Source organism: Tursiops truncatus, chromosome 1, assembly GCF_011762595.2.
Source record: "Tursiops truncatus isolate mTurTru1 chromosome 1, mTurTru1.mat.Y, whole genome shotgun sequence".
NCBI classification, from domain to species: Eukaryota; Metazoa; Chordata; class Mammalia; order Artiodactyla; family Delphinidae; genus Tursiops; species Tursiops truncatus.
In genome coordinates this window covers 90,923,750-91,067,928 of record NC_047034.1, presented here as the reverse complement: position 1 = coordinate 91,067,928, position 144,179 = coordinate 90,923,750, and positions in this window count along the sequence as shown.

The window sequence follows — 144,179 nt, the reverse complement described above, 5'->3', positions numbered from 1 at the left end:
TGACATACTTCACTCTGTATGACACACTCTAGGTCGATCCATCTCACTACAAATAACTCAGTTTCATTTGTTTTTATGGCTGAGTCATATTCCATTTTGTATATGTGCCAAACCTTCTTTATCCATTTATCTGTTGATGGACACTTAGGTTGCTTCCATGTCCTGGCTATTGTAAATAGAGGTGCAATGAACATTGTGGTACATGACTCTTTTTGAATTATAGTTTTCTCAGGGTATATGCCCAGTAGTGAGATTGCCGGGTTGTATGGTAGTTCTATTTTTAGTTTTTTAAGTAACATCCATACTGTTCTCCATAGTGGCTGTATCAATTTACATTCCCACCAACAGTACAAGAGGGTTCCCTTTTCTCCACACCCCCTCCAGCATTTATTGTTTGTAGATTTTTTGATGATGGCCATTCTGACTGGTATGAGGTGTTACCTCATTGTAGTTTTGATTCACATTTCTCTAATAATTAGTGATTTTGAGCATCCTTTCACGTGTTTGTTGGCAATCTGTATATCTTTTTTGGAGAAATGTCTATTTAGATCTTGTGCCCATCTTTGAATTGGGTTGTTTGTTTTTTTGATATGGAGCTGAATGAGCTGCTTGTAAAATTTAGAGATTAATCCTTTGTCAGTTGCTTCATTTGCAAATATTTTCTCCCATTCAGGGGGTTGTCTGTTGGTCTTGTTCATGGCTTCCTTTGCTGTGCAAAAGCTTTAAAGTTTCATTAGATACCATTTTTTTGTTTTGTTTTTATTTCCATTTCTCTAGGAGGTGGGTAAAAAAGGATCTTGCTGTGATTTATGTCATAGAGTGTTCTGCCTATGTTTCCTCTAAGAGTTTTATACTGCCTGGCCTTACATTTAACTCTTTAATCCATTTTGAGTTTATTTTCTTGTATGGTGTTGGGGAGTGTTCTAAGTTCATTCTTTTACATGTAGCTGTCCAATTTTCCAGCACCACTTATTGAAGAGGCTGTCTTTTCTCCACTGTATATTCTTGCCTCCTTTGTCAAAGATAAGGTGATCATATGTGCATGGGTTTATCTCTGGCTTTCTATCCTGTTCCATTGATCTATATTTCTGTTTTTGTACCAGTACCATACTGTCTTGATTACTGTAGCTTTGTAGTATAGTCTGAAGTCCAGGAGCCTGATTCCTCCAGCTCCGTTTTTCTTTCTCAAGATTGCTTTGGCTAATCGAGGTCTTTTGTGTTTCCATACAAATTGTGAAATTTTTTGTTCTTGTTCTGTGAAAACTGCCATTGGTAGTTTGACAGGGATTACACTGAATCTGTAGATTGCTTTGGGTAATAAGGTCATTTTCACAATCTTGATTCTTCCAATCCAAGAACGTGGTATATCTTTCCATCTGTTTGTATCATCTTTAATTTCTTTCATCAGTATCTTATAGTTTTCTGCGTACAGGTCTTTTGTCTCCTTAAGTAAGTTTATTCCTAGGTTTTTATTTTTGTTGCAGTGGGTAATGGGAGTATTTCCTTAATTTCTCTTTCAGATTTTTCATCATTAGTGTATAGAAATGCAAGAGATTTCTGTGCATTAATTTTGAATCCTGCTACTTTGCCAAATTCATTGATTAGCTCTAGTAGTTTTCTGGTAGCATCTTTAGGATTCTCTATGTAGAGTATCATGTTATCTGCAAACACTGACAGCTTTACTTCTTCTTTTCTGATTTGGATTCCTTTTATATCTTTTCTCTGATTGCTGTGGCAAAAACTTCCAAAACTATGTTGAATAATAGTGGTGAGAGTGGACCACCTTGTCTTGTTCCTGATTTTAGAGGAAATGGTTTCAGTTATTCACCATTGGGAATGATGTTGGCTGTGTGTTTGTCATATATGGCCTTTATTATGTTGAGGTAAGTTCCTTCTCTGCCTATTTTCTGAGGGTTTTTAACATAAATGGGTGTTGAATTTTGTTGAAAGCTTTTTCTGCATCTATTGAGATGATCATATGGTTTTTCTCCTTCAATTTGTTAATATGGTGTATCACATTGATTTATTTGCATATATTGAAGAATCCTTTCAATCCTGGGATTATCCCCATTTGATCATGGTGTATGATCCTTTTAATGTGCTGTTGGATTCTGTTTGCTAGTATTTTGTTGAGGAATTTTGCAAATATGTTCATCAGTGATATTGGCCTGTAGTTTTTTTTTTTGTTTGTGACATCTTCGTCTGGTTTTGTTATCAGGATGATGGTGCCCTTGTAGAATGAGTATGGGAGTGTTCCTCCCTCTGCTATACTTTGGAAGAGTTTGAGAAGGATAGGTGTCAGCTCTTCTCTAAATGTTTGATAGAATTTGCCTGTGAAGCCATTTGGTCCTGGGCTTTTGTTTGTTGGAAGATTTTAAATCACAGTCTGAATTTAAGTTCTTGTGATTGATCTGTTTATATTTTCTATTTCTTCCTGGTTCAGTCTCGGAAGGTTATGCTTTTCTAAGAATTTGTCCATTTCTTCCAGGTTGTCCATTTCATTGACATATAGTTGCTTGTAGCAATCTCTCATGATCCTTTGTATTTCTGCAGTGTCAGTTATTACTTCTCCTTTTTCATTTCTAATTGTATTGATTTGAGTCTTCTCCCTTTTTTTCTTGATGAGTCTCGCTAATGGTTTATCAATTTTGTTTATCTTCTCAAAGAACCAGGTTTTAGTTTTATTGATATTTACTATTGTTTCCTTCATTTCTTTTTCATTTATTTCTGCTCTGATCTTTATGATTTCTTTCCTTCTTCTAACTTTGGGGGTCTTTTGTTACTCTCTCTCTAATTGCTTTAGGTGTAAGGTTAGGTTGTTTATTTGAGATGTTTCTTGTTTCTTGAGGTAGGATTGTATTGCTATAAAATTCCCTCTTAGAACTGCTTTTGCTGCATCTCATAGGTTTTGGGTCGTCATGTTTTCACTGTCATTTGTTTCTAGGTATATTTTGATTTCGTCTTTGATTTCTTCAGTAATCTCCTGATTATTTAGTAGTGTATTTTTTAGCCTCTATGTGTTTGTATTGTTTCCAGATTTTTTCCTGTATTTGATATCTAGTCTCATAGCGTTGTGCTTGGAAAAGATACCTGATACGATATCAGTTTTCTTAAATTTACCAAAGTTTGATGTGTGCCCCAAGATATGATCTATCCTGGAGAATGCTCCATGAGCACTTGAGAAGAAAGTGTAATCTTCTGTTTTGGATTGGAATGTCCTATAAATATCAATTAAGTCCTTCTTGTTTAATGTATCATCTGAAGCTTGCTTTTCGTATTTATTTTCATTTTGGGTGATCTGTCCATTGGTGACGTGGGGTCTTAAAGTCCCCTACTATGATTGTGTTACTGTCGATTTCCCCCTTTATGGCTGTTAGCATTTGCCTTATGTATTGAGGTGCTCCTATTTTGGGTGCATAAATATTTACAATTGTTATATCTTCTTGTTTGTTTGAACCCTTGATCATTATGTAGTGTCCTTCTTTGTCTCTTGTAATAGTCTGTATTTTAAAGTCAATTTTGTCTGATATGAGAATTGCTACTCCAGCTTTCTTTTGATTTCCATTTGCATGGAATATCTTTTTCCATCCCCTCACTTTCATTCTGTATGTTTCCCTAGGTCTGAAGTGGGTCTCTTGTAGACAGCATATATATGGGTCTTGTTTTTGTATCCATTCAGCCAGTCTATGTCTTTTGGTTTGAGCACTTAATCCATTTACATTTAAGGTAGTTATCAATATGTATGTTCCTCATACCATTTTCTTAATTGTTTGGGGTTTGCTTTCGTAGGTCTTTTCCTTCTCTTGTGTTTCCTGCCTAGAGAAGTTCCTTTAGCATTTGTTGTAATGCTGGTTTGGTGGTGCTGAATTCTCTTAGCTTTTGCTTGTCTGTAAAGGTTTTAATTTCTCTGTCAAATCTGAATGAGATTCTTGCTAGGTAGAGTAATCTTGGTTGTAGGTTTTTCCATTTCATCACTTTAAATATGTCCTGCCCCTCCCTTCTGGCTTGCAGGGTTTCTGCTTAAATATCAGCTGTTAACCTTATAGGGATTCCCTTGCATGTTAATTGTTGCTTTTCCTTTGCTGCTTTTAATATTTTTTCTTTGTAGTTAATTTTTGATACTGTGATTATTATGTGTCTTGTCATGTTTCTCCTTGGATTTATCCTGTATGAAAGTCTTTGAGCTTCCTGGACTTGATTGACTATTTCCTTTCCCATATTAGGGAAGTTTTCAACTATAATCTCTTCAAATATATTCTCAGTCCCTTCCTTTTTCTCTTCTTTTTCTGGGACCCCTATAATTCGCATGTTGGTGCGTTTAATGTTTTCGTAGATGTCTCTGAGACTGTCCTCAATTCTTTTCATTCTTTTTCCTTTATTCTGCTCTGCGGTAGTTATTTACACTATTTTATCTTCCAGGTCACTAATCTGTTCTTCTGCCTCAGTTATTCTGCTATTGATTCCTTCTAGAGAATTTTTAGTTTCATTTATTGGTTGTTCATCATTGTTTGTTTCCTCTTTAGTCCTTCTAGGTCCTCGTTAAACATTTCTTGTATTTTCTCCATTCTATTTCCAAGGTTTTGGATCATCTTTGTTATCATTACTCTGAATTCTTTTTCAGGTAGACTGCCTATTTCCTCTTCATTTGTTTGGTCTGATGGTTTTTTATGTTGCTCCTTCATCTGCTGTGTGTTTCTCTGTCTTTTCATTTTGTTTAACTTACTGTGTTTGGGGTCTCCTTTTCACAGGCTGCAGGTTCGTAGTTCCTGTTGTTTTTGGTGTCTGTCCCCAGTGGCTAAGGTTGGTTCTGTGGGTTGTGTAGGTTTCCTAGTGTAGGGGACTGGTGTCTGTGTTCTGGTGGGTGAGGCTGGATCTTATATTTCTGGTGGGCAGGACCACTTCTGGTGGTGTGTTTTTGGGTGCCTGTGACCTTATTATGATTTTAAGCAGCCTCTCTGCTAATGGGTGGCGTTGTGTTCCTGTCTTGCTAGTTGTTTGTCATAGGGTGTCTAGCACTGTAGATTCCTAGTTGTTGAGTGGAGGTGGGTCTTACTTTTGAGATGGAGATCTCTGGGAGACCTTTCACCATTTGATATTATGTGGAGCCAGGAGGCCTCTGATGGACCAGTGTCCTGAACTCGGCTCTCCCACATCAGAGGCACAGGCCTGACACCCGGCCAGAGCACCAAGACCCTGTCAGCCACACAGTTCAGAAGAAAAGGGAGAAAAGAAAGAAAGAAAAAATAAAATAAAATAATAAAATAAAATAGTTATAAAAGTAAAATATAAAAAAATTATTAGAAATTTAAAAAATTATAAAGTAATAAATAGAATAAAAAGAATGGACAGACAGAACCCTAGGATAAATGGTAAAAGCAAAGCTATACAGGCAAAATCACACAAAGAATCATATACATATCCACTCACAAAAAGAGAAAAAGGAAAAAAATATATTTTTTTAAATATAATATATAATAATATATGTTATAATATATAATAATATATATTATGTATTATTATCATATCATATCAATTATATCATAGCATAAAGTAAAAATCCATGAATCCATATGTATGTAAAAACTAAATGAATAAGTGTTTGATGATGATAACATTTTATAGTATCAAAGTATCTCCCAACAAAATACTCACTTATTACAAAAGAAAAAAAAAAGTGCAGAAGCCTGACAGACACAACCTTAACTGAGTATCAAAGTGAATATTACCAGGAATAAAGCAAGTTGAATTTGTGTGCTAGCTGATAGGAATGATGGAGAAAAACACATTATTCCTATAATATTCCTGCCACAGATGCATAATCTGAATATAATCAAAAGGACATCTCAGACAAACCTAAGTCTAAGGGCATTCCGTAAAATAATGGGCTGTAATCCTCAAAAATATTGAGATCATGAAAAACAAGACTGAAGAACAGTTTCATAGTGAAGAGGTTAATAAGTGAATATAACACTATTTCTGAACTGAATCCTTTATTAGAAAGGATTATTTCAGGAGAATATTTGGCAAAACTTGAGGGGGGTTTGAGGATTAGATGATTGTAATGTATTATTCTAGTTATCTGTTTTTGCATATGAAATCATTCTTAACTTAGTGGCATGAAACGATAATGTTTTTATCACGCTCGTGGATTCTGAGGGTTAGGAATTTGGGAAGAGTTCTTTGGAGATGATATCTTTTTGCTTTGTGATATCAGGGGTTTCAGGTAAAAATACTTGCTGACTACTGTGAAGTAAGTCAGAAAGAGAAAAACAAATACCGTATGCTAACACATATGTATGGAATCCAAAAAAAAAAAAAAAAGGGTTCTGATGAACCTAGGGGCAGGACAGGAATAAAGACGCAGACGTAGAGAATGGACTTGAGAACACGGTGGGGGGGTGGGGAAGGGTAAGCTGGGACGAAGTGAGAGAGTAGCACTGACATATATACACTACCAAATATAAAATAGATAGCTAGTGGGAAGCAGCTGCATCACACGGGGAGATCAACTTGGTGCTTTGTGACCACCTATAGGGATGGGATAGGGAGCGTGGGAGGGAGACGCAAGAGGGAGGGGATATGTGGGTATATGTATACATATAGCTGATTGACTTTGTTATACAGCAGAAACTAATGCAACATTGTAAAGCAATTATACTTCAATAAAGATGTTAAAAAAATAAAAGTACTTGCTGGTTGGTAGCAGGAATCATCTGAAGGCTTATTTATTCACATATCCAGTGGTTGATTCTGACTGTTGGCTCAGAACCTGGAACTCACTGAGGACTCTTCATGCCCATGCTTACACTTCCTGACAGCACGGAGGCTCGGTCCCAATAGCGGTTGTGCTAGGAGAATCAGACAGATTTATCACCACTTATGAATTAGCCTCAGAAGTCACAGAGCCTACCCAAATTCAAGGAGAGGAAATAAAGACTTTCCCACTTCTTCCTCCCCAGGCCAAAACCATACATTCCCTGAGGAATGTGAATCTCACTTTGTAAGATGAGCATGTGAGATGGAAGAGATACTGGTTGTAGTCATCTTTAGAAAATAACCTGTCTTACGTGTAATGATAATTAACAGATTTTGATAGTTGTGCTGTGGTTTTATAAGACAGTCACCTTAAATGTGGCAAATTGCCCACAAATGGTTCAGGAAAATATTTAATAGAAATGTTCTGTTCTTACAAAGCTTCTGTAAGTTTTTAATAATTTCAAAACCAAAAGTAAGGCAAACAAACATCTAAAAATACAAGTGGAGATTTCCAGGAGAATCTAATTGAGACTACTTTTAAAATGGAAATGGAGAAAGCTACCTGAGGTTATAACTGTGGGAGGGAGGTAGGTTGGGAGAGAGGTGTAGAGTGCTATTCATAGGGGAATGTTAAGCTATAACGGCAAGGATGTGAATACAAGCGTTTAGTTAAATGTGAATATTTGAATCAGATGTTCAATGGTAATCAACCATAGACACACTCTGCCCTCTACCTCACCTTCTACCAGGGTATGTGAAAATGCATGGGAGAGTTTTTAGTCATTACAATGAATGGAGAGGCACTGTTAGAATTTAGTGAGGAGGGACTGTAACAGCAAGCATCCTTCTCTGGGAAATGAATCGTGTATCCGAAATGCTATAGTGCTGCCTTCAAAATATACTGGCTGGGTTAATAAGTGAATTAAGTAGAAGAGTTACATAAATATATTCTAAACAATTAGAATGATTTTTCATAGAGCAATAGAAATATAATGAACATTGTTTTTTATGATGTGCAACCAGGCATTCATAACAGAAACATAAGTACAATTGATAATTTGATTATTCCGTCTCAAAAGTTAGAGTGGTATCTCGGATAGCACTTTCATTGCTACAGTAATATTGGATAGTAAATCATAGTTGTTAAAGGCACAGGCTTTATGGCAGATCTTGCCTCTATTACTTACTAGTTTTGTGACCTTGAGCAAATTATTTGTTTTTATTTTCCTGTGAAATAGACTTAATACCTTAAAATATTATTGTAAGATAACAAACAGATCTCAGGTACTTAGCACAGTAAGTTCTTATGTATCTAATACATGACAAATGTTATTGTGAATAATTGTAGTACCAGTGGTGGTGGTAACAATGATGGCAGGAAGAGTAAATAGAAGACTTCCTAAGTTTCATCTGGTAAAGAGAAGAACTTAACTGTTGTTTCACAGAAATGTCATAGTACTCCTGAATGGGGGAATTGAGTTTTCAGCCCCTACTTCAAGTAGAAAATAGCTTATCCTGTCAGTAAAGGTCAAAATTGTTTAAAAAATTTTTTCCTTACCAATTTTTCAGGAAAAACAAAACTGGACTTTAAATATAATGTAAATGTAAGAGAGATTGAAGGAAAGATTTTTCAGGTTAGAAAGACAGAATTGGAGGAATCATACATCTTTGTTGTATCATTCAACTATCTTCCTTAGCTATAATGCTTAAGTGTTGTTTTAAATCCCTAAGTGAATGAGAAATTATAATTGCTATCAGAATCCACATTTTATTCTCTAGAACAGCACTGTTCAATGGAAATATAATGATAACCACATATGTAATATAAATTTAATAGTAGCCATATCATAGAAAAAGTAAAAGTTAATTTTAACAATATATTTTAACTCAAAATAATAAAAATATTATTTTAACGTGTAATAAATGGTAGAAATTATTGGAATTTTTTTACATTTTTTTTTTTTTTTTAGAGTGAGTCTTCAAATTCTGAAGTGTATTTTATACTTAGAGCACATCTCAATTGGATGAGCCACATTTCAAAAGTACTCAATAGCCTCATTGGACTAGTGGCTGCCATATTGGACAGTACAGCTCTGTAGACTATATGTATACATAGTACCCAAGATATTGTTTTATTACTGAATATGGACTCAGTATTTGCCAGTAAAACCTTCTGCTATGTTAAAGTCCCAGGTTGAATAATGCTATTCAGATACTATTATGTATCTATATCTGAAATGATTGAAGCCTAGATACTTAATCCAGTAAATAGTCAGATGCCCAGGGAGTCTCAGCAATATTTCTTACACAGGTACTTTCTCTGAAACTTATTCACTGTGGGCAAGGCAAAAATTTATTCCAAAAATTAATTAAAAAATTTTTTTACACTCCAGTGCAGATGCTTTGAAACAATCACTTCTCATAAAGGAAAGACCAAAATTGAAGAGATTTTGTTGAAGTGTCAGAAATTGCCTGACTGAAAGACGTTGAGTGTCCTCTGGAGAGAGGATATTGAAGATTTCTGAGATAATAGTAGAGGGAACTTCAATACCAGTAAGGGGTGATGACTTCTTGAAAAGCTTGATTCTGCAGACTTGCTGCTTATTGGATGACTGTGCCTCTGATAATTATTAATTCCTGAATGTTACTAGGATGCAGTATGACATCAATCTATAATTTACTAAAATACTTAACCAAGAAATCATCTCATTTAGTAGCAAATGGAAGGCAGGAGGATCAACCATATATCTAAATACTGAGGTTTGGGTCCAAACAGAGGCGAGGGTAGGAGTGTATTTAATGTGAACAGAGTTAGTTCTTTATATGCATTTGCTTATTTAACCTTTACAATAACTCTTAATGGACAGTATAACCATTAACCACCAGTATTTCCAATGGGAAGTAGGGGAGTTAAGGTAATTGCCCAGGTCATGTAGGTAGTAGGAGGTATATAGCTAGGATTCAAACTCAAATTAGTCTGACCCTAGAGTCAGTGACCTTAACATCTAGACTGTCTGTCTACCTGTCAAAAAAAAATGAAATTGTTTCTCTCATGAGGCCACTGTTTATTCAGTTATTTCTGATGTATACATTCTTTGGGCTGTATCATATTAAAGAATTTTTTCCAGTTTAATTTGACTACATATGAATAAAAGTTAAATTTATTTTCAAGCTTAGAAGTTTTGAAATTATGTACCTCTACTAAGTTGAACAAAATATCCACTTAAGGGTGCCTAGTGACCGTCATCTTTATCGGCCTCAGTAATCTCCCAAGTCTTTTTTGGTGTAACCACTCTGAATTCTATATGCTCTTCCTCTCAGTGTGACTAACACTTTAATTTTTTTCCCAACTTTGAAACCAAATAAAATTTAGTACTTCAATTTCCCTCTGTGACTTCTAACTGATTTCCTCTGTTCTGAACCAGTGGAGAATAACCACAGGCAGTAGAATTTCTCTGTGTCCCAAACTATCCTCACTTATTCTGCTGGCTGCATCAAAGATTGCCTAGCTGGCATTTCACTATGCTGCTAGAAATTTAACAGTAAACAGAGCAATATCCAGTGTAATCCACCCATCAGTTTATGCACACGTACCTAAGTCACTCATCCAGGACTCAGGGGGGTAATGAAGTATTTCTCTGCCTTCTCAGCAGTAGACCCCCATTTATTTCAGAATAATAAAACTGACAATGCTGCCAAAAGATCATTCTGTTTTGAAGACTTTCCTGACTGGTGTCAATCTTGTTACTGTTTTTTTTTTTCCTTTTCCTTTTAAATTATGACCATTCCCAAGTTTTAAAATCTGTGGTCTCTCTAAATGCTATATTTGAAAAAAAAGCAAGTGTTTACTGACTGTATGACTCAAGGCAATAGGAACCCACAGTTTTACTTAACAGCAGGTGCCCTATAACATTCCTAATCAGGCTCTTTCTGGTTAGGTTTAACTGGGACCAAATAGCAGCTTTATTTCTTAATTGGTAAAGATGCAAGATCTACTTTTCTTAAGGCATTTAGACTAGGCTGACACAAAAATTAGCTTGAAAAAAATTTTATTTTGGCATAAAAATAAGTGCTGAGAGTTTGATCTCTGTAGCTGATGAAACGAGTTCAATTAATCAGTAGTCTATCTGAATGTTCTATTTTTATGAAAAATAAATCAATTTTCCACTGGATGAATAATCTCAAATAAGGAATTCTATTCTCCTCTTTAGAAGGGTCCCTACCTCTGTTGTCCACTTAACTGTAGGAATAAAAACAGTAAAACATGATTTTCCAAATTACTTCAGTTTCCATCTTCCATTGTTTCCATTTTTAAGGTAGGCTCTAGTAGTCTTGGCATGAAGTGGTGACATGGTTACCTAGAATTACCACCTGTAGACATCTACCTTGTATTCAAGCACCTAGAAAGAGAAAGGAGAAAGACTGCATGACAAGTAGTTGCTGCCATGAAACATTTTAGTGAAAATAAGCAGTAAGTTTGTTGGTTGCTTATAAATACAGTGGAGAACTTGTAGAAATAAAATCATGAGTTTAGGGCTATAAATACACAACTCAAGTTCAAGGGATTAGAAAACCTCTGTGACTGCCCCATAAGAAACCCTTATTTCTTGTAGCTGTATGGTTGTGATTTCTGAAAACTAAACTAAAGTCTATTCCTGCATATAGCTGGCTTGCAATGCAAATTGAATTATCCTGCTCATACGATCCCTTATATTAGATGTAGGGCGTTGATTGGGAAGGACTTAGTTTCTGAAAATTGGAATGGGAATGTACAGGCAGATTTTCATGAAGCTGGGGACCTTAATCTCTTAAATTCTACAGAGCCTCATTTCATAGTAAGAATAGCCCTTCCTTCTATCTCAGAAGTTAGTCTTCTTTTGCCTGAAGATCTTGTAATGTATGTTTTTAAGGGATTGTTGATCCTCCTCAGGAAGATCATAGCTTCTAGATATATAACTAGACTTAAGTCCCAGTTGGTCCCAGAGAATTAATTACAAAGTATGAAAAATTGGTACTATAATCCACACCAATATAATTGCATTATTTTCCCAATTTATGACAGACATTTATGACAAAAAAAAATTTATGGGGAAAAATATGTGGAAATGTGTCCTAAGGGTGTTGGGTTCAGTTGGGAAGAATATAATGTTTGGTCAGGCTGAATATTTTATAGATGTGAGATTCTCAACTGAACCAATTAGCTCAAGTAGAAAGGAGTGGCTCTGACAGTTTCATGTTGACTGATAATGTGGACCCAAATGTGGCCTACACCAGAGAAAATTGAAATGCCAGAACTTTTTGGGTATGTTGTAGAGGAAGTTATCCAAAGGCTTTAAGGAGATTGGTATTGGTTACATTGTACTACTTCTATCTTGGAAGGAGTGACACTGTTTTTTCATGGGAGCAAATACTTACTCAGGATCTGAATTTGCCTTCTTTGCCTGTAATGCTTTTGCCAAAATCCATGGACTTACAGGATACCTAACTCATTATCAAATAGCATTTTACAGCAAGTGAAGGGCAGTAATATGATCATGTTCATGGAACCTACTTCTCCTACCATTTTACCCATCATCTTGAAACAGTTTTCCTGACATACAGTGAACTGGCCTAGTGAAGTCTAAGTTATGATGCTACACTGTGGTTATGTTGCCCAGGATAGAACATATGGCTTAAATCAGTGATAAATTTATGGTGATATTTTTGAACCACAGCCAAGATTCACAAGTCCAGGAAATAAGTGTCCTTTCTTACTCTTACCTCCTGTGAAACTGTTTGCTTCCCATACCTAGTTTTGAACTCTGCTGGTCTAGATGTTCTAGTACCCAAGGGAAAATAGTTCCACCAGGGGATAAACCAATAGTTTCATTAAACTTAGAGCTGAAACTTTAAGTAGCTGCTTTGTGTCTTAATGTTAGTGAATCATCAGGCAAAGGTTAGGGCTGGGTAATTTGTCCTAACTGTCAAAGGGTATTCAGTTGTTACTATACAGGAAGAGTGAGAAAGGACATGTCTATAATTCAGGAAATCTCCTGGGATACCTCTTAGAATTCCCATGTTTTCTGATTAAAATAAATAGAAAACTACCATAATCTAATGTTACAGAACTTCTAATGGCTCAAATTCTTCAGGAATGAAGGTGTTGGACAACCCACCATGCAAGAAACCGTGACTAGCCAAGGGACTATGGAATGGCTTGTGGAAGAACTTTGGCCATGACCAGTCGCAGAATCAGGCACTGCAATAATTATGAGTATTTCTTCCTTATTGTGATATTGTATCTGTGCATAAATGAATCAGTTATTTCTCCCCCTCTGTCATTCCCCTACCATCTAACATAAACTGAATTAATAGTAGTTTATCTTATAATCTCAGTGTTTAAGTTATAAGATACCTAAGGGTATCGTTCATCTAGAAGAACTTTCTTTTGGAAATAAACTGCCTCTTTTGGGGCTGTGCTTAGCATATTTTCTGTTGCACAAGGAGTACTTTCAGCATGTTAGGCAAAATCATGGTTTGTTCTCTTTATTTAGAAGTTTGAGGATGCATATTTGCCAGGAAGTGGACTTTAGTGCTTTTATCGATTTAGCTAAGCTAGTACTGCATTTCCCCAGATTTCCTCACTGTGTGGCTGTGTTCGCATTGTCATAAGAAGCATTCAGATGCTTTGGGGAAAGCAAAGAGAAATAGCAGCTGTGTTCTTTTACACTCTGAAGGCCTTTGTAGGGTGCCACAATAACTCTGGCACGTTGACACTGATTCGATAGCTTATCTTGTTGGTGTAAGGCAGCACCTAGACCTTCAGCTCCTGCCAAATCTCTTCTTTCAGCTTCTCTTGAGTCCTAGGCCAAGTACATGTAGCTTTCTGGTGGAGGGGAGCAGCATTTATTTATTTATTTTCCTTCCAGTTTTATTGAGATATAATTGACATGCAGTACTGTATAAGTTTAAGGTGCACAGCATGACAAATTTTTGTGATGAGAACTCTCAGGATTTACTCTCTTAACAGATTTCATATATAACATACAGCAGTGGTAATTATATTCATCATGTTGTACATTATATCCTTAGTACTTATTTATCTTATAACTGGAAGTTTGTAACTTCTAACTGCCTTCATCCAATTCCGCCTCTCCCTCTTGGAACCACAAGTTTAGTCTCTTCTTCTGTATGTTTGTTTGTTTTTGAAGTATAATTGACCTACAACACTATGCTAGTTCCTGTTATACAACATAGTGATTTGGTATACCTTTACATTTCAAAATGATTGCCGTGATAAGTCTAGTTACAGTATGTCACCATACAAAGATAGTACATAGTTATTGACTTATATTCACCACACTGTACATTTCATACCTGTGACTCATTTATTTTGCATTTGAAAGTTTGTGCCTCTTAGTCACCTTCACCTCTTTCTTTCCCGTCCCAATCCTCCTCCCCTCTAGCAACCACCTTTTTGTTCTCTGTATTTGTAACTGTTTCTGTTTTTGTTGTTTGTTCATTTGTTTTGTTTTTTAGATTCCACATATAAGTGAAATCATGTATTATATGTCTTTCTCTGTCTGCCTTATTTCACTTAGCATAATACCCTCTAGGTTTATCCATGCTTTTGCAAGTAGCAAAATATCATTCTTTTTTATGACTAAGTAATATTCCATTTTATATATATATACCACATTTTCTTTATCTATTCATCTGTGGATGGACACTTAGGTTGCTTCCATATCTTGGCTATTGTAAATAATGCTACAATGAACACACGGATGCCTATATCTTTTGAATTAGTGTTTTTGTTTTCTTTGGATAAATACCCAGGAGTGGAATTGCTGGATCATCTGGTAGTTCTACTTTCAATTTTTCAAAGAATATCCATACTGTTTTTCATAGTGACTGCACCAATTTACATTCCCAGCAACAGTACATGAGGGTTTCCTTTTCTCAACATCTTCACCAGCACTTATTTGTTGTTTTTTTGATAATAATCATTCTGGCAAGTGTGAGGTGATATCTCATTGTGGTTTTGATTTGCATTTGCCTGATGATCTCAGTGTATCAAAGTTGGAGGTAGTGCAAGACAGGTGTGAGTTGTATTTCATCCTTTTGGGTTCCATTTTGCCCTTATTCTTTTCCATATCTAGCTTGTCTTTTTTATTATTTTCTGGCTAAGTTATAGTGGCTCATGTTCAACACTATATGTAGAGACCTTAACCCACAGAAACTGATCCACCAAGTCCCATAGTTGCTTAAACTCTAACCCTTGTAATAAATCACTTACTCTATATTACTCATCTTGATTTTGCTTTTCTTTGTACCCTGACTGATACACATATTAGTGTAAATGCAGTGTATCTTGTAGCCCTGCACCTTAGGAATTTGAGTTGTGTGAAGTGCTCATTCAACATGCTGAAAGCTGAAAGTAATCAGGATAACCACAGAGCTAACTTAAAAAGCGTTGCTGCCGCTGATGAAATAATAAGAGGAAAAACAAAATCAGAATTGGTTTTTCATAATCTATTTAGAAACTATTAATGAAACAAAGAAGAAAAGTTAGAGATAAAAATCTAAGGCTAGACAGCAGAGCTCACTAAATTTTGACTGTATCCTCTGAATGATAGTAAAGTTTCATCCTCATTCTTTTTTCCCTTCAGCCAGCTACTATGCATTACTGTTGTTTTTGAGAGCAGAGGATAAAAAGCATGTTGGCACTTCCAAGTGCCTCTTTTATTCTTCAAAGAAACACTCATGTAACAGAGACTGTGAATAGCTGGCAGGCCTTGTTTAAACCAACTTACTTTTTTTAAACTCTCACAATGCATACAAAGTGTTGCAACTACACTATTGATATAGATCTCCTGGTTTTGTTCAAGGGATACTTCTGTATATTTAGAGACACTGAAATTACCTTCACCTTTTCTAGCTGATATTGATGTGTCAGCTCTCGTTTCAGAAGTAAACGTGACACTACGTGGCTTCATCCGTGGATTTTTTTGTTTAATCCTTTCTTTATCTCTCTACTTTTCTTCTTCCTTTGTTGGGTCTTTTACTGTAAGCCTCTAACAATGCTAAGTAGGATCTCATTCTTTTCTTTCCATTTAATTTTAAATTACTTGAAATTTTGTACCCTGATGCACAAAGTTTGTATCATCATTTGAACTCAAATTCTTTCTCAGCATGAGCTGAGAAAATTTAAACAAATAGAAGACAAAATAATTTGAGAAAATTGTTATTTTATAAATAATCTTTACACAATTTGTTTCTGCCAGGAATATTAGATTTAAAGATCAGGGATCAGACTATATCAGTGCAACCTCAGACCCATTAAGTTTAAAAGTAAGATGGTTTTTGTTTGTGTTATTTTTACAGACAGTCAGTTTTACCTTCTTTTAAAATTAGACATTTTCTTCTCTTTGCAAACATTTTTTTCTTAAAATGTAACCTTTGTAATATGTTCTAAATGTTTTGTCATTAAGTTTTAACAACATTTTATCTTTATTTTTAACTGAAAGCACAGTAATACTCCTGTTTTTGCTGACATCTGGTCAACATCTACAGTGGAAAACAACAATCCTACTGTCCAACCCCCTCCCCCCAATGACATTGGCACCAGCAAATCAGGAAATGCTCCTACTGCTTGATCATACCAAACAACAATTAGAGAGGTGTGACTTATTTAAATTCTGGACTTTGAAGCCCTACTCTACATTCTTGAGAATAACAGATGTGTTACGATATTTTATGTTCCAAGAAGCATCACTGCAAAGACTCATCTATAGGTGAGTAATTAATTATCAGTGAAAGGCTGACACATAGCACAAGGTATAATAACTATTATGGTTAAGAATCTGATATGCTGTCAGCAGAGTTTCTTCAATTCACACTTCCATTTCCTTATTACCTTGATGCTTGGATATAGCACAGGTAAAATCAGGGTGAGACCACAAATGAAAGGCTTTTAGAAGAGAAGCAGGAAATCTTATTGATGAGCTCTTTCAATCACATCTTTTGAATTCACACTGAAATTCTTTCCATTCCTCAAAGGCGCTGTACTAAAACTAGCCTCATAGCCTATGCACATGCTGTTTCCTTTGCCAGGAAAATACTTTCCCTTAGATTGTCTTCCTTTTAATTCCTTTCTCTGACTTAGACTTCAAATTATAGTAACTGCATTTTCTCATAGAAACCTTACTTGGCACATATCTCCCTGTACATTTTTCTTAAAAAATTTATTGTTGTTTGTCATTACTTTGTGTGCTTTTAAAATACTTTACTCAACATTTTCTAAGCCCCTTAAGGCCAGAAATAATGTATTTTATTCAACATTACCTTCCTAGCATCTAGCACAGTGCCTGGCAAATAGGTGGTTGTTGCAGATACCAAAGGTGGCACCCATTTCCCACATTTCCTTACTAGCAGAGTCCAGTTTGGTTCAGGTGTGCACTGCACCCACACATTACTGAAGTAATTGCATTCCTCACTTCAGCTCCTAGGATAATTCTTAGTTGATCTAAGTCAATCATTATGATCCAACTCCCCTTTCAGGTGACTGGCTAGGGTTTGACATGTGACACATTCTCCCCACTGAGACTTGAAAATCTATTTGAGGACTTAAAGGAAAAAAAACTCTTGCTCTTAAAATTTGATACATGAAAAGAAACAGTACCTCTTCTGCTTCCTTCTTGAGTTCATGAGGCGGGTAAAGCAGAGATGGCAGGACAGAAAGATGGAATGAATCCTGTACTGGTTAGCATTGTTAAATTAACCAAGTTAGTCCATTTTAAAGCTATATTACTTTAAAAAATCTTATTTGATATAAACAATCTTGAAATCCATGAAGAGAAATTTTTTGTTCTTTGCAGCTAAAAGTTTCCTATTTATATGTACTCAACACCTATTTCTTGAATGAATGAAAAGTATATATACTTAGTGCCTAATAAACAATACACATAGTACATGGACCTGTTTCCAAGACTGGGAAACAGGCTTCCTCAGCTTGAATACCTTTCTTATCCTCACTTCACCAACTCCCAGTCTTTCAAGACTCAGAACAGGTCTCCAGGATGTCCTTTCTTTTACATAACTAGGTCAACAGCCCCTGTTTATGCTATCACACCAACCTGGACTGCTACCGTAGCCTACTGTATTATATTCTTATTATATCTTCCCTTGTGCCTTTTCCCTCACTCAGCCAAAAATTTCCATGAAAGAAGGGGCCACAATGACTAAGACTGAGCCTGGCATTGAATATATAAGAGCTTTTCAGAGGGAAAGAATTGCATACACTGAATAACTAGGGAAAGCTTTGTTGAATAAGTGGGAATTCACTTGAGATATGGCAGACAGCTAGATCTTTATAATGTTTGGAGGGTGAATGAAATGAGAATTGCTGTAGGAGATCATAAAATGGCAGAAAACTCATTTTTTTCTTCAGGAAGTTGGTGATTGGAGCATTAGAGTATATATTGGTAGGGATACTATGAGGAAAGATTGGGACAACAAATTACATTGGAGCAGCTTCTGAATGTCACTCAAGAGTTTGGATTTCACTTTGCAGATGTAGGAATGACATGTTGAGAATATTCATATAACAGTACATAAGAAGAGTTGGCAGTGATGGTGAAAGATGGGTAAAGTGACAATTGCAAGAGTCAATGATACAAGAAAAATAAGGCTTTGAAAATAGGTGGTGGTATTGGATATGAAAGAATATACCTTGGAAATAAATAATAAAAAGAATCTGTTGCCAGGTCAGTTAGTTTTTTGAAACTGAGTTTATCCACAGTTTAAATTATAGTAAGGTGAAAAGAGCACAATTCTCTCTTTTAAACGTCTGTTTTCATATATTTCACTGAAGCAGTAAAAGGCATTGACAAGTTCACTGGTGACCGTTTTGAGCATCCATAGGCTGCAAATCATTTATTTTGTCATCAAATATATTTACTGAATTTCCAAAACTGTATAACTTAACTGTGACATGTGTGGTGGCAGCAATTAGGGCGTTTTCACTTAACAGTTATACTGATATAATATATAAAGCAGTGGAAAATTGTTGCTCTATATTTTATGTGTATTTATGTTTCAATTAGAAATGATGTGAACAAGATGAGATGGATTATTCTAAATCTAAACTTGAAATTCAGGGTTGTAAAGTCTGGAGGAAGAGACTACTTACTTAAATGTGCAGATACCAACACAGGGGTACAAGGATCACCAAAAATCAAGTAAACGTGAAACCACCAAAGAAACTAATAACGCTCCAATAACTGACCCTAAAGAAATGGACATTTATGTACTGTCTGACAAAGATTTCAGAATAATACTTTTAAAGTTCAGTGAACTATAAGAACACACATAGAGACAACTAAACAAAATTGGGAAGATAACACAAGAAGAAAATAAGTTCAACAAAAAAGTAGAACTCATCCAAAAATCCAAACAGAATTCCTAGAGCTGAAGAATACAATGACTAAATTGAAGAATTTAATAAAGAACTTTAACAATAGGCTCAGCCAAGCAGAAGAATAAATTAATTCAAAGGCAGATTATTTGAAATAGAAAACAATGAGCAAAATGGCAATAGTAAGTCCTTGTCTATCATTATCACTTTAAAAGTAGAGATTAAATTATCTAATAAACAACATTGAAAACCTGAACGGATTTTAAAAAATCAAGATTCAGTGGTATGCTGCCTACAAGAGACTCACTTTAGCTTTAAGGATGTATATAGGCTGAGAGTAAAAGGATGGAAAAAGATACTTCAAACAAATGGTAACCAAAAGTAAGCAGAGAAGACTATACTTACGTTATAGAAATAGATTTTTTAAAATGGTCACAAGAGACAGAGAATATTATTATGTAATGATAAAAGGAGTCAATTCATCAAGAAGATATAACAATTGTAAATATGAACCCAACATCAAAACACCTAAATATATAAAACAAATATAATAGAACTAAAAGGAGACATACATAACAATACAATAATAGTTGAGGCTTCCACTTTCAACAATGGATAGTTCATACAGACAGAAAATCACTAAAGAGTCAGTAGATTTGAACAACAGTATAGACCAAATGAACTTAATAGACATATATAAGACATTCCATCCAACAGCAGTAGAATACACATGTTTCTTAAGCACATATGGAACATTTTCTAGGATGATTTGTAAGGCCACAAAATAAATTTCAACAAATTCAGTAGAATGGAAATGATATTAAGTATCTTTTCTGACCACAATGATATGGAGCTAGAGCTATAACAGAAGAAAAGCTGGTCAATTCACACACAGAAGAAGTGGAAATTAAGCAGCATGCTCTTTAAAAACCACTGGAACAAAGAGGAAATCAAAGGTAAATTAAAAAAAAAACCTTGAGATAAAAATAGAAATGCAGCATACTAAAACTTATGGTATGCAGGGAAAAGACGTGACAAGAAAAGAAAACTAAAGGCCAGTATCCCTGATGAATAAGGATGAATTCAAAATTCTTAGTGAAATGTTAGCAAACGGAATTCAAGGGCACATTATATACTATGATCCAGTGGGATTCATCTCTGGGATGCAAGCATGCTTTAACATATACAAATCAATGTGATACATCCCATTATAGAATGAAAGATACAAAACATGATCATCTCAATGCACAAAAAGAATTTTTTTTTGCCACACAGTGCAGCATGTGGGATCTTAGTTCCCTGACCAGGGATCAAGCCCGCACCCCCTGGAGTGGAAGCATGAAGTCTTAACCTCTGGACCGCCAGGAAAGTCCCCAGGAAAAGAATTTGATAAAATTCAATATCCTCTCATGATGAAAGCTCTCAACAAATTGGGTATAGAAAGAACACACCTCAGCATAATAAAGTCGTATGTGACAATTCAACATCACAATCAATGATGTGTAACATCACATGGCTAACATCATACTCTGTAGTGAAAGACTGAAAGCTTTTCCTCTAAGATCAGTAACAAAACAAGGGTACTCACTCTCATCAATCCTATTCAACATAGTACTGAAATCTTATCCAGAACAATAAGGCAAGAAAAAGGAATAAAAGTCATCCAGATTAGAAAATAAGGAGTAAAATTGTCTCTGTTTGCTAATAACATGATCTTATATGTAGAAAACCCTGAATACCAAAAAAACTCCTAGAACTAATAAATTCAATAAAGTTTCAGGATGCAAAGTCAACAAAATCACAACAAAAATCAGTTGTGTGTCTATACGCTAACAACAAACTGTAAGAAAAAGAAATAAAGGAAACAATGTCATTTAAATCTCATTTAAAATAGTATCAAAACAGTAAAATACTTAGGAATAAATTTAAGCTATTTGAGGTGATGAAAGATCTATATCCTGAAAACTGCAAAATATTGATGAAAGAAATTGAAGACCCATATAAGTGGAACACTATCTAATGTTCTTGATCAGAAGAATTAATCTTGTTAAAATGTCAATATTGCTCAAAAGCATCTATGGATTCAATGCAATCTCTATCAAAATTTCAGTGGCATTTTTTATAGAAATGGAAAAAACATCCTACAGTTTTTATGGAACCACAAAAGACTCAAGAGCCAAAGCAATCTTGAGAAAGAACAGAGCTGGTGTATCACACTTCCTGATTTTAAACTATACTACAAATCTTTTGTAATCAAAACACTATGTAACTGGCATTTAAAAAGACACATAGACTAATGGAACAGAATTGAGATCCCAGCAGTAAACTCATGCATATACAGTCAACATATATTTGACATGGGAGCCAAGAACACTCAGTAGAGACAAGACAGTCTCTTCAAAATATCATGTTGAGACAACTGGATATTCACATGCAAGGGAATGAAATTGGACCCCTATCCTATACCACTCACGAAAATTAACTTGAAATTGTTTAAAGACTTAAATGTAAGACCTGAAACCATAAAACTCCTAAAAGAAAACGTAGAGGGTAAATTCCTTGATATTGGTCATGGAAATTATTTTTTATAGATGGCACCAAAAGCATAAGCAGCAAAAGCAAAAATAAACAAATGGGATTGCATCAAACCAAAAAGTTTCTGCACAGCAAAAGAATGTTCAACAAAATGAAAAGACAATCTATGTAATTGGAGAAGATATCTGCAAACCACACATCTGAGAAGAGTTTAATATACAAATGGTATAAGGAACTCACGTAAAAATGGTATAAGGAACTTATATAACTCAATAGCAAAAAAAAAAAAAAAGAAACAATTAAAAATGGATAAATGACCTTAACAGACATTTTTCCAAAGGAACCCTTGTGCACTGTTGTTGGGAATGTAAATTGGTACAGCTACTATGGATAAGAGAATGGAAGTTCCTCAAAAATTAAAGATAGAACTACCATATAACCCAGGATTCCCACTTCTGGGTATACATCCATAAGAAATAAAAATAGGATATCAAAGAGATACCTGCATTTCAATGTGTATTGCAGCATTATTTATAATAGCCAAAATATGGAAACAACCTAATTGTTCATGGCTGAATGAATGGCTGAAGAAATACACACACACACACACACACACACACACACACACACACACACAATGAAGTATTATTCAGTCATAAAAAAAAGTAATCTTGCCATTTTTCATGACATGAATGAAACTTGAGGCATCATACTAAGTGAAGTAAGTCAGACAAAGAATGACAAAAGGTGTAAGATCTCATATGTGGAATCTAAAACAAATTCATAGAATCATAGTGTAGAATTGTGGTTGCCAAGCACAAATGAGAGAAGGTGGTCAAAGCATATAAACTTTCAGTTATAAGATACATAAATTCTGGGGATTTAATGTATTGCATGGTGACTGTAGTTAACTGTGTTACATTTTATACTTGAAAGTTACTAAGAGAGTAGATCTTAAGTGTTCTCACCACACACAGAAAGAAGGCAACTATGTGAATTGATAAATGTGTTATTTAACATATTGTGGTAATCACTTAACAATATATATGTGCATCAAATCATCACATTGTACACCTTAAACTTATACAATATTACATATCAATCATATCTCAGTAAAGTTGGAAAAAATAAAAAAGAAATTCGATATCAACTCTTGTCAATTTAACGCAGTGTTCTTATCTTGATAGCTTGCTTGCAACACCCACCTAATCAGTGAAACAGATAAGAAATTTTGTGTGTGTGTGTGTTTTTTTCAGGGGAATATATAATACAAATTTTATTTAAAGCACAGTACAGATTACAATATAAAACTAAAAATTTGTATTATTATAAATAGTAATTTAAAAGACAGTTCATATTAATGATAATATTATTCCAATCATACCCCTATACTCCTTGGATGCATGCCCTCCAACCTTTTTACCATTAGGAAACATTTGAAAGTCCTAGGATAAGGACAAAGTCCTTCGTTCTGTAGTAACACTGTTATGAACTCATCATAGAATCAGTTTTGTGTGTGTCTCTTAATTTCTCTGACCAAACTCTCATAATTTGTCAATATAGAAGAGTTAATTAGATTATTACTAAAATGTTTCAAATTATATCTGCAAAATAGAGAATCCTTAAAAGCTGATAATGCAATGAGAACAATAATAGTGAAAAATCAATAAAGCATTACAGGCTTTTTCTGGAATTGTGTTTTTGGAGAACATTTATAATTGATAAGTAAATAACTTAAAATTTCACATTCAACCTAAATGAATGTTTTTACCACCCTTTTCCATTAAAATTGGGTTCTAGCTAAATGATGTTAAGCTACCTGTGTACTTGTTTGCATTTAGAAGGATTGACATCCTTTTCATGCCTAAGGTTTTGTTGTGCCTTATACTGATAGCAGGGTCAAGTTTGATACTTTACTTTTATCATACAGTGATAGGTCTACAGGCATTTTAATGATCTCTTACTCCTTATATACCAACTTTAACTTTGAATCAGTTGTTTGACTTCTTAAAATTCCCACCGTTCATTTTAACTATTGGGAAGGTGATCCCCTTTGTCAGTTATTCCCTACTATGTCCAATGTAAAACCAGGAAGATCTGAGAAATTCAGTCATTCTCATTGCTTACATCTGGACAAAGTGGATCAAAAAGTATCTCAGGATCTTTCACAATATCATTTCAGTAATAAGGTTTGGCCTAAATATTTTTCAGTTATTCCATTATTGTTTCTATCTCTCATGCACAGCCATGTGTGATAAGCAATTACAGAGGATCATGTATGAAATTGTATTATGTTGTGCTATGTTCTGTGTTATATGTAACCCAAGGCATTTATCTTTACAACATTGAATTAATTAAAAGCATGTGGAATAGTTGGAAGATAATAAGAGCAAGTGACTCAACAATTTGACATTTAACTGTTAGGATTGATTCTCAAGGTTATATCAAATACAAAGTGTTTTCTGTCCTTTTTGTCTTTGTATTTAGAAATGTGAAAGAACAAACAGTAGCGAATGCAGCATATATTTCATTTTAGCTGTGAGCAACTTCCATTGTGAATCAAGAATTGATTCAAAGCACATCTGACTTATGGTTTTGCTTTTAACAGTAAAAATGGCAACATCTAACCTCATCGCAGGTGAAGACAAAGTGATTTTATTTTTTAGAGAGCTACATATTTTTAGATTTCAGATAATTCCAACAGGTTGCAAAATGTAGGGAAAAGATGAGCCTTGTAGTTCCTTCAAATAAAGAAAACTTCCACCTAAATCTGAATACTAGGTGTGCTACATACACAGGAAATGAAGCTCAGCTCTGTGATTATTATTTTTTCAATTGTTAATAAACAAATACAGGTGAAAAAAAATTTGTGCTCATTTTTTTCCTTTGGTAGGGAATAGCAGGGCAAAAATGAAGTATATCCTGATGTAGAATTCATAGTGTAGCATATAAAATATGAAATACCTTATTATTTACTTTGCTAATTGTGTCTAAATTTCACATAGAAAATATGGTAAGACTCCATCCATTTTATAACTATACCATGTGAATTTGGAAAGGGATTAGTTTTCCTAAATTTCATCTATTTCCAGAATCCATGAAGCATAGTGCCATTAAGGATAGTTGATTTGTCAATGTTGTCAGATAAGACAAAGATGAAAGTGAATCTTCAAAGGAAGAAAGCTTCCTGAGATCCACTGATTCCATGGCAGGTAGGGTACATTTCAAAACAGAACACTAAAGAACCTATAGCTCAAACTATCTTCAAAACCATACATTCCGGGACTTCCCTGGTGGCGCAGTGGTTAAGAATCCGCCTACCAATGCAGGGGACACAGGTTCGAGCCCTGGGCCAGGAAGATCCCACACACCATGGAGCAACTAAACCCCTGCCCACAACTACTGAGCCTGTGCTGTAGAGCTCACGAGCCACAACTATTGAGCCTGTGCTCTAGAGCCCACGAGTGACAACTACTGAGCCCACGTGCCACAACTACTGAAGCCCACACACCTAGAGCCCATGCTCCTCAACAAGACAAGCCGCCACAATGAGAAGCCCGCAAAGAAGAGTAGCCCCAGCTCGCCACAACTAGACCTGTGCTCAGCAACAAAGACCCAAGGCAGCCAAAAATAAATTAATTAATTTTAAAAGCCCATTCATTTCCCAAGAATCCTTAATATTGGCATTTAGAGTTTTAGAACTAAACCTCAACTATATATATGTGTGTGTGTATATATATATTATATATGTATATACATATGTATATATATTTTATTACATATTGACATATATGTAATGAAACTACTAAGCAGTTGCTGGATTTCTAATTGATGTGTAAATAATCAGGATGTCAGGATGTCAGGAATCTTACAGCAACATTACATTCCTTGAAGTGTATTGAAGAAGTTCTTTTTTTTGCTACTGGATGAAAATTCAGGCCGTTCCATACCTTTTCAAATAATACCTAGTATCAGCAGCAGCAGCAGCCCATGATCACTATGAGCTGCCAAACATAGCAGCAGGTTATTTTGTTCACTCTTATATAATACTCAAAATTCTAACCATTTGATTTTTTTAAAGCTAATTTTTTTCCCCTCCATCAGACAGGCTTGCAGTTGGTGGAGGGGGATGTCTCCTTCTCTCTCTACCTCTCACTCAGTTCACCTTTAGTGTTTCTGACCTCTCTGCAATTGAAAGTGAAGAGAGTCAAGAGAGATAAGGAGGCACAGCAAAATTCTTGCCTGACTGCTACTGCCATTAGATATAACACTAAGCTTTTTAGACCTGGCTAATATTTAAAGCTTCCTTTACTTCAGAGGGGACTTTTTTGGTATATCAGTTAACTTTTTCTGTGAGCAAATTATCCCAACACTTGGTGACTTAAAACACAGCTCTTTATTATTTTTCATTAGTCCACGGGTCAGCTGTGTACTTCTGCTGACTGGGCCAGGCCTTTCTTCTCTTGCTTGCGTTGGCTCATATGTCAAATCATGGCTAAACTGGGACTGGATGGTTTCAGAAGGCCTTACTTATATGTTTGGAGGTAGGTTTACTGTCGCCTGGGACAGCAGACTTAGCTGTGTTTAATGTCGCCTCTTTAAAGAGGATAATATGCCCTCTTCACACGACAAGGTGCAAAGAACAGGAAAAAGGAAGACTATCCCTGATGCACAAGCACTTTTCAAATTTCCGCCATTTTTGCTTTTATTCTATTGGCAAAATAAAAAATCATGTGACCAAGCACAGAGTCGGCATGAGAAGGGACAACCCAAGGGTGTGGTTACAGGGACTTGTGACAAATTGTCAGCCATTATTGCAGCAACTTATCACATATGATCTTTTCAGAGACCAAGTCCCTGGTCATCTGTCACATTTCTTTCCCTCGATGCAGATTTGCACTCTCCTCTGTCTTGCTGCTTACTTATTTAGCAGCCCCAAAGAATCTACTGATATCCGTGGTTTCTCTTTGTTGAGGTTTCCAGTCCATGATCCAAGAAAACCTAAAACCACCTCTCTTACTCATGTGGCCTATACCTGGTTTCTGGGAAATATGTCTTTTGTCCAAACCAGGAAATATAAGCTGATCCCAATTCAATTATCTCTTATTTGCTCCCACATTTGGAAGAGCTAACCATCCGACGTCTCCCCTTTTAACTGCAGGAGTCAAAGTGTCCACTTTATCACCCCAACTTCAGGAAACACATATCAAGCTCTCCACACAATTCTGTTGAAGCCGATCTCACTAATCTTGAGATAAGGGTCAGGCATCCATTATCCTTTACACTTGGGAATTACTTGACTCACAGTTCACCAATAGCTATCTCCAAAATATATCTTTCAAATCTCTCTTAATCACCAATGACATGATTCTTTAAGAGCCTGGATCTAGGTAATGGATTAAGAATTATGTAACCAGATTTTTTTTCTTCAAAATATTAATCTTAGTCTGACACTCCAGTTTAGAGTTTCATAAATATTATACCTGTGGTCTCTTGGTGCTTCAGTTAAAACTGCTAAATTAACATCTTTTTGTGTGTGGAAAGTGATAAAATTCATGAAATACGCATTTACCCTCCAAGTAAGAAGAATGATGAAACAAATTATAATAAAAATGTATTTGATTTTGTACCTATTGATTTAAACTCATCGTTATGAGCTAGGTAGATCATCTTAGAGACCAATCTTTGATTACTGCGTTACCTCTTCCACCAAGATCTATACCAATTAAAAATCTGATGGTTGTGCTAATTTTGCTTTTATTTAAGTAAATGGTAGACCTGTTGAAGAATAGAGAGCCAATAACAAAGTCTGAGTCTTGCCATGAGTGAATTTCCTACTGGTTGAAATAGAGTCATTCACAATTTATTTATTAAACATTCTAGGTTATTTTTCAGCAAAGGTTGAAAAGCCAAATGTCACATGAAAACTCCAAAGGAATGAATTAGTTGAGGTCATTTATGTAGAACATAGTATCTGACACACAGTAAAAATGCAACAAATGTTAGCTATTCCTGCTATTATGATAACAGCATGTTTGCACGGATCCGTAGGTTAGCAATTACTAGAGTTAAGGTTAAATTTCTCATGTGTTCTTTGTTTAACCACCTACCCTCTGAACTCTCCATTCCACTGAACATCCAAACAGCATCTACTACATTGTCTCTAACAATTCTTTATTTTGAAATAATTATAAAATGAACCTCTCTTTGAACACATCCTGAATATAGGAGGAGGGTCCAGGATAATAGTAGGCCTAGCTTTTCAGATTGCACAAAGTTGCTGCTAGTCTCTGAGAGATCTTCTAAAATCCTATCAACATGTGCTACTGTCTGAAAATCTGTTTCTCTACTATCTCTTCTACTATTCTTAAATGATGAGAATTTAGGCCTTTAACTTGCCTTGCAGTAAAGCAACTGTTCTTCCATAAACAGGGATTGAACAGATTGATTGCCTTACCTAGACCATTACATTGATCCTAGGGCAGACTTCCCAGGTTTCTTCCTTCCCTTTACCCTTTGGGGAAGCTCTTCCTAGGGAGCTCAGGACTGCAAGGCAGGCCACTCATGTGGCTTAATCACAGGCCTCTTATGGGTCCCTTTGTGTTTGTCTCTGACTTAACACTCAACCAAAAATTGATTTAGTTCTGTCTCCCAATTTCATTTTCTCACAGCAGGCAATGGTACCTAGACCTCTTCAATCATTACAGTTGTCTTTTCTTTCATACCTCTTTCAAGAAGTGCTCTGATATTTTTCTCTTCTTTCTACCCTTTCCTTGTAGAAGGTAGTTAACTACTTTTACTTATATTTCTGTTCTAAGAAGTCTATAAACTTTTAATATTTCTTCCAGTTGACTCACTCTTTTATTTGCTTTTAATAAGGACTTAAGTTGAGGATTTAGCACTCATGCATAGTTTATTTTAATAACATTCACACTAGTTTCTCCCACTAGAATGTGGATAGGACTTTGTTTTGCTTACCACTTGTATTAGTTTGCTCAGGCTGCTGTAATAAAATACCAGAGACTGTGTGGCTTAAACAACAGTAGTTTATTTTCTCAAAGTTCTGGAGGCTGGAAAATCCAAGCTCAGGGTGCCAGTTGATTCAGTTCCTGGTGAGAGCTCTCTTCCTGGCTTGCAGATAGCTGCCTTCTCCCTGTGTCCCCACAAGGTAAAGAGACAGAGTCTCTGGTGTCTCCTCTTATAAGGATGTTAATCTTATTGGATTAGGGTCCTACCCTTATGATTCCATTTAACCTTAATTATTTCCTTACTCCAAATATAGTCATGTTGGGGGTTAAGTTTTCAACATATAAGTTGTGAGAGGACACAATGCAATCCTTAGTATCACTTTAGCCCAGGACCTAAAAGTGGCGGATATATAGTAGTCTCTTTATGAATATTTATTGAATGAAAATATATATGAATGAATGGAATATTTCTCTGCTTATGTGTCTGTATATCACAGAATTACAAATGAGTTTTCTATCAAAATGATTAACCTATTAATCATCCTAAGGAGCCATACTGTATATAATACTTCTATTATGAAAAGATGAATTTTATTCCTTACTTCATACCAGAGTCCAGATAGCTCATGTTCAACCAAATTGTAACATTTATTGAGTTCCTGTGCTATAAAAGTATGTGGAGTCCAGATCAGGTGGGAGAGTCTGTGAAAGCACAGAATAGTATATAAATCATGGTAGAAAGGAAACAATGACAAAAGGGAAATATAAAAATAAATTCTGATAGTGTCTAGGAGGGACATTATGTAACTTTTAGCATGGGAAGAATTCAGGGAAAGTGTCATAAGGAGATTTGATTGTTTTGGTAGAAGTTGCTCTAAAAGAGAAGGCGGGGCTTCCCTGGTGGCGCAGTGGTTGAGAGTCCGCCTGCCGATGCAGGGGACACGGGTTCGTGCCCCGGTCCGGGGAGATCCCACATGCCGCGGAGCAGCTGGGCCCGTGAGCCATGGCCGCTGAGCCTGCGCATCCGGAGCCTGTGCTCTGCAACGGGAGAGGCCAGAACAGTGAGAGGCCCACGTACCGCAAAAAAAAAAAAAAAAAAAAAAAAAAAAAAAGAGAAGGGAATTTGGATAGAGCTAAAAATCAGAGCCAGAGCATGGATACAGGAGTGTCAAATGGTCCAGTTTCAGAGTGGGAAAAATCTAGGCATGCTCCAAATCCTATTCAATATTTTCCTTAAACATACTGTACACATTCTTGTATCTGCATTATAGATGATACCCTTCACTGAGTTGCTATAATCTTAATCCTCCCTAAATTTTATTTCCTAACCCTTATGCCTCACACAAAAGAGACACTCAATAAATTCTTTTTGGTAATTACATATTATAAAGTTAAAAATGTAGTAAAGTTTTCTGAATTCTGAACTCAAATATTAAAGGTAAATCAGTGATGACTAGGAGTTTTTTGGGGACTGAGGAGTACATGGGAGGAATTAAGTGATCATAGATAGTAGGCTGGGGTTAACCACTAGGCCACGGTTCTCTCACTGAGCATCTTGGAGACAGCCATGTGAATATCCCTTTGGCAATCAGCTCCTAGCATTCACAGGCGTGATATCCCACAGACTAGAAATGAGAAGAGTAAAGAGATGTTTGAGATAAAACTGGTTCAGTACCACTGAGATGATACTGCTGTTAAGGAGCTGGACCTGGATTAAAAGAAGGAAATTGCTAGTTGAGATTTATGTTATACTAAATTACTCCAATGTGGTTGAGAAAGATGGACTGAAGGAGCAAGAAACAAGGTAGCAGGACCACTTAGAAGGCCACAGCAAGGGCATAGCTCAGAAGTGAGGAAGATCTTAATTGAAACAAGGAGAGAGGGGTGGGGGTACGGAGCTGAGATGTGAATCCTTTTAATGCTGCAAAATATTTATAATGCTGGAAGTTTGCATTCCCATACTGACCCGGAGTCTCAGAATCACTTGCATGTTTTCAGGGAGGTAAAATCAATTCAGTTTCTGGATGGCTAAAATGTAACAACATAATTTCATCTGAAAATTTCAATGGTACCTGAAGAAAAGGGGAGGAATAAATTGGGACTTAGTACTAAAAAGAAAAAAGCAACTCAATAAGAAAGAGGGGGGAAGTTTCAACAAAACAAATATAAAAACGACCATTAGCACATTAAAAAAAGAAGTATTCAATATCTTTTGTCATCTGGAGAAAGCAAATTAAAACCATGATGAAATATCACTATACACTGGACAAAATAGCTAAAATTTAAAAGGTTGGAAACAAATATCACTGAATGCTAGCTTGGCAGTGAGAATTCTCATAGTGATTTTGGAGGTACAAAGTATTAGTATGGCCTCTCCTGGCTTTAGTTGTAATTATAATCACCTGTGTTTATGCAAAGTTTATTATTTTCAAATTACTCACCAGGGACCTGATTAAAAATGGTGTGCATGCTCGTCATTCCTTAGTTCACTAAACTCCTCTGATAGCGCATGTTTCCCTTTTCAGTCATGTTACAGGGAGGTAAGAAATCTAAGGAAAAGATAGAAGGAAGAAAAATAAAATTAAAAGAAATTAACACTGCCCAAAGGTACATATGTATCACTATGGTAGAAATTAGGCACATACATCAGAGAGAAGAGAAAAATTCCCATGTTAGGAAACTGACTATTGCCTACTACAAGTTTGTTCCCAGCCTTCAATATCTTTAATATGTGCTCCATTTGCTGGATCTCTAAGGATCCTTTAATTCTTCATGACATTGTCAACAGCTCACCAGAACCTCCAATATTACTGCTGGTTTTGTATGCAAGTCGGATAAAAAATAACTACAAAAAGAAAATTTACTAAAAAATAATACAAGAAAAACAAAATTCATTGCCTATTGCAAATCTTCAGGCCAGCCTGAGGGTAAAAGATTATGTTTTTCTTATATATGCCAATTGTTACTACCACATTACTTCTGAGGGTGAAGTAAAAATGTAGCCAAACCATTAAGGCCATTTCAGTCTCAAAAGTTATAGGCATAGGTATAGATATGGAAATAGTAAAAGTAATAGAAATAGGAACAGATATAGGGATAGATATATAGATGATATATATGTATAGATATAGGAGAGTATGCAGATGAGAAAATAGAAGTGAGTGTAGGTATGGGTTTAGGTGTCAAGACAGGTATAGGTATTATTATTCTTTTTTAACATCTTTATTGGAGTATAATTGATTTACATTGTTGTGTTAGTTGCTGCTGTATAACAAAGTAAATCAGCTATACGTATATATATCCCCATATCCCCTCCCCCTTGCATCTCCCTCCCACCCTCTCTATCCCACCCTCTAGGTGGTCATAAAACACCTAGCTGATCTCCCTGTGCTACGCGGCTGCTTCCCACTAGCTGTAGATTTTACATTTGGTAGTGTATATATGTCCATGCCACTGTCTCACTTCATCCCAGCTTACCCTTCCCTCTCCCCATGTCCTCAGGTCCATTCTCTACATCTGCGTCTTTATTCCTGTCCTGCCCCTAGGTTCTTAGAAACATTATTATTATTATTAGATTCCATATATATGTGTTAACATACGGTATTTATTTTTCTCTTTCTGACTTACTTCACTCTGTATGACAGACTCTAGGTCCATCCACCTCACTACAAATAACTCAATTTCGTTTCTATTTATGGCTGAGTCATATTCCATTGTGTATATGTGCCACATCTTCTTTATCCATTCATCTGTCGATGGACACTTAGGTGGCTTCCATGTCCTGGTTATTGTAAATAGTGCTGCAGTGAACATTGTGGTACATGACTCTTTTTGAATTCTGGTTTTTTCAGGGTATTTTCCCAGGAGTGGGATTGCTGGATCATATGGTAGTTCTATTTTTAGATTTTTAAGGAACATGCATACTGTTCTCCATAGTGGCTGTATCAATTTACATTCCCACCAACAGTACAAGAGGGTTCCCTTTTCTCCACACCCTCTCCAGCATTTATTGTTTGTAGATTTTTTGAGATGGCCATTATGACCAGTGTGAGATGATACCTCATTGTAGTTTTGATTTGCATTTCTCTAATGATTAGTGATATTGAGCATCCTTTCATGTGTTTGTTGGCAATCTGTATATCTTCTTTGGAGAAATGTCTATTTAGATCTTCTGCCCATTTTTGGATTGGGTTGTTTGGGTTTTTTTAATATTGAGCTGCATGAGCTGCTTGTATATTTTGGAGATTAATCCTTTGTTGGTTGCTTCATTTGCAAATATTTTCTCCCATTCTGAGGGCTGTCTTTTTGTCTTGTTTATGGTTTCCGTTGCTGTGCAAAAGCTTTTAAGTTTCATTAGGTCCCGTTTGTTCATTTTTGTTTTTATTTCCATTTCTCTAGGAGGTGGGTCAAAAAAGATCTTGCTGTGATTTGTGTCATAGAGTGTTCTGCCTATGTTTTCCTCTGAGTTTTATAGTATCTGGCCTTACATTTAGATCTTTAATCCCTTTTGAGTTTATTTTTGTGTATGGTGTTAGGGAGTGTTCTAATTTCAATCTTTTATATGTAGCTGTCCAGTTTTTTCAGCACCATTAATTAAAGAGGCTGTCTTTTCTCCATTGTATATTTTTGCCTCCTTTATCAAAGATAAGGTGACCATATGTCCATGGGTTTATATCTGAGCTTTCTATCCTGTTCCACTGATCTATATTTCTGTTTTTGTGCCAGTGCCTACTGTATTGATTACTGTAGCTTTCTAGCATAGTCTGAAGTCAGGAAGCCTGATTCCTCCAGCTCCATTTCTCTTTCTCAAGATTGATTTGGCGATTCGGAGTCTTTTGTTTCCATATAAATTGTGAAATTCTTTGTTCTAGTTCTGTGAAAAATGCCATTGGTAGTTTGATAGTGACTGCATTGAATCTGTAGATTGCTTTAGGTAGGATAGTCATTTTCACAATGTTGATTCTTCCAATCCAAGAATGTGGTACATCTCTCCATCTGTTTGTATCATCTTTAATTTTCTTTCATCAGCGTATTATAGTTTTCTGCATACAGGTCTTTTGTCACCTTTGGTAGGTTTATTCCTAGGTATTTTATTCTTTTTGTTGCAATGGTAAATGGGAGTGTTTTCTTAATTTCACTTTCAGATTTTTCATCAATAGTGTATAGGAATGCAAGAGATTTCTGTGCATTAATTTTGTATCCTGCTACTTTACCGAATTCATTGATTATCTCTAGTAGTTTTCTGGTAGCATCTTTAGGATTCTCTATGTAGAGTATCATGTCATCTGCAAACAGTGACAGCTTTACTTCTTTTGATTTAGGTTTCTTTTACATCTTTTCTGTTTCTGAGAGCTGTGGCTAAAACTTCCAAAGCTATGTTGAGTAATAGCGGTGAGAGTAGACAACCTTGTCTGTTCCTGATATTAGAGGAAATGGTTTCAATTTTTCACCATTGAGAATGATATTGGCTGTGTGCTTGTCATATATGGCCTTTATTATGTTGAGGTAAGTTACCTCTGTGCCTACTTTCTGGAGAGTTTTTATCATAAATGGGTGTTGAATTTTGTTGAAAGCTTTTTCTGCATCTATTTGGATAATTATATGGTTTTTCTCTTTCAATTTTTTAATATGGTGTATCACATTGATTGATTTGTATATATTGAAGAATCCTTGCATTCCTGGTATAACCCCACTTGAACATGGTGTATGATCCTTTTAATGTGCTGTTGGATTCTGTTTGTTAGTATATTGTTGAGGATTTTTGCATCAATGTCCATCAGTGATATTGGCCTGTAGTTTTCTTTCTTTGTGACATCTTTGTCTAGTTTTGGTATCAGGGTGATGGTAGCCTTGTAGAATGAGTATGGGAGTGTTCTTTCCTCTACTGTATTTTGGAAGAATTTGAGAAGGATAGGTGTTAACTCTTCTCTAAATGTTTGATAGAATTCTCCTGGGCAGCCATCTGGTCCTAGGCTTTTGTTTGTTGGAAGATTTTTAATCAGAGTTTCAATTTCAGTGCTTGTGATTGGTCTGTTTACATACTCCATTTCTTCCTGGTTCAGTCTCGGATGTTTGTGCTTTTTCAAGAATTTGTCCATTTCATCCAGGTTGTCCATTTTATTGGCATATAGTTGCTTGTAGTAATCTCTCATGATCCTTTGTATTTCTGCAGTGTCAGTTGTTACTTCTCCATTTCATTTCTAATTCTGTTGATTTTAGTCTTCTCCCTTTTTTCTTGATGAGTCTGGCTAATGGTTTATCAATTTTGTTTATCTTCTTAAAGAACCAGCTTTCTGTTTTATTGTCCTTTGCTGTTGTTTCCTTCACTTCTTTTTCATTTATTTTTGATCAGATTTTTATGATTTCTTTCCTTCTGCTATCTTTGGGTTTTTTTGGTTTTCTTTCTCTAATTGCTTTAGGTGTATGTTTAGATTCTTTATTTGATATTTTTCTTGTTTCTTGAGGTAGGATTGTATTGCTGTAAACTTCCCTCTTTGAACTGCTTTTGCTGCATCCCATAGGTGTTGGATTATTGTGTTTTCATTGTCATTTGTTTCTAGGTATTTTTTGATTTCCTCTTTGATTTCTTCAGTAATCTCTTGGTTTTTTAGTAACATATTGCTTACGCTCCATGTGTTTGTATTTTTTACAATTATTTTCCTGTAATTGATACCTAGTCTCCTAGAGTTGTGGTTGGAAAAGATACTTGATATGATTTCAGTTTTCTTAAATTTACCAAGGATTGATTTGGGACCCAAGGTATGATGTATCCTGTAGAATGTTCCATGAACCCTTGAGAAGAAAGAGTATTCTGTTGTTTTTGGATGGAATGTCCTATATATATCAGTTGAGTCCATCTTGTTTAATGAATCATTTAAAGCTTGTGTTTCCTTATTTATTTTCATTTTGGTTTATCTGTCTATTGGTGAAAGTGGGGTGTTAAAGTCCCCTACTATTATTGTATTACTGTCAATTTCCCTTTTTATGGCTGTTAGCATTTGCCTTATGTATTGAGGTACCCCTATGTTGGGTGCATAAATAGTTAAAATTGTTATATCTTCTTCTTGGATTGGTCCATTGATCTTTATGTAGTGTCCTTCTTTGTTCTGTGTAATAGTCTTTATTTTAAAATCTATTTTGTCTGATATGGGAATTGCTCAGCTTTCTTTTGATTTTCATTTCATGGAATATCTTTTTCCATCACCTCACTTTCAGTCTGTGTGTGTCCCTAGGCGTGAAGTGGGTCTCTTGTAGACAGCATATGTATGAATCTTGTTTTTGTATCCATTCAGCCAGCCTCTGTCCTTTGGCTGGAGCATTTAATCAATTTACATTTAAGGTAGTTATCGATATGTATGTTCCTATTACCATTTTCTTAATTGTTTTGGGTTTGTTATTGTAAATCTTTTCCTTCTTTTGTGTTTCCCGCCTAGGAAAATTCCTTTAGCATTTGTTGTAGAGCTGGTTTGGTGGTGCTGAATTCTCTTATCTTTTGTTTGTCTGTAAAGGTTTTAATTTCTCTGTCAAATCTGAATGAGATTCTTGCTAGGTAGAGTAATCTTGGCTGTAGGTTTTTCCCTTTTATCACTTTAAATATGTCCTGCGACTCCCTTGTGACTGCAGAATTTCTGCTGAAAGATCAGCTGTTAACCTTATGGGGATTCCCTTGTATATTATTTGTTGCTTTTTCCTTGCTGCTTTCAATATTTTTTCTTTGTATTTAATTTTTGATAGATTGATTAATATGTGCCTTGGAGTGTTTCTCCTTGGATTTATCCTGTATGGGACTCTCTGTGCTTCCTGGACTTGATTGACTATTTCCTTTCCCATATTAAGGAAGTTTTCAACTATAATCTTTTCAAATGTTTTCTCAGTCCCTTTTTATTTCTCTTCTTCTGGGACCTCTGTAATTTGAACATTGGTGTGTTTAATGTTGTCCCAGAGGTCTCTGAGACTGTCCTCAATTCTTTTCATTGTTTTTTCTTTATTCTGCCCTGTGGTAGTTATTTCCACTATTTTATCTTCCAGGTCACTTATCTGTTCTTCTGTCTCAGTTATTCTGCTATTGCTTCCTTCTAGAGAATTTTTAATTTCATTTGTCATTGTTTGTTTGCTCTTTATTTCTTTTAGGTGCTTGTTAAACATTTCTTATATTTTCTCCATTCTATTTCTACGATTTTGGATCATCTTTACTATCAATACTCTGAATTGTTTTTCAGGTAGACTGCCTATTTCCTCTTCATCTTTTTGGTCTGGTGGGTTTTTACCTTGCTCCTTCATCTGCCGTGTATTTCTCTGTCTTATTTTTCTTAACTTACAGTGTTTGGGGTCTCCTTTTCTCAGGCTGCAAGTTCATAGTTCCCATTGTTTTGGTGTCTGCTCTCAGAGGGTAAGGTTGGTTCAGTGGGTTATGTAGGCTTTCTGGTGTAGGGGACTAGTGCCTGTGTTCTGGTGGATGAGACTGGATCTGTTCTTTCTGGTGGGCAGTGCTGTGTCTGGTGGTGTGTTTTTGGGTGCCTTTGACCTTATTATGATTTTAGGCAACCTCTCTGCTAATGGGTGGGGTTGTGTTCCTGTCTTGCTAGTTGTTTGGCATGGGATGTCCAGCACTGGAGCTTGCTGGTCGTTAAGTGGAACTGGGTCTTAGCGTTGAGATGGAGATCTCTGGGAGAGCTCTCACCTATTGATATTATGTGGGGCCGGGAGGTCTCTGGTGGACCAGTGTCCTCAACTCGGTTCTCCCACCCCAGAGGCTCTGGTCTGATGCCCAGCTGGAGCACCAAGACCCTGTCAGGCCCACAGCTTTTAGAACGAACAGTGCTCATGATTCTTCCCCGTCCACAATACACAGGGATTCATCTAGCCAAGTGTGCTGCTCTGCATCTTTCAGCTCACTGATCCCAATCCAGTGGTCATGTACATTGCATGCATTTAAGACACTCCAGAGAGAGCCTCGGCACATCTGAAGCAAGGTCCCAGAGCAACACCACACCATGTGTGGCAGTTGGCAGGCAGGATATGGCAGCAGTCTTTGCTTCTGGGGGCAGGGGGAGGTTAGCAGTTATCGGTATAGGTATTGTTATATACAAAATGGGTAAGAAATGTAAAATAATAAGAATTATAAAGAGTAAGGCAGTAGTTTTGTAGAAATCTGTGGTAAGCTTAAATCTACTGCCAGTCATCTTAGATACCCAATGATAAAAAGCTTAATAAATCTTTTTATTTTTATTTAGTTATATTTTTATTGAAACATAGTTGATTTACAATGTTATATTAGTTTCAGGTGTACAACATAGTGATTCATTATTTTTATAGATTATACTCCATTTAAAGTTATTATAAAATAGTGGCTATATTTCCTTGTGCTGTACAATATATCCTTGTTGTTTATAACAAAAAATTGTCTACTATTTAAGGGAGATTTGTTCTTCTTTTATTGTTTAAACAAATTCCTAGAAGAGTTTTGTCATGTGGTTCTTTAAGTAAGGAACAGAATTACATAATGAACAATGTTTTAAGCAGCAGTTTTTCAGCATCAGTCCTTAAAGGCCTAGCGCAGTTAGTGAACCACTCGATGGTTAAGTCAACAAGCAGATGTCTGCAGACAGTGAAGTAATTGTGATGTTATATATAGCCCCGAAGGGCTAAGGGTGGAAAGAAGGAGCTGATAAGCAGGGCTTTCTAGATCTGGTCAACTAAAGTTCCAAGGACTCAGTAATCAGCCATAAATCATGTATTTTAAATGCTTAAGCTTAACTTTTATATATATTTCTATATGCTGTGACTCTATATAGTGTGAAATTACAAAAATAAAGCTGAAATTCAGAAATGCAAAGAAGATAATGCTGTTATATTTTTGATAACTTTGCTAGTCTGCTTCTCAAGCTGTGAACCATTTTATCTGGGTCCTTCAATGCTTGGAGAACCTCCCCTGTCAATTCCAACCCACGTAACTTCTTCTGATGCTGGGGATCTCACTGAAGCCTGCCTATGACCTCCCATTGATCTCTAGCTGTCTGCCTTGAAGCCATAGGCCACAGAATTGCTTTGTGCCATCATTCCCCAGCCTCCCTGATCCTATACACATACACATACACATACACATACACATACACATACACATACACACCCAGTCAGAGATAACACTCAAGGATAAGTTACCATTTGGCATCAGAAGCTACATTTTGGGTTCCCCACAGGACAGATGGAGAACTCTGGATCCCTATTACAGTATTCAAACTCAAACTAAAGGAAACTGAAAAGTAGAAACTCATATCCTCTGTCCCTGCCTCCTCACCACACCACCATTTTTACTCTGTTGGAGACTTTCCTTTACACATGGTCATAGTTTGTCCGTGAGAAGCACTGTTCATTTACCTCCATGGAGATCCCTATGGAACGTGGGACACCAAACCCTCCACTTTGAATTTCCATCACCCAGTCTAACACTTCTTTCCCATTAGGATGTTGTCTCTGGAAGAGTGCCAGTGTTACAGAACACTTTCCAATATTCTCTTTCCTTCATTTTCTCAACCAGTAGCTCTTCCTTTCACCCTTGCCATTGGACAAGGAATTGTCCCTTGTCAGATTCTTGTTCAAGTGGCATTTGTCTTTTCTCTTTCCTGGGGCCATCCCGTCAGTGTGTTCCAAACCTGCTTCAAAAGGAAGAGGAATAAAAAGTATACTTGTTCATTCAATACATTCAAAATATCTTAATTATACTGAATTCATTTTTCAACTTATCCCCTATCTGCATTGCTGCCTCTGCCATAACAATTTGGGTACTTTAAAATTTTAGATGATACCTATAGAGCAATTAAAAATTTTTCTGGCTTTGGAGAGAAAACACACAAGTATATTTCCTAGATAACTGAGTCATACCCATTGAGTCCAATGCTTTTGAATTAATGAACAATTTTAATGCAAACATTTGTGGAATAAACATTATATCATCTTTTCTTCATAAACAGATTATTAAACGTAATATTTATGGAAACAGATATTTCCAGAAGATTTTTATTAAAATAAGCAATTGCATAATGATATAATATGGTAATATCCCCAGAAGTCTTTGAAAGATTGTATAAGGCTTTTGCTCCTACAGTTATTGGCTGTGTATTCCTACATGTTTGGTACAATTGTTTTTAAACCTCTTCTTACTGTTGATAATGTCCCTGTATTAAATCCATTCCACTTGATAGTAAGCAGCAAAGGCAAGATTCAAAACCTTATCTACGTGACTCAAAATCTCCTGTTTTTCTAACTGTAACATACTGAGCATGAAAACTGTAAGTCTAAGACCATAGAAGCTCTAAAATCACGTTATTCTAAAATCAGTATGAAGCAGTTTTAGTGCTAGTAAATTGTAAAATGGGTTCCAGTACCTGTTGAATGATCTTTAGTTGGATCATATTCCAGATAAAGAAGACTATTATATAAATATCCTCCAGATCAGTAAGATGACAGTCCATGTATACTATTTATGAAGATAAATGAAAGTTCATTAAATATTAAGAATTCTTAGGAAAGAAAAGTGTTATATCAATTGATATAATAGAAACCTTTCTGGAGAGTCATGAACTCAGGTGTGTAACTCCTCTTCTTAATGGAGTCTCATTCAATTAAGTAGATTTCTCTATAGTTGAGAGAGTAAGAAATTGATAGGAAAAAGTCAGGAAAGTCATATGAACATAGAAGTGCTATACTAGGATTTCATATAGACCCATTATACATGTCTGGAATTCAGACTTCTGTTCTTTTGGAGGAAAAGATTCAAAACTTCCTTCCTGACTAAGGTAAATGCCCCTTCCCTGGGTCCATTCCATTTAGAGCACCTTTAAGAGATATTTACCACAATATTTAGCAAATAGAGTCTTAATTATTGATTTAACTATTTTCTTCCTCTTCCTTATCTGTGTGCTGTTGAAGGCAAAACTGTTTTTCACCTTCGTTTATCAAGTTTCTAGTAAAATGCCCAGATCCAGACCATTATTTACTGAATTATTTCAATTTAGTTTATGTAATGAATATTTAAACCTTCAAAAAATCTGGCATGATTTTCCTGCTTAAAGAGAATTTTGAACTGATAACATATTGAATATTTTCTTTCTTTCTGTGAAATATATTTGCATATATATTCCCATCACTGCCAATGAATCTGAGGTAGACCAATAGCATAAATCAATACACTGGTGAATCCAGGTTCAATTCTTATTGCATACATTTGTGCTCACTTCCCCTCACTAATTTCACATGGCTAAAATAAGTTCTCCCTAACATTCTACGCAGACATAACAAGGAGTCAATCCATGTATTTTTCAGAGTTTACTCTTTAAACATTTGCTGCAATACTTAATAGGTGAAATTATTTAGTTTTTTTTTTTTTAAACATCTTTATTGGGGTATAATTGCTTTACAATGGTGTGTTAGTTTCTGCTTTATAACAAAGTGAATCAGTCATACATAAACATATGTTCCCATATGTCTTCCCTCTTGCATCTCCCTCCCTCCCGCCCTCCCTATCCCACCCCTCCAGGCTGTCACAAAGCACCGAGCCAATATCCCTGTGCCATGCGGCTGCTTCCCACTAGCTATCTACCTTACTACGTTTGTTAGTGTGTATATGCCCATGACTCTCTCTCGCCCTGTCACAGCTCACCCTTCCCCCTCCCCATAACCTCAAGTCTTAGGTTTTTTTTTAAATCTTACATGTCATAGTGTAGGTCCGAAAAGAAATAGTCAAATTAACATCCTAAGCATAATGGTCAACATACAGTCCTGTCCCTACAATTCTTGTTTAGCTTTAATTAACACTTTTGAATTATTCCCTTCCTCTAACTGTGGAAGTATTTGTCTGATTGTTACTCAAGCCCTCAAAATGTGATGCCAGTCACACTCTCCAATCTTAAATCTCCGAGCTTCCTTTCACAAATTTTTGAACTAGGTAAATTCTTTAAGTGTTTTTCCCCACACATGTCCTGAGGTACAGTCTAGATCCAAGCTAGAAAACAGAAGAAGACAGTGAAGTTTGGATTTGCCCCAGGTTCAAATCCTAGTCTAGAAAATTATTAGCTATGAACTTCTGTGTTTTAGTTTTCTCATCTATAAAATGGAGGAGATGTTATTTACCTCATGTAGCTCTATTGATATTGAGGAGAAAATATCATGTTTAAAGCATCAACATGATATCTAGCTATAGAGTACTCAGAAAATGCTAGTAATTGGTACTAATGGTGCTATCAGCATCCCTAGCATTATCCCCACACTCATGGTGTTCCCTCTGTTTGGAATTATGTGCTCTGCATCTTTAACATATCAAATTCTTTTTAGTCTTTAGAATCTAACAGCCATCTCATTTTTAAAAAATGTAAAAAAAAAAAAAATTAAAGCACTAAACTGATTAGATCTCTCACTCTTTTGAGCCCCTACAGGAAGAGACTGTGTTGCTTTTATAAACTTCACTATATCTGCCTGATATTATAGTAATTCATATACATGCTTTACAACGTTTATCATTTATTTTTGTTTTCTATGAAGCAAGTAGAACAGAGATGTATAAATTTAAGTTCTTGCAAGTCTACTTTCTATCCACAATAACTGTAATGAAGAGAGTTTGAACTGAATTCTACCCAACTCCTTCCCCACTTTGGATCTTTGAGACAAGAAAATCAAAAGGGAAAACTCCCTACCAAGAAAAGGAAGATGTTTAGGGACAGATTAAGAAATTTTATGTATATACATCACATTCCATAGAATTTACCCTTTTGAAGTATACAGTTCTGTGGATTTGGTTATATTCACAGAGTTGCTCAGCCAGCACCACTATTTGATTTTAGAATATTTCTTTGTGTCCAAAAGAAATCCCATAACCGTTAATAGTCACTTTCCACGCCCTCTTCTCCCCAGCCTCTGGTAACCACTAAATCTATTTTCTGTCTCCATATATTTGCCTGTTCTGCACACTTAATATAAATGGAATTATACAATATGTGGCCTGTTGTCACAGGCTTATTTCATTAGTATAACGTTTTCAAGGTTTATTCATGTTGTAGCATGTATCATTTCTTTATTCTTTTTATAGCTGTGTAATATTCCATTTTATTGATACACCACATTTTGTTTATCCATTCATCAATTGACATTTTTGTTGTTTCCACTTTTGGCTATTAGGAATAATGCTACTATGAGCATTTTTAATTTCTAAAAAACCCTCACCAATATTTGTTAGTTGTCTTTTTGTTTTTAGTTATCCTAGTGAGTGTGAAGTGTTATGTCATTCTGGTTTTACTTTACATTTCCCTAATGACTAATGATGTTGATCAAATTTACATATGCTTATTGACCATTTGCATGTCATCATTCAAGAAAAGTCTATTCAAATCATTTGTTCATTTTTACACTACACTATTTTTCTTTTAATTTTGTATTTATACATTTTGAATACAAGTCTCTTATGATAGATATATGATTTGCAGATATTTTCTCCCATGATATGGGTTATCTTTTTTTTTTTTTTTTTTGCCGTACGCTGGCCTCTTACTGTTGTGGCCTCTCCCGTTGCAGAGCACAGATGCGCAGGCTCAGTGGCCATGGCTCACAGGCCCAGCCACTCCGTGGCATGTGGGATCTTCCCAGACCGGGGCACGAACCCATGTCCCCTGCATCAGCAGGCGGACTCTCAACCACTGCACCATCAGGGAAGCCCTGAGTTATCTTTACTTTCTTGATGGTGTTCCTTGAAGCACAATTCCTTTTTTTTTTTTTTTAATTTTTATGCTTTTAATTGATGTCCAATTTGTCTACCTTTTCTTTTGTCAGTTTTGCTTTTAGTATCATTGTTTTTAGAACTCATTCCTGAACCCAAAGTCACAAGATTTACTCTTATTTTTTATCTAAGATTTTTATAGTTCTTAGATTTAGGTCTGATCCAATTTGGGTTAATTTTTATATGCAGTGTGTGAGGTAGAAGTCCAAATTTCATTCTTTTGCAGTGGATATTGAGTCCCACCATCGTTTGATGAAAAAAACTATTCTTTCTCAATTGAATTTTCCTGGCACCCTTGCCAAAAATCAATTCATCATAAAAGTGAGGGTTTATTTCTGGACTCTCAATTCTATTCTGATCTATATGTCTATTCTTATGCCAGTACTATGTTGTCTTGATTACTGTTGCTTTCTAATAAACTTTGAAAGTGAGTCTTTCAGATTTGTTTTTTTTCATGACTTTTTTGTTATTCCTGGTCCCATACACTCCCATATGAACTTTAAGATCAAATTGTGAATTTCTGGAAAAAACAAAGCCAGCTTGGACATTGATAGGAATTATGTTGAATATGGGACTTTGTTATTATATATATATATATATATATATATATATATATATATATGTGTTTATAACTGTTATGTATTTCTGAAGGATTATCATTATGAAATGATTTTCCTTGTATCTAGTAACAGTTTGTCTGAAAGTCTTTTTTTTTTTTTGTATAGTTATATCCACTCCAACTCTGTTTTGCATACTGTTTGCATGGTATTGGTATATATTTTCCCATTCTTTTACTTTCAACCTATTTGTATATTTGAATCTAAAGTGTGGCTTTTGTTAAACATCATAAAATTTGATAATTTTTTAATGAATTCTGCCAAATTTTATTTTGATTGGAGTGTTTGCTCTATTTAACTTATATTAAGTACTGTTAGTATAGGATTATAGTCTGCCATTTTCTATTCTTTTTCTATATGTCTTATATCTTTCTTATTCCATTCTTCTATTACTGCTTTATTTTGCATTAAAGAATTAAATCCTAGTATTCAACATTTTCTAGCATTCTATTTTAAATTCCTTCTTGTTTCTTTTACTATTTAAATTATTTTTTATTTTACTAGTTGCCCTGGGGATTGAATTAATTTTTGTTGTGGACTGAATGTCTGTATTCTCCCCACCCCAAACAGTTTCATATGTTCAAGTCCCATTCCTCAACATGATGGTATTTGGAGGTTGTGTTGTTTGGGAGGTAATTAGATTTAGATGAAGTCATGGGGCCCTACCTTATAAGAAGAAGAGAGAACAGAACTTATTCTTTCTGTGCATGCATGCATGAATATGAGGTCATGTAAGCACACAGTGAGGTGGTGGCCATCTACCAGCCAAGAGAAGAGACTTTAGAATGAAACCTATCTTGCCAGCCTCTTAATCTTGGACTTCTCAGCCTTCAGAACTGCAAAAAATAAATTTCTACTGTTTAAGCAACTCAATCTATGGTATTTTGTTATGGCAGCCTGATAAGAATAAGACAACATCTTAATCTAAAACAATCTCATTTGAATTAATACCAATGTAATTTCAGTAGTGTATAAAAACTTGTGTGCAATATAGCTCTGGTCCCTCCACTCTTCTTGTGCTATTATGGTCATATAAATTACATCTTTGTACATTACAAACCCATCAAAATGGTTTAATCATTATATCTCTCTGCAGTTTTTTGTTGTTGTTGTTGTGGTGGTGGTGGTGGTGGTACGCAGGCCTCTCACTGTTGTGGCCTCTCCCGTTGCGGAGCACAGGCTCCGGACGCGCAGGCTCAGCGGCCATGGCTCATGGGCCCAGCCACTCTGCGGCATGTGGGATCCTCCCAGACCGGGGCACGAACCCGTGTCCCCTGCATCGGCAGGCGGACTCTCAACCACTGCGCCACCAGGGAAGCCCTGCAGTTGCTTTTTAAATCAGAGAAGCAAAGAAGTTACAAATAAAAATGAATTAACTGTCTTTTATACGTAACGCCATAGTTACCTTTTCTGATACTTTTAATTGTGTGAGTGAGTGTGTGTGTGTGTGTGTGTGTGTGTGTGTGAGAGAGAGAGAGTGAGCAGATTTGACTTACTGTGCAGTGTAATTTCATTTCAACCTGAAAACTCCTTTTAGTATTTCTTGTAGGGCATGTCTGCTAGTGACAGTTTATCTCAGCCTTTGTCTGGAAATGTCTTAATTTCCCCTTCATTTTTGAAGATAGTTTTGTGACATATAGAATTCTTATTCGGCATTCTTTTTCTTTCAACACTTGGAATATGTTATCCCACTGAATTCTTTGTCGTGTGTGGCCAGTGAAATGTATGCTCAGTTTGATTAGTAGTCAGCTAATGATTGAGCAGAGATTTCCTTAAATGCCTTTTAACTAGTAAGGCTCCATCCTTTGCTAAGGGTTTTCTGTGTATGTTGGGACACAACTTCAGTACTTTAGCAATTTGCAACTTTGCCTTACCTATAACTTCCTGATTGCACAGGACCTCAAGGTTAGCCATTGGTCAGAGATGGGGCCTTCTCAGTCCTTTCCTGTGTATGCACACACTCCTGGACATGAGAATGTCCTTCTAGATCCTTAGCAATATGTCATAGCTTTTCAAAGCCATTGTGGATAACTCATTTCACAGATTTTTCTTGTAAGTTTTGCCAAGTTTCTTGCTTGTCCAACTGGTATTGCCTCCTTAGGCAGCTGCAATGTTAAACCATTGTTGCTGGGGTTTTTTTTTTGTTTTTTTTTTTAACAAAACCCTGGGGATAGGGCTTTACTCATTGAGTGGGCTCTGAATCATATGAAATAAAGACAAGCCCTGGGAGTGGGTCTTCTCCAGAGAGCTAATATACAAGTCAAATAACAATTCTCTGAGGAACCTTCTAAGGATCTTCAAACCCATTTGGCATCCTTCAGTTACTCCTAGACTGATTTTCAAAGCTGACTTGGTTGCATGATTAATGATTTTCAAGTCTATCCTGGAGCTGCAGAGAAAAGGATGGGAAAAGGACAAATTAAAATACCACAAAACTCTCTGTTCTTCCCAAGATCATTATTTTCCTTAAGAAAATAATCCTCAAAATGTATCAATCCTTTGTGAATTACTAGGATTCAAAAAAAGTTGATACTGACCATTTTTGGCAGTGTTCTCATTCCTTTTATGGGAGAGTAGATCTTTGTATGTCCTTACTGTGCCATTCCAAAAAGTAAAATGGATTTTACTAGAAAGGAAGAAAAATATACCTGAAGGGTAAAATAGGTATTAAAAATTTCAGAATAAAAAAAAATTAAACTTATACTGATAGATGATAAATATGAACACAAAATTTATCCATAAAGTGGGTTTTTAGAGATCAATTAGTGGTTTTGCAGTGGCAGGAAAAAATTACTTTAAAACTGCATTGGACGGGAAGTTATTGACAATTGGTGCATTCTAGTAATGTTGCACACTATTTTTCTATTTTAATTATTTTTCTCAAAACTCTAAAATATACACCCCCATGTGTATATTTTCACCTATGTGACTATATATATACTGGGTCAAATACATAAATGAAAATAAAGTGATGTTTCTTCATAGAAAAAGAACACATGCCTTTTAGCTTTAATAAAACTGATCACAGAAGGTGAATTAGTACACCACAGAGGGCCATAATGGTTTTGAGATAGTAATATTGAATAATCAAGTATATCATTTTTCAGAGTGTTGTCCAATCTATAAGACTGATCCACTCTTTAAAATTTTCTTTGGAAATTTTTACCTAATAAATTTCTGGATGCCTCAGAAGAGATGAATGAATACTTTTCTAAAAGGAATGTTTGAAATTGTACTTGTGCATAAAAGCTTTTTAGTAAGTACTATCTTTAGCCACCATATACACTGGTCATCTTGTGTGACCCTGATCTCCTGCCCTGCCACTATTCAATTAACCTGTCATCCTATGTTCCAACAAAGGACACAGAGGATTACACATCATAAATGGCTCGCAAGTGAACTCAGTCAGCTGTGGTAAATACATTATGTGTGCCTTGTACAGAAGGGGAACTCATAAAGATACAATTCTACTATCCCTTTGTGTTTAGGTAAATTTCTCTCAGTAATCCAATTCAGCATGCTCTCTCAACTCCCAACCGTCTCTCTTGTCAAAATAAGTGACCATAACAAAAGAATATTAGACTTTGTTATGCTATATTCCAATCACATTTATTCTTGTACTCCAGGGGAGCTTTTAAATGGCTATTAACAAGCTATACCGATTTTTTATTACAGAATGCTTGTTCTCAAATCTTTTTTTTTTCGTTTTTCTTTTTTTGGTACTACTGGCAGGGATTTTACACATAACTTTCTAAATATAAACCATGTCAGTGTCCTTACTCTGCATGCATACGTTTGTCTTTTAATGCTCAGGTAATGTCCTCAGCATTTTGTTTCTTTTTAATTTGCGATTTCTTCTTCATCTTTACATATGTGAAAGGAATGGGTACAAAGGTTAAGTGTGATAGGCACATGAAAGTAGATTCTTTAACTTGCTAATTTAGGGGTACTCAAGATTATCTTCTCATTGAGGAGTCTGCTTGTGTAATATATTTTAAAAGCTGTCTTTTTGTTTTTAAGTCTAAAGAGCTACTTTCTGCTTCATTGTTTTGCTTATGTAAATATAATTAATTCATTAACTCTTGCCAGAAAGCAATGTGACTGATATTAAGTGATTTTTCTACATGGAATTTCAGAGATCATTTTTTTACTTTCCAATTAAGAGGCAATTTACTGCTAATCATAGAGCCATCTGTGTGAAGCTCAGTGTCCTTCAGTCTGAAAAATGAGGAGTTTGTATCTCATACTAGAAGGAGTAATGCAACCCATCCTTCCCACAGGGAGGAAGTTTTGGAATCTCACAAATCTGGAATTTCAATCCTGAATTAATATTTATTATCTATAAGACCTTTACTGAATTATTTTACCTTTCTGGACCTCAATTTCCTCATCTGAAATACAGGGTTGATGGTATTATTTATTTTATGGGTTCCTTGTGAGGATAAGATGAGATAACGTTTTAAATTCCAAGAGCCTGGGAAAGTATACAGTGGGTAACAGATACATGGTTAAATTTTTTTTTACTATATATATATTTCCACTTATTAAGACTCTCCTCTCTCTCTTTCTTGCTCTCCTTCTCTTGTACATTTTCTGTCTTACTATCTCACTCTGACTCACCCATTCACACACACACATGCAATGTAATACAAATAAATAGACTACATTATATTGGGACAAATACATATATCTTCTTTACCTGAAAATAAGGTATTACTTATTCCATTATCATTATCATTTATAGAAAGCCTATTTTCAAATGAGTGTGCAAAACAAAATAAAGTGACTAATTAGTCACTTTCAGATGCTTTTTGAGAAGGTATTGAATTCTTAGTGATTTTTATTTTGTTTCTTAACCCATTACATTTATTATTTTTTCACGTACTGTCAATTGGAAGATTACTAGGGAATATTAATCTATGAACTAAAAGCACCTACATTTAGTTAACTCTTAAGTAAACCATGAGGAAAACCCACTAAATCAGGACTGGGAGGGACCGATAGTGAAATAAGGGTTTTGTTTCTTTTGATCTTGCTATCGTTATTGTTTTAACAGTATATATTTCCTGCTGACTATATAACTTTATGTTAGTTTTCATACTGTCACTTAAGAATTCTGAGCTGTCTTTGACAATAGCGCAGAAGAAAATTTATTTGAATCACTATTTTTATACCTTCATTAGACTGAAACTATCAAGGACACAGAGTAACACACAGTAGATTCTCAGTAAATATTTATTGAAATACTGGTTAAATGAATTAATGAGTTAATGAATGAATTATGGAAAAATACACCTATGACATCAAGTTCCCAATAAAGTGTTCAAAGCAGCTGTGCACCTAGAACAGAAACCTCGTATACTCTTTACTTCCATTCTTTGATTTCCAAAGATCGTTTGAGTCTCTCTTCTTAGCAAGACCTCTGTTACTCATAAGTTGCTTCATATATTAAAGATATATTGCAGTTTAATTAAAAGTTTAAAAATAATACAGGATAACACAGGATGATTTTGTTCACCTAACAGAAAAATTAATAGAATTTTATTTTTTTAAACCTACAAACTCACAGTTAAGTGCTTCTGAAACTTTAATATCCAGATAAATTACATGGAGATTCTTTAGCATGTAGATTCTGATTTAATAGGCCTTGGATGGGACCTAAAATTCTTCATTTCTAACCAGCTTCCGGATAATGTTAGTTCTGCTAATCTGGGACCACACTTTGAGTAGCAAGTAGCAACTTAGTCTCAGAAATTTTAGTTTAAATGGGGAGGAGGGTCAAGCAAGCCCAAGATTAAGCAGGGAGGAGACACAGTTTTATTTAGATAAAGGCGTACTGAACAGGGTGAGGTGAAAAATATCATTGGAATCGGGAGGACTAATGCTCTAAGTGAAGTGGACTATAATGCAGGTGTAACTGTAGCTCTAGAAAACTGGTTATGAGCTGGGGACTCAGAAAAACCAGGAAGCAAGGAAATTTATTGTACTAGGCAGAGAGAGGATGAGCAATTGGTCCTGGAAAATATAGTTCCCATGAGAATCGACCAAATGAAACAATATTGTTATGAATTATTACTCTTTATTATTTGTTTTAATCTGGAGACATCCAAGTCTACATGGATTCATCTCCAACATCAATGTGTGTGTGTGTGTTTTAATTTTCAGTTTTAAAAAAACATGTTCGGGCTTCCCTGGTGGCGCAGTGGTTGAGAGTCTGCCTGCCGATGCAGGGGACGCGGGTTCGTGCCCCGGTCCGGGAAGATCCCACATACCGCAGAGCGGCTGGGCCCATGAGCCATGGCCGCTGAGCCTGCGTGTCTGGAGCCTGTGCTCTGCAACAGGAGAGGCCATGACAGTGAGAGGCCCGCGTACCACAAAAAAAAAAAAAAAAAAAAAACATGTTCAATAATGAACAGTTTTATCTCCCCAATGTCAGAATCTATCTTCAAATATTCCTAAATAGTGGCTGTGTTCATTTATTCATCCCTTGAATATTTAATGAAAACCACCACTCATTCCTAAATGTTTTTGTAAACAAAGAATGTTGCCTGCCATTCAAATTCTGTAAGGATTTAGTCATTAATCACTACAGTGACTGACCTATAAGTACTCTCAAAAGGAATTTGGGATGAAGCATTCTATGTTTTGGTTATATGGGCCCCTAGAAAGTGGAAATGCATATCTAAGGAAGAATTTCAATGACCCCAGATTCTTGCATCTTCCCTTACATAGATAAGCACTAAAAATCATTAACTGAGATTTCTGATCCATGTAACCAGCAGCAAACTTTTACCAAGATATATGCTTGACTACATGTATTTTCCAACCAAAAGAATCACATATATATTGGCTCCTGCCCCTTCAATATAGTTCCTGAGAGCAATCTGAGAGGTTGTCTCCCTGGCTATAGTCCTCAGTAAGACACTGAATAAATTCAACTCACAGCTCTTACATTGTGCTTTTTTTTTTTTTTCCAGTCAACAATCTGATATTTTTAAACTAGACTGTAAGCATCCCTTTGCCAATAATTAGAATTTTTGCTTATTTTTTGTTTCATTTATGTATAGTTTAACACTTGGAATAGAGTTTAAAAATCCATTCTTTATAAAATGTTCTGCAATTCAAATCAACAATGATTCAAGTATAACTCTTTCATCCTTTATTCAAAATTAATGATTTTATGTTTTTGATCTTTATATGTGCTTCAGAACATATTAAAGTATCAGGAAAATTGCCCTTTTTTTTGCTCTTATCCCTTAGGAAATCCTAGAGTTAAAAAAGTAATCATCTGCAGTCATCAAAACCACTTCACTTATTGAAGGCCTTGTTAATTTTATACCTGGTTGTTAGGATGATGTGTCTTGATTACCTGGAGTAAATAAAGTTATTATTATTTTTTTACCACTGTGCAGATTGTCTTAAAATACAAAGCTGTGACCATTCTTTTCATATTTTTTTGTATGAAAATGTCTTTCTAATAATATTAAATACAACAATAACTTGTACTGAATATGAAAAGCTTTGGCTCAAAATTATTGGTTAATATATGTTTCTTTACAGAATTTTACATTTGTAATTATCTTTACCTGTCATTTTTGGCAATTCAAAAATCTCTAAAAAGACTAAGGTAAAACAACTACAACAAATCAAAGATGTAAGAAATTGTTGAGACTGAAAAACACAATCTGTGTGCTAATCTCAAGGGAAGAATAGTTAGACACCTCAGGTTTAAACAATAAATTTGTTATGGAAGACTTTTGGTGGAAGTACATGTTACCAAAATGTACTGTTTAGGGAGTTCCCAGCACAGCTTACCAACTATTTTCCCAGTAGGAGATTTTACTGCTTTTAAAATGAGAAGATAAAATAGCACTTTGCAGTATATATATTTTTAAATGAAATAAATAAGCAGAATCTAGTTTGTGTACAATAAGGAAGTAATGCAATGATGCCAGAAAATTCACATTTAGGTTTTAAATTCTTCCCTTTTTTTTCTTTGCATTTGCTGATTCCTGCTGGATATAGTAGGTGTGTTTATTACAGGTGGAGTAAAATTAAGATACACTGAATATAGTAAAATAGGTATATCATGCCAGAATACTTAACTCCTAAGCCAAGTAAATATGTACTCCAAGGTAAAATTGAATATCTGCATCAGAAAGTTTATTTTATTCTTCTTGGGCAAATATCCTTTCCAAATATTTTTAGTTTAATAGTCTTTAACACATAACTTTAAAAGATGGATTTTAGTTTTCATCAAACTAACCTTGACACATTTGATGTGTACTAGGTAATCAAAGACTTGCAAAAACAAAGTCAATATGTATATTTTAAAATCAGTAAATTGCAAGCAACTTCCGTTATCACTTATATTTTTCATGCTTGTTTCTTCTAGCATTTTATTTTGTTACTTCTTTTCACTTGGAGAATAAGAGAAAGCCAAGCAATATATCAAGAATTAAAACTCATAGAATAAGAGGCAGTAGAGAACCAAAAGATGCAGTTTCAAGAAAGTGGAGGTGCCAGTCAATAAGGTCATAAGCCATAGACTGGGGTATGGAGATTGCTGCAAATACTGTCAGTAGAGTTGTAGGGACTGAAGTTAAACTGCATAGGTTGGGAAGAAATGTGTGGCTTGGAAGCAGAAAAAGCAAGTCTAAAAATCTGTACTTAGAATATCAGAAATATGATAGATACTCAAGAACAGTTTGCCAGAGTTTGACATGTAATGTATATAAAATGAGATATATGTATATATGTATATAAAATATAAAATGAGAGCTTGAGGAGGAAGAAAAGTTGCTTCTAGATTGTTTTAGGAGAGGAGAGACTTAAAATTTTCTGATGAGCTGCCAACAGAGAGGGCAACAAGAAAAATAGAAGGGAGAGAATAATTAATGGTTTAAAATACCATTGAGAACAATTTGGACAAAGAGAAAAGATAGAGAAAGTTGGAGACAAAAGCTGGAGAGAATATGAAGCATTTGCACTATGTGTTCATTTGTTTGTGTCTCTTAATGTGGGAGATTGATTGCAAAAATGGCTCCAATTCTCCACCCCTCCCTGTACCCACAGGCTTTAAGTATGATTTTACAGCACTTTCCATCAAGAAGGGAGTCTACTTCCCCATCCTTTGAATACGGTTCTTATAACTTCTTTAATTAATAGAATGAAGCTGTTGTGAAAGTGAGTCAGTTCTAACCTTTGTTCTCAAAAGGCCCTGCATATTTCCTCCTTCTCTCTCCTTTGCCTTCACCATGAGGACATGCCCAGAATAGCCTTCTCTTGAATGTCTGCTTAGACTGTTAAAACCAGCCCAGGCTAGTCTACTGGAAGATGAGAGATGACATGATGCAGAGACAAGTTGTCCTACCTAAGGTCATTTTAGAGCAGCTGTTCCCTAGGTCACTTGCCAGGTAACCACAAACACATGGGAGGTACCAGCTAAGATGCGCTAACCCTGGCTCAGATCAGCATTCACCCTGTTGATCTATAGAGTAATGAACTAAAATAAATGTTTATTGTAGTATACCACCAAGGGCTTTGAGGTTGGTTGTTACACAGCATTACTGTTGCTGTAGATAACTGATACATCCACTCAAAACTAATATATCTTTGAAACAGAAACAGTATATTGTTTACAGTTATAGCTCCCGGATCTATCATAGGCTCTGAGATAATCAATGGATCTTAAAAAGTATGTTTTTTATGAATGGATAGATGATGGCTGGATGAATGACTTGATGAATGAAGGAGATATTTAAAAAAAAAGAAATTTTCTGCTGTATATTAAGCAAAGACAAAGTCTGATTTTTACAATGCTTTATATGTTAGGATTAGGAGTTAAGATACTATCTGTATGATCAAAGGGGAATGTTTTCATTTCCATTTTTTTATACAGTATAAGTTGATGAAAACATTGATGCTATTTTAAGATACTTATAGCAGTTTACAAAGAGCTTTCACATTTTATTCAACTTTGATTTCACAGTACATTGGTGTATCAAATAAGTATTTGAATGAATATTTTATAGATGTGGAAAAAAATAGTTTAGGGAGATTAATCACCTAGAGCCAAGTATTCTAATATCATTTAGTCTAATATTCCCACTATATGACAAACAGTGATTATTTTAGGAAAAGTAACTTGGTGAAATGAGAGACATATGAGGATTTTAATGTGAGACATTGATTAATATTAAAAAAGTAATATGCTAAAGCAACATTCTCCCATAGGAGTAATGTACAGGAAAAAGAGTGAGTACATGGTAGATAATAATCTGTAAATTGTCTTCTTTATTAACTTAAATACATTTGATGCAAATATCATTCTATTCCTGGCCTTGCATACTATAAATGACTAAGAACAAAGAAACACCTTGCAGTCAAATCTAGTATTTCCAACATGAGGAATAGATAATTAATGAATGTTTGTTATTTAAAAATAAAACTCCTAGAAACATTTTTAGGCATTGATATTTTATATTCCTTTTCCTAAAATTTCGTAATGTTATTAAGATCTTACTGATTTGATTTTTTTTTCTATTTTTTTGTTTTCTTTCTTTAAAAATCAATACAGTAAACAAAAGAGAAAAAGTTGATATATGTTAAGTGATATAATAAAAAGACTCGAAGGCATGAACATGACTATGCCTAAAAAATGGTAAAATATTTTAAAAACTGTCTCACAGCAGTGGTTTATTGTAACTTGTTACATGTATTTGATTTCATGTAAAGACCTACAAAGAAACTGACAAGTCACTTTTGCTCACTATGTCACCTCCATCTTCTATGCCTACCTTATTTTTTGCCACTTATATTCCAAAGGAGCAATGAAAGCTTACTCTTATCTTACATACATTTTCATGAACCCAAACCGCAAAACCCTCCAGAGGCTCCTGATAGAGAGCAATCAAAAGAATAGTCTCAGATGGGAGAACAATGGTTGGTAAATATTCAGGATACATACCTCCAACTTGCACTTCTAAAATTTTCTTCAGATACCATATCACCCAGATCCCAAGGGGCTTTATCTCTCAGCAACTGCCTCAAAGCTGTGGTCCAAGTGGTTAATGGAACTTTTATATATATATATATTTTATATATATATTTATAAAATCCATAATATATATGGAGCTTTACTACATTTGGGGGGAGAAAGAACTTAACTACATTTGGGGTGAGACCACGGATAGGAAACACGAAGAGAAACTTCTAAATTAAAGTTTATTTTATTATCTTCATTAAATATCCTCAACCCCAAGATTACTGATCCAACTTCATAGGTAATTACCTGTAATAAGTGCTATTACATTTGCCCACATTAAAGGCTAGATTACAGAAAATAAATCACATATTTTGTTTAATTTTTAAAGGGCACATTTAAACTTAAAATTATTGTTTTGCCATTTTCCTAAAATTACTATTCCTAAGTAATCATTTAATTCAATCAAACTCCCTGGGTAGAAATAATGGACATGACAAGTCAGGCAAACACTGAGGTTGAGGGCACAGTCCCCCAGACTGCCAAGTCTGCCCAGGACCCCACTGTAAGGAGTTAGGGCCCAAATACAAAGTTAGAGGGAAGGGCCCACACAAGGCCATCCTCAGGTTTGATAATTCACTAGAAAGACAGAACTAACTGAAAGCTATTATAGCTGCTGATTATAGGAAAAGGCTACAGAAAATCAGCCAAGGAAAAGATGCATAGGGCAGAGTCGGAGAACATTCCAAATGTGAACCTTCTATTGTCCTCAGGATGCTTTATTCTCTCACAGTTGATGTTTGACCATCTGCACAGAATACTGCCAATTTGAAAAGCTCATGAGAGCTTTGAGTCCAGAGGTTTTATTAAGGTTGTTAGTTGCACATGCGGTTGCTTGTTCTTTTTATATGCTCAGCATCCACCTTAAGACCATTGGGTATGGTTGGCCTCAACCGGAGTCATCTTGTTAGCATAAAATATCAGGTATGGTCATAGAGGCCCACATGAATAACAAAGACACTCCTATTATTATGGAAATTTCAAGGGTCTAGAGATTATCTTCCAGGAGCCAAGGATGAAGGTCATGCCTCTCTTTGGGTGAGGCCAAATTTCTCAGTACACAGAATGTAAGATGAGAGGGCTTAAGGAAACATCCATCTAAAAAAAAATAGAAGTGTTCCACACCCTAACACTAGCACAAGCCTACCAGTGATACTAGTTATTCATTACATATACACACGAAACAATTACATTGCTAGTTCTTGGCATTATAACCTTGTATCATAGTAATACTTTAACAATAAAATAATCATAGGAATTATATACAGAGTAATAGAAAAGCTATTTAAAGTTATAAAAGTGACCCCAAATAAGATAAAAAAGAGACATATCCCTTTCATATCATAAGAGGGAAAGAGATACAAACCATACAGCAAAAACAAAAATCTAAATAAATACATATGTACTTAAAGACACTTATCTAGGAGGATGCTTAAACAAATGTTAGTGGGAGTTCTTTTTCTGAGTGGTAGACTTTTAGTGGATTTTTGCTTTTTCATAATTGTTTCTTGTCCTTCCTGAATTTTCTACAAGCATGAATATTTTTGTAAACAAATTAAATGCATAGATTGTAGTTAGTAGATGATATATATACAGGCCTTCTATGCATATGACTTGTGTATTTGTTTGCAAGAAACTGCAGCCGTCATCCTTTTCTTCCAAGAATTTTCTGTTACTGCATCATGTGGGAGATTCAAATCTTCTCAGTTAATTTAGGAATAGTAAGTGTTCGACTGCAATCTTAGTCTCTATGATTAATCAAGGATGTCTTGTCTTCTTCCTCATTTACTATGTCATCCCATAGTCCTTTACAGACAGCCTAAAATACCTTGTACTTGATACGTTCAAGGGACACAACAGTAAATAAGATATGCTCCCAATCCTCAAGAACTTCAAAGACTAACAGGACAGTTTTCAGAGGGTATCATATCTCCTTCACAGAAGGTAGTACTAAGTGAGTTCGTGGCCAGGGTCCTGAGCTTCTGAACTCTGAGTCTGAATGTACAGAGCCTCTGATTCCTAAGTGTAGTAGGTAAGTTGAACCTTAAATCTCTCTTTGCCCTGCTTATGGTAGGTAATTTGTAGATTTGACATCAGCCTGGTTTAGGGTTCTGATGCCTGGGTGATTTCATTCCACAAACATCTGCATCAGATGATTGGGGAAAGTGAGAACAGAAATACTTAGACGGCTAGAAATAAATTTAGTTTGTGTTTGTCTGAAAGCATCTTTATTACAACTATTTTTGAAGGCTATATTTGCTGTGTATTATAAGTTAGCAGTAAGTATCTTTTGGCCCATAATTTATTCAGTTGTCTTCAGACTTCCATATTCTCTTGTAAAGTCAGCTGTAAGTCTATTTCTATGCCTTTGCAGATAGTGTATCTTTTTTTTTTTTTCCTTTTGGTTACTTTAAAATTTTATTTTCATCTTTGATATTTTGTAGTTTCACAATGATATGCTTAGATAGTTGTCCAGATATGTCCCTTGGGGTTCACTGACCTTACCTTTGAATCTGTGAGTTGATTTGTTTCTTCAGTTTTAGGAAATACTTAGCCTTATCTTTTTAATATTGTTTATGCTCATCTTGTCTCCCCACTTTGTCTGGGCCTCTTATTTTGTGTTAGCTTTTTAAATTTTGTCCTAAAGTTTTTCTTATATTCTTTTCCTTTCATATTTCCTCCATGTTTCAATTTCTGCATTTCTATTAAACTATATTTTAGTTCACTAATCCTATATTCTTTTATGTCTAATCTGTATTAAAACTTACCCAAACTGTTCTGAAATTCATAGTTTTTTCAGTTCTAGATTGTTTATTTCTGTGAATTTTAATTCTTTGTTACTTTCATCCATTTTATCTATATATTTTTCTATTTTGTGAACATACTAAACTTTTTAGAGTCCTTCTATCCTAACTTAAATAGGTGGCTCACCTGTGGGTGTGCTTTTAGTCTATTTTTTCCTCATGTGACATGCCTGGAACTTTTTATTAAATGATAACTTTATTAACAAAGAACTGTATTGGCTTCGGATAATATTCTTTTACCCAAATGACAGATCTTCTGTTCTATCTCTGTCTATCTGTGTCTTTCACATACACTCTGCTAGATTTATCTTTCTGAAATGTCATCTTTGTTAGATTGTTTCTCCACTTACAAAACTTGATTGCTCCCTCTTGCCTGCAGAATAAAGTTCAAATGCCCTAGGCTTCAAATCAGTTAAGACATTTTCAGAATAAAACATTAAATAAATCTGATTTTTCTGTCTTAAAATGTGAGGTGTGTATTATTTCGCATAACCAAAAGTCATGTGCTGTTTGTCCCAGGGGTAGCTGACTCCAGGAGTTGAACAGTATTATCAAACATACATGTTCATGGACTTCACTAGTGGCGCAGTGGTTGAGAGTCTGTCTGCCGATGCAGGGGAAGCAGGTTCATGCCCCAGTCCGGGAAGATCACACGTGCCGCGGAGCGGCTGGGCCCGTGAGCCATGGCCGCTGAGACAGCGCGTCCAGAGCCTGTGTTCCGCAACGGAAGAGGCCACAACAGTGAGAGGCCCACGTACCAAAAAAAACCCAAAAAAACCCATACATGTTCAATCCATCTACCAAAAGGGTCATTCAAAGTCTGTTGACTTTTTTCATGGCTAGTCCCTCATTGTTATGCATATACATTCCACAATCCAGGAGCAGGTACTAACATGTCTAGTGGGGGAAGTTGATTATTTCTTCTTCTTATCTTTCTTTTATGCGCAAGGAAACATTTCCCAGCAAGCCCACAGAGGCAAAGTGCTAGAGCCCATGGAAGTCAAAATGGGAGTCTGAATGAGATTACCATAATTAAATTAGACTAATTAGAATATAATCATAAATCACATGGGAGTGGGATAGACTCAATCCCTTAAAATGCAGATTCTGCTAATATGGAAAAAGTGGGTAACGGCTTTAGCACATGAACACAACACTCTTTTTCAAAGCCAGTTAATAACACCATCTGCAGTGTAGTCTCAAGCAACCATCAACTATCACTTTATCATCATCTCCTCTTCTTCTTCCTCCTCCTATTCACCCTCCTCCTCCTCTTTCTTCTTCTTCTCTTCTGAGAGTGCCTTGCATCTGTTAGAGGAATTGGGGAGGCAGGGGGGTCCATGTCTCTAAGGAGGTTTTGGTTTCTCAGAGAGAGGATATGGAGGAGGGGACAGTATGTACATTAGAAAGCATTTAATGCAACCTATAATATAAATGATCTTATAATATGAGTTATAGAAAATAAAGCCTGATGCTCTATCTATTCTGGTAAACATATATAGTGAATGTGTCTATTTAAAGGGAGTTAATAGGAAGATAGGTTTTGGTATATTAAATTGTGCTATATGAATAAGTGGTTGGAATTCAAACATTTCTAATATTAAGGCATATTTGCACTATAAATACATAGAACTGTAGATATTTCCTAGGAAAATTATTCTTATATTTTACTGAAAAATTAACCATATTTCTGATTCTTCATATATACCAAATTATTTTGTTCAAAAATTATAATATATAATGGCCTTAATGTAAAGAAACACATTGTATACATATGGTAGTCCCAGATGCATATATATTAAATATTAAAACAATGCATAGATAATACACATTTAAGGGAAAAGTCACATTTAAAAAAAGAAAACACCATAGAGAATGTTTAACATAGACTGAATCTGAAAACCTTCTTTCTAATCTAGGCACTCCTTATAACAAATAGGTTTGGGGGATTATCTTATAGACTCTTCAGTTTCCTGTAAAATGAGAAGTGTTTTAAAATTTCTATCCATTTCTGATAGTCTAAAATCAATAAAAAAGGAAACCAAATATACAGATGAAGAAATTGAGATACAAAGTGGTTCCCCTTTAAAAAAAATACTTTTGGCTGTTTTCCTTCCACCAGTTTCATGGTAAAATATTCACATTTATTTAACTTAGTGTCAGATACTTTTACTGTAGTCAAAGTCAGTTGCTTAATAAGGTTGCCTTTAATCTCTCTAAAGCTGATTTAGCTTTTTTTTCTTTTTAAAATATATCCTATCTGACAACTTTTATCTCTTATTTTAATGCACATACAGTCAGTAGGCCAGAGATCAGTGCCTTCTTCCTGGCCATTTTTCAGTCCTTATCACCTGTGAGTATCTTTCCGTCTCTTTCTTATCATGCAGTTGCATAGTCTTTAGTGGTTTCAATTCTCTCTTCTTCTCAGAGCAATACTGACTCTAGCATATCAGTGTGACAAGTTACACATTTCTAATGGAGCCATATTCTTTTGGTGTTGACCAATAGCATGAGAAAGTTAATTCATTTAAGATTGATTCAATGAATCAAATACTTTTCAAATTATGATGTTTATTTCAACAATAAAGAATGTTAAGTCACCAAAACACATACAATTTTACCAATGTAAAATTGTTTAAAAAAAGACTTTGGTTTTTATTAAGAACGATGATGGTGTATGATCTGAGGATCTCCTTTTCACTCACTGGGTATAAGCTAGCCTGGCACAGTACTTGAATAATTCATGAGAGAAGAATAAAAGATTTATCAACAAAAACAGGGTCAAGTTCCCAATGCAGAGCTTTAAAATATAAGTATATACTAGAACAGAACAGCATCAGAGAAGAAATTATATATTTGAATGCATCCAGTGCAGATCTTTGTTAATAACTTAATACAGGAAATTCCCATGCCATCACAAAGCCTAGAATATTTCAGAATCACTGATTTTTAAATATTAATCTTGGGGAAAATCCTCTCATGCCTCTGAAATTATTTTCCACTATATCAGTTTTTAAGAACCACTCAAGTATCCTTAACATAGTAAGAGAAGGGTTTTCTCCCAACACAGACACTCTTACAGCCTCGTGTAGCGTGGCATTTCTAAAGGGAATATCACATAAACTTCTTGTCATCTAATACATGTGATGTTATGTTTGATTCATGTATATGTGTGGCTGTAATATATTTATGCTACATATTCTTATATTTGATGAAGCTATAGGTGAATGATGAGGCAAGACCTTGTGGGTGTGATTACATGGCAGGCGTACATTTATCAGGAGTGGAGGAAGAACTGTCAGCTAATGCCCCTGCAAACAGCAATCATAACGACCCTGACAGGTTGCTGCCAAGCAGGCAGGGGCATTCCAGAGGTAGCACAACTGCCAAAAGCAAGACAAATGCGTTTAGAATTGGTAATAAATCATATCAGCTGTCACAAACTTCTCCTTAGTGTATTGACTATAATTAAAATAAACTAGTTAGAATTATAATGATGATACACGTAAATGTTGAGCTCACAGATGAGAGGGAAATGGCACTGTGAATTCTAGGGTGATGTTTAACAGTGATAAGGATGAACTGAATTTGGAAACCTCACCTGTTAAGCATGCAGAGAAATGATTATAGATTTCTTTTTTAACACAAATATTCTGACCATATCAATTTCCTACTTAAAGGCTTTTTTTTTTTTTCTTTAAAATTCCCTCTCCTAGGAACTCTCCCTTCCAGGAAGCTATGATAAAATGTTAATTAGTTGGTCACTTTTAATCACATTACCCTATAGTGTCACAATACAGATTATTTTAAAATTATTATTAATTTTATTAATGATACTCAACACACATTTACAAGGCATATACCTGATAATACATTTTAAAAAGGATTATATTTGTTCTTAAAAATCACATGATTTTTATCACCATAATTTTCCTCACACATTTGACAGTTTATTGTTTACAAATGGTAATGATGAAAGGCAACCCCTGCGCCTGAGATTTGCTAAAGTCCCTGAAACAATTTGCTCTTAGTCTTAGCTATAGTATTAGTGTCCTAACAAAAGTGCACGATTCTCTTGGTAGATACTGTGGAGTTTACTAAATGTGAATCTATATTACTGAGAACAGGATATCATCATTAATATTTATTTAGACTCAGATTTCAATGGATACCAAAATAAATAGCAATACAATATCACTATATATGACTAATTATTTAAAAAATGGATATTTCCTCCTTGGGAATTTCTTTCATTAACTTGCAACTTATTCGGAATGCCATATACAGAAATATTAAATTTAAAAGAATTTCCACAACCTACCTTACAGAGAACTTTTTTTAAAAAGGGATACTGGATTGAGAGACAGTGAATCAAGTTCTTATTGTAAATAATATCTCATGGGCTATACATAAAAATGTTGAGAATTTTATTCTTAGAATTTTAATATATTGCTGGTACACTGTCAGCAATGGAAGAATAGCAATTTTAAAGTTGCTTAACTTGTAGTCAGAAGTGATTTCTTAATTTAGTAGGATTGGTAACAGTTATGAAAAATTCATAACTTCAACTGAGCAGTGAACTTTTTTTATTATACCCAAGTGTATATATCAGCATTGAATTAAACTGTGATGTTGCATGGGCACCTATAAATTGCTGAGCTTTTACTCTCTATTTTTTAAAAATAAATCTGATAATAATAATAGCTAATACTCATTGGACAAATATTAAGTGCTAAGGACTGTGTATGAATTTTATTTATATATATTCTTTTTATCCCTTATAGTAACCCTGTTTATAACATAGATATTACCCCTGATACACTTTGAGTGGTGTGTCTTGCCCAAAATAACAGAGTAGCAGTGGCTGAGGCAGCATGTAGCTCTATGACACAACAGGCTTTGAAAACAGTCTTTGGTCATAAAAATATAAAGCAAGAATTATAATAGATTAAGGTTTATAGGATGGTATAGTCTATTATACAATTAATCCCCAAATGTAATCAAGAACAAAGCTACAGTCCTTGAATGATGAAAGCTAGGATTCACAGATGGTTTGAGGTGAAAATAGTCTTTATTAAATACATCAACAATTGACCTAAGGGCTTCCTTCTAATTAAACACCTGCTCACCTTACTACTGTTACATACAAGAGTCTGTGAGGATAAAAACTGTAACAACAGTAGACTTCCTTGAAGTACTTTACTTAAAAAAATTAATTCTTGGAAATGTTTAAGTAAATAAATTTGTAAAGGGCCTCATTCCATTGAGCATGAATATATTAATATTTTTAATGCATAATACACAGAACTGGTCTATTACAGTAAAACGATAGGTAAATAAAATCTTTGTCTCACATTACCCTCAATGAAGTGGGAGAGACAAATAAGGAAGTGCAAAATGATTTGATAAACATTGAGATAAGAAGATTTGGCTAGGGAACCGCTGAAGCAAAAAATGTGGCCCAAATTTGGATCTGCCTGTTTCAGTCAGGTTTGAGCAGAGAAGCATAACCACTAGGAGATGATATAAAGCCACAAAGTAAGATGGTCTGGAAGGAAAAATGGATAGGAAATGGGGAAAGCAAGGAAAAACTAGAATCTGCAAGGGTGAGCTGAAATCCACTACAGTGGACAGAAATGTCAGTATGTCAGTGTCTGGTCACCTCCACACTCAAAACACTGATGATAGAGGTGATTTGTATGAAAGATTGGTGCCATTTGAGCCTGAATTGCATATGCACCTGACCAAGGTGTCAGTGAGGCTGAAGAAAGAAGACTGGCAAAGCTGGAAAACCTTCAGTCCTGGCTGCTGCCCTGCACCAACAAAGTGAGCCAGCAAAAAAGCAACATGCGTGTGATGTATGGTGTAGGACCCTGGGCCCTGCACCAACTATCTTCTGTGTAAAAAGGAATGTCCACCTTTTTCTTTTCTGCTTTCTTTTTCTCATACAAAAAAAAAAAAAAAAGTCTCTGTGGCTCACCAAAATTGGAAATAAAGTGGAAGGGAATTCTAGGAAAGGTGGTTCCAGCTTAGCTAATTGGATACCATAAAAATTCATCCCACTGCCTGAATATTCAAGAGATGTTAGATATCAGAGATGGGAAACCTGAATGAGTAAAGAAGGCATTCACAAGTTGAAAAGAGCTCAATCGTATTTGAGAAATGTTTACTATTGTAGTAGAAATGTGTCAGATACTTATATAGCTTTACAAAATACTTCTAATTTTTCTGACTTCTAAAAATTCTACTTTTATTTTATGCAGTATAGTTTCATAAAATGTGAAACAGTACAAAATTCCCTATCCTAGAAACGTTTAGTTTACAAATATCGAATGGGATGTATGCTTCGATTTTCATGTGTAAACGGATGGTTGAATACTTAAGATGAGGATGGTAAGATGTCAGACATATAGTAGTGGGCACTCAATATTTTTGAATTAAAACACAAATACCATTAAAATGAATGCTTACATTTATGATGTAATTGAAAATAAACTCTTTAAAAACAAACTTTGAAAGCTAACCATGTCAAAATGAGTTTTATAATGAAAAATATAAGAAAAAGGCATTGCTTTTGTGGATATGTATTATTTTTACATATGCAAGTCAGAAAATTGCACATTTACAAATACTATCCTAGTAATAAAAATACAAATAAGAGTAAATTATTTACTACTAAAATGAGATAAAAAGAAGTATAACTAATATGCTAAGAAAGAAGAGAAAATGAAATAATAAAAATGCTCAATTAAAACCACAAAAGGCAGAAGAAGAGTGGAAGACAAAAATAAGAGCAAAGAATAAGGGTAACAAATAGAAAATAGTAAACAATATGACAGGTACTAATCCAGCTACAACAATAAACACTTTGAATGTTAATGGTCTAAATGCACCAATTAAAAGACAGAGATTGAGAGAGTGGATCAAGAAACAAGAACTAACTATATGTTGTCCTCAAGAAACCCACTTTAAATATAAAGATACACATAAATTAAAAGTTAGTAGAGAAAGATACCATGCTGAAACTAACCAAAGAAAGCAGGAATAGCTATATTAATTTCAGACAGAGCACACTACAGACCAAAGAATGTTATCAGAGATAAAGAGGGATGAGAATTTGACAAAATTTACATAAGAAGAAATAGACAATTTTATTAGACCTATATCTATTAAAGAAATTGAATCAATAATTAATAATCTACCAAAACAGAAAACACCAGGCCTAGATTGGTTCACTGGTGAAGTCTACCAAACACTTAAGGAAGATTGTACCAATTTTCTACAATCTCTTGCTGAAGACAGAAGCATAGGGAATACTTCCTAACTCATTCTGTGAGACCAGTAATTACCAAAACCAGATAAAAACATTACAAGAAAAGAAAAATACAGACCAATATCTTTCATGAACATAGAAGAAAAAATTCTCAACAAAATAGAAATCAAATCCAACAATGTGTAAAAAGAATTATATATACCATGGCAAAGTGGGATTTATTCCAAGTATGGCTAGTTCAACATTTGAAAATCAATTAATATAATTCATCACATCAACAGATCAAAAAATTTAAAAAAGAAAAATTACATGATGCAGAAAATCATTTGACAAAATTCAAGACCAATTCATGATAAAAACTCCCACTACATTATGAATTGAGGGGAACTCTTCAACTTGATAAAGAATGTCAACAAAAAATTTATAGCTAACCTCATAATTAGTAGTGATAAACTAAAAGTTTTCTCACTAAGATAAGAATGTCCCCTCTTACCCCTCCTTTTCAACATTGTACTGGAAGCCCTAGCTAATGCATTAAGACAAGAAAAGACAATTAAAATATATAGATTAGGAAGGAAAGAATAAAACACACTTTGTTCACAGATGACATGCTGGACTAAGCAGAAAATTCAAAAGAATCGACCAAAAAAACACCTGGAACAAATACATGATTATAGCAAGTTTGCAGGTTTCAAGTTTAATACACGAAGGTCCTTTGATTTCCTATCTACCAGTGAACTAAAAGAATTTGAAATTGAAACCACAATACCATTTACATTAGCAACCCCAAAATGAAATACTTAGATATAAATCTAAAAAAATGTATGTACAAGATCTATATGAGAAAAACTACAAAACACAGATGAAAGAAATCAAAGATCCAAATACATGTAGAGATATTCCATAATAGTTTGTGGATGAGAAGACTCAGTACTGTCAATGTCATTACTTTCTAACCTTGATCTACGGATTCTTGGAATCCCAATCAAAATTCAGCAACTTATTTATTTTTGCGGTACGCGGGCCTCTCACTGTTGTGGCCTCTCCCATTGCAGAGCACAGGCTCCGGACGCACAGGCTCAGCGGCCATGGCTCACGGGCTCAGCCGCTCCAAGGCATGTGGGATCTTCCCGGACCGGGGCACGAACCCGTGTCCCCTGCATCGGCAGGCGGACTCTCAACCACTGCACCACCAGGGAAGCCCCAGCAACTTATTTTCTATATATACACAAGCTGATCCTTAACTTATATGGAGAGGCAAAAGAGCCAAAATAACCAGCATATATTGAAGGAGTACAAAGTTGGAGGACTGACACTACATGATTTCAAGACATACTATAAAGCTATAGTAATTAAGACAGTTTCATATTGGTGAAATAGACAAACCACTGAACCAGAATAGAGAGTTCAGAAATAGAATCACCTAAATATCGACAACTGATCTTGACAAAGGAGCAAAGACAATACAATGAAACAAAGATAATCTTTTTAACAAATGGTGCTGAAACAACTGGACATATATATGCAAAAAAATTAATCTAAACACAGACCGTATATCCTTCACAAAAATTAATTCAAAGTGAGTAACAGACCTAACCTAAATGTAAAACCAAAACTATAAAACTCCCAGAAGTTAACACAGGAGAAAATCTAGACAACCTTGAGTTTGTTGATGACTTTAGATAAAAGGCACAATCCATGAAAGAAAGAATTGATAAGCTGGACTTCATTAAAATTATAAACTTCTGCTCCACGAAAGACAGTGTCAAAAGAATGAAAATAAAAACCCCAAATTTGGAGAAAATATTTGCAAAAGACCTATAAAGGATATTTATCCAAAATAACTATCCTATAATAAAGAGCTCTTAAAACTCAGCAATAAGGAAACAATCAACTTGGTTTAAAAATGGGCCACAGACCTTAACACTTTGCCAAAGACCATATACAGCTGATGAATACATATATGAAAAAAGATGTTCCACATTATATGTCATCAGGGAAATGCAAATTAAAACAACAATGAGATACCACCACACACCTATTAGAGAATGGCCAAAATCCAAGAAACTGATGACACCAAATGCTGGTGAGGATATGCAGCAACAGGAACTCTCATACAGTGCTAGTGGGGCTACAATATGGTACAGCAGCTTTGGCAGACCATTTGGCAGTTTCTTACAAAACAAAATGTACTCTTGCTATGCAGTCCAGCAATTAACTCCTTGGTATTTACCCCCCAAAAGTTCCAAATTTATATCTACACAAAAGCACACAAATGTTTATAGCAGCTTTATTCATAATTGCCCAAACCTGGAAGCAACCAAGATGTTCTTCAGGAGGTGAATAGATAAATAAGCTGTGGTGCATCCAAGGAATGGAATGTTTTTCAGAGCTATCAAGCCATGAAAAGACACAGAGGGACCCTAGGTGGATATTACTAAGTGAAATAAGCCAATCTGGAAAGTCTCTATAGTATATGATTCCACCTATACGACAGTCTGGAAAAGGCAAAACTGTGGACACAGTAAAGAAATCAGTGATTACTAGGAGTTAAGGGAGAGGGAGGGATGAATAGGCAGAGCACAGAGAATTTTTAGGACAGTGAAACTGTTCTATATGATGCTATAATGGTGGATACAGGCCATTATACATTTGTCCAAACCCATAGAAGGTATAACACCAAGAGTGAAACCTAATGTAAACTATGAACTTTGGATGATATTGATATGTTAATGTTGGTTCATCAGTTGTAACAATTGTACCAGTCTGGTGGGAGAAATTAATAACTGGGGAAACTATGTATGTTTAGGGACAGGGTGTATATAGGAAATCTCCATACTTTTCCCTCAATTTTGCTGTGAACCTAAAACAAGTCTAAAAAATATAGTCTATTTAAATAAGTAAACAAATTGTTCTTTAGAGAGGGAGTTTTACACATCAGCATCCCAACTTAAATGGTTAGGCGTTAAAACAGAGTAAGAGCTCATGCTTAGAATTTGAACTTGCCTGCATTCACACCCTGAGTCTCTACTGTGTATCCTGATACAGTTTACTTAATGTCATTGTCTCAGTTTTTTTCCTGTAATAGGAATGTTGATTATATACAGATCACATGTTTATTTTTTTTTCATTGGAGTCTAAATAATAATGAAATCTGTTGAGTACTTCCAAGTATGAAGCACTGTGAAATTCTTTTTAAAAGTTTAAGTATGTAGGCTGCAGAAACTTGAGGAAGGGTAGTTTTGATGCTTCTGTCATCCCTCCACCCACCTCCCTATCATAAGTTTGCCATATAATGTTTTCCATATAATGTTTTCCATATAATGTTCCCTCAGCTTTATTTTTCTGATGCACACTGATTGCCTTAAATATAACATACCTTGTTTCAGCCTGTTACCTCCATTGACATGAAAATCACATCAGTAATGACATCCAGTCTGAATGGTCACATCATTATATTCTGCCTTACTTTCTTCACAGCATTATGACATGTCTTCTATTTTGTTAATTTTCTTCTACAAACTCCCTAGAAGTGGACATTCCTCTAGTTACTGCTGCTAATACACATTTCTTATACAGTTTGCCTTGGAGATTCTCATCTGTACCTTTGTGCTCAATAACCCCTATTTGTAGCTAACTACCAAGCCTATATACTGTGATTTGTATGGAAAACATACATAGATACTATATAGTATAAATATATGCTAACTATATATATACTTAATATTGATAATATATATTAATGTATATGTGTATACTAGTAGCTATAATTCTCTATAGCTATATCTATAATCACCTAAAATCTATACCGCTTTCTCTTGAACCAGAGATCTGCTTTTCCAAATAACTGCTCTTTCTTAAAGTTTACATGTATAATACTAGATTATCTATAGAGAAGCCTATCCACCACATAAAATCTCACATGTCTTCTCATGTCTGCTATTATCCTAGATTTTATAAGCTTTGCTTAACTGTAGTACCTTCTAAAATGAGCGATTATATCATATGAATGAGAATAATTTAAACTTTACTGTATATTTGCATAAAGAATAAACTCAGCTCCTTCTTAATTTTCCAAGTATATCTGGTAAGTATCAGTAACTTTGGCAATTCATGCTCAAGACCCATCCTGTCATATTCTCCCACTCTGGCAGTTTCCTGTCTAAGAATCTACTTTAGGGGATTAGAAGGTCTTTTTTCTACCCACATTGCTTTAAGAATTCTGATTTTTATGCCATGGGTTCTCTCTCTCAACTCTGCTTTGAGATTTCAAAGTGGAACCGTGGCTCCTCAGTCCTCACTATAAACAAGTCATTTTAGAATGCGGACAATCTGCCCACCACATTCGATCCCACTTTCTTTTCCATTAGGAACCCAGAGCAGTGATTTTGTGGCTTAAAAAAGTAATTCAGCTTTTATTTGCAAGACTTCTTTCTATACATTTTAGAAGTATGTCAGGGGAGTATCTGGAAACAAAATCTTAAAATGTACAGTTGATTAAAAATGAAAAACAATGGTAATAACTAGATCTAGGAAAGGATACTATTATAGTGTGAGAGCTGGAACAAGAAGGCAGAGCACCATCTCCTTCAACCTGAACTAGGAATAAATGAGTTGAATGAGACAAATTTTTCTCCATTCTGAGCATGTCTGCTAATGACCACAAAGTATTGCTTTTGGGGTTGCCAATACATTTTAGTGAGTAAGCTCATTTACAAATACAGAATCTGTGAATAATGAGGATCAACTCTATTATGTTGTTCTCCCTGTATTCTAATTCTGAGGTGTTTTATGAGATTGAATATATTTTATGAGTCTCAGGAGAAAGAGAAAAATCAATTTGAAATATATCAAATACTAATCTATCCATTAAATATGTATATCATTGACACTCTCACTGAGTATAAATTCTTTTTTTTTTGATTTTGTGATTTTGTCTGTAAACATTTTTGTTCAAAGTGGTATTTAGAAAATCTCAGATGAATAAATATGATCAAGTGTCTAATTTGGAACAGTCGTGATTTTTGTTTTATCATAGCTTGCTTATTTGATGAATATAATTGAAATACTTTGACATTCACAGGATAATGCTATAAATTATGGGTTATTTTTATTCCTTTATAATGTATTATGGAAAATATTTTTCAAACAATCACTATTGTTCGAATTTCAGAACTACTAAGAGATGGTAAAAAATGTTCTCCACAATGTCCTAAGCAAAACTGCTGGGAAAGAATGCGCTTAGTATTAAAGTATCAACATCTTTCCAGAACACTACCATCCTGAAGCCAGTTTTCCCTTGGTAAACACATCGTTCTATAGATAGATAGATAGATAGATAGATAGAGAACGTTCTATATATAGAAATAAATATATATATATGTTTATTTATTTTTGGCTGCGTTGGGTCTTTGTCGCTGCGGTTGGTCTTTCTTTAGTTGCGGCGAGTGGAGGCTACTCTTCCTTGTGGTGCGTGGGCTTCTCATTGTGGTGGCTTCTCTTGTTGTGGAGCACGGGCTCTAGGCATGTGGGCTTCAGTAGTTGTTGTGCACAGGCTTCAGTAGTTGTTGTGCACAGGCTTCAGTAGTTGTGACTTGCGGGCTCTAGAGCACAGGCTCAGTAGTTGTGGTGCACGGGTTTAGTTGCTCCGCGGCTTGTGGGATCTTCCCAGACCAGGGCTTGAACCCATGACCCCCTGCATTGGCAGGCGGATTCTTAACCACTGCGTCATCAGGGGAGCTCCGGTAAACACATCTGTAATGCACTGGTAAAATTTCTTACATTAAAATGTACTAAACAGGAAAAAAACATGGAAAATGGGATTTAGTCTTATGGGAAAGTAAATCCCATAGATTTTTCATCTTCTCCAAATTATTTAAGGAATTGTTTTTTATAAAGATCTTCCTGAGTGAAAGTACCATTGGATGTCTGTGAAGACTCGGCATTTCCCAAAAGAATTTTGCAGAACATTAGTGCCTTTGATATGTTCAGTATTCCTTTCATAGGACTGCCCAAAAAAAGTGGGCAGCTCTGTACGTGATTCCCTCTTGGATATTCAAAACAAATCTTAAATATTCTAAAATGTCCTGTGTTCAACTGATTTTGCTGTGGTGAAGCCAGTGTTTCCCAAGTTTATTTGAGCAAAAATACATACTGATGAAAGTGTAGGTGATACTTAAAGTTAGATTACAGAGTCAGACTGCCTGCCTTTGAATCCTAGTCTGACTGCTCACTAGCACTGTGAAGCAGGGCAAATTGTTTAGCCTCTCTTAGATCAGTTTCTTCACTTATAAAATGAAATAAGGGCAATACTCACCTTGTAAAGTTTTGTGAGCATTCAATAAGAATAATACTTGTTCCAAATTAAACTCTCACAAAACAATAGTTGTTACAAAAAGGAAAACGGCCTTCATAAAGACAGTTTAGGAAACATCATCAAAGGATATTCAAGGTATTTTTAATACTTTCCTTTTTATTTAAATTTATTTCAAAATTGAATTTAATGAATTTAGTTCTGGGCCTTGGATACCATTTTCTTTTTTGGATGAAGAAAGTAAACCTTGGAAAGACCAAATGACTTGCCCAAGGTCACACAACTCATTTGTGGCACAACTAGGTTAAGAAATCAGTTTTCCTAACTGCTAATTGAATAGTGTTTTCTTTGCGCTTGGCTGCCTTTCATATACTCAGATATTCACATATTGATTCTCTTTCAATCTAAGGGAAAAGCCACTATGCAAGGGAAAGATGTTAGGAAATCAATTTCCTATTACGTAAGTCATTAATGCTATCAAACATCATGCTTTCTCATCACCAGTACCTCCTTATCCTTGAAACACTTCAAGGTTATGGTCCACTATGACACAAAGATTATTTTCTACCCAAAATACTAGGCCAACAAGCTTTATATTCTGCCAGTTTTTACTTCTAATAGTATACTGTTTATTAATTATTCTTTTAAATTTATTTCATTAGCATGTTATTATTTTTCTTTTTAAACATGGTCAGTGTTAAACTTATTTCACAAGAGCACAAGCAACTCCTACTTTCAGCATCTGCATTTTATAATTTATTCAGCTTTATTATTTGTCTAAGTATGCTATATGTTACAGAAAGTCACTATATTATTTCAGGTTAATATTACCCCACACATAGCAGTGGTTTTCACGTAACATTTAAGTTGGTCAGGTATATGATTGATTCTCTAAAAATGCAAATTTTATTAATTCAATATTGAGTATCTCATATAGCTCAGAATGAGAAATTTTGCAAAAGTCAGTATCTATAAAAATACCAAAGGACATCTACAAATTCATTAGAAAACGATGAATATTCCAATAGAAACACAGACAAATAACTTGAATGAGAAATTTATTTTTTAGAAATCCAATAAGGATATTTAAATTATCCACTTTTTAAAATCAGAAAAACCAATTAAAACAAAATCATGTTCAGTAGGGTAATTAATGCATGCAAGAAACTAGCACTTACCTGAACTGCTTAAAAAATTCACTTGCACGAACTGCTTGGCACAGATTTTCTGAAGGCCATTTTTGCATTCTCCCAAAGGCTTTTTAGAGGGTTATAGGAAAGATGTAGCTACAACAGTGCATCTCACAATGTTGTTTATAAAAATCCAGATTTTGTATTTACTATAATTTCCAACATGAAGAATGTTGATTAAATACATGATGACACATAGAACATATCAAAAATACTGTAAAAATGCAAGAGGAGAAAAGATATTACAGAAATTTGCTGAATGATTCGATTTTCACCTTAAGTATATAAAAATGTCTAGATTAGGTTACATAGAGTAAGATGTTAACAATACCAGTCTCTGGGTAGTGAGACTTTCAGTGCATTTTACTTATTTATTTTTCCCTTGAGTGTGTATTACTTTGATGATAAAAGTGTGTCTATTTAAAATTATAACACCATAATAATTTGTGTTGTGCTGCTCTCCATATGGAGAAATCAGAGGCATAAAAACCAAGTCATCGTTAATCTTTACTCCAAAAGTATGGTGAGAAATTAGAGTTTGAAAATATGATTTTACTATAAAACTATAAGAGGAAGACATAGGGATGTGAACAGAATTTGCCCTTGACAATTTTTAAAATATATAACCAAGAAATTTGAATTCAGAATAATTCTTCTTTAAGGTAATATATCCATTATCAATTTCACTATTATCTTAAATGATTAATAATAAATAGTACAATTAAGCTTTTGTTTGTTTTCAGGGGATTGCTTCCAACAAACTGGTTGCTATTAGGAAATGTAATATTCTTAATGGATAAATTAGCACTTGATATTTTAAAATTCTTTGAAAAGACTGCTTGGAATAAATTAAGTATGATCTTTGCTATTTCTCATTTCATTTTATGCATTTTATGCACAACATCATCATTTATCATGTGTGTTTGGTAAAAGAGATCTTCCTACTCATGTTCTTTCAAATATCAATCTGTATCCCCACAATAAATGTTCTGTCCACTCTAAGTCTGCATACACAAGTGAAATGAGATTGTACCGGGTTTTTTTGTCTACTAACTAAATTTTTCATGACGATTTTATTTAATGCAAGCCTTTGCATGAAGAGAAGATAGTCATCGCTTTAGTTCTCATTCAGTGAGCAGGCTACTTTTGCAAGTGATGCATTGTTCTGTATTCCATAAGCAAAGCACCTTAAAAACTCAGGAAAGATAATAGCATGGTCAGTAGTCTATGGCGGGGCTCACCTAGTAGGTGAGCACCTAGGGAAACCAGACATTACTGGTAAAGTATTTTGTTTGTAAAGGGACTGATTACTTTGTAGTAATTTAAAATATAGTAAAAGGTTAGTATAGGTATTGTAGTAGTGCTTTTCCAAATAAAATATAATGGAGCTCGGCTACAAATTGAGAAACGCCCTTTATACTCCAGTGCTTTCTTCATTTCCAAAACGGCTTTGTTCTAACTAATATTTCCTGTAAAATATCTTAACTTATTATCAAATAATAGGAAAGGGGAATACTCTTTGCATATAAACTATACCAAATACTTTTCTAAAAATGAGATCTCCAAAACTATTTGGAAATGGAGGAAAAGGGCAGAGAGAATCTTATTAGTGTTAGCAGGAGTTTAACATAACAGATGCCAGATTGTTCTACCTATATATAATCCATCTTCCTGGGAGTTGCTGACCTTTGTAAAGGGCACCAAGAGTTGCCTAACTACACAGAGAAAAAGACGTCCTCTATAAATACCCATGTGTTGCAAATAATTCGGGTTGACGGCATATTTTGTATTCCTATAATCATCTAATCTATGCATCTTAATTTGTTAAAAGTCTTTTATTTACCCTTCAAATTTCCTAATTTCATTCATATTAGGACACTATACTTGATCTTCATTCTTCAGTGTATACACACACACACAAAATATATCCATTAAAATATCATTTTGCTATCTGAATCTATAAAACTTTCTATGTAAATTCTTAAGAACTAGGTAAGCTCTTTCCAGTTAGTGTCTCTCATGCCTGACCACAGTTCAAATAGAAAGCTTTCTCAATGCAACAGTAACAGTTTAAAGATGGAATAGGTATGTGTTATACAAAATCTTTAACCTCTGATTATTTTCAAGAGTGCTTTTAGTTCCATTATATGATAATATCTCATAAAATATTATTTTCCTTCAAAATAATATAGTTTAGGTTTTTACTGTTTAAATTCAATTTCAATGGCACAGCATCAACACATTTCTATAAACAATACTTACAATTTTTACCTCAAAATAAGTTACTAACAGGTTCCAACAGAAGTAGAAAGGGAACAGGCCTGGAATTGAATTCTCACAACCTGCACCTCAACCTTTGTATTCTCAATGGTGCCTCCATTCTACAGAATGTGTGCTTGTAAAGTCTACTCATTTGTTTTAGCTATCTACAGTGCCCCTTTTAAAGTATTGATCTAACATCTCTGTAGTTTTTGACGTTGATGAGCACTTCCTCATTATTAAATTTACTGGAAGTTTTCCAGTTTTCACACTATGGTACTCTCATCTTAATTCTCAATTTCTACTTCTAGCCTCTATATAATTTTTACCGGCAGAGAAGGGATAGTAAATATGCTTTAACTTTTACTCAAACTGATTGACAAGTAACAACTGCCTATTAGGCAAGATTTGAGGCTGCATTTGTAAATCCTTTAACTATCACCCCCCAAAATCCTCTAAGAAAAATAATGCTTCTTCCCATATGCATTCCACTGCAACTTGAAGGAAGCTTTATTAGAACCATAGCACATGGTTCTCTAATTTGCATGAGAAACTATTGGGTTGCCCAAAAGGTTTGTTCAATTCTTCCATAAGATGGCTCTAGTAGCACTTAGTTGTCTTTAACTCCATTCAAAACAATTTTGTTAGATTGTATGTGACACCTGTCATATCAGCATGCATTTAAAAAAAGACATCAAAATTGGTGAATTTTTGTGTAACCATTTTAATATTGAAGATGGAAGAAAAAAGCAACATTTTTGGCATATTGTGCTTTATTATTTCAAGAAAGGTAAAAACGTAACTGAAACGCAAAAAAAGATTTGTGCGGTGTATGGAGAAGATACTGTGACTGATCGAATGTGTCAAAATTGTGAAGTTTTGTGCTGGTAATTTCTCTCTGGATGATGCTCCACGGTTGGGAAGGCCAGTTGAAGTTGATAGTGATGAAATCAAGACATTAATTGAGAACAATCAATGTTATACAACACAGGAGATAGCCAACATACTCAAAATATCCAAGTCAAGCATTGAAAATCATTTGCACCAGCTTAGTTATGTGAATCACTCTGATGTTTGGGTTCCACATAAGTTAAGCAAAAATAACCATCTTGACCGTATTTCTGTATGCGATTCTCTGTTTTTAAAACAAATTGTGAGAGGCAATGAAAAGTGAATACCGTACAATAATATGGAATGGAAGAGATCATGGGGCAAGTGAAATGAACCACCACTAACTACACCAAAGGCCAGTCTTCATCCAAAGAAGGTGGTGTTGTGTATATGGTGAGATGGGAAGGGAGTCCTCTATTATGAGCTGTTTCTGGAAAACCAATTGATTAATTCCAACAAGTGCTGCTCCCAGTTAGACCAACCGAAAGCAGCACTCGAAGAAAAGCATCCAGAATTAGTTAACAGAAAATGCATAATTTTCCATCAGGATAACACAAGACCACATGTTTCTTTGTTGACCAGGAAAAAACTGTTACAGCATGGCTGGGAAGTTCTGATTCATTCATCATATTCAGACATTTCACCTTCAGATTTCCATTTATTTAGGTATTTACAAAATTCTCTTAATGGAAAAAATTTCAGTTCCCTGAAAGAGTGTAAAAGGAACCTGGAACAGTTTTTTGCTCAAAAAGATAAAAAGTTTTGGGAAGATGGAATTACGAATTTGCCTGAAAAATGGCAGAAGGTAGTGGAACAAAAGGGTGAATACATTGTTCAATAAAGTTCTTGGTGAAAATGAAAAATGTGTCTTTTATTTTTACTTAAAAACCGAAGGCACTTTTTGGCCAACCCAATAGTCCATTTAGGTAAGCTTGGGAATGTTCACTTCTCAGTTCCCTGTTCCTAGCCCAGTGTCTATCACAGAGAAGCCACTCAGCAAATGCTTTCGAATAATTAATTAATTTTGAAAAATTAAGTATTTTTGAAAAGTAAATGAATATATGCCAGATCTTCTGGACCTTTGACTTTCATGCTCAAAGTTTGGACAATGTGATGAAGCAACTTGATCAGGGAAAAGAAATACTTTTTTTTTTTTTTTCTGCAATAAGACCTGTGTTAATTTGACTTAAAGATGAAATCAACTGAAAGGATCACTGACATTTGTGATACTTCTGCTGAGAAGAATGTTTTATTTATTTATTTATTAATATCGTTATTGGAGTATTATTGCTTTACAACGGTGTGTTAGTTTCTGCTTTATAAGAAAGGGAATCAGCCATACATATACATAGATCCCCATATCTCCTCCGTCTTGCGTCTCCCTCCCACCCTCCCTATCCCACCCCTCTAGGTGGTCACAAAGCACCGAGCTGATCTCCCTGTGCTACGTGGCTGCTTCCCACTAGCTGTCTATTTTACATTTGGTAGTGTATATATGTCCATGCCACTCTCACTTCATCGCAGCTTACCCTTCCCCCTCCCCATATCCTCAAGTCTGTTCTCTACGTCTGCATCTTTATTCCTATCCTGCCCCTAGGTTCTTCAGAACCATTTTTTTTCTTTAGATTCCATATATATGTGTTAGCATACAGTATTTTTTTTTTCTTTCTGACTTACTTCACTCTGTATGACAGACTCTAGGTCCATCTACCTCACTACAAATAACTCAATTTCATTTCTTTATATGGCTGAGTAATATTCCATTGTATATATGTGCCACATTTTCTTTATCCATTCATCTGTCAATGGACACTTAGGTTGCTTCCATGTCCTGGCTACTTGTAAATAGAGCTGCAATGAACATTATGGTACATGACTCTTTTTGAATTATGGTTTTCTCAGGGTATATGCCCAGTAGTGGGATTGCTGGGTCGTATGGTGGATGAAAAGACAACCCTCAGAATGGGAGAAAGTATTTGCAAATGAAGCAACCAACAAAGGATTAATCTCCAAAATTTACCAGCAGCTCATGCAGCTCAATATCAAAAACACAAACAACCCAATCCAAAAATGGGCAGAAGACCTAAATAGACATTTCTTCAAAGAAGATATACAGATTGCCAACAAACACATGAAAGAATGCTCAACATCACTAATCATTAGAGAAATGCAAATCAAAACTACAATGAGGTATCACCTCATACCAGTCATAATGGCCATCTCAAAAAATCTGCAAACAATAAATGCTGGAGAGGGTATGGAGAAAAGGGAACCCTCTTGCACTGTTGGTAGGAATGTAAATTGATACAGCCACTATGGAGAACAGTATGGAGGTTCCTTAAAAAACTAAAAATAGAATTCTTTTTTTAATTGTTAAAAATATTAGTAGCCCCCAGCACAACCTTCTGAGAAGAGTAGGCAGAATGACCCAAACTGGCACAATGAATGTTATTGTAACAATTATTACGTTTTATATATTTTTAAGGCACAATATTTGTATATCTTATATAAACTAAGGTTTCAGACAGTATGACAATTCAGAAGATACACTAGTCACCCTCCTAGATACATTGCCCCATTTCTCTCTTTTTTAAAAAAAATCTGCTGAGGATGGTAAAAACAAATGAATAGAGGGTGTCTTCTCTGATCTGCTTTGTATCTTACTAAAAGGAAAAAAATAAAGTGGAATAAAACATGATACTAATCTATTATATTGTCTATATAAGCCACTCTAATTCATCTTGCAAATATTTTTCAAAAACATGAGGTTTTCCATAAAAAAGAGAAGCATCTCTAATTATGAAATATCAATATGTAATCTTTTGTAGTATGAACAAAGCTGCTGGTAGAGCAAAGCCACTGCCCCTCTTCTCCAAATGTGTACCCAGGGACACAAAATGGAGATAGCAGTTATTTGAAAACAGATTCATTTGCATGTTGTTACTTTGGATTTTTATGCAAGTAGGTTTATAAGAAGTATTTTGGAACATTACCTGTAATTAAGAAGCTAGGATCTTTTTGTCTCATTGCTTTAGAATTGTGACTCTTTAAATCAGAAACAGGCAATAGCCTTGTTTACCTCAAATAATTATCATGAAAACTCAAAGAAAAAAGAGAGCCATTTTTTGACCTCATGGGATAATTCACTGTAAAATTGTTAGATTTTGGTTGATGTATCGTTTTTGAAGTTTGTGTGAATGTGCCTATGTTCACGAGCAATTTTAGACTTGCTGAGTTAAATTGCATGCTGCATTCTAGTTTCTGTTCTAATAATGTCATAACAAGAAAAGATATTATAAATATTATAACCACCAAAAACCTTTAACTTTATGCATTGGCATGTAAGACTGTGTATGTGTGTGTGTTTGTGTGTGTGTGTGCATGTATTTCTTTATCAGGAATGTAATAGGATTGTTCTTTCATAAGAAAATGTTTTTCTAAGTAGTTCAAAGTAATTCTAAACATTCGAATATTGTATTTGGTACTTGTGATTATAAATTTGAGGGTCAGTAAATGTAGTTCCTATTATATATCATTCAGGTAGGATTAAAATAGAGCAACTTTGAAGTAAATTTCCAGTGGTGGCTCAGGTGAATAAAGTATTAACAAATTCAACAAAGTAAATATTATTTGACTTTAAAACAAAGAGCCAGTTTCATATGTGTTATTTTATTTAATTTAAATCTCTAGAGCTCATAATCAGACATATTTCCTTTTCTTTTAACTGTGAGAAAGAAAAAAAAAATGTGGCATTGTTTCCCCCAGTCCTTCCCTTGATCATATGAATGCAACCTTTCAAAATGGCCTGAGGTGACAGTGGGCATTTTATCAGTGATCTCAGAAGACATATTCTAGAAGTTATATTTCTTTGCCTTTTTTTTGAATCTCTTATTTTCAACAAATTCTTTATGGCAAAACGTACCTACTCTTTTCCTGAATTTTTCAAAAATCCAATAACTTTTGCACTTTTCTAAAATAAAATAGAAATTTACATCTTTATGTGAGGTGATGAATTTTTAAGCTCAAAAAGTCTATTAATATTGCCAACAAGTTACTTCACTCTTTTTTTCCTACAGCTTACTTTATATTGTTTTTTTCTCTTGCATATTATATGCTACACTGTAAACATTTTGAGAAGCTTAACTGATTTAATGATTTAATTTTGTTATTGTGTTTGATTTATTGAAAATAATGAGATAAGTTTTAATGGGAGTTATACATTTAACAAATTTCAAATCTTAACTTGTGGCTCTTTTGGTCCCATTTTCTTTCCTTTTTAATTTTCTTTTATTATCATTGACAGTTTATCATAATCATTTGTTCTTTGATATATTCCCAATAACCTCCAATGTACAGTTGCAGGGGAGAGATGTTAATTTGCCCCCTGTCCTTTCAGGAAATACCAGCATCTTCAGTGATTACTGCAAGTCATTTTTTTAGCAATTCCATTTGTCACCAAACTCTTGCCTTCCAAAAATTCTTTTTTTCCATCCTAAAGGTAGGATTTACTGATCCTGGCTTTGTTAACTCCCCAAAAGCCTTGATAAACCTACTCTTTGAACATCCTACTTATTATATTGTACCTCACAATTAGCTTGAAGAATGGGTATCACAATTATAACTCCTCACTAAAAATAAACATTCCTTGCTGTCTGGCTTAATTATCCTCATTTTTATATATATATATATATATATATATATATATATATATATATCTGTTTGTATTTATTATTTTTAATAACAACAATGTAAATTTTTCACATTACATTAATTATATACATGCTCATAAGGATTATGAGCATTTTATTGTATTTTATCTATACAGTAGATCTATGCACAGACTGTTATTTGAGTTTACAGATACAGAAACTCTGAAACATTGTTTATCCTTCTGGTAATTGGATGAGACAGAACACAAACCCAAACAAAAGTAAAGACCAGTGAGCTTCCTAGGGTGCCATAGCTGTCACCTGAGTAAGAGAAGGTGTGTAGACTGGGTAGAATCTATATATTCTACTCACCTTGGAATGGGCTCATAAAAGTGCTAATCGTTGATGAGGATCTCATAAATAATGAAAATTATAGCTGACACTGACTTCATTAGGTGATTAGTAAACTGATTAATTGATAGGGAAATAATAGAATGCTCTCAAAGAATGCATAGTGTATCATTTTAGAAATGGTGCTTGGCATTGCCTTCTTAATATGCATTTCATTGATCCTACACTGAAAGGCACATTGTATACCTGAGACCCTGGCTAATACTTTTGACTTTCCATTTATATTTCTCTTAATTTATCTCCTTATCTTATTACCTCCTCAACCTCAGATAATAATTTATAGAAATCTATAATGGAAAATGAACCCAAATATCAATGTTAATAGTATTTGTTATAGATAATGTATGAAATTTTAATATTATTGATGTTAAATAATTAACTTTCTATTAGCCTCAGGGGAAGAAAAATGTTCATCTTTTCCTCAGGTTAGAGATATTTTTATTCATTGGAGCCATTGTATCCACATAGTATTCTCTTATTTTCCAATATTTTCCACATTCAATGAAGAGAACAGATTCCTTTTTCTATTCTATGAATAATTACATAGAGTAAATTCTAATTTGAATCAACAATCCAGAATTTAGAAAGCATTTAAAAGTTATTATCAGTAATATTTATTTTCTCAATTTAGTTTTAGTTTACACAATTACTTTCAATTTTATTTGTGAAGTCCTAGAGATTAATAAGAAAATGGTCCAAATTACATTTTTCTATTTAGGGAGCTGAATAATGATTATTCATCTTTGCAAAAAGCACAAAAGGTAACACAGTATTTTCAGCCTTATTCTCCCTTATTTTCATGGTACCATTCAATGTGAAGTAGGTAAAAATGCCTTTTCAGGTTCTTCTGTAAAATAAGTAATTCCCTGAGGGTCACTCATTCAATTTGTCCACACATATCTTTTACACCAGAAATTAATTTAGAAAGGTTGACTAAGTGATCACCTATGTCAGAGACAGAAGAAGCCATCCAATCAGTGTTAATCCTTATGAGCAAGGATTTTGGAAGTAAGATGAATATATGTTATAGTATGATATTATATATTGTATATTATCTGATATATTATAAGTATAAATATAGACTTAATATATACATCTTACAGATCAATAATATAAATATTACCTTAATTAAATATACAAATACATGAACAGATATTTTAAAAAGAAGTAATACAAATGGTGAATATGCATGTTTTTTTAAAAAAATCAACCTTCTGAAAATCAGTAAAGCAATTATAATAAAATTCTTTTTTTTTGTTACACACTTATACAATCATCCCCTACACACACATTCTTGGACAAGGTGTTGAGAAACACTTTAACAAAGTTAAAGATGAATATGACAATATGTATAATAAGTTTTAGAAATCTTCCTATTCTTAGATCTACTAACTCTTCTAAGAATTCATCCCATGAAAATAATCTTAGCATAAATGCCCTCAAATAACTGTAAACAAGAATTTTCAGCACTACCCTTATTTATGATTGCATAAATGACAAATAAACCTAATGTCCAAGTTGCAAATATATTAAAGTATTATCTGTCTATATATAGAATTTTAGAAAGCACATTTTCAAAACTATCTAAGAAATAAGATATAGTATATAGTGATAATGTAATTGTAAGCAAAAAATCAAGAAATAAAGCTTTATATAGTATAAGATACAATGTATTTAATACAATGTAAAATAAAATGTATATTTTATAAATATACATATGCATTTATACATGAAATAGCCATACAATAAATTACCACATTTTTAGAGTAGATATTACTGTGTGATATCCATATCTTATTCTATACATTAAATTATATTTCTCTGTTTTCAAATTTCATCAATAAATATGTATTATATTATAATTAGAAACATATTCCAAACGTTTGAAAAGCTACACATTTTATATTGAAAAATTAAAATAGTGACATGTAAAGTATAAATGAATTCAATACAACAGCAAGTATTTTTGGTAAGCTGCATCTAAATCAATTTTTAAAAGTTAATCTCTGTATAAATTAGTGTATGTAAGATAAAAGAGAAAATGCAGAGAAAGAACAGGCAATCCATCAAATAGCTATAAATAATTAATAAACTTGGGAATGTTGTTCGTAATCTTAAGCAATTAAAGCTATATAAGTGTAACCATTATAAAATTTTCAACTCTAAATTTGACAAAAATTAAGTAAAACACACGCATACTATTCAATGTTGAAGAGGTAAAAAGAGATTGGCTAATACACTACACATAGAAAATTAAAGTTGTACAATATCTGTGTAGAAAGTAATTTGGAAATTTGCTTTTCTCTTACCTCCAGGAAGTAAGGTCTTCCTTTCCCTCAAGTATGATTGTATTTTTTTGAAGTAGAGATTAAAAAGAGTCGATCCGCAAAAATGTGTTCTCCCTCCAGTCTACAAACACATTGGGGCTTCCCTGGTGCCGCAGTGGTTGAGAGTCTGCCTGCCGATTCAGGGGACACGGGTTCGTGCCCGCGTCTGGGAAGATCCCACATGCCGCGGAGAGGCTGGGCCCATGAGCCATGGCCGCTGAGCCTGCGCCTCCGGAGCCTGCACGTCCGGAGCCTGTGCTCCGCAATGGGAGAGGCCACAACAGTGAGAGGCCCGCGTACCGCACAAAAAAAAAAACAAAAAAAACCCAACAACAACAACAAAAAAACAGATTGACTTTTTTCCTATATGCAGTTTCTGTATTAGAGATCCCACTTATGCAGGAGAGGCCCACACCTACCTAAAAAGGACTGTAAGCTTACTCTATGATACCTGCAAGATAACTTATCAAAATATTGCAGAATAAGACTAATATCTTAACAGCTAAAAACAAACTAACAAACAAAACTAGAAACAGTGGCCGATGTATTTTTTACAGATATGATCAAATATGTTTACAACAGTGTTATTTACTAAAGTAAATAATTGGAAACCAGCTAAATATTCAACAATAAAAAATAAACTATCATGCAGCCGTAGGATGTAATATGTAGTTATTAAAAATAAGTTTTGAAGAATTATAATACCAGAAGGTTAAAAAAGCATAATATAAGGATGTCTCTGCATTATGATCTATTGTATCTTGTACATGTGTGGGTGTGGGTGTGGGAATGTGTGGACAAAAAGAGTGTCAGGGTGTGTGTGGTGAAGAAATGTCTTATGCGAAATATACCACATTTTAATGGGGGCTATATTTGGTTTCTGGAATTATTTTCTCTCACACTTTTTGCATTTGCTAAATTATTTTGAATCAGAAAATATTCAAAAAGCTTAAATTATCTACTCTCATACTTCCACTATAAAGTTCAAATATTTAAAATAGGCTTACCAAGACTTAGGCATGAATGAATTTAAAAATACATTGACTGGGCTTCCCTGGTGGCGCAGTGGTTGAGAGTCAGCCTGCCGATGCAGGGGACACGGGTTCGTGCCCTGGTCCGGGAAGATCCCACATGCCGCGGAGAGGCTGGACCCGTGAGCCACGGCCGCTGAGCCTGCGCGTCCGGAGCCTGTGCTCCGCAACGGGAGAGGCCACAGCAGTAAGAGGCCTGCGTACCACCAAAAAAATAAAAAATAAAAAAATACATTGACAAATAAAAATGGTCAATATCATTAATAATTTATCAATTTAAAAAATCATAAATGATATTACCATTTGTATCTGTCAGATTGGAATATTAAGAATCTTCCTATTACCCAATGGATGGGGGAAAAATCATACCCATACTATTACTGAGAGTATTAATGGATGACACAGTTTAGGAGGGTAGGCAGCAATGAACACCTGAACACATATATTCCTTTATTTAGGAATTTACACTTTTTCTGATCAAAAGTTAGGAACTTATGCTTTTTCTAATCAAAAACAAATGCATAGAGATAAATAAATATGAATAATCTCTGTGACTTTTTTTCTAATAGCAAAAAATATGTATGTTATATAGTAACGATGCAGTGTTTGGAGGGTGTAAAATTAAATGTAAAGTGGGCTATAAGTAAAGATGTAGAAAAATCTTTCAAGATATTTTGTTAATTAAAAACATCTGATTTCAGAATGATATGTAAAATATTATTACATTTTTACATAATATCCAGATTAAGCAGGAAGATATCAATCATTTCAATCATTTATAAAATACAATTATCCATACTTTGTGTCTGCATAGAAAATTTAGGAAAGAATACACTACAAATCTTTGACAATGGTTGTACTGATTGAGGTTCATGAATTTTTACTTTCTACTCTTTGTCCCATGGTGTACAAATAGTACAAATAGTACTATTTGTACAAATAGTACAAATAGTTTCATAATAGTATTATTATAGTTAATAATGATAAGAAAAGCATGCCAGTTGCTGCCATTTAATTCACTGCCATTAAGGTCGGAGCTGATTTAATTTTCCTTAATTAGTATGCTGAATCTGATATTATCGTTTGAAACTGAAAAATTATAAATGCCATCTTTTTTTATCAAGGGAGTAAACATTTTCACTTTCAGAATAATAACTTGCTTTTGCTTTGTTCAGTCATACTTTACTGCTGTTAGGTTGGATTTCACTAAATCCTCCTGTGTTATCTGGATATTATATAGAATAATAAACATTTTATTGCATGTAATTATTTTAGCAATTGAAAGCTCACTAATAATTTCCATTTTTACTCTTTTTTTTTCAAAATCATAATTTTTATCCATCAGAAGTAATTCTTAATGAGATTTTTTAAAAACCTAAAAAGTAAAAACTAAAGCACTCACTCTGAAGGCAATCAGGATGTCCAGAACTAATTGATATTCCAACTACCAAAAACAAAGAGAGGTGGAAGTATTGGGTGATAGTTAATTCTATAGAAAATAAGTCCTGATATCAGTACCCAAAGCCTAAATATGTAAATCCTTAAATTTCAGTTAAGGGTGATGAAGTAATTATTACAATAATAATAAATTTTGTTGTATCAGTTAAAACACTGAACTCATAATAGAGGATATACCAAGTACACAGTAACTTTAAAATTAGAACCATGCCTATTATTTTTCAACACAATTAATTTCAAAAGAGAAGATGTATATCCTAAAATAACTCATTGTATGTAAATATATTTTACAATTACTTCTAGTTCCGAAGAGTCATTTTATAGACAATATAATGCATTCCTAAAAATAAGCAAATGGATAAAAATACATATATATACACTAGAAAATACTACACACACACACATACACATACACACCCTAAATTAGTTTAATTCTTAAGTCTCCAAAGGAAAAAAAAAGCTACCAATAAACCAGGGATTGTTTCCCCAAATTGAGATTTTCCTGTTCAATATCTTTGATTTTTTTATCAAAGATTTTTTATCAGTAAACCTTTGCCAAACCTTTGTTTTACACATTTGAATTTACATCGTAGACCAAAGATACAATAGGGTGACTGCATTCAATTGTTAAATTTAAGCTTTCCCATTCATCTAATTTTTTTTTTATTACCATCATTTCTGTAGTTCCTTTCACTATGTTCTCTTACTGTGAAATGCAATTTGCTCTCCACAATTTGAAACCCTCCCACCCAAGTACACAAACTAGCGCTCTTTTTATGTTAGACATGATCATTTGAATGGTCTTGTTAGGAATTAGTGGTAAAACTAGCAATGAATGTTTATTATTTTTGAGGCAATTATTAAGACAAAAGAGGCACATTTTATTTCCACTGTACAAGAGACCACATCTAACAAGGGCCCTGATCTAGGATCCATGATAGGTCTGGATTGCATCACAGAATGAAAAAGTCTGAAAATTGTATGTGTGTGTGTGTGTGTGTGTGTGTGTGTGTGTGTGTGTGTTTCTGTGGGAGTCCTAAACTTTCATTGACTTAAGAACAGTGGGGAAACACCTTCCGCAAAGACTTCAGTAACTGGTTAAACAATAACAAATCACTCCTAGTTAGTTTTCTTTTCTCCTGAAAGCTAAAAGAATTGTTGCTAAGCTCCACCCCAAAAGAAAACTACTTGTTTTACAGTATTCAGCTACATCAGGTATTGATTTTAGAATAATATTCAATTCAATATTATGTTGCTTAGATTATTTTTAAATTATTGATCTAAAGATCATAATACATGGTATTGTTTAAGCCTTTATAAGAGAGTTAGATGGAAAAAAGAGTATATTATTTTGATGTCCAATTAACAGGGCAAGAGAGACTCTCAGATGAGAAATAGTTGCGACCTAAGAGTTATTTTTTTTATTCCTCAATTCTGCTTTACTAACTGAAAATATTGATTAGAAAATAATAAAGTTAGACCTCAGTGCCGCATCCATCTTCTTGTGTTAAGAGGGCAGCACTAGCAGAGAGGTTCCTATTAAATATAGGTGTCATTTTTATTCCTTATGCACTTCTTTCTATTCACAGTTTCCTGAGGGATGTGAAAATAAACACACTTAAGAGATTTCACAAGAACTGTATTACTTCAAGATGATATGCTGCAATTTTTTTCCTCCAAAGAAAATCAGATCTTTTATTATTGTGTCGTTTTTTCATATATTGGGCTTTTAATCTGTAATTGTGACTGTGTCCAGAACATAAATACCATAATTAGTATGAAAAGCATTTAAATGGAACAACAACCAATGTTGGTTAAAAGCAATTCCACTGTACAAGAAGCTACATACCACATGTGGCAGAAATAAAAGTAGAAATTTGATTAAACAGCAGTGCAGGACACCTACCACAAAAATAGTGAGGCACAGATTTGTGAATTACAGGGCATACGAAATATGTGTTCTTAACTTCTAAGTGTATTGAGACAGAGATTGGGGTATTATTTTATTGTTAGTTAATAACTTTATTAAATTATACTCTGAGAATGAAATTTGTATAAAAAGACCCATTTTAGGATGTTTTTGTTTGAAAATCCTTTGTGACCTATTACACATGCATGAAGAGAATATGCATCATCTATTTTTCAGGAATAGGATCAATCTGTTTGTCTATGTGTCAATGAATTCATTCACAGACATAAAATCAAAATTTTAAGTTTTTCTGTTCAACTCATATTGCCTCACTAAAATTGCAAGGCTTTATCTAACAAATCATTTTATGTGATTTTTTTAATACTACTGTTCTATTACTTTACTCACTTTCAACTTCTTTATCAGTCTCTGAGACAGATGCATGAAAATCTCCTGCTGTGATTGTGGATTTGCCAATTTCTCCTTTTAATTATTAGCATTATTTAAAAATATCTCTGGTAGTACCTTTACTAGCATCATAGTGTGTATTGTTCTTTTTGCTGTTATAAACACTTTTTATATTTGTGCAAATACTATTTTGAAAAAGGAGGATTAGTTTACATTAACTTACCTTTTACTGGGGTGAACAATGAACATTAAAACTGATTACTGTGTAATATTGGGTAGTGACATCTGATATAAGGAAAAATAAAGCTAGGTAAAGAGATAGCGTGTGGTGGCAAGCTGTTTTGAGGCGATGCTTTGGAATAGAGTCCTGAGAGTGCGTGATAGATTGTCACGTTGGCTACCCGCAAATAGTGTTCCAGGAAGTAACCACAGGTTCTTCCAGGTCTGGGGGAGGTAGGCTTAAAGGAAAATTTCAGCAATGGAAAGGCTACCTGGTTAGAGTGAGCTATGGGAAATGTGGAATAAAATGGTGTTAGAGGAAGAGTTTAAACCATGCAGAGGATTAAATTTGAGTTTTGATCCATTTGGTACTGAAAGCTACTAGAGTCTGTTAAATCTGCTGAAGCAGATTTCTGTTAGTATTTACTAGGCATATTTTCTTCCATCTCTTATTTTGATATAGTATAGGTAATTTTGTTTTATGTGTATCTTTTAAAGAGCATCTTGCTGCTTGCTTGTCTGTTTTAACTGAGTTATATTTGACATACAACACTGTAAGTTTAAGATGTAGAACATTGATTTGATACATTTATATTGTGGTATGATTACCATAGTGGCATTAGCTAACACTTGTATTGCTTCATATAATTGTCAGTTTTTCTTGTCTTGAGAACAGTTAAAACCTAATCTCTTAGAAAGTTTAATGTTGATAATATAGGTTGGTTGTCTATAATCACTATACTGTTTATTAAGTGTCTAGGACTTATTTATCTACTGGTTGCAAGTATGTACCCTTAAACAACATCTCTCCCGTAACCCCCATGCCCCAACTCCTGGTAACCATCATTTTACTCTCTGCTTTTACAATTTCAGGTTTTTTTAGATGTCACATATAAGAGATATCATATAGTATTTGTCTTTCTCTGTCTGATTTATCTCACATATCATAATGTCCTCAAGATCCATCTATGTTGTTGCAAATGGAAGAATTTCCTTTTTTCTCATGGCCAAATAGTATTCCATTATATAAATATACCACACTCCCATGTTTATTGCAGCATTATTCACAATAGCCAAGATATAGAAATAACCTAAGTGACTATCAATGGATATTGCTTTTATCTAACCTATGATTGTCTATATTTTTATGAGACAGAATAGAATGGTAATCAACAAAATGTTCTCTGGATTCAGTTTTGTGACCTTGGACAAATTTAATTAAATTATCTAGACTGTGGCTTCCTTTTTGTGAAATAAGAATAATTATAGTACTTATATGATGAGTTTGCTTGGAGAAGTAAAAAATTTAATATATGTAAAGCCTTTAGAATAGTGACTAGTTTATGTAAAGTACTTAGCATAAAATTAGCTTTTATAATATTATTAATGATTTATTACATTCACATTTATTGTAGTGATTTTATACACACATTTGCATGCACACATATACACATATATGTAATTATTAGTAATATCATACTGTGAGTTATTTTCTTTCTTTGCTTATTTTTTCTTCCAGCTTTAGGTTGGATTAACAGATTTCTTTTAACTACTTTGTTTAATCCATACAGTACAGAAGCTAATTGTATTGTATTTCTGTTTTGTTAGTGGCTATCCAATTAAGAATTTCTCAAAACTCTGCTTTTAGACATGAGGAAAGAAAGCGATGTCTGTTTATGAACTAAAAGCATATTGAAAATAAGTGAAACATCAATGTCACAGCACTCTGACTACTGGCACTAATATTGAATATTTAGTATACTCAATTATTGTCTCATTGAACAAATTAAACAACATAGATTTTTAGCTTTAGAATAAATAAGTGCATGAATAAACTATATAAACTACTATTGCTTCTGGTATAACTTTTGTGACATGGACTACTGAAAATTGTCAGGAAAAAGGATTGGGGAGAAATCACAATAGTAAATGGTCTTTCAGTAACTGGTTTGGCAGGTTGTAGTGCATATCTTACTTATTTGAATGATATTTTGAGAATAAATCAACTCTTTTTGCTTTCTCTGTAAAACAGAAACTAAAATTATGGACCATATCTATCCAAACCTTTGTCCAAAAGGAGGCAGCCCTACAATACCCATTGAGGAAGGATACCTAGGCCGAAAGAATGTTCTTCTTTGGGGACCGTAAGTGGAACTGATTATTGCTTTTGTTCTCCATAGGATTAACCAATTAGACCACTTTTAAGACCTGCCTTAGTTGATTGGCCTATGGGATAAAGGAGATTGGACTACACAGTTTCCTTTGGTGCTTGGATCCTCCAAGTAACTCTATTCCAATGACATAAAGTTCTAAATCACCATTATTAATTTTAGTTAGAAACTCCATTTATTAAGGAAAATTGTTCACAAGTTAGAGAAACCAATTGAAACTAGCTTAAGCAAAAGATATTCAAGTTTATTATGGGAATGTAGGGAGAGTGCATGAAACCAGAGGAGGGACAACTCTTGCCATCTTTCATTTCTGCTCCTCTTTCAGCATCTACTTCATTCTTCTCTGACTCTGTGCACTGGCTTTTCTGTTTCTAAATGCACATGATGACAGTACAGTCTTACATCTCTCTTTAAAAGTCAAACACGTATTGAAAATTAAATTCCATAGTCACAATTCTATATTCCCAGAGAAATGACCATAGATCAGAAAATATCATTGGATTGATTAACTGGTATAAAACATTATTGTTTTGTGTGTATTGAAAGTGAGTCTTTGGGGAAAAATTCTGGTTGGAGTATATTTAACAAGCAAAGAGATACTTATCTCAGAAACCAAAAATGTACTGAATAGGATCAGCACTGTGAAAGAATAACCCTCATTTCTCTATGTACATATGATTCTGGCTATCCTAGTTATGGTCTTATTTTCAGGGTCTGATATTTATTAGGTCCTTAAATATTAGTTATTAAGATATGTTTATAAGGTTCAACCACATTCATGTGACTGACCTGGAAAATATAAATATCTTTAGATGGAAAAAACAACTAAATTTGGGACCAAAGTACACTTCTTAATAGGTCATTGCCTCTAAACATGTGTCAGTATATCTTCAATTACATATGAAATCTTTGTACAGTCAATTCTTTATAAAATAATATACTGTAGTATTATCTAAGCTAATTTTTATTCCTTAGAATAGTTATAGATGTTATGGGAAAGGATCAAGACAATTAGATTACAACTGAAAATATTTTTATCTATCATGGCTCTTCTGTTAACTAGAATGAGACTCAAAAATAAATTGCCAATGACCTCTTAGGACTATAAAAGTTAAAACTTATTTTCCCATGAGTTATTTCTTGCTTATCAACCTATAATATCTCAGTTGCCCTTTTTGGATCCTATGCTTTATTGAAAACACTACAGCTACAGTTCAGTAGCTGGACTTCTCCTAGATCTTTGCTGGTGGGTAAACCATAGGTAAGAGTGGCCGACTATTAAACATTAAAACATTAAAGTTTTTTCAGTAAAATCTGTTTGAAAATACCTCCTTTTAACATTTGTCATGTCTACAACTGAAAATTTAGAAGGTGAAGAAGAGAGATTACCCAAGAAGCCATAAATTGTCATACATGTTTAAAGCAGTTAAAAGTGAAATTAAGGTACAATACAGAAGAGTAGTTTCTGTATTCTTTCCTTGGCCTAAAGTCTATCATTAGGGCCAATATTTTGATTTATGTATTAACATTTTCTAGTCTAGAGTTATGAAATTAAGTATAGACATAACATATATGTATATAATGTATGTTCTAGTCAATGAATTCCACATTTTGATTTCTATACAATATAAAAGTCAAAAAAAGGTCAGAGATCCACAGATATAAAAGATGAGAAAACTGAAACCCAAAGAAGAAAAGTGTGATTTTTCTAAGGCCACATTAGTAGGTGTGGCAAAACATGATCCCTCACAAGCCTACTGGTTTCCACTTGTACTTTCACTACCTCACCAGTAGCCTTCCCGTTACTTGCTTATGGGTGAATTGCAGACTTCTCATCTGTTCTCATCTCACAGTATAAGATCCACTATTTCTACCACGATTGAGTGAGATAGCAGTGTTATTTATAAGACTCTAGTCATAGTGGTCTGAATATTTTTAGGCTGGAGCAAGTTTTGGTTGAAAACAAATTGATCAGCTCAAACATTTGGTTAAAATGACAATTGGTACATCCCAAGGAATAGCTTACTCTTAGATATTTAGTTTCATTCAAAATTTTCCCTTAATATCAAACATCTAACTTCTAAATTTTCTCCATAGCAATAAATGCAGGTAGAAATAATTCATTACGTACTTACATTTCTTTAAAATTGATACAAATGTGGAAACATCCATAAATATTTGCAGTGCCACGTCATGGTTATTATCAGTTATGATTTAGGCCTAAGCTTGCTGTGAATTAACAAAATTGCATATAGCTCTATCATTCAAGTCATTTCACTAGGTACTGTGAATATTGTGCTATATTATTATGTGAGCATCAAAACGTCTCTTTTTCCTACTCATGAAGTAAATTTATATCCATAAAGAAGCTCACCCCTCAGTAATAAACAAGGCATGCATTCAATGAGTTTATTTCTGAGGGAAAAAAAACAGTTATTTCCATCACAGTAATAGTTTCTAGTAGTTCCTGTGGATGAGGTTGAAAAGCAGGGACACTCAATGTCTTTTAAAAGGAATGGCAGAGGGCATATTTTATAACTAAAAGCAGACAAGCCTCTTTTCTCCCAAGTAAAAAGGAGTGTTTTCTAAAGAAGAAATTCCTTTTTTACAAATCACAGGAGCATTCTCAGTTTTTTTTTTGTTTTTTGTTTTTTCGGTACGCGGACCTCTCACTGCAGTGGCCTCTCCCGTTGCGGAGCACAGGCTCTCCAGTTTTTTTTTTGTTTTTTGTTTTTTCGGTACGCGGACCTCTCACTGCAGTGGCCTCTCCCGTTGCGGAGCACAGGCTCCGGACGCGCAGACTCAGCGGCCATGGCTCATGGGCCCAGCCGCTCCGCGGCATGTGGGATCTTCCCGGACCAGGGCACGAACCTGTGTCCCCTGCATTGGCAGGCTGACTCTCAACCACTGCGCCACCAAGGAAGCCCCCTCTCCAGTTTTTTCATTGAATTTCCATAGTTCTTGGAACGCAAAGAAATGACTTTAAATTATCACTTATTTTACTTTTTATATGAACCCTCTCCATTTTATTGGAAAATGAGTTTATCCTTCAGACATTTCAATAATTTATCTATGTTTTATGACCAGCTGCTTCCAGACATTCTTAAGATTTATCCCAAGTGCTTGTGGTCAGTCAGCAAGGCAGGACATGTTTATGGAGTATCAGGTGCATGGATAATCTAGTGTTGGCATAAGTTTCATACAGAACTTAGATTTTAGGAATTATGTTTAAAAATATTTCCTATGACTTTATATTCTCTTGCCCTTAATTTCTTAGGAAAATAAGAATGTCATTAGAAATGCATATTACCATATATTTAGTGAAATTGATGATAATTATGATGTGAGTAAAAACATCTTTCTTGAAACACTGTTATCTTGGCTGTTTAATATTAACAGCATTCCTGGTGGATTTTACAATTAAGTTGTTATTTGGTGAACATGCATAAGAGACTCAGATGTATAGGAATTACCACTAATTATAAACTAGTTGGTCATGAATGCATATTGACAGATTTCAATTCTTTTTTCAAATTACTATTAACTTTCCAATTAAAAAAACAGAAGTTTTAAATTCAGTAAAAATTTGTGTAAAAATATGTAAAAATGTCTCCTTTTAACCTTTATATGTTGGAAAACCAGGTTTTTGTTTTGAAGAAAGAAACCTCATCAAGGCCATGACCCTATTCATACAGTAAGGGCAGTAAAAGGCATTAGAAACACATGCTCATGGATTCCTCTGGCCTCGTTAGTGAGTAAAGGATATGCATGTATAAATCCAATTGGGCCACATCAGCAACACTACATTGAGCAGCATATACAATTTGCACATTTATGGAATGTTATGCTTAGCATTTATGAAGACTCATTTCTGTTGCCTGAAAAGAAACAGTACTAATAGTGTGTGCAATTAAGGGCTCCCAAGAATAATGGAAAAATTGGTGACTTGTAACCACATTTAGTACTATGTGCTGCCTTGAAAGCATAATGAATTCCTCCCTATTGTCTTCACAGAACATCAATGCAGATAAATAATTTATAAAACTGCTAGAATAACACAGGAGATGATGAAGGGATGGTGACCAAGGTAGTCTCTAAAAATGCAGCCTTGCTTCCTTGAACATCTCCCATGCCCCAACTTACTGAAGAATCCTCTTGATAAGTCAATTCAATTCTAAAAGCATTTATTAATAATCTTCTCTGATAGGTGCTACACAGTAAGTAGGAGTCCTTTATCTTCAGGAATAATAAAGCACACTGAGAAAAAGAAACAATATCTCTATAGAAAACACAGAGTTAAGAAGCAAAATGAGTGGTGGAAAAAAATACAAAAAAATCAAAGAAAAATGCAATAAGAGGAAGGAGAAATTGGGAAATCTTTAGAAATGAGTAGGACCTTGGATAGATGGTAATGTATGGATATAAAAGTGGTGTGGGAGAGAGAGACAGAGAGCAAGATAGAGAGAGAGAGAGAGAGAGAGTAAACAAGCAAGCGAGCAGATGGAAAATGACTTAATGTGATGATGAAAGTCAGGTTGTCCTGGCCTTGTCCTCAGGGTGGTTTTAGTTCTTAATTTAGATGTGTGGCCCCTTTGCAGTAAAAAATAATTGGCCAATTAGACATCATCACTTCAACCACAGAAGACTCCAGCCAAACCAGAAAACATAGGAACTCTTGGGTTGGACGGTACCTGAGCCAACCCTCATATCATAGGGAACAATACAAAAACAGGTGTTTTCTTTTATAGCTTAAGGAAAAGAATTCTACAAGAAAGTGTCAGCCAGGAAACAGTGTAAGTTTTCCCAGGTCTACAAACAACATTTTTCACATAACTTCATCACTCAAATACTGCTTTATCCCCTGCAGAGAATACAATTCTAAAATAATATCAGAATTATAAGGATTATGAATGGCTAAACATTTCAACTGCCAATTATTAGAACAAGTGCAAAGGCCGCAACTGGACATTGTCTTATATAGGGATTGCTTGATGTCACAGCCTTAATTCCTCTTCTGTGACAATTTCCTGTCTTGCCTTTTCTACCACCTCCCTTGTTTCAACTTCAACCACTCTCTGCTCTCATCCTAACCACCTCTTATTATGCTTTCATTTTCCTCTGGTTTATAAGTACTCTCCCTCCTGTTTTCACAGTCTTTCTTATCTAACCATGAATTGATGGTATAATTTGTTAATTACTCTCTTGTGAGCTTTCTCAAGGTCTTCCATCCTCTGTCCTTTCGTGTCTACAATCCTGAATCAATCTAAACATTTAGCTTCCCCATACCTACACAGTGGGTACGTATGACTGCAAGAAATCACAAAATTGTGCACATTGTTGCAACTACAAATATACATAGTATTAAATTTTAAATGGATCCTCATTATCCTTATTTTTATTTGTCTTAACTCCATTTCCTGTTACCCAAGTTTGCTATAAAAAACTTAATTGCTTTTAAGTATCTTACTGTACCTTTAGATTAATTACTTTAAAAAAACTGATATCTCCTACAGCATTTAGAACAGTGAAATCGTCATGTAGGAGAATCTTCAACTTAATGACTTGTGACCCCATGATTATCTATTAAGTACCTATTTTTACTTCTTTCTTCCCATCTCAGAAATTTTATCGTTTTCCATTTTTTTTCCTGAATTCTATTTGTTGATTTTGGCCCATCAATTATTTTCTCTATCTTCAGCATATTTTTCTCTAGAAGCATCTTTCCTTTGGCACATTTATTTATTGATTTCTTTCCAATTTCTTTTAGCTACTATATCCTCCATACTAAAATTAAAATTATTTCCTGAAGTACACATACCAGCTTTTGGTAAATCCACAATTACTGTATGATTTAGCATTCAAAAGGGACCACAGTTGAGATTAAAAGAAAGATGATAGGGGCTTCCCTGGTGGCGCAGTGGTTGAGAGTCTGCCTGCCGATACAGGGGACACGGGTTCATGCCCCGGTCCGGGAAGATCCCACGTGCCGTGGAGCGGCTGGGCCCGTGAGCCATGGCCGCTGATCCTGAGTGTCCGGAGCCTGTGCTCCGCAATGGGAGAGGCCACAACAGTGAGAGGCCCGCATACTGCAAAAAAAAAAAAAAAAGATGATATTAACAAGCAAAATCGGAACTGTGCAGGGCAGAATGAGGTGTATGGCCATCAAAATAATGAACTACCTAATTCCACCTTTGTATACAAATGATTGGAGTATGAATGGATGCTTGGTCTGCCTTGGGGGGCAGGGGTAGTTGGTTCAATTATTGCAATTAGTACTAAAATAAATCCACAGTGTTACCACATTTTCAGGTAATTGTCGGTTAAATTGAAGAATACATGTAGAGAGACTCATATCAACTGGCACCTAAAGATTCTGTGTACAGTAGGAAAGCTCTTTGATTCATAAGAAATTAAAGTCCCATTCATTTTTGAAGAGTTTTAAAATATTTTGTTTTACAAAATTTGAGGAAACACTCTAGGATATTCTATCTGTATACTGGCATATAAAACAATGATTAGAACTGAAGAGTTAACAGCAAATTTTGTTCTTTTTTCTTTCTGGATGGGTAGAAAGCAGGCAGAATATAATACAATTCCTTAATTAGTGTGCATTCCATTTCTGCTTGTTATCAAGTTTGTTTTATCATTAAATTGTCTTACAAATGTATAAGAAGTATTGTTTTACACTTTATTTTTGGATTCCTGGACCTGATTTCAACATGTACGGGTGGAGTCCCCACATATACAATAAGCAATGCTCTGACACCAGCTGGGTGTCTTATAATTTAACTCAGTTGTGACAGTATTTACTTGGAGATAGCATCAGATTCCACAGGTTAAGCATTCAGTCTTACAAGACTGCCCCCCGACCCCCACCATTTCAGCTGTTACCTGTGCTTCTGCCCAACTAGCTATAAATCAGAGGTTCCCATAAATCCTCTCCTTGGGTTCTATTAATTTGTTAGAATGGCTCACAGAACTCAGAGAAACATTTTACTAACTAGATCACTAGTTTATTATAAGAGGACATAACTCAAGGATAGCCAGATGGAAGAGATGCACAGGGCAAGGTATGGGGAAAGGACATGGAGCTTCCATGCTCTCTCTGAGTGCCACTCTCCCTAAATCTCCCCTTGTTCACCAACCTGGGAGCTCTCAGACCAGGTCTTTGTGGAGTTTTTGTGGAGGTTTCATTATATAATGATTGATTAAATCATTGGCTGTGTGTAATTGATCCAACCTCCAGCTCTACCCCTGTCCCCAGAGGTCAGAAGGGTGGGACTGAAGACTAAAAGTTCCAATCCTCTAATCACGTGGTTGACTCTTCAGCCAACCAGCCAACAGCCTAAGGTGCTTTCCAAAAGTAACCTCATTAGATAACAAAAGACACGTTTTGCTGTCATCACTTAGGAAACTATAAGGGTTTTAGAATCTCTGTGCCAGAAACAGAGATGAAGGCCAAATATATATTTATTACTATAAATCACAAGGTTGCATCTTTTATACAAAATTTAATTTAGTACTGTTTATATAGGAAATGTAGTTTCTAAGGAAAAACTGCCTCTTATATTAGATTTTTTTAAAAACTGTGTACCTCACAACACTTATTCACAAAATAATTACATTCCAAAAAAATGGCAGAAGAAATTATCTATTTTAAAAATTTAGTTTATTTTTTTGTCTCCAATTAATCAGTATGGTGTTTTAAAGCAAGAATTTTTATTTTGACATCACACATTAACTTTAAAATAAAAATACATATTTTCACATTAACATATATTTATGTCTTGTAGTTAGCACTGTCAATGGAAATAATGAATCAATCTATAATAGGAATAGAAAAGAGATTTTCTGAGCCAAACTGAGAATATAGCCTGGGAGACACAGATTCAAGAAGCATTTTAATTGTGTTACACTGGAATACAAAATGAAGGAGGCTTATAAAGGCAAAACCCACAAAATTACATAAACTGTTTTCCAATTGTTAGGTTTGGAGCTGGCAAGAAGTAAGGATCCTGCAGCTATTAGTAGATATTGTTTTTAAGAACAGCTGGTGATGTCCTTGAGTCTGATACAGTTCAGAAAATTCAAATTCTCAGTAATACAGGAACGTATCTGAAGCCATATCCACAATGGCCACCCAGCGCCATTTTGAATGCCTGAACCACAGTACTACATTCTGATCTATAAATGCTTTGTTTTCTTTAATGGTTAAAGCCAATGTATAATGAATGTTTAATAGGCCATGAAGAAGCTGTTTTGGTTAGCCTAAAATTTAAGTTAAATCATGTGTAAGTCAGAACGACTTCCCCATACCTCAATATGTGAAAATGTCTTCCATCTGTACCAACTTAGATCCACAATATTACCACTTTTCAGGTCGGTGTTAATTAAGTGATTAACTTGAAGAATATATATAGGGTGAAATACATATATATATATGACTATTTGAATTAATATATGTATACATGTGTTAATATTAGAATAATAACATAACAAAATGGGAACATATTATAAGAATATGTATATATGTATTAATATAAGAATATATGTAGGGTTACATATATTTATATGTAAATATATATAATTTAAATTTGTCCTAAAAGTAAGGATTAAAGTTGGTTTTTTTGTTGTTGTTTTTTTGTTTTTTTTGCGGTACGCGGGCCTCTCACTGCTGTGGCCTTTCCCGTTGCGGAGCACAGGCTCCGGACACTCAGGCTCAGCGGCCATGGCTCACGGGCCCAGCTGCTCCACGGCACGTGGGATCTTCCCGGACCGGGGCATGAACCCGTGTCCCCTGTATCGGCAGGCGGACTCTCAACCACTGCGCCACCAGGGAAGACCCCCGATATATTATTTTTAAGTAAAGTCCATAATTTATTTATTTATGAGAGGCTTTGACTCAAGATGAAGGTTAAAATGTATGTACATTCTCAAGTGTTAACAATTGAGTGTGAACCTTATATTGTAACTTATATGGTATACAAAGGGATATGGTTTGCTATAATGTTTACATAGATATTGCTAATCAAGTATCAGCAGGTAATAAATTTTGAGTAATTTTTAGTAATGGTATTAGTAATTGAGTAGACCTAAATGGAGATAGATCAGATAAATTGTGGTTATGGAACAATTATTAACTTGATCTGTTTGTATTTGGCTCTGATGTTTTTATAACTTTAGAATTTTTTTAAAAGTCATACAACACACTCCCATTGCAATAGTTGAGATACAATTATGTAGCATAATATATTCCAGATTGCATTCCTCAGAAAATATGTAGATAGGTGTTATGGGTTAGATTATGCACCCCACCCCCCAAATATATGCTGAAGTCCTAATCCCCGGTACCTCAGAATGTGACCATGTTTCCAAACTTTATTACTTTATCAAAGTAATCTAGCTGAAATGAGGGCATTATGCTAGGCCATAATCCAGTATGACCAAAAGGGGTATTTTGAACATGTGAAGATGGAGACAGAGATTAGAATTATGCTGCCACAAACTAAGGAATGTCTGGGGCTAATAAAAGCTGGAAGAGGCTAGAAAATATCTTTTTTCTATAGGTTTCAGAGGAAGCATGTCCCTGCCAATACCTTGATTTCAGATTTGTAGTCTACAGAACTGTAAGATAATAAATTGCTCTAAGACATCCAGTTATGGTACTTCGCTATGGCAGCCCTAGGAAACTAGTACAATAGATACTGAGGTGAGAAAATAATTTCATGGTCAAAACAAAGTGAGAAACATGCTTTTACAAACAACTAGACAGAATTTAAGAATATCTCAGTGACTTCACTGTATCAACCCTTATTTTGATGTTCCTAGAGTGAAACTATTGAATAAAATATTTCTAAAAATATTTGTTAATGGTATAGAACTTTTTCCACATTGGTCATGTCACATAACTACTGCTCTATGGAACAGAATTTGTGGAAAGCAAACATATAGTGTTTACATTTAAATAATCACTATAATACTTAGAAAACTCAAAGAACATCATTTTCCCTCAGGTTGAATCAGTGAACCTTTTGTGCTTCATTCTTTAGCCTTAATATATGTTTCCATTGGAACTTCTCTGAACGCCAGTTGTGCACTTGAGAGTAAATCTCAGCCTGAGAAATTTTTGTTGGAAGCGGAGTTTACAAAACCAGATGCTCAGATTGGCAAGAACATCTGTAAGAACATAATACCACATTAGTTTCAAGAATCCACCTGCCAGGTAAACATAAAGCAACACCAAATGTAACAATTCAAATATTCGGTTGGGCAAGATTCCTACTGAACATGTTCTCCTTGAATTTTTCATGGAATAAGCAAAATGGCCAAAATTATATATTTTAAACACTGATAATTAGAAGAAAAATCCCCTAAGACAGTTATATAATTATGACCTCATAATTTGTTGAAATATAATGGGTATTATTAGACATTCATATTTATGCAGATACCCTATGTTTATTTTGTCCTTCTTCTTTTTTTTTTTTTTTTTTTTTGCGGTACGCGGGCCTCTCACCGCTGTGGCCTCTCCCACCGCGGAGCACAGGCTCCGGACACGCAGGCCCAGCAGCCACGGCTCACGGGCCCAGCCACTCCACAGCACGCGGGATCCTCCCGGACCAGGGCACAAACCCGCGTCCCCTGCATCGGCAGGCGGACTCTCAACCACTGCGCCACCAGGGAAGCCCATATTTTGTCCTTTTAATTACTTGCTGTGTCAGAGAATATTACTTCTTTATCAAACCCATTTCCTCTTCTAACTGGCCATTTCCTCTTCTAATGTGGCCATCAGACTGAATGCTAGCCCATGGAATGTGAATGAAAGCGTTGTAAACCAATTCAAGGTTTAGTCCCTTAAAATGTACCCAGAATGTTCCCAGAATGAGTGCAGTTCCCCAGATAATCTTGGAAACTGCATGTGAAAATGGTTGATTCACACTACAGAAGGAGTCAGAATCCTTAAATCGTCGTTTGGAGAAGAATTACTGACTTTGAACATATTTATCAAACTTAAGCAAAGTTTAGCTACTGATAGTTCAGATATATCTGTTATAGTAGCTGGTATTACCTTAATGAAAACCCCTGTCATTTTTTGTATGTGACATACTGAGATCTATTTACAATTTTGATATTTGTTTCTAAATTCAAAGTTTTTTTCAATTAATTCAGTAATTTTTTTTAACTTTTTTTTTTTTTTTTTTTTAACTTTTGGCCACACTGCATGGCATTGAGATATTAGTTCCCTGCAGGGAACCCACACCTCCTGCAGTGAAGCGTGGAGTCTTAACCACTGACTGCCAGGGAAGTCCCAATTCAGTGATATTTATTGAGCACTTACAATGTACCAGATAAATCCTTGCAGATAAAGGAATTTTAAAAAAATGAAAAACAGACAAACAAAGTATTCCTGAAGTTTCCATTCACTGGAGGTAAGCAAGGCTGCTGTGGAGATAGAGCATGTAAATAAATATATAACTACATAGTAAATCAGTACTATATAAAATATAGTAAAATAATAAAATAGGGTACCATGATAGCAACAAGGTTGGAAGGAACTATAACTGTTCTAAACAGATTGGTCATGGAAATCTAATTAAAAATATGGGAGAGGGAGGAAACTGTTTGGATATCTGGAGAAAACATTTTATAAGATATTAATTACCAGGGGCAAAATTCCTAAGGAGAAGGCAAACCTGATGTTCAGGATAAGCAAAGATAGACATAGATATGAAACAGAGTAAGTGACAGGGAGAGTAATTAAGAAGCGACAGGAAAGCAATAAGGACAAGACATCCCAGGAACCTATAGGCCATTGTAAGTTAAGGACAATGGCTTTTACTCTAAGGAAAATGGGAAACCATTAGAATGTTTTGAGAAATAAACTTTATGTATATCTAATATTTTACAATATTACTCTGGCAGCTTTGTAGAAACTAGGCCAAAAAGATAAGAGTATAAGAAAGGAGGCAAGTTATATGAATCTAATGAAATATTCAAGCAGAAGATGATCATGGTCATCATGGTCTTAACAGTAATTTAATGGTCCAATTCTGGATGTATTTGAAGGTAGAGATAATGGGATTTTCTAATAGTCTAGATATGGTGTATAATAGAAAAAGAAAGAGCCAAATATGACTCCAGAAAGTGACCTGGGTAACTGGCAGAATACAGTTGCCATTTACTATGTGGATCAAACTGAGGGAAAATCAAGTCTGATAGGGGAGGATTGGGAGTATCATTTTGGACCTGTTAGTTTTGTGTCATCTATAATTCATTCAAGTGATATAGCAGAAGGCATTTGGAATTATGAAATTAGTGTTCAGGGGAGAAGTTGGGGATAGAGATTTACATTTGCAAGACAGTTCATAGAGGTATTTAAAAACATGAGATCGAGGTGTAAGCAGTAAGTTAAGTGCAAAATCAGATTACTGTGTAACAACATACCTGGCATATTTGACACCCAGAGTGTATAATTTTATTTTAAGACTTTAATTTTTCAAAGAGATTTTGGTTTACAACAAAAATGAGAAGATGGTACAGAGATTTTCCTTAACTCCCACACATGCATAGCCTCCCCCAGTATCAGTATCACTTACCAGAATGGTACAGTTGTTACAATTGATGAACCTACATTGACATATCACACATAGTCCATAGTTCACCTGACTATGGGGTTGGTTAGGGTTGATTCTGTACGTTATATGGGTTTGGAAAAATGTATAATGTCATATATCCATCATTAATATCATACAGAGTATTTTCACTGACCTAAAATCTGTGCTGTGCCTCTTCATCTCTCCCCCAGGCCCCCCTGCCGGCAACCAATGACCTTTTTATTGCCTCCATAGTTTGCCTTTTCCAGAATGTTATATAGCTGGAATCAAAATATGTAGTCTTCACAGATTAGCTTCTTTCACTTAATAGTATTTATTTAAGGTTCCTCCATGTCTTTTTGTGACTTGATAACCCATTTCTTGTTAGCACTGAATAATATCCCATTGTCTGGATATGCCACAGTTTATTTAACCATTCACTTACTAAAGGACATCTTGATTGCTTCCAGGGTTTGGCAATTATGAATAAAGCTGCTATACATATCTGTGTTCAGGTTTTTGTATAGACCTAAGTTTGCAAATCCATTGGCTAAATACCAAGGGGTGTGATTTGCTGAATCATTTGGTAAAAATATGTTTAGTTTTGTAACAAATTGTCAAACTGTCTTCTCAAGTAGCTGTAACACTTTGCATTCCCACCAGCAATGAATGAGAGTTCCCTTTGCCCTACATCCATACCAACATTTGATGTTGTCAGTGTTCTGGGTTGTGGCCGTTCCAGTAGGTGTGTAGTGGTACTTCACTGTTGTTGTAGTTTACATTTCCATGGTGACGTATGATTTGGACCATCTCTTTATGCTTAATAGCCATCTGTACATCTTTTTTGATGAGGTGTCTATTAAAGGTCTTTGGCCCATTTTTAAATGGAGTTGTTTGTTTCAATATTATGAGTTTTTTAGTTCTTTGTATATTTTCTATAGTAGTTCTTGATCAGAAGTGTATTTTGCAAATATTTTCTCTCAGTCTGTGGCTCATCTTCGACTTCTCTTGACATGGTCTTTGACATAGCAGAAGTTTTTAACTTTAATGAAGTCCAGCTTATCAATTTCTTTCATGGACTGTGCCTTTGGTTTTATATCTAAGAAGCTATCACCATACCCATGGTCATGTTGATTTTTCTCATATGTTGTTTTCTAGAAGTTTCATGGTTTTGCATTTTATATTTATGTCTAAGATCCATTTTGAGTTAATTTTTGTGAAGGGTGTTAGGTCTGTTTCTAGAGTCATGTTTTTGCAAGTAGATGTACCATTGTTCCAGCATCATTTGTTGAAGAGACTGTCTTTGCTCCATTGCATTGCTTTTGGTCCTTTGCCAAATATCAAGTTGACTATATTTATGGGAGTCTATTTCTGAGTTCTCTATATTGTTCCATTGATCTGTTTGTCTTTTCTCAGTGTTAACACACTGTCTTGATTATTGTAGCTTTATAGTAATTTTTTAAGACAGGTAATATCAGTCCACCAACTTTATTCTTTTCCTCAATATCATGTTGGCTATTCTTGGGTCTTTTGTCTCTCCATGTAAACTATAGCATAGGTTTGTCCATATCCATAAAAAAACTTGTTGGAATTTTGATTGGGATTGCATAGAAACTGTAGATCAAGTTAAGAATTGACATCTTGACAATATTGAGTCTTCCTATTAATGAACATGGAATAGCTCTTTATTATTTTTTATTTGATTTTGTACATCAGAATTTTGTAGTTTTCCTCATATAGCTCTTGCACATAGTTTGTTAGATATATACCTAATTATTTCATTTTGGAGGATACTAATATAAATGGTATTGTGTTTTAAATTTCAAATTCCAGTTGTTCAATGTTGGTATATAGGAAAAAAATTGACTTTCGTACACTAACCTTGTATTCTGTAACCTTGGTGTAATCACTTACTAGTCCCAAGAGTCATAGAGGAACCCATACAATATTTTTAAATTTATCTCTAGGAGTTTGACCAGGTTCCCATGGTAAATATCAAAGGAAAATCTCCTTGGGCTTCCAGCAGAGAGAGGGAAAGGAACCATTTTGAAATAATCCAGAGCATCTTGTCCTTCTTAACAAGGTCTGCCCTCAGAGGGAACTACTTAACCAGAGCCTAATCTGCTGTAGCAAAGCCTAACTGACTTGGGCTAGAAAAGAAGATTTCAAATCAAGAATCTAAGTCTCCACCATAGGAAATTAGAAAAAGAGGAGCAAATTAAACCCAATGTAAGCAATAAAGAAATACATAAGAATTAGAGCAGAAATCAATGAAGTTTGAAACAGAAAATTAATAGAGAAAATCAACAAAATCAAAAGCTAATTCTTTGGAAAGTTCAATAAAATCAACATAATAGGCAGGCTAACTAAGAAAAAAAGACAGGTAACACAGATTACTAATATGAGAAATTAAAGAGAGGACATCATTACAGATCCCATGGAAATTAAAAAGATAATCAGGAATACTGTGAACAACTACATGCTCCAAAATTTGCTAACCTAAATGTAATGGACCAGTTCCTTGAAAGACACATGCTACCAAAACTCACCCCAGAATTAGAGAATCTGAATAGGCCTATATGTATTTTAATAAATTAATAATTAATACTTTCCAAAAGAAAAAAAACCAAAGCCAAATAAGTTCACTGTTGAATTCTAACCAAACATTTAAAAAAGAAGTTATATCAATTCTCTACAATCTCTGTCAGAGGACAAAAGCAGAGAGAATACTTTCTAACTCATTCTATAAGGCTACCAGTACACTAAAACCAAACCAGACAAAGATACTACAAGAAAACTGCAGACTAGTATCCTTCATGAACACAAATGTAAAACTCCTCAGCAAGAAATTAATAAATGGAATCCAAAAACGTATGACAAGAATTATGCACCATGAACCAGTGGGACTTATCTCAGGTATGTAAGGTTGGTTCAACATTCAAAAGTCAATTAATGGGAGGTGCCCAGTGCAGCCATCTTGAATTGAGGTGCCCCAAGCAGCTCTTCAACACAGGATCCATGGAGTTGGGGTGTCAATGTGGTAGCTCTGCACTGTGAACTCTAGTCTGACGTGTTAGGTATAAGGCCTCTGCACATGGCTCCCTAGAGGTACCCAGTGTTCTGCCTATGCCTCTGAATGGTCTCAAGCTCAGCATTGCATCTCCTCATTCAGTTGTCTCACTATCCCCTTTGGTGTTCAAGTACACTTGTGGATTCTTTGGAGACACCTTATAGCTTCCGTATGGATGACAGGCTCTTGGTGCTCCAGCCAGGCATCAGGCTTGTGCCTCTGGGGTGGGAGAGCCAAGATCAGGACATTGGTCCACAAGAGAACTCCTGCTCCACATAATATGAAATGGTGAAAGCTCTGCCAGAGATTTCCATCTCAACGCTGAGACCCAGCTCCCCTCAATTACCAGCAAGCTACAATGCTGGACACCCTATGCCAAACAACTAGCAAGACAGGAACACAACATGACCCATTAACAGAGAGGCTGCCTAAGATCATAATAAGGTTACAGACACCCCAAAACACACCACCAGACGTGGACCTGCCCACCAGAAAGACAAGATCCAGCCTCATGCACCAGAGCCCAGGCACTAGTCCCCTCCACCAGGAAGCCTACACAACCTACTGAACCAACCTTAGCCAATGGGAACAGACACCACAAACAACGGAAACAATGAATCTGCAGCCTGCGAAAAGGAGACCCCAAACACAGTAAGTTAAGCAAAATGAGAAGACAGAGAAACACATAGCAGATGAAGGAGCAAGGCAAAAACCCACCACACCTAACAAATGAAGAGGAAAAAGGCAGTCTACCTGAAAAAGAATTCACAATAATGACAGTAAAGATGATCCAAAATCTTGGAAATAGAATGGAGAAAATACAAGAAACGTTTAACAAGGACCTAGAAGAACTAAAGAGCAAACAAAGAGTGATGAACAACACCATAAATGAAATTAAACATTCTCTAGAAGGAATCAAGTAGAATAACTGAGGCAGAAGAACGGATAAGTGACCTGGAAGATAAAATAGTGGAAATAACTACTGCAGAGCAGAATAAAGAAAAAAGAATAAAGAGAATAGAGGACAGTCTCAGAAACCTCTGGGACAACATTAAACACACCAACATTCGAATTATAAGGGTCCCAGAAGAAGAGAAAAAGAAAGGGACTGAGAAAATATTTGAAGAGATTATAGTTGAAAACTTGCCTAATATGGGAAAGGAAATAGTCAATCAAGTCCAGGAAGCACAGAGAGTCCCATACAGGATAAATCCAAGGAGAAACACACCAAGACAAATATTAATCAAACCATCAAAAAATAGATACAGGGCTTCCCTGGTGGCGCAGTACTTGAGGGTCCGCCTGCCAATGCAGGAGATACGGGTTCATGCCCTGGTCCAGGAAGATAACACATGCCACAGAGCGGCTGGGCCCACGAACCATGGCTGCTGAGCCTGCGTGTCCAGAGCCTGTGCTCCACAATGGGAGAGGCCACAACAGTGAGAGGCCTGCATACCATAAAAACAAAAAAATAGATACAAAGGAAAAATATTAAAAGCAGCAAGGGAAAAACAGAAAGTAACATACAAGGGAATCCCCATAAGGTTAACAGCTGATTTTTCAGCAGAAACTCTGCAACCAGAAGGGAGTGGCAGGACATATGTAAAGTGATTAAAGGGAAAAACCTACAACCAAAATTACTCTACCCAGCAAGGATCTCATTCAGATTTCATGGGGAAATTAAAAGCTTTACAAACAAGCAAAAGCTAAGAGAATTTAGCACCACCAAACCAGCTTTACAACAAATGCTAAAGGAACTTCTCTAGGCAGGGAACACAAGAGAAGGAAAAGACCTACGAAAGCAAACCCAAAACAATTAAGAAAATGGTATGAGGAACATACATATTGATAACTACCTTAAATGTAAATGGATTAAGTGCTCAAACCAAAAGACATAGACTGGCTGAATGGATACAAAAACAAGACCCATATATATGCTGTCTACAAGAGACCCACTTCAGACCTAGGGACACATACAGACAGAAAGTGAGGGGATGGAAAAAGATATTCCATGCAAATGGAAATCAAAAGGAAGCTGGAGTAGCAATTCTCATATCAGACAAAATAGACTTTAAAACAAAGACTATTACAAGAGACAAAGAAGGACACTACGTAATGATCAAGGGATCAATCCAAGAAGAAGATATAACAGTTGTAAATATTTCTGAACCCAACATAGGGGCACCTCAATACATAAGGCAAATACTAACAGCCATAAAAGGGGAAATTGACAGTAATACAACCATAGTAAAGGACTTTAACACCCAACTTTCACGATTGGACAGATGATCCAAAATGAAAATAAATAAGGAAACAGAAGCTTTAAATGATATATTAAACAAGATGCACTTAATTGATATTTATAGGACATTCCTTCCAAAAACAACAGAATATACTTTGTTCTCAAGTGCTCATGAAACATTCTCCAGGATAGATCATATCTTGGGTCACAAATCAAACCTTGGTAAATTTAAGAAAACTGAAACCATATCAAGTATCTTTTCTGACCACAACGCTATGAGCTAGATATCAATTACAGGAAAAAATCTGTAAAAAATACAAACACATGGAGGCTAAACAGTACACTACTTGATAACCAAAAGATCACTGAAGAAATCAAAGAGGAAATCAAAAAATACCTAGAAACAAATGACAATGGAAACACAACGACCCAAAACCTATGGGATGCAGCAAAAGCATTTCAAAGAGGGAAGTTTATAGCAATACAATCCTACATTAAGAAACAAGAAACATCTCAAATAAACAACCTAACGTTACACCTAAAGCAATTAGAGAAAGAGGAACAAAAAACCCCAAAGTTAGCAGAAGGAAAGAAATCATAAAGATCAGAGCAGAAATAAATGAAAAAGAAATGAAGGAAATGATAGCAAAGATCAATAAAACTAAAAGCTGGTTCTTTGAGAAGATAAACAAATTTGATAAACCATTAGCCAGACTCATCAAGAAAAAACAGGAGAAGACTCACATCAATAGAATTATAAATGAAAAAGGATAAGTAACAACTGACACTGCAGAAATACAAAGGTTCATGAGAGATTACTACAAGCAACTCTATGTCAATAAAATGGACAACCTGGAAGAAATGGACAAATTCTTAGAAATGCACAACCTGCCAAGACTGAACCAGGAAGAAAAAGAAAATATGAACAGACCAATCACAAGCACTGAAATTGAAACTCTGATTTAAAATCTTCCAACAAACAAAAACCCAGGACCAGATGGCTTCACAGGTGAATTCTATCAAACATTTAGAGAAGAGCTAACACCTATCCTTCTCAAACTCTTCCAAAATATAGAAGAGCGAGGAACACTCCCAAACTCATTCTACGAGGTCACCATCACCCTGATACCAAACCCAGACAAAGATGTCACAAAAAAACAAAACTACAGACCAATATCACTGATGAACATAGATTCAAAAATCCTCAACAAAATACTAGCAAACAGAATCCAATAGCACATTAAATGGATCATACCATGATCAAGTGGGCTTATCGCAGGAATGCAAGGATTTTTCAATACATGCAAATCAATCAATGTGATACACCATATTAACAAATTGAAGAATAAAAACCATATGATCATTTCAATAGATGCAGAAAAGACTTTCGACAAAATTCAACACCCATTTATGAAAAAAACTCTCCAGAAAGTAGGCATAGAAGTAACTTACCTCAACATAATAATGGCCATATATGACCAACCCACAGCCAACATAGTCCTCAGTGGTGAAAAATTGAAACCATTTCCTCTAAGATCAGGAACAAGACAAGGTTGCCCACTCACACCACTGTTATTCACATACTTTTGGAAGTTTTAGCCACAGCAATCAGGGAAGAGAAAGAAATAAAAGCAATACAAATCAGAAAAGAAGAAGTAAAGCTGTCACTGTTTGCAGATGACATGATACTATACCTAGAGAACCCTAAAGATGCTACCAGAAAACTACTAGAGCTAATCAATGAATTTGGGAAAGTAGCATGATTCAAAATTAATGCACAGAAATCTTTTGCATTCCTATACTCTAATGATGAAAAATCTGAAAGTGAAATTAAGAAAACACTCCCATTTACCACTGCAACACAAAGAATAAAATATCTAGGAATAAATCTACCTTAGGAGACAAAATCCTATATGCAGAAAATTATAAAACACTGATGAAAGAAATTAAAGATGATACAAATAGATGGAAAGATATACCATGTTCTTGGATTGGAAGAATCAAGATTGTGAAAATGACTATACTGCCCAAAGCAATCTACAGATTCAATGCAATCCCTATCAAACTACCAATGGCATTTTTCACAGAACTAGAACAAAAAATTTCACAGTTTGTATGGAAACCTAAAGGACCCCGAATAGCCAAAGCAATCTTGAGAAAGAAAAACGGAGCTGGAGGAATCAGGCTCCCTGACTTCAGACTATACTACAAAGCTACAGTAATCAAGACAGTATGGTCCTGGCACAAAAACAGAAATACAGATGAATGGAACAGGATAGAAAGCCCAGAGATAAACCCATGCACATATCGTCACCTTATCTTTGATAAAGGAGGCAAGAGTATAAAATGGAGAAAAGACAGCCTCTTTAATAAGTGTTGCTGGGAAAACTGGACAGCTACATGTAAAAGAATGAAATTAGAACACTCCCTGACACCATACACATAAGTAAACTCAAAATGGATTAAAGGGCTTCCCTGGTGGTGCAGTGGTTGAGAGTCTGCCTGCCGACGCAGGAGACACGGGTTCGTGCCCCAGTCCGGGAAGATCCCACATGCCGCGGAGTGGCTGGGCCCATGAGCCATGGCCGCTGAGCCTGCGCGTCCGGAGTCTGTGCTCTGCAACGGGAGAGGCCACAATGGTGAGAGGCCCGTGTATCGCAAAAAAAAAAAAAAAAAAAAAAAAATAGATTAAAGACCTAAATGTAAGGCCAGACACTATCAAACTCTTACAGGAAAACATAGAACACTATGACATAAATCACAGCAAGTTCCTTTTTGACCCAGCTTCTAAAGAAATGGTAATAAAAACAAACATAAAAAAATGGGACCTAATGAAACTTAAAAGCTTTTGCACAGCAAAGGAAATCATAAACAAGATGAAAAGACATCCCTCAGCATGGGAGAAAATATTTGCAAATTAAGGCAACTGACAAAGGATTAATCTCCAAAATTTACAAGCAGCTCATGCAGCTCAATATCAAAAAAACAAACAACCCAATCCAAAAATGTGCAGAAGACCTAAATAGACATTTCTCTAAGAACATATACAGATTGCCAACAAACACATGAAATAATGCTCAACATCATTAATCGTTAGAGAAATGCAAATCAGTACTACAATGCAATATCATCTCACACTGGTCAGAATGGCCATCATCAAAATATCTACAAACAATAAATTCTGGAGAGGGTATGGAGAAAAGGGAAACCTCATACACTGTTGGTGGGAATGTAAATTGATACAGCCACTATGGAGAACAGTATGGAGGTTCCTTAGAAAACTAAAAATAGAACTACCATACGACCCAGCAATCCCACTACTGGGCATATACCCTGAGAAAAGCATATTTCAAAAAGAGTCATGTACCACATTATTCATTGCAGCTCTATTTACAGTAGCCTGGAGATGGAAACAACCTACGTGCCCATCATCGGATGAATGGATAAACAAGATGTGGCACATATATAGAATGGAATATTACTCAGCCATAAAAAGAAACGAAATTGAGTTATTTGTTGTGAGGTGGATGGACCTAGATTGTGTCATACAGAGTGAAGTATGTCAGAAAGAGAAAAACAATACTGTATGCTAACACACATATATGGAATCTAAAGAAAAAAAAAAAGTCATGAAGAACCTAGGGGCAAGACGGGAATAAAGACACAGACCTACTAGAGAATGGACTTGAGGACACGGGGACGGGGACGGGTGAGCTGGGACAAAGTGAGAGTGGTAGTGTATATATGGACATATATACATTATCCAATGTAAAATCGATAGCTAGTGGGAAGCAGTCACATAGCACCGGGTGATCAGCTCGGTACTTTGTGACCACAAGGGTGCGATAGGGAGGGTGGGAGGAGGGAGACACAAGAGAGAGGACATTTGGGGGTATATGTATATGTATAACTGATTTACTTTGTTATAAAGCAGGAACTAACACACCATTGTAAAGCAATTATACTCCAATAAAAATGTTTTAAAAAAGTCAGTTAATGTAATCCATTATATCAATAGGCTGAAAGGGAAAAAATCTTATGGTCATATCATAAGTGAATAAGAAACATTTGATAAAATCCAACACCCATTCATGATAAAAACCCAGGAAACTAGGAATAGAGGACAACTTTCTTAACTTGGTAAAGACCATCTACAAGATACCTACATTATACCTACAAGTTAACATGAAACTTGATGAAAAACCTGAAACTTTCCCACTAAGATCAGATACAAGGCAAGGATGTCCCCTCTCACCATTCCTTTTCAACATCATACTGAGTGTTTTGGTAATGCAGTAAGGCAAGAAAATGACATAAAGGGCATATGCAAATCAGGAAGGAAGACATAAAACTTGTCTTTGTATGCAGATGACATGACATGTCCTCCAGGGAGAGGACAGCCATCTATAAGCCAACGAGAGAGGCCTGGAACAGATCTTTCCCTCAAAGCCCTCTGAAAGAGCCAACCCTGCTGACATTTGATTTTGAACTTCTAGAGATAATAAATTTTTGTTGTTTGAGTAGTCAGTTTCAATAAAAAGTAGAACATAAAAATAATTTTATACTACAACTAATGAAATGAATTCATAATTTTAATAACATTTTTTGAAAAAAGGGAAGACATATTGGTCTATCACAGTAATTCATAATAATACTGCAGTTTTCTTAATTCATTTTTATTTTAAAAACAAATAATTAAAGTAAGACTAAATTCCAGTTAATTCCAATTTTAAAGATATTATTCAAATTCAGTAGACTATTTCCCTTATTACCTAAAGATCACATAGAGCAAACAAAAACATTACACACTAAAGTTTCCTAGCTATCTCATTGTTTTAAATTCTATGCACAAATTAAAAATCCCAGTGTAATATAGAATAATAGCATTGAAGTAATTCATGGCCTTTTTCCTCACCTTTACAGTCACTGGTGCATCACTCCTATTTGAATCTATTGTTTAAAGGCAGGATCCACATGGGTTGGAGATACACACCACACTGGAAAAGAGCTCAAACAATTCTGAATCATCACAAGCTCATTCTGAGAAGGAAGGCTTGTAACTTAGTCTGTGTGAGTCAAAGAGAGAAAAGGTGCTAACTTGAAGATTAAATATAAATTATTAAAATTCTACAGGAACTATAGCAATTCTTAAACATAGGCGTAACAAAATGCCTTTTTTTTCAGTAAGGAGTGTTGCTCGTGAATTGTGACAGTAAAAACAGAACATTTTAGTAAGTTGTGTTATTATTTTTAACTTCTCTATGGACTATGCATAATCTTTCTCACTGCACCTAGGCAAATACATCCCTCTTGGAAACTAGAGATGTGGTGTTATAAAAGTCAAATGAAAAGATTTTTTTAATGAGGAGGTAATAATCAACTGAGTTAAATTCCGCTGATGGTTAATTATAATAAACACTGAGCTGAGCACTGAGAATTAGCCTCTGTAATTGCCAAAATGGAGGTCACGGGTGACCTTGACTAGAGCAGTTCAGTGGTGTGGGGAAAACATTGACCAGAGAAGGTTCTAGGGAGTATGAAGAAAAGGAATTGAATTTGTGAGCATAGACAACTACTGAGGAGTTCTTGCTCTAAGGGAGAGGAAAGAAATGAATTAACAGCAGGAGAGGATATACAATGGAAAAATACTTATAGAGATAGAAGGGATAGCATATTTCCATGCTCAGGGGAAATCATTCAGCAAGAGGGGTAAAAAAGGAATAAAGATTATAGGAGATGATAGAGAAACAGAGAAAAAGAGAGTAAAATTATTGATCAGATAGATCAAGTGATGGATTTATAGGCCAATTGGATGGGTTAGCAGAGTTGGATTTAACTCATGGGCTTTTGCCAATAGAGGTAATTGGATAAAGGATGCAAGGGGTTTCAGGTTGTGGTCTTGAAAAGACAGAACAGAGGACATAAGGCAGTGAGAGACAGTGAAAAAGTGGTAAAATCCATGAATAAATAAATAGTATATAACATTACCCTTGTTTAAATATTTTTATATAATTGAAGAATTAAGGAGTGGAGGTAAATCTCTTTAAAACTTAGAGGGCATATTATTTATATGGAAATAAAAATATGTTGGTCTTTTCTCTAATAAACTTTTAGTGTAGAAAAAACTTAAGCATTAAAATTCTGAAACGAGGCCCACTTTAAGGAGAAAAAGTTATAAAAATTATTCTCTTCTTTAGGAAACATTAAATAACAAATCACTATTAGTACATTTATTTAAATAATAAGTGCCTACTGCATTTTGCTATGCATTGCAAACAAAAAGACAATTCAGTTAATTATAGCATTTAAAGAAGGATTCCTGGAGAAGTTGAAGTGTGGTCTAGCAGAGGGGCAAAGATGGATGAGAATGTTGCAGGCAGAGGAGCAGCGTGGATGAAGTCACGGAAGGTGTGAAAAGCATGGAATGGATGCGAACAACTTCACTGTGTGAATGGAGGGAAGGACATTCGCAGGTGAACAATAGGACAAGAAGCTGGCTGGAGAGTGATAAGCCTCAGTAGCCAGTTGCACAAATAAGAAAATCCAGTTTGCATCTTGAGATTATAGATGATATGTATATATTTCTTACCTACTGTAAAATGGACCAGTGAACACCAGAAAGATAGGAAAACCTTACTTCTGAAGTAAGAGTAATCATCTCCATTTAATAGACAAAAGGGGAAAAAAAACTAACAAATATTGTAACATATACTATTTGTTCTAAAGTTATAACAGATTACCACATTCCCTAAATGAGGAGGCCACAGACTTAATTCTTAGAAATTGTAAGACTTATGAATTTGTTGCTAGGTAGTCCTAAAATAACCTTCAGATTCCCTGCTTCCACTGATGAAAGGTCAGAGTCTGTCAGCATGTTCTCCATCGGGCTGAGGAAGGCAGAAATGAAACATCCCTAATATTCTGGAAATAAAGGCAGTGTCCTGATTTTACCTGCTGGCAGCCAAAGTCCTTCAGTAGATTGGTGTTTGTCTTCTCTTGGGAAATCACCAGAATGCAGCTGCCTTCATTAATGTTCCTTTCCTGCTCCTCTTTCCTACTGCCATGGCTTAGTGACAGGCCTCCTAAAAGATGGTAATGTAACAGGACTGTTACAGAATTAAAGTCCGGGCTGTTTCAGTGAAGCAATGTATTCAGTTAGATGTCCTGCCTGCTGCAGTAAAATAACTTGGAAACAAAACACTAACGGTATAGGAAACAATCTCAAAATTGATAGGCCAAGAAGCCAAGGTCTTAAACTTTGCTAATGTAATATTTTTTCTTAAAAATAGAAGAATATGGAAATATTGTAATATTTCTTAATAACCCAAGAGATGATGAATCTAATATTTTTTCTTAATAAAAGATTACAGTGTTATTTTTTATTTTAAAAAGATACTGTTTTTCAAAATATGATAGTCACTTATTAAATGTACTAGGTATAATGGAAAAGAAAAATGTGTAAAAACAACCGTGGCTTTTGAGAACTAGCTCGTATTAGAAGGTTATAAATTCAATGAATGATAATCTGGAATGCTTGAATTCCTCCTGAAGACTAATTTTCATTAGACTTATGCCCCTACCATAAATAATGCTCATTAGGTATTTAAAAAGAAAGAAAAAAGAAAAATCAAGACACTTTAGAACCAATTCTATTGTACTTAGATTTGTTTTGTTTCAATTTTTTATGGAAGTTCTGAGAGACAATTTCTGATCATTTGTCCTCATTCATGTATCAGAAACCAAAATCCTGAGAATGACTATTAAAAGGTCTCATCCTGAGAATGACTATTAAAAGGTCTCTCAGTCTGAAACTATTTCATAGGTAAAGGAGGAATATGTGAAAGTCAAAACAATGAGTCGGGTCAACTGATACTTTCAAATACTTCTCAGATCTCACACATTTATTCTGTGGACTCAGCACTTGCAGAGAAATGTTAAATTTCCTGTGTATATCCTTTTTTTAGGCCTTTTGTCAGTACTTGGATAATTACACTGAGACTTCTCTCAAAAAATTGGAAATGTGAATATAAGAACATCCTGTGAATTTAAACTGTAAAAATAATACATTAATATCCAAAGTCATCCCAAGGAAACTAATTTGCAGGTTTATGAGAATTGACTATCCTTGTTGAATTTTCATAACTAGTGAAAAGGTAGTAAGAAGAGGAAGGGCTGGAGGGTAAGGATGAGTTGATCAAGCTTGGATTCATAGAAGGATAGTAAATGAAGTAAAAATCAAAAGTTCTCAATCAAGCCCTAGTGGGGAAGAGAGCTAACACTGACAGAGAGGAGAGAGTGTAGAGGCTTCGATGCTATTGGTATGGCTCTTTGTGTTGTGAAGATATATAAGGAGATGTGGGCATTTTGAGTTTTTTCAATTTGATTAGATCATTCCACTCAGAAATTATATATAAGGTTGCCTTATCTAATTTACCTTGTCTGATAATATCCTCACTCTGTTTATTAGTTATATTTCCACACTAACATCAGTATTTTCACCCATGTGACAAATTTATCTAAGACTAAAACATAAATTCATAAAATTTATGGTTTAATATATCAGTCTTTTGGGGACACTTAATATGAGTCTGTTTCAGAAAGACACTAATTATTGTTTCCTAAGCTGAAGGGCAGATCATGGGCTAAATTAAATAATCTTAGGTAATAGACATTTAAAATATGGTAAAGCATAGGCTAAGAGAAATAATCCAAATTGTAAGACTTCCTTGTAACAGTTACACCAGATACCTCTAGCAACAACTTTGCTGTGTGCAGATCCAGTAATTTAATTTTCATTTAAATTGTCGACCTTCAAAACTCATTCAAAATAATAAAGTATTATGATTATATGAGTAGATGACAAAAACAAATTATTATTTCAATTATGGAAATTTTGTTTAAAAATTATGAGTGAAAGAAAAAGATACAGCTATTTTACAAAAAGTGAGACTTTCAATTAAGTTGACAAACAATTGCTCAATACAAGATCTTTCTAAAAATATCAGTGATGAATTGATTCAAAATTTTAAAGTTTGCATATTTTAGGTTTAGATTACAATATAAGAGACATTGACCAATTAATATTTGAGTATGTTGTTTTCTCATATTCACATTTACATCTGTCAAAGAAAAACTACTGCTAGATTAAAGATTGTGTTCCAGATTTATTGGAATTTTAAAAGAAGAGACTAATGTTTACCTTGCTTTATTGCATTGTATGACCCATATTAAAAATATTTGTACTCAGTTTTCTGAAATAAAAAATATAAAATGTGTCAGGATATAGTTGTTAAAATTTTTCAGTATATATATGCAAATACCATGAAAAATCACGTTTTTGGAGCCACTGAAATAAATGATAGGCAATCTATTTACTGATATCCTGTCTGTTGTCAGTGTTCATTGGTTGAGTTGTGAAGAGTCTTACAAAGATTTAGTATATTGTTAATTCAAATTCAAGAGTTTTCATAAAACAAAAATGCTTGCTAGTTATTCAATAATCAGAGACAAAAAATGACAATGTGATTCATATTTTTTCACTGACATTTTGAAGCACCAGTCAATGGTGCGTATTGTGATCTAGCTGGACAGTTTGAGTTGTGTAGTAGAAGACACACTGTTGAAATTGAAACCGTACATAATACAGTCAATAATAATGATTCCATGTATTTCTTCTAACATGAATCAATATGCAAAAGATTTTTCTCTTGTAAAAGAGCAAAAAGAAAAATTCTAAGGTTTTTTTTTTGCTATTGATACAGTTAAGATGGCTTTCAGTTTAGACAACACCATTTTGAATTTGATGAAAATAATACGAGGCTAACAAAAGAATTAGATAAGTTGTTCAACTTGGACATAGGTAGTTTTTAAATATGTATGCTTTTAATTTAAATCCAAATCAGTTCTACTAAAATAAGAAATATTTTTTTTATATAGGATGCAGATATTAAGTAAAACTATTTTTTTGGTACTTGATTTGGTTTTTAGAAAACATTGAAGTAAAACATTTGGAAAAACTTGGCTATCTACTTTTTTTTAATCAATAATCACTTTCTTCTTTAAAATTTTATATAGTTGATTAACAATGTTGTGTTAGTTTCAAGTGTACAGCAAAGTGATTCTGTTATGCATATACATGTATCTATTCTTTTTCATATTATTTTCGCATTTAGGTTATTACAGAATATTGAACAGAGTTCCCTATGCTATACAGTAGGTCCTTGTCGGTTATCTACTTTAAATACCATAGTGTGTACATGTCAATCTCAAACTCCCAGTCTATCTCTCCCCCCAGTCCTTCCCCACTGGTAACCATAAGTTCGTTCTCTAAGTCTGTGAGTCTGTTTCTGTTTTGTATCTTTTTTTAAGGTTCTGCATATAAGCAATATCGTATAATATTTGTCTGTCTCTGTCTGACTTACTTCACTTAGTATGATAATCTTCAGGTCCATCCATGTTGCTGCAAATGGCATTATTTCATTCTTTTTAATGGCTGAGTAATATTCCATTGTATATATGTACCATATCTTCTTTATCCATTCACCTATCAGTGGACATTTAGATTGTTTCCATGTCTTGGCTATTGTAAACAGCACTGAAATGAACATTGGTGTGCATGTATCCTTTTGAACCATATTTTTCTCAGGATATATGCCCAGGATTAGGATTTCTGGATCATAGAGTAGCTCTATTTTTAGTTTTTTAAGGAACCTCCATACTGTTCTCCATAGTGGCTCTACCAGTTTACATTCCCACCCTCCTACACTGTTGATGGGAATGAATCTACTTTTCTAAAGGCAAATTTTATGAAACTTGCATACATGTCATGTATTTTCAATAAAAATTCAGAATCTTAATTGAGATATGCTGATTTACCACAATAAGTTTAGTGAACATCTATCATTTCATATAGATACAAAATAAAAGATAAAGAAAAAATTTTTTTTTCCTCATGATGAGAAGTCTTAGGTTTTACTCTCTTAACAACTTTCCATAACATAGAGCAGTGTTAATTGTATTTATCATGGGTACATTACATCCCTAATACTTCTTTATCTTATAACTAGAAGTTTGTATCTGTTGACTACCTTCATCCAGTTCACCCTCCCCCAACCCTCTTACAATAAAAATGTTTATACTGTCAAAGTGACATTTTAGATATATTGTGTTAAATAAAATATATTAATAAAATTAATTTTACCCATTTTTTAACTTTTTAAGTATAGCTATTAGAAAAATATAAATTATATATATGGTTTATATTACATTTCTGTTGGAAAGCACTGTCTTTCTTCCACTGTTTGAACTAATTGTGTAAATTTCACTGTTATATTTTTATTAAGATATAAGCATTTTAACTCATGAAGGGCACGAAGGGAAGGAGTCGGCAAAAATGGAAATCATGAATAAACAGAAGCAAAAGAAGAAAATTTATGGTATAAGTTGCCTGAAGAATTTAGACATTTTCATACATAGACATTTAACTCAGAAGGGAAAATGGAGTGGAAGATATAAATGAGTTAAAGGTAGATAATATTTGACTTTATGACTTTCATAATTAATTTTAAAAGAGTAAGAGAGAGGCTAAGATCAAGAATAAAGAAAATCTAACACCTAAAGATTTGGTAAAGGAGAATAAACCATCAAAGGAGAATGGAGAGAATCATCTAGTAAAGTAGGAAAATAATCAGGATATGATGGTGTTCTGGAAGTCAGTGCATAATTTTAACAGGGGATTAGACACAGCTGAAAAGATAATTGTTGCATCAGAATATATATTAGAAGACCAAAAGAAAATCCTGAGAATGAAGCTGAGAGAGACCAAACAAAGGAAAAAACAAAAGAGAGGTAAAGATTTATAAGGGGTACCTTGAGAAAGCCTAACATACATGTAATTAGAATCCTAGAAGGAAGGGAAAAATAGTGGGCCAAAAGCAATAAATGAGTCAATAATGACTGATTGCTTTTCAAAACCCTTGGAAGATATTAAGCCTATGAACCTAGAGCAGGATAAATACAAAAGAAACCAAACAGGCATATCATTGTAAAACTGCAAAAATCAAGGTCCAGGTGAAAACTGAAAAACCTGCCAGAGAAAAATTATAGACTACTCAAAAGGAGCAGAAGTAGAGTGATATCTGGCTTCTAATAAAAAAAGAAAAGAAAAAAGGCAAAAGACAATGGAATTATATCTTAAAATGCTGAAAAAATTGAAAATATTCAGCCTAGAATTCAGTAAGATTCTATAAAAGTGGAGGTCAAATAAAATTAATTTTCAGATTAAAAACTGGATGTTCTTCAGGAACAATGATAATTTCAAAAGGAAGTAAAGATATTCAGAAAAAGAGTAAATATAGAACTAAGTCTAAACTAAAGATATTCAGAAACAGAAAAAGAGTAAATATAGAACTAAATCTAAACTAGTTATAAGCAGTAGTAAACATCCAAAAATTAAATGCGTATAGAGAATTCAAATGCAAACCTTAAAACAGGTAAATTGGAAGGTATGTAAATGGAGTTAAACTGTTCTAAACTGTTAAACTAGTCCTTGTGTTACCAAGGAAGAGGGGAAAGTATTAATTTACATTATATTTGATAAGTAAGGTTGCAAGTTGTTATTTTTAAAAGAACTACAAAAAATATTAAAAGAGTGTATTATTAACAATATAAATGGAAGGGTGAGAAGAAATGGTTAAGTATGGTCAGTCAATCTAGAAATATGAAGGAAATGAGAGAAAAAAATAGAATAGAACAAAGACATAGAAAACAAATGCTTAGGGAATTCCCTGGCGGTCCAGTGGTTAGGACTCCACACTCTCACTGCCAAGGGCCCAGGTTCCATCCATCCCTGGTTGCGGAACTAAAATCCCACAATCTGAGCAGTGCGGCCAAAAAAAAAAAGCAAATGCTTAGAGGGTATATTGAAACCAAAATGTCTGTGATTACATTAAATATAAATACATGAAAAATCAACTATATAACACTTAGAAACACTTAAAATATAAGAATATAGAAAAATCAGAAGTTAAAAAAATTAAAAAAACATATCACCACTAAATAACTGATCAAAATAAAACTACTGTAGTTAAGTTAGAAAAGTAGATTTTAAAGCAAAAAGTATTCTAATAAGAAGAACATTTCATAGTAATACAAGGATCCAGTCATTAGGAAGATTTTTTATAAATTTATATTCAGTCAATAACAGCCTCAAAATAGATTAAACAAAACAGATCCAAATAAAAGAGAAAACAGACAAATCTATATTCACAGTGTGAGATTTAGCACACTTATGAATGATTATGAAAAATAATTACAAAAATCACTAAGGATTTATAAGTTTAGAGAAGCTTGATTAACAAAAAAGGTCTAATTGAGAAATATAGGAAAACTGCTTCCCAGAAGTCAGAATGCATATTCTTTACAAGTATACTTGGAACATTTTCAAAAACTAAGTATATCTTAGGCCATTAATCAAGCCTCAAATAATTTCAAAGGATTAAGATTATACAAAGTATACTTTCTAACCACAGCGGAAATAAATTGGAAACAGTAACAAAGAGATAACTATAAAATTTCTTATGTAATTTACAATTAAGAAATACATAGATAAAAAAGAAATCACAGTGGGTATTAGGCATTGTTATTTTGAACTGAATAACAATGAAATGTTTGAATTATAAAATACAAGTTTATAGGAAAATATATAAACTTAAATGCAAATATTAGAACAGAAGAGATTTTTTAAATAACCAATAAGTAGCTGTTTCACTGAATTGGAAAAATAACATCAGGGAACCAAAGCTATTGGATCAGCATTGTTTCCATTCAGAAGTCAGAGATTTTCATGCACCTAACTTGGGCAGAACCTACTTGATCTTAGCCAGCGTTTCTAAAGTTCCAAAAGATAACAGTGTTTGAGATTTAGAAAGAAGAAATCAGAATTACTTAGAGTTCTTAAGAACTCACTTATCTTTGAGGTGGAGTTGATAGATAATTGTTAACTATAGAAAGTATCTTATTTTTTTCTAAATACTGTCCTTTGATATACCGCAAATTGTGTTTTATTTCTAAGCAGCAGTAGGCATTGGCTCAAAAGATTATCAGAGTTTTGTCCTTTGTATGTTATCAGTATGTTCAGGATGCCTATGAAGTGCATTAGTCAGTGATACTTTCTATTGCAGTGATTTAAAACATATCTGGCAATAAACTGAGGGATTTCCTTTATATTTGTTTTTAAATTAATTATTTTTTGTGGCTGCATTGGGTCTTCGTTGTTGCATGCAGGCTTTCTGTAGTTGCGGCGAGTGGGGGCTACTCTTCGTTGCGGGGCATGGGCTTCTCATTGCGGTGGCTTCTCCTTTTTGTGGAGCATGGGCTCTAGGTGTGCAGGCTTCAGTAGTTGTGGTACGTGGGCTGAGTAGTTGTGGCTCATGGGCTCTAGAGAGTAGGTTCAGTAGTTGTGGTACACGGGCTTAGTTGTGCCGCATCATGTGGGATCTTCCCAGACCAGGGCTCGAACCTGTGTCCCCTGTATTGGCAGGTGGATTCTTAACCACTGTGCCACCAGAGAAGTCCCTATCTTTATTAAAAATATTCCCATCATTCTTCGTGCTTCTTTGTAATTGAAGTACAGTTGACTTATAATGTTTCAGGTGTACAGCAAAGTGATTCAGTTATTATATATATATATATATATATATATATATATATATCTATATATATCTATATGACATGTGTATTCATTTTCAGATTATTTTCCATTATAGGTTATTATAGGATATTGAATATAGTTCCCTGTGATACAGTAGTTCCTTGTTGTCTATCTAGTTTATATATAGTAAGGTATATCTGTTAATCCCAAACTCCAATTTATCTCTCTCTCTCTTTCCCCTTTGGTAACCATAAGTTTGTTTTCTATGTCTATGAGTCTATTTCTGTTTTGTAAATAAGTTCATTTGTATCCTTTTTTTTTTTTTTTTTTTTTTTTTTTTTTTGTGGTACGCAGACCTCTCACTGTTGTGGCCTCTCCCGTTGTGGAGCACAGGCTCTGGACGCGCAGGCTTAGCGGCCATGGCTCACAGGCCTAGCCGCTCAGCGGCATGTGGGATCTTCCCGGACCGGGGCACGAACCCGTGTCCCCTGCATCGGCAGGTGGACTCTCAACCACTGCGCCACCAGGGAAGCCCTTGTATCATTTTTTTTAGGTTCCACATATAAGTGATATCATATGATATTTGTCTTTGTCTGACTTACTGTACTTAGTATGATAATCTCTAGGTCCATCCATGTTGCTGCAAATGGCATTATTTCATTCCTTTTTACAGCTGGCATTATTTCATTCCTTTATATGTATATATATATATATATATACACACACATACACACATCACATCTTCTTTATCAATATCAATTCATCTGTCAATGGACATTTAGGTTCCTTCCATGTCTTGGCTATTGTGAACAGTGCTGCAATGTACATTGGGGTGCATGTATCTTTTCAAATTAGAGTTTTCATCTTTTCTGGATATACACCCAGAAGTGGGATTGCTGGATCATACAGTAACTCTATATTTAGTTTTTTAAGAAACCTCCATAGTATTCTCCATAGTGGCAGAGCCAATTTACATTCCCACTGACAGTGTAGGAGGGTTCCCTTTTCTCCACACCCTCTCTAGCGTTTATTATTTGTACTTTTTAATGATGGCCATTCTGACTGGTGTAAGGTGATACCTCATTGTAGTTTTGATTTGCATTTCTCTAACTATTAGTGATGTTGAGCATTTTTTCATGTGACTGTTGGTCATCTATATGTCTTCTTTGTAGAAATATCTATTTATGTTTTCTACCCATTTTTTGATTTATTTATTTTTTAAAAATATATTGAAGCTGTATAAGCTGTTTGTATATTTTGGAAATTAATCCCTTGTTGGTCGTATCAGTTGCAAATATTTTCTCCCATTCTGTAGGTTGTCTTTTCATTCTGTTTATGGTTGTCACTGTTTGTAGATGACATGACACTATACATAGAAAATCCTAAAGATACCGTCAGAAAACTACTAGAACTCATCAATGAACTCAGTAAAGTATAGGATACAATATTAATATACAGAAATCTGTTGCATTTCTATACACTAACAATAAAATATCAGAAAGAGAAATTAAGGAAACAATCCCATTTACCATCACATCAAAAAGAAAAGAATACCTAAGGGTAAACCTACCTAACAAGGCAAAAACCTGTACTCTGAAAACGGTAAGATGCTGATGAAAGAAATTGAAGACGGCATAAACAAATGGAAAGATATATTGTGTTCTTGGATTGGAAGAATCCATATTGTAACAATGACCATACTGCCCAAGGCAATCTACAGATTCAGTGCAATACCTATCAAATTACCAATGGCATTTTTTACAGAACTGAAAGAAAAAAAATTTTTAATTTGTATGGAAACACAAAAGATGCCGAATAGCCAAAACAATCTTGGAGAAGAAGAACAGAGCTGGAGGAATCAGCCTCCCTGAATTCAGACTATACTACAAAGTTACAGTAATCAAAACAGTATGGTACTGGCACAAAAACAGGCACATAGATCGGTGGAACAGGATAGAAAGCCCAGAAATAAACCCATGCACTTGTGGCCAATTAATCTACAACAAAGGAGGCAAGAATATACAATGGAGAAAAGACAGTCTCTTCAATAAGTCGTGCTGGGAAAACTGGATGGCTATATGTAAAAGAATGAAATTAGAACATTCTCTAACATCATATACAAAACTAAACTCAAAATGGATTAGAGACCTAAATGTAAGACCAGATACTATAAAACTCTTAGAGGAAAACATGGGGCAGAATACTCTTTGACATAAATTGCAGCAATATTGTTTTTGGATCTGTCTCCTAGAGTAATGGGAAAAAAAAGCAAAAATAAACAAATAGGACCTAATTAAACTTAAAATCTTTTGCACAGCAAACTGTAAACAAAACCAACGTTCATCATACTTTTTATTAATTATTAGATATATTTGAAAATTGTTTAATATAGAACAATTATCAATTCTGCTATAGTTTTTATAAAGAAATACAACCCATAATGAATAATTCAAACACTGGAAAATACCAATGAATGTTATTGGGTATTCGAATAGCAATTAAATCTCCTAGCAAGGATTATAGCATGACACAGAATCAAATGTCAAAACTGTGAATTTAATGAGTAACTTTTCTTTCAAAATTTTTCTATATCTTAGAACAGCATTCATAGGATTTATGTAAAGTATACATGCCTATTAATCTTCCCTATTAATATTAATTTTATTTACAAGAATGACTTATCATTACCAGAAAATGCAGTCACAAACACGTACATATTGCATAGCATCAGCTACAAGAAAGAGTAACAGATTGATCCTGATAGCTTCTTTTCAACTAGCTCCTGTTCCTGTTCCCAAAAATGACAACCTTGACCTTTGACTCCACCTATCAGTGTTTTCTTATTTTCAGCCCAAAAACTTTTTTGCATTTCCCCAATTGTTGCAACTGATTTTTCTCATGATTTGGAATTTGGAAAGGCATATGCATTAGTGACAAATGCTCTTCTCTCCACTCACATGATTTTAGGTAGCATTGGGAAGGAAGCTTTAGTCTGGTGACTGTAGCATTGTTCTCTAAAGCCAACTTACAAGATTGTAAAATTTTATGGGTCCACAGTCTTGAGGTAATGTCAGCCTGGTGTCAGACGCTGAGGTTAGTCACCCCTAAAAAAAGTAGAAGAAATAGGGGTTTCACCCAAGACACAAATCAGAGCTAGTCTCATCTGTCCATGGCCATCCTTCTTAAATGAGAGGCTCTCTGTTTCACTACTACAGCTCAAAGGATCAAGGATCACAAATTCCAAGTGACTAATGCAAAGAATGATGCCATCCCCTCAGAAATCAGAGCTTCTAAATCCTCATTTGCCATACTAAAAGCTCCTGTCTCTATCCATATGGCCTAATAAATGTTCTTGCCTATATTTTTCAGGCCATTTTTCCACTCCTTGACATTACCTTGGATGCATGAACTTCATAAATTATTTTGGATCCATGAGCTTTAAATTATCTCTTATACATTGACCCCAGCAGCAATTATTAAGAGTATTTTTTCAATTGAGTTTACCTGTGACCATATTATACAGTAATCTAAATGGCATTCTATTTGGTCGTCTTTTGATATTGTGTTTGATGATGTTATCTGTCCAAGATCACTAGCAGGGAAGCAAAATTGACAACTCTTGTCCTATTTCCATTATAAATAGACATGCAGATAAGATCCCACAAATGAGGGGAGAAAAGAAGCACTTGCACTGTGAATTAAAAAGAAACAATAAAAAAAAGACACTTTATTCACCTTGTCTGGTTCTCATCCTCAAATTAAAGTAAAACATTTTTTTTTCCTGTAAATTATAGATTTCCTGAAAAGATAATTTCATCCTTGACTTTGGAATGGTGACATCTGAAGATATGTAACATTTGAGGATATAATAATTCTATGAGAAACATGCTGTTTTTCTTCTCAGAAGAGCTGTTAGCTACATTGCAAAATATTTTGGAGTTTTTGTTTTTCTCTACAAATACCTTTCACATTTTTTTTCTGTGAGTCAATATTTCAAAAGCCTAAAACTCTTGCAATTTTTTCCACATAAACTACTCCTCTCAGAACGCTTGTATTTCTTTTTCTTGATTAGAAAAAGTGACATAACCTCCAAAATATGACACCATATCTCCAAAATACAAAATTAAGAACAGGAAATGTCCTCCTTTCATAAAAAATGAACTTTACACAAATACCCATTATCATTACAGATATAGTGAAGTCCATGGACTTAGACTGGCTGGGTTTAAATCCTAACTCCTACTTCCTAGTTCTGTCTCGAGGTGTATTACTTGAATCAACGGCATTATCTTCATCAGTAACATGAGTACCTTGTTACTCATGAATACCTTGTTACAATGTACCAGTAATTTTACCTTGTTTATGAGATTTTTGAAATGTTAAAGAAAATAGTATATGTAAATCACTTAGCCTAGAGCCTGATGTATTAGGCAGCCAATAAATTTTAGGTACCATGATGATTAACCACAAATTCAGATTTTCATTGGAAATAAAACTAATTCTGTCATAAATACTTTCTTACAGTTTCCCCCCTCCAGAACATTATGAGAAAACTGAAAGTTACCAGTGGGAAAACCCATATAGAAAATAATTTAGGGATTAAAGACAATATTTATTGAAAAAAAATTTATTAGCTGGAAGAACAATAGCTACTTAAATGATGTAGTCACTAGATTAACAGCTTAGCAATCAATTTATCCCATAATACAATGTTACCAGAACCATTTTTTAAATGAATATATGACATAAAAATTATTATCATGAAATGTATTTCTAAGATTATACCACAAATGTTATATCAGTGTTAAATAAGAATAAATTTTTAAATAGACCATGTTTCCACAAGAACAGTGATCTAAATTTCTGATAAATCACATTGTATTAGATACACATAGAAAAATAAATTTAATATTTTAATACAGCCAACAAGATACTAATTGAATTTTAATTTTACTGAAGATAATTAAATGTCAGAAAAGAGAAATAATATTTTAAAGCAAAATGCAACCCTGTGCAATCAGAACTTTAAAATGAAATAGAGATTCCCCCCAAAAATGAAAAAACAGTATATAAATCATATAATATAAAAAAATAAATAAAATGCATCGTGTTGGAATGAAAAAAGAAAAGATTTCCACCAAGCAGATACTTGTTTTTTGCTTTAACACTTTCTAATTTTAAATATTGAAATTATAATGAATAAAACTATTAACAGGAAGCAAAAAATGGGAATTCTATTCTTTGCAATATTCCTATAGAGGATTTAGATTTCACAAAATGAAGAAATGTCATTCTAAAACAAGTTTGTGTTTTCTAATTCTCAGTAAAGAAAATTATGCTAATGTTGAAATTATTGGGCATTTTGAGTTGGAGTCATATGAATGCCTGTGGTTGACCATTATCGTTTCAACTATATATCCAGAATTAAGTCTATCATGCATTCTTCATAAAAAAGTTGTGAACTATGAAAATGTTAGTAATAAGATGTGCTACCTTGCTCACAGGTAGAATTCATTTGTAGCTGGGTTGATAGTAAGAAATTATAATTTCTGTTTGAGTTCTTGTCAAATAATTCTACCACCATTACAATTGTAGTTTTGCCAGGATACATCCTTTCTTTTTTTCTTTTCCTTTTTGCTCTAACAGATGTAAAGGAAATTTGGGATATATTTAGAAGCTAACAACCAACGATATGAGGAAGAAAAGAATTAGAACAATGTTTCCCGAAAGATAGTGTCTGAGCCATCTACCTCAATACTGCCTAAATTGTTTTTAACAATTCAGATCCCAGGGCTTCACTCCATAGTATAGATTTCCCCCACCGTCGGAAAATAGAGTGTAAATATGACATCAATGATAAGTGAAAATATTGTAAAAAGAAGAACCAATTACCTCAGGACGCACCAAGATAAAGCACAGGTGCTCACAGTTAGTTCATTAAGCTATGGAGGCTTAATGCTGATATGCTGAGTGTAGTTCCCAGAGAAGGAGCTTAGTGGTGCCACTCTTGCTGCTTGGGGTTCGCACCAGCTGCAAAATAATCTCTGAATGCCATTTTCATTTTTCACCTTTTTTTGTAAGAGGGAAAATCCTTTTCATATTTCTTTGAGTTAGTGAAAACAAGTACTAAAAAGAAGACTAAAAGAAGTCTTTTGTAAAAGCGAAATGGCATAGAGCAGACTTTCAAAAAGCAGGATATCTGTAATTGAATCAGAAATGGGGGGTGAATATTCCCAGGAATATTCATTTAAAAAAATAATTTCATAGGCCTATGAAAGATCATAGGCCAAGAATGATCAAGCAAAAGGAATATTTGTCCTTTATTCACATCCCTCAGGCAATGGAGGTACCGCTGCAAAGAACAATTGTAGCTATTAGATGTCTTAAGGAAGCACCTGAGCAGCAAACACTCTCTAAGTACTTGGGTATGTGAACTTGATAACCTCTCTCAGCCTCACATGCTGTGATAGTACTTTGCTCTCTAGATGCGATTATAGTATGAGATTTCTTTTAGTCATTCATGGATGTGCTCAAGCATATTAATTGAGCACCTACAATTGAAAGAAACTGGATGGTGGAGTTTACAAGGAAGAATTAAAATATAGATGGGTTCTAAAAACTTAAAATCCAATAGGGAAGAAAAGAAAAATCACAGATAACAATGATGTAAGTTAAAATGAGATAGATTCCAGAAAAAAAGGCAAAACCACATGCAATAGACAGAAAAGAAAAATCAAATTCATTGCTATTAAGAGATATCAAGAACATCTTTTATGATGAACATGAAAGTAAATTTACACCTTGAGTTAGGCAACATTATGAAGGGGCAATAATAGCAGTTTTAAGGACAGTAAAAGAATTAAATCTCTCTCAATGTGAATTCATAAAATACCTAATCTTTAGGTCATTTCTTTCTTTCATTGCATTATATCCTTAACTATATTTTTTCAGACATCTCTTATATTTTTTCACTGTAATGTTAGTATCCCAAAAATGCCTGGGGTGAGTTGTTGGTCTAGATATTGCAGGAATTTTCTTGCTTAAGTAAAACTATCACACATCAGACTCAGAAAAAGAAAATCTTTACAGATCTTAAGTTTAAAACTTTAAAGTATTAACAAATTCTTTATCTAAGGATCAAAAATCTTTTGAAGAGCTGTGGGTAAAGCACAATTGAGACTCTGTATGCTTCAGGGAGCACAACTCTGTTAGGGGCTGATCATTATTGTTTCACCCAAATATGTAGATTTAAGTCCATCACACTTTTCTTTGTAAATAGCAACTATAACTTAGATTTTATATATGAATCCTAAATACATGGATTTTTTTTAAGTGCTGTATCAACCCACAAGTATGTTTAAAGCATCTGTATGCTTCTAAAACTATATTACTAAAAACATCAATTAACTAGTGTTGCTTGAATCCATTTGGATAAATAATTTACATTCCCCAATCCATTTACATGAGCTATATTCTAAGAAAAATATGCAAATCTGAATAAAACTGAAGCACAATAATTAATTATGTTGATGTTAATGTGGAGAGATGATTTAAATATTCAAAAAAGGAAGAAATAAGTTAAAAAAAAAACCCCAGAATCTCAGATATACAAAGAGAACAAATTTACAGCCTGGGGATTTCATTTCAAACAAAGCTGTAAATTGGTAAAGCTTTCAGTTTATAATAAGAGTTTATAATCTCATGTGAAAGGGTTCCAGAGGTAGCTAGTCCAGGACTGGTTTGATGGTTCTGAAAACACCTTAAGGGCTTGAAGTTTTTGTTTGGTTTGTTTTTTTCCTCTCTCTCTGATTACCATAGTTTCCAACTTCAGGGACACAGTATGGCTACTGGAACGCTCACCATTAGGTACACATTGCAGGAATCACATGTGGGTGCCATTTCCAGATGAGAAAATCCCTTATACAGACTTTCCCAGAAATTTCAGTTCTATCTCATTGTCCAACCTGTGTGAAAGTATGACTTGGAGAATTTTTCCTCATTTGTTTGTTTTTTGTTAAGCTTAGTGCATTTCTTCATCCAAATGAAAACAAAAACAGAGATAGGAAGAATATATGTACTAGATTCACAAGTAGTAAACTCCATTATAAGAAGGTAAAGGAGTATAAAAATTTATTTAATCTACAAGATAGTTATTCTACTCTGTTGTTGAACTATCTGGAAAGGATGGCAAAGACTTGTCTTTCTGATAAAAAAAGAATAAAAAATGTAACTACTCAGAAGTTCATCAGTACCAAGTCAGGACTAGTTCTAGCTGTGATATGTCTAAAAATGTGTTTTCTGGTTATGCTTTAAATTCAATTTTAAAAAAATTTGTTCTAGGTTTTATCAACATATTTTATTTTTGTTGCTTTACTTGTTCTCAGTATAAGTGGATTGTATCTAAAAAGTAATACTTCATTTAAAATGTCCACAGTATGTATCTTTCTATTTCTACCCAGGAAATGACTATATAAGGTTATATATTTCACAAAAAATTACAAGGAATAAGATACAACAAAGAAAGGAAAACCCACAGGACTGCTTTGAGCCAAAATATTTCATGATGAAAAGAAGACTGCTAGTTTCCATATGCAGGTTAGAATACCACAATTGCAATGAATTAATACAAAAATTAGCTGGTATAGAAACTGGTATAAAGCAAAGGGCTAAGGATGACAGTTAATTTTTTCACAGTCACTCTGCAATAACATTTTTCTTTTGGCCATGATCACAGACTCTGTCCACATAAAAATATCGTAAACTATGCAGTCTACAAATGACTAGCCTCAAATCACATATAAACTCAAAAGGTATTAGGATGGCCCATTTACTAACAATACTTGCTTCTATAAATGTCCTATGAAATATCACATTTAAGCAATGACTATGTGTAAGGAGTTTTTCTAACACAGGCAAATCATTCCATGTAGTATCACTGAGAATGCATTGAACCATGAGATGGTAGTACTAGCATAGAGTTAGCCCCATAAATATACATTGTGGTTTTAAAAAGACCATGGGTTTTATAATATGATAAATATGGTTTAACATTCCTTCTAAACTACTTAGTAGAAATATTGTATCTGCCTGTCAACCAAGGTTTTAGGGAACTAGCTGTCCTCCATATTAGTTCATAAGATTAGTGGTACTTTGTATGACTTCCAGTTTAGGGATTGGACAGGAGACTCAAACCTGGTCAATTGGAATGTGTTACTCAGAGCTGGATCTCAGGGATGGGCATGTGACCAAAGTGAGCCAATGGGGACTGCTATGGCTTCTAAAGAGAGACTTTTTCTCCTTCTAACATAATGGTGATAAAGAATAATGCTATTAATTATACATAAAAGATTTTAAAGTTCCTGGCTTGACAAGTAACAGACACATCATAAAATTTTGAAAATGTTATTTTATACTTGAGAAAGATCAATTTTATAACAAAAGATCAAAGTAAAATAGAGTAGTAGAAAGAATACTGGATCTGGAATAAGAAATCTTATTCTACCACTTGCTATACAGTATATGGAAATTCACAAATTACGTAACATCTATGAATCTGTTTTATCATTGGAAGAATAAGATTAACATTTTTTTTTTTAACCTCTCTGGTTAATGTGTGTGGTCAGAAATGGCTACATAATTTGTGGTGCCCTGTGCAAAATGAAAATATGGGGCCCATTGTCCAAAAATTATTAGAAATGTAAATAGTGATTCATTAAACCAAGTGCAGTCCCCTTCTGCGGAGCCCTCTGCAACCAAACAGCTTATATGCCTGTAAAGCAGGTCCTGTGTGTGGTGAAGGTTGACAATTTTGAGACCACTGTACTATGAGAAATCAAAGTTGGCCAAATACATATATATATATATATATACACACACACACACACACACACACACACACAGACACACACACACACACAGAGAGAGAGAGAGGTGAGAAAAATATGAGTAAGGTCTTCTTGGCTCTTCCGGCCCAGGCAAGCCACCAGTTGAATGAAGCCAATGGAATGATCCCAGCCAAGCACTGCCCAAATTCCTCACCCACAGAATGATAAGGAAGTAAAATAATTATTGTTTTAAGCCAAGCCATGGAGAAGTTTGTTACAAAGCAATAAATAATGAAATAGATAGTATTTGAATATTATTACAAATATAATTTATCATTAATGTTGATAAAGTAAGGTGGTATTACTTTACTGTTTTTCTTTGTGGGTTGAAGCAACCAATCTGGAATTGTTAGCAGTTACTTGTGATATATACTGACCCTCAAAAAGTAAAAGAATGTTGCATGATAACATTATTTTGTATAGTTAGATACTTAGTATAGTTATGTGACATGGTAGGCAAATAATGGCTCTCAAAAATGCCACATCCTGGGGCCTTCCCTGGTGGCGCAGTGGTTGAGAGTCCGCCTGCCGATGCAGGGGACACGGGTTCGTGCCCCGGTCCGGGAGGATCCCACATGCCGCGAAGCGGCTAGGCCCGTGAGCCATGGCCGCTGAGCCTGCGTGTCTGGAGCCTGTGCTCCGCAACGGGAGAGGCCACAGCAGTGAGAGGCCCGCGGACCGCAAAAAAAAAAAAAAGCCACATCCTAATTCCTAGAATCTGTGACTATGCTACTTTGTATAATGCATTAGTTTCCTAGGGTTGTCACAAAACAAATTACTAAAAACTTGGTACTTAAAGCAATAGAAATTTACTATCCCATAGTTCTGAATGCCAGAAGTTTAAAATCAAGGTGTTGGTAGGGCAATACTCCCTCCGAAGTTTCTAAGGGAGAATGCTTCGTTGCCTGTTTGTTTCCGATGGCTCCATATGCTCCTTGGCTTGAACCTACATAGCTCCAGTCTCTGTCTCTCTCTTCACATGGGCTTTTCCTCTGTGTCTTCTCCTCCTTTCTTCTCTATAAGGATACTTGTCATGGATTTAGGCCCTATTCTAATCCAGAATGATCTCATCTCAAGATCCTTAATTATATCTGCAAAGACCCTTTTTCCAAACAAAGTGACATTCACAGGTTCCAACTGGACATAGTTTGGGGACCACCATTCACCCCACTACATATGGCAAAAAAGAATTAAGGTTGCAGATAAAGTTAAGATTGTTAACCAACTGACCTTAAAATGAGAATATCCTGTTCAAAAAAAAAAAAAAGAGAATATCCTGGATTATCTGGGTGGCCCCATGTAATCACAAGGGTCCTTAAAAATGGAAGGAGAAGAGGCAGAAGAGTAAGTCAGAGAGATGCCATGTGTAAACAACTAGACCTGTCATTTCTGGCTTTGAAGGTGGAGGAAGGAGTTTACAAGACAAGGAATGCAGACAACCTGTAGACACTGGAAAATACCATGGAGATTTTCCCCTAGTGCCTCCAAAGAGGAGGTAGTCCTTCTACACCTTGGCTTAGGTGTGTCAGATTTCTGATCTACAGAACTCCAAGATAATACTTTTTGGTTGTTTTAAGTTACTAAGTTTGCAAGGATGTGTTATAACAGCACTAGTAAACTAATACACACAATTACCTAATTTTTTCAGAAGTTAAGAAAGTAAAAATAACAATGCAATAATATAATCATTCTCATAGTCTTTCCTTTAAAAGGATTTTTATTGTGCACACGTCAATTTATTTGTATCACCAATACTTAGATAAGTATTTACCAAACATATACTACTTTACTGCTGTGATAGTGGTGTGTAAGAAACAACCTCTAAATCTCAGAACCTTATGACAACGAGTCATTTAATTCTTTCTAGTATTTGTGGCTTGGCTGGTGTGGCTCTGCTCCAGGCTGTACATTGGGTTCACAGCTCGAGTCATGCTCTTTTCATTTCTGAGGGCAGAGTGAAATAGATATGAGTAGAAACACATGATACCTCTTGAGGTTTCAACCCTATTCCATTAGCCAAGGCAAGCCACATGGCTAAACCTAACATCAAAAAGATACACCACTCACAGAAAACCATGACAAAGAGGAAAGGGGATATAGCAATTTCTGTGAAAGCTGTAGGTATAAAAAAATCTGCCAATAAATTTATATGTACTATAAATGTAAAGTGAATAAAAATGCAAAAATTCATTATACACTGTATGCACTGACTAGAACAGGGTATCAATGCTAACATGCAACAGCTAGAACACAACCTAAAATTGTGCACACTTGAAGATTACAAAATACCTCATAATTCCACATTCAACGTATATTTCTCAGATTCATTTGTTCTGAAGCATTTTTTACTACCAACTACTCACTTCTTGCAACATTTTTCTCTCATCCCTTCTATAACAATGGATCATCTTTTCTCTTAGCATGTTGTTTTCTTTTTTTCATTTGCTGAATCTTTGTCCTCTATGCAATAATTTAGTATTTTTAAAGTTCTGTTGCTACTAAGGTGGAGGGCATTTCTTAAGGTGAATACAAAGGAGCAAACTCATAAAGGAAAAATATGTTTAACTGCACGTAATATTAAAACCGTGTCTAGGTTTGAAAAAATTAACAGTGGATTAAGCATATTAGAAGCTTATTCTGGAAGTATGCAGTCTATGGCTTGTATAGTAGGTCTGCTCCATGAAATCCATCACTCCTCCATTCCTTAAAATCTTAATGTCTCAGGAGTCATCTGTATTTCAACAATAGGATGCAAATATTAATGAAGAAGAATGGGCAATGGGCATGCAACGTGTCTCAGGGAAGTCCCTGTAAACTGCACATAATATCCAAGTTACATTCTCCTGGCCAAAGTTTAGACACGTGTCTAAACTTAAGTACAAAAGGGGTTTGGAATGTAGTCTTCTTTGTTGTTTATGCCTAGCTGAAAATTTTGTCAGTATAGGAGAAATGGAGAATTGCAATTGGTGCCATGCAATCTCTACAAAACTAAAAAAAAAAATTTGAAAAAACGTGTAAAATGTCATAAAAATATTACAATTAAATACTGAAACTTATAAACAAATTCTAAAAACAAGAATACAAATTAATACAAATAAATAAGTATAAATTAGTTAAGAATGATGGAAAGTTCTGATAACAAACACAAATAAAGGATCCAAAAAAAAAAAAAAACCTCCCAAAACAAATACAAATGAGGGACAGGAATTTACTTCCAAACTGTTGGAATAAAGGGCAGGAAATCTCTAAGGAAAAGGTAAGTTCAGGGAAACAGATACTTATGAGCACTAGGATATTGTTCTCTTTTATTAATAGAATAAATACTCAGCTTTAGGGTAGTCACTGAGGTGTCTGAATTAGAATTCAAAAGGTCCCATGAATGGTATCGGCTCTGGACTGGAACTCCTCCCAGTCAAATCAGAATAAAAGGAAATTATCCCAAAATAACAATCTGCATTTGTCTGTGATATTTCATTCATGTAGTAAACAGCTTCAGATTATCTGAGAATGACTATAATAAATTATAGAAAAAACATTCTTCCAGGCAAAGCTATCTCTATGCAGGAATTTCTGGTTCCAGGCTTTGTCTTGCCAATGAGAAAATTAAGTAATCTCGTCACTGTTTACCATCTGTATGGGAAAGTAGGAATAGCAGGGAAATAAAATTGGAGTTTACGTAAAAACACTGAATTATTCCTGGGAGCAGGTAACAGAACGATATCATCCTTCTTCATGGATATGAAGACAAAAAGACAATTATAACAATGATTTTTATATTCAGAAAGTTAAAAAAATGCCAATAGTGAAACTCTCATAAGGAATAATAGAGACAGAGTTCCAAGGGCAACTACCTATCAGGAGAGATAAGAGATACAACACTGCCTTTTCCCCCTAGGGGAAAAATGCAATGGTATGTACATGAAAGTTACAGGAAATTCACTTTCTATTGAACAAGTTAACATTTTTCATGCACACAAAATTATGAATTTTTCCCAAAATATTTCAAATATATTTTCTGTAGTGTACATAGTGTGTGTTGTGGTTTACTGGGTATTTTATGGTAGGGTTTCTGCTTATCTCGCAACAAACAAAAAGCTGTTTTCCACCATGTTTTTTTTCAAGCTACTAACTCCGTGTTACTGATCCCAGAGTTGAAAGGCAATGTACACAATAGGATCTCACTAGCTGGTGTCAGCACCATAATCTCAGTCCCTCCTTGTAACTGTTTTACCCCTCCTAGTCTTTCCCATCTTAGCTCTTTTGTTTTTTCCTTCAAGAAGTCTTTCCAGCTTCCCCTCCAAAATTTTATTAACTGGCCCTCCCATATACTGTCATTGCACCAGTTAACACTTGTAGCCTGTGTTGTTATTGCCTATATGCATCACTAGATCATAAGCTGCTGGAGGGCAAAGCCTTCTAAAAGTATATACAGTACCTGACCCATAGTAGATGCTCAATAAATATTTGTTAAATACAGTAACAAATGCATACAAGAGCATAATTATAAAATAATTTTGTGAAATAAGAAAAATTTGTTGTAGACTATAAGCAGTAAGTCAGCTCTGGGTTCAGAATATTTGCAGGACAAAAACATGAATCAGGGCTTCCCTGGTGGCGCAGTGGTTGAGAGTCCGCCTGCTGATGCAGGGGACGCGGGTTCATGCCCTGGTCCGGGAAGATCCCACATGCCGCGGAGCGTCTGGGCCCGTGAGCCATGGTCGCTGAGCCTGCGCGTCGGGAGCCTGTGCTCCGCAACGGGAGAGGCCACAGCAGTGAGAGGCCTGCATACCGAAAAAAAAAAAAACAAAAAAAAAACATGACTCGTGTAAATTGATCATATGAAGCAGGGAAGAAGTACATATTAAATGTTAGAATTCATACAGTTTTTCACAAATGTTCATGGAGCACCTACTTTGCTCAAGGCATTCTAGGTGCTTGGGACATTTGGCAAGATAATGCTTAATGTTCTCTTCTATCCAAACAGTAGAATCTTTTTCATAAAATGTAAGTCACAGCACCAGACACTATTTTAAGTGAGTTTTTAAAATGGCACATGCATCGTTATATTTATCTTTCTGTATTTGTTTCTATTACTCAGAGACATCCAAAGAATATAGTTTAAATTGAGCCTAAATTTCTTTCAAGAAATGTACTATTTTAACACATGGTTGTTGATCTGTTGATGAATAGGTAGAGACATTTAAATCTTGTGTCTTGCTGCTAAAATTTAGAAATGACTCAGCTGGCAAATAACTAAGACCTTTAAGATTGTGAAGAGGCTCTTAACAGTGCCAGTCTGCCATTTGGCACAGCCATCAATGTCAATTGCCAAACTACTACGGTACTGTGTTAGGCATAATATTATTTCTTTTACCAATCTGTGTTTGTGATACTTCCATATTCTAATTGGACCAGAAGAGTTATTATGTATTGCTACCCATAGGGCCCAAATTGTGACAACATTTTGATGGTTATTATGTTGTTGCCTGTGACCCACAATGGATAAATCACACTTTTCTAAGTCTGAAGAGTCAATAGAGAGTAAGTAGAAGGAGATTGTATTCATCAACATAGAAATATCAAGATACATATCATGTCTTTATATAGCTGTGTAGTTATATCCCTAAAGAATATAGACCTTGAAAAAACAGGAGGTTGTTGAAACTATTGCGCAGATGTTTGTGAAGAAATTAGGTAATTGTAGAGCAAAGAGCTAAAAGAAGAAATGCTGCTGCTAGAAATCTGCAGAAAATTCACCATTTAGTATTTCAAAACAATGAGCAATAAAATATCTACTTGAGAAGATCTGATGATTAATTCCAAGGGCAAGGACCAAGATGTTTATAAGGAAGAAAAATTACAATGTGTCCAAGAAACCAAACACTTAAGTTTGAAACTACAGTTTGGTTTCTATTTCTGATATCCAGAGCATTACTCTCAGGATCATACAATGATATTCAGAAGTGAAAATATGATTCAGCTCACAAATAGATAACAATAACCTTCAAAGAAATAAAGTGATCGAATTAATAGAAATCCAATGTATACCTAATATATTTTTCCAGAGTATAAATATAAAATAGAAATAAATATATATAAGTGATGATATAAATATTTATAAATAAATATAGAAATATTTATTTTAGTTATTACATATCTATCCTGTTGGTGCTTGTAATCTAAGAAAACAGAATATACATATAGAAGATTAGATCATACATAAGACAACCTTTAATGAAGTAACAGGTTAAAATGTCATGAAGATAGGGACTATTTCTTAAGGAGTCTCTGAATCCCTTGCCATACATATTGGGGGAGTATTATGGTCATCTATATCATCGATGTCATTATATCAGTAATGAAATACACTATTTTAAGCACTTCCCAAGTATTTACTCATTTTATTTTCACAAAAACCTATGAGATACATACTGTAATTATCCACATTTTGCTGATTAGGAAACAGAGGCACAGAGTAGTTGAGTAATCGAGCAAAATTACATCACCAATAAACCATAAAATCAATATTTAAAACCAAGCAGACCTACTTGGGAAACTGAAGCTCTTAACCATTATATCACACAGCTTCAGTGAATGTATTTAGTTGAATTCAATTAAATTAAATGTACAAACTACTTAAGTATAAGAAAACGAAGAGATGAGATCAGTCTCACTTTAAATTAGGACAATGCAAGAGTTAGCACTCCAGTGTAATTTCAACTTTGAAGCAACAGAAAAAAAGATTTCTTATTGTCACTGGAACCCTTTCACTTCAGAAATCATAAATTCCAATACCTCACTTTAACCCCATTCTTATCCTTTTAACACTTTAATTCATTTATTACATTTTTCTTTTATTCAGACTTATTGATTACCCCAAGTCTCCCTGTTTCTCAGTCTTTCAATCCATGACGCATGTGTATGGAAGATGAGTATGTGAATGAATGAGCAGCATAATAAATAGCACGGAACAGAAATGAGCTCTGTTAAAAACCCTGAACTACCTCTTTATTTTATTCAAAGTAAGAGCTGAAGCCCTTAAAACTTTCTTCAAGGCTCAACACAAGAGTCTACTTTGTGTCTCAGATATCATCTTAATTACTGTATTCCCTGGCTGCAACCACAATGACATCCTTCTTTTTTCACAAACACTATGCAAACTCCTGCCTCAAGTTTTGCTCAACCCTCCCCTCTGCCTGAAACATTATCTTCTTCCTTCAAGTCTCTTCTCATGTCTCAACCTCTCAATGAGGCTGGTTCCCACCATGCAGTTTAATGCTGTGATCTGTCCCCCTCACTTGCCCAGAACACCCAGTCAACCTTACTTTACTATGCTTTTTGTTTTTCTTCTTTTAGCATGTATTAGCTTCCAACGTAGTGTATTAAATACTTTATTATGTTTATTGTTTATTGTCTGTATTATAATGTAAGCTCCACAAGGTTGGGAATCTTCTATCCACTAATATACCCACTCAATAAATATGATTGAATACAAGTAATATATACTAGAATGTATCTTTACAGGGTAACACAAGGATCGTCATGGGCAGTGGTGGCACTAAAGTTTGGCTTGGAGGACATTACCTTCTAAATTCCGTTAAAGTCTTTAAACCAACCTGAAATATGTAAAGGTAGGTTGCTTTACAAATGCAGCTTTGAAGTCAGTAATCTAACCTTTCCAAGCAAGTTTCCAACCCTAAGTGTTTTCTGTTTTGAAATTGGGGAAAGTCACTAATGCTGGATTATAATGGAAGACTGTTGCAATTTTCGGATTCCCAGAATATTTCACAATCATTCAGTCACTCATCCAACCGTACATCCATTTATCCGTCCAATCAATATTTTTTGTACACATCACAGGAGTCAGGTATACTACTACTAGGCATTGGGTAAATCAAGATGAAAATATATGGTTATTGGCTGAATCAATCTGGGCACTGCATTAATATGTAATGAATGCTGAATACATGGGAATATAGAGGGCACAAAATCTTTACGTCGAAGTGGATAGAAAAATCACTCTCTGAGGCTTATTCCTTCATGTGCAAAATGAGAGTACAGGCTAAATAATTTTAATATATACCTTTTATAAGTCCATGCCTTGATCCAATGGAAAAGAGCAAACTACTAAAAAGTATTAAGCATGGAGATGTCAGAAAGTAATATTTGATCAAGATTATTTTTGACAAGGACTTGCAATGTGAATCAGAAAGAGAGAGGTATAGTAAGAGACAAGATGAGCAGAGAAAAACAGAAACAGATACGTACATATACACAGAAATTGAAAGCTGGGAAAAGTGGAGCTTAAAGAGTCATTTAGGTCAAGCCTGTGGTATTGAAGCATAAAGAGAAAACTACAGACGTAACAATGTTTTCAAAGAGAGATCAACAGCACTTGGTGTCTGAACATTAGTAAGGGAGAATTTCTAAGACATATCTGTACACATATTTATTGTCTGCAGCTCTGCTATGGAACTGAATTTAAGCAATTTTATATTATTGTTTATGGCTGCATTTACTTGTCCTGACTGCCATATTAGTTTACAACATTTTAAAGATCGGGAATAAGATCTTAAAACAAAAATGAGGCAAAAGAGGTACAGATCAGAGTGTGTGGTGGAGAAAGTAAAGTGTAGGAAAAACTGTAATTTTTACATGCAGTTTTATATTTTATATTACAGTATTATGACATTTAAAACTTTCCATTAAATTCCAACTTTGTGGTAGGAGGGTGAACTATTATACACATCTATATGTCTGAAAGCACTGTGATGTACTAGTTGAATAAATGTTTGTTTTCTGCATTTGCCCTGTATTGTTCTCTTGTTATTTGGCATGGATTTAGAGAGAAAAAAAAGAGGTGGGAATTATCAAGAGAATAGGACCTTGATAAATGAAAATGTTTCCAGCGCATAAACTGTGACTCCAATAGAAATGGTATGAACCAAGTGAATTGAATATGAGATAATTTGAAATATCACCATTATGTAACCTGAGAAAGGACTCAAGTAACTTGCAGATTTTCCTAAGGATAATGACACTGTTAGCTGACTGCTAGTTTCTAGCCCCCAACAAACAAAGACAGTTTCTAAACCCTATGTCTTTCAAAATTGTAAGAAGACCCAGTTAATTAATTAGAAGCAGGCTGATTTTCTGACATATATGATGGGCTTCAAAATTCCAGCTCAGAACAGTTTAATTTACACAGACAGTGATAAAAGGATTAAACTATTCTGAATGGACTGTACAGTTCTAAAAGAGCAAGAAAAAAGATGAGTTTGTAGTGGATATGTTGAGTTACGATAATCTCCTTTGAGCCCTCCTATATGTCAGAGCATGTAAACTACATTCCTCAGACTCCCTAGCAGTTGTGTTCTCTGTAAATTAGATTCCTCCAACTTGATGCACTCACATGAGGTTTGCAGGCAGAAACGAGGAATACAAGGCTTTAGCTTTAGTTGATGATGTGCACAAACACTGAAATACTGAATTTTCTTGAACTGTGACCCAGTCATTAGCTTTGTGAAAGATTGAGGAAGGTGTGGCAGATGTGGGATGGCTTCCATTTGAAGAGAGTAGAAAGCTCTTTGAGTCAAAGCTTTAAAGGGCTTCCCCCTGAAGCTTCCCCCTGAAGCCCCACTTCCTGCAGTGGCAGCAGTATCAGTTCTCCAACTGGGTCTTGTGGAGCTGTGGAGTAATTTCTGGAAAGTCAGCCTACAATGCCTCTTGCTGTCCTTCAATTGATTTTTTAAGAAACTAATTTCCTGTGTTTTAACCTCTTCATTAAGATGGATAGAATGGCTTCAGTTTCTTGCAGCTGAATTTCACCAGATCTATCAATAACTTGCTGGTCTACTGTGTCCCAATATTTTCTATCTTGTTTTTTAGTTTTCTTGACTTGCCTTACTTCTGCTCTTTTGATAAGTTTTTCTAGAGTAGGATAGAGACAGAAGAATTGGAAAAATCGATGCCTTGTCAAGAATTGGCTTCATGGAAGCAGTGATATCTTTGAAATACAATGTGCTCACACACATCAAATAACTTTTTGCAGAAATTCATGTATAATTTTTAAACGTACTAGTCATCATTTCATTTATTTAGCCACCTTTATTAAGAAGATATTCATTAACCGATTGGGTGAAGTCCTTTATTTAAAACTAAAACAAACAAAATTTATTTTACAATCTATCAATTTACAATCTAACAGTTTAGGACTTGTTCAAATGAATAAGAGTAGGCGTACTTCTAGAAAATTTCCTGTCTGAAAAATTAATAGCTAAACTGACAGTACTAGGCTAAAAAACAATGTAGCTTGTAAAAACAAAACAAAACAAAATAAAATACATGTCTTCAGAAAGAGCTAAAACTGAACATCATTCAATTTATAATTAAGTAAATCAACATTGACTATGATCACAGGAAGAAAGTTCAGAAATAGTGATTAACAATACAATTCTATATTTACAACTGAAAGTATATTTTAATACATCTGACATTTTAAAGAAGAACCCTCCATCAGAATTACAAAGACTGAGAGTGATAGTATTCACATACTCATTAAGGGCACGCCTTGAAAACTATTTAACTATGTCCCTAAACCCCTTGTAAAGGTATCATGAGCTCATTATCCTGCATCAGGAAGCATTTGTTGGGCATTAAGTGAGAACCTGAACAACTGCAAGCAACAAGCAGGCTTCTTAACAAGATTTACTAAAGCATCTTAAGGATTTCTGAAGCGCGCGCGCGCGCGCGCGCGCGCGCGCACGTGCGTGTGTGTGTGTGTGTGTGTGTGTGTGTGTGTGTGTGTGTGTGTCAAGAATTCCATTATTCAATTTCAATGTCTAAAGTTAACAGGAGGACATATGAAATTATAAACCAATATGGAGGTAATGTATTAAGTCAAAGGATTTAAGAATTCTTTCACATGAATTCCCAAACATGTCTGTGAACACTAACATACATTTTATGTATATCTATTTTAGCACCTTCATTAATTTGCAAAACTCTTTGAAACAGAGTCCAAGTCTTATTCACCTTCAGTATCTCCCCTGGTATTGAGTTCATAGTAGATCCACTAATAAATTATTGATTACCTGATTAAAAATAACTCATTCAAGGTATATAAAAGAAAAGCAGTTTCAGAAAGTTTAATCTATACTTTTGTCTTTCATTCTCAAGTGGTTACTAAGATAATAAAAGCAGCATTCCTTCTGATCTCAGTTTAAAAGTCATTCTTCAGGGAAAAAAAAACACAACACTGATATTCAATCACTACCCTCTACCCCCTACTGCTCCCCACTCCTGGGCCCAACAATGTCAGATCCTCATGTCTACCTTTATAAATATCAA